The sequence below is a fragment of the Tinamus guttatus genome, unplaced genomic scaffold (genome assembly GCF_059628265.1).
Source record: "Tinamus guttatus ecotype Peru unplaced genomic scaffold, ASM5962826v1 Tinamus_guttatus_pri_ptg000325l, whole genome shotgun sequence".
NCBI classification, from domain to species: Eukaryota; Metazoa; Chordata; class Aves; order Tinamiformes; family Tinamidae; genus Tinamus; species Tinamus guttatus.
The window spans coordinates 761,872-889,342 of NW_028288859.1; the positions used below are offsets into that span (position 1 = coordinate 761,872).

At 43.8% G+C, this 127,471-nt stretch overlaps 2 protein-coding genes across 3 annotated transcripts; both read right to left on the reverse strand.

Moving 5' to 3' along the window:
• Window positions 1–15,723: 15,723 nt before the first annotated feature.
• On the reverse strand, window positions 15,724–19,626 carry LYPD6B (LY6/PLAUR domain containing 6B). Of its 2 annotated transcripts, none has more exons than XM_010216109.2 (5): window positions 19,561–19,626; window positions 18,663–18,788; window positions 17,402–17,500; window positions 16,557–16,687; window positions 15,724–15,888 (listed from the first exon to the last, which is right to left on the reverse strand). In XM_010216109.2, exons 2-5 carry the CDS (start codon window positions 18,775–18,777, stop codon window positions 15,724–15,726), a joined length of 510 nt encoding a protein of 169 aa, XP_010214411.2. In that variant the 5' UTR covers window positions 18,778–18,788; window positions 19,561–19,626. The 2 variants fall into 2 exon arrangements, with proteins under 2 accessions (XP_010214411.2, XP_088385291.1); XM_088529165.1 differs by having other exon boundaries at window positions 18,663–18,813; window positions 19,561–19,613.
• Window positions 19,627–52,322: 32,696 nt separating this feature from the next.
• Window positions 52,323–119,251, reverse strand: KIF5C (kinesin family member 5C). The gene is made up of 26 exons (XM_088529156.1): window positions 119,057–119,251; window positions 101,212–101,302; window positions 95,818–95,891; window positions 92,212–92,316; window positions 89,702–89,750; window positions 89,105–89,160; window positions 88,448–88,535; window positions 86,324–86,448; window positions 84,440–84,544; window positions 83,937–84,085; window positions 82,411–82,559; window positions 79,817–79,992; window positions 77,373–77,441; window positions 74,722–74,928; window positions 73,372–73,518; window positions 71,025–71,213; window positions 68,950–69,067; window positions 67,807–67,883; window positions 66,377–66,486; window positions 65,391–65,492; window positions 64,740–64,800; window positions 62,257–62,328; window positions 61,572–61,676; window positions 60,335–60,551; window positions 59,265–59,378; window positions 52,323–53,012 (listed from the first exon to the last, which is right to left on the reverse strand). Exons 1-25 carry the CDS (start codon window positions 119,180–119,182, stop codon window positions 59,272–59,274), a joined length of 2,874 nt encoding a protein of 957 aa, XP_088385282.1. The 5' UTR covers window positions 119,183–119,251; the 3' UTR covers window positions 52,323–53,012; window positions 59,265–59,271.
• Between the last annotated feature and the right edge of the window lie 8,220 nt (window positions 119,252–127,471).

The following is a 127,471-nucleotide window of genomic DNA, read 5'->3' on the forward strand; positions in this document are numbered from 1 at the left end:
AGGAGACAGGTCTGAAAACCGGGGAGAAAGACTTAATGAGCGGGAGCTGTTCAAGCTACGGAAGTTTTCCAGTGGAATAAGTTCACTAAAGACTGGAGGGACGGTCTATTCAGCCCACTCAGCTGCATGGGAAGTAAGACACTTCCATTACAGAAAAAAGCAACTCCATCCAGACAGAAAAAATACTATAAAAAAAAGAGAACCTAACAGGGCAGGGAAGCACAGGCACAGGTCTCCTTGGGTTGCCATCCGTGGAGGTCCCTAGGTGCAGGTTAGACGAGCACCTCTGAGCAGGTTTCCCTTTACACCTACCAGCTGAGACGTCTTGAGGTCCCTAACACACCCATCAGCTGCATTCAGCAAGAGGAAACATCCCTAAAACGCAGAACCTAAAGAGGATAGGCTGGAATGATCCCTGTCTCCCTAACGATCGCTGGCACCCCTAGGCAGACAGGAATTTGAACACTTTCAGCTATGCCTTTCATCAAGTTTGTGCAGCACGAGCGCTGCAAAAAAAGTGGTTCTGCTTCCTTACGCTACCGTGACACCTACGAGCTCCGGAGCTGTGTCCTGTTGCGAGGATATTCCCATGCCAGGGGAGCTCTCCTCCACAAAGAGCCATCGGGAGCTTCAGGAAGGTCCTTTCCAGCCACTTCTCAGGTGCGGGACACTCCAAATACCGCTGGAGAGCTCTGAACATGTTTTTCCAACTCATGAAGGAATACTTTATCTTGTCAATCTGAAAATCTGGAAAAGGCTGTCTTTAAGATTAATAGCAGAAATTGTAAAAACAAATCTGCATCCCCCCCCCCCAAATTCCTTCATGTCAAGAGCATATTTTGCTAATGCAAAGTGATTAATGACAAGGATGAAATTATGTTAAGAGAAATTTATATGTATACTTTTAAGATTTCCTAGTTAAGTCAATCCTCCTGGAACACAAATTAAGGAGCATTTTTGCACACTTCAACAAAAACAAATTATAAATCCCACAAAACAAGGGCAGATTGGCCCATAATCGAATATATCACTGAAGCTGCTCAAATGGCAGGATGGCTCCAGGTTTTTAGGCCAACAGTATGTTTCTATATGCAAGTCATACAAAAATCCCTGTGCCAGTCTGCTGGAGCCTGCAGGTGCTGATTCTCAGCTGAAGATTTTGGTGAGGACTGGAAAGACCAAGGCAAAAACCTGTCTGAGAAAGATTATTGCTAATGACCTGGCCCTTTGCTGCTCCAGGGAAGTGCTTGGAAGAGGAACTGTAACTTACAAGTAGGAATCAGATCAGCAGGAAGGCAACTTCTCCTTCTTGCACGTGTAGCTGTAGCATTAGCAGAGGGGTTGCGTGCGAGAGGAGAAACCAGAGGAAGCAGCACTGAGAGCATCGGGTGCGTTGCCCTAGGCCTGGGCACATGCACTGTGTGGAGCATATGTGACAACTTAAGGAAAGGAAAGGACAACTTAAGGAACTTAAGGAAAAATTTCTTACCAGAGAGGGTGCCAGAGCACTGGAACAGGCTGCCCAGAGAGGTTGTGGAGTCTCCTTCTCTGGAGATCTTCAAACCCGCTTGGACACAGTCCTGTGCCACGTGCTCTAGGTGACCCTGCGTGTGCAGGGGGTTGGACTAGATGAGCTCGAGAGGTCCCTTCCAACCTTCAGCATTCCATGATTCCGTGATTCCATGATTCCGTGACAAGGATGCACGGAAGCAGAGGAGCAGGAGCGCGGCTGCGGCAGGACCCAGCGGAACGGGACACGCCGAGCGCTGCGGAGACGGCTCCGAGCCAGGCTGGAGCACAGATCTAGGCTTATCCTTCGCATCTGTGTTTCTGGGGCTCAAACGGGAAGCTAAATGTCATTATTTTCAATGAGACCCATTCTACCACATCAGCTGGTGCCTCTGAAATGCCACCTCTTAATCTACCTGGAGGCTGCGTAGGCTCACTCGGACTGCCTTGCTCTCTCAAGGTTGTTTGCGTTTTGCTTTTTGTTTTTGGAGGAGGTACAATTCAGATATTTTGGATTAATTGGCATCGTTTGCTTAATTCTGGAAAACACAATTGGGTTGTTTCGTAAATTTGGGGGTCAGCCTGAATCTCAAACACCCACAGTGTGAAGGAAGCCAGACAAGGTATCTTGGCACTCAAACTTGATCCCGAGTGAAATCAGCAGTTTTACCTAAGACACCGCAAAAAATATGATCTCAAATGGTAAGGGGGGAAAAAAATTAAAAGAGGAGAGAAGAAGAAAAAAAATGAAAACAGAAAACAAAAATACCCCCTCCCACCATACTGCTTAGAAGAGCAGAGCACCTCAAACCAGCAGACCGCTGAGATCAGTTTAGCAAAACCAGCATTTTGCTCCAGCATTTTCTTGGATTGGCAAGTTTGCATTTCTGTGCCTCATCTTCAGCTTTCCCAGTGCTTCTGAAGTGGTTTAACAACCAGCAATGGACCTGGCTTCTCTGTTCTGAGGATGAAAAACAGGATTTTTCCAATATCTTTTCCTATACCGTGAGGGCCATAGCCCCAATTTTCTTAGACTACTCGTTCGCTCATTTTCCACCTTTGAGGACCAGCATGAATAACAGCTTTGTTACCCTCTGCTAGGGTTACGTTACTGCTGGAAACCAGCAGGTTTTGCATTGCTCCTCCCACCAAGCACCATGTTTAGTTTTGTCAAAAGCAGGACAGCATTTGATATGCAAGCAAATGCTATAGGATTAATGCTGCATCTCTCTCCAGCTCTTATTCAGGAATCGAAAATATGAATTTTGATCAGCTACCAAAGGTAAAACAGTGCCTTTTCTCCAGATAAAACAGAATATCCCAGCCTTCCCTTTGCATTATCTCCTTGCATTTATCAAGTTTAAGCTAACAATGGGAATACTGAAGAAATTCAGAGAGGAAACACAGAGCCATTGAGCTGTTATGGCCTATCAGGGATTCTATCAATCTTAGCGTCTAATGCTGCATTCTTCCTCGCTTAGATTTCAAAGGATACAAGGAAGAGCTGAGCAAATTTTATGTAATTGCTGTGCACTTAAGAGCTTCAGAGGAGGCTGCATTTCAAGTTCAGGCACTTCACAAGGCACAAAACCGAAGCAGAGCGCTCACAGCCACCTGCACTCCCTTTGCTGGCAGGGCAATCTCATTGCACCCATATTCGTCATCGTTATTTGATCTTCAGTTATAATATCCCAAAAAGCAAAAAAAAAAGCAGTCCACAAAGGCTCTTACCAACACAGTTTAATGCATCCTTAGACCAAGCTGTATTATGGCTGTGGGTAGCCAGCTCAGTAGAGGAAGGAGCACAAGAAACGAGTGAAGCTGCATTAAGACAAATGGCAGTGTCCTCATTGACATGGAAAGTGCTGGTTTACCCTGGGAATTCATTCCGGATTACTCACCTGATTAAAACACCCCAAAATCTGTCCCCCAATGGATTACGCAGCTATAGCAATACAACCACAAAGTAATAGAAATAATTATTGCTCCTGTTGGCCGGGGATAGTATTTTGAAGTGCACTTACTGACTTCTGCCTGCTCTAAAAGTTTGCCTTGGGTATTTCTGGCCATGTTTTTAAAAGTGCTATAAAATTCCTTTGGAATACAGATGTTTTAAAAATGCTACTCAGTAGCAATTCTTAAATTTTCAGGGCCAGATTTTGAGAGAACTTTAGCCATCATCTTCTACCTGCTTTTTTAGTTTTGTTTCGTTGCAGAAAGCACACATTACCACTCCGAGGGCTTCTTCAAAGCTTTCACCCCATGACTGTACTTGTTTGCTTTATGTTCACACAAAATCGACCGGGATGAGGAGCACGTCCCACCTCACTGCACGCTCCGAAATGGATTCCCCACGCTGAAAAGCCCTGCTCAGGAATACTCACACAACTAAGTGCCAAGATCTATGGTATGCTGGATTTCTTTAACATACTGTTGTGATACTCTGACATACATGAATCGTGCACTGCACAGAACAGCAAGGACAGGGAAAAACACACAGTGCAGTAAAGTAAAACGAAGAACTAGCATCACCCAAGCACTCCAAACACTCAGTTCTGTATTTTTTTTTTCCCCCAATCTTTTATGACTGGCCACCTTTTCTCAGAGCTACTTTATTAGCTGTGGCTGGAGATCTAATTACTGCCTAATCCCAGGGAGTATCACGGGTTCAAACAGCTGCACGGTCCCGGAGGGTATCGGTGCGGGATGTGACATAGGCAACCAGCCCTGGTGCACACACGTTGTGTCATCTGGCTAAGAGCAACCAACAAAGAACTATTGCCCTCTCATAAACATCAGGGATGAAAAATGATGCTGTGACTTGCAGTTTGCAGACACAAGCAGGAGGCACAAAAGCAGGGATGGTTGCTTGTCAATACAGAGAGCAAGATATGTGAAATCAAAACAAAAAACATAGAAAAGGGTATTTTTCCACAAAATGATTTTCTTGCACAACACCCATCTAGGGTTTATTTCCAGGGAGAGGGTTCGGTTTGGTCGGATGGATAAACTGATAAACAACCGATCAACATAAACGAGGCATGGCCGTGAAGAGCAATGATTCTGGCTCCTTTTCCAGCTCCTGGTGCCACATTGAACCACGAGAAGCAGAAGATGCTGCCCAAAAAGTTCCCCCATCTCTGTGCCAGCAGAACCTGTGCTGCCCCACGCCAACCAGCGGGACGAGCACCAAGGGCACCCAAACCCTTTGGAAGGAGCTGGAAACAGCCAAGGGGCACGAGAGGCTCTGCAGGGAAGCCAGGCCCGTTTCGAGCAGCAGCAGCTGCTTCTCCAAGGAGAGCAACCCGATGCCCCGGCCTCCTCTTTGGCCTCAAGGCCTCCAGGCAGTTGGTGGTGCAGACTCTGCTCTGCTGAGCCAACAGGACACACTTTCAACACCTCCTCCAGGCCGAGAGCATAATTATTTTATACAGATTAAGAAGCCCTAGAGCGTTGTTCAGACTATTGAAGTGGGACCAAATGGCTTCTCCCTTCCAACACGACAGGTCCTGTGTGGGCACTTGGGCTAAACAGGCTTTGCCCCCCAAACGGGGGGCTTGATCAGTGGTTGCTTCATTTAGCTTAAAACTCCCAGAATCTTTTTATCTCAAATATACTACGGCCTGAAAGAATTAGTTATTGTCTTCACCATTTTACCTAGGACCCATCAAGCACTTTACCAAGTAATTCTTTAATCCATATCGGTAATGGTTACCTCCAAAGGTCCAATCCTTCAACTCTTTTCAGAAAACTTCCAATTTAGTCACCTTTACTATCTCCAAAATCATCTACCTGTGCTGAGTTCATACCAGAGAGATTTACCGGCTTAATGGCAGCAAGGGTTGGAGGTCACTTAAGGAGGCTCTGAAATTACTTGCCTTAGGATAGCAAATTCCAGGGAGGCTGCACTAGAGCACAGGCGAAACAACAGCCTTGGACGTGCCGATGACAGACGGGCAAAGGTTGTGTTACAGGCGCAGTGCCCACGTGGAGCGGTGTAACCGGCTCCTGGCAGCCCCGTCTCGGATCAGGGTGTCTCTGGAAGCATCCCCAACACCTGCATCGCTGCTGTAGCTGGGGCAGGCTGCACACCGCAGCGCCAGGGTTACCTCCTGCCCCAGCCCACAGCATTTTAGCTTTGAGATCAAATTTACACCCCGCAGTTATGAATTGTTGAGTTACCACAGTTTCACCACCACAGGCTGCTCCTTCATTCTTCCCTGCACGACTGATTTCCATAAGTCAAGTTCCCTCATGCTGCTATGGTTTCTTGCTTTCCTGCCCCAGATTCATCTCTCTCTCAAATCTGCTTTCCAAGAAGCGCCGCCTGCCCCGTCCTCCCTCCCTGTTGCTGGCCGTGCTGCAGTGTCCCAGCAATTGCACTCTCACCACTTGCTCTTATAAACGTTACTGTGAGTGCAGGTACATGGGGAATTGCAGACTCAGAGGAGCACAGACCTGATTTAGAGCTGTCATTCATTAGTGACGTATTAAGAGTATAGGTGAAGAAGAGAGGAATAACCGCATGTGAGGAGCAAGCCCAGGATTTTGGGGATCTCGTGTGGGTGGAACTACAACACTACTTATAGTTGCAATGACAGAAAAAGCTGGTTCTGGAAACTATTCACAATCAGAAAACTAGGCATTGCAAGTCAAATGGCATTCAACAAACCCCCAGTTAGGGTATTAGTATTAAACTAATATAAGCTAAGAGAAAATTTTATCATAATCTTCAATCAGCCAAAACATTTTCCGACCAAATAGAAAGCAATTTCAGAGGGATGGAGAATCCTGTCAGCGATGGATGGAGTTCACTTATAAGGCAGAAAACAGGGATCTGCAAAGCTCATGCCAACAGCAACCCCAGCTGTGTTGGACACTACAGTCCCCTGACCCCTTGTATGCACGTGTATGTATGAATTAAACAAATATAACCCAATTGCCCACAAAGGCAAACAGAAACGAGCAAAACCACGACACTTGCATTCTGTAGCAGTTACTGAAAAAAAAAAAAAAAAAAAAAAAAGATTTTCAGACAGGACTCGTGCTAAGTTTCAGCTGCAGAATCTCCCTGAAAGTGTGAAGATCAGCAATCCTGCAGCATCTCTATTTATTACTTTTAATTATACTAATTCTTCAAATATGGAGTTAAAGTAACGTTACAGTCCCCTGAAATTCATAAATTCCATTTAGGTAACAGCTGGTCATGACAACATAGCATAAGAGAGCAAAGTATGTTTGTCTCACACACATAAATATGAGTTTATTTCTATTAAAATTTTGTTTGCATTAGCATATTCTAACCGATTACCTAGACTTGAGAGAGCTCATTTTCAGACAGAGAAGCACATCAACGATGTGATCAATAAGCTCTTGTTCTATGGAGGAATGAGCAGAACTTCTGCAGGGTCTGCTCTGCTGTTCTCTAGGCTATAACACACGCTAGGAGTTCCACCTATAACTACCAGGCTATGACAGGGATACTTTAAAGCTAATTATTGCTGTGGCTGATGTGGCTAAGCAATGAATTTCCGGACAGAAACAGTCCTAAGTCACTAGAGCCCTTCTCAATTACCTCAGCAAGGTTAGCATTCATCCAGATTTTCTTCCTTTAAGACCTTTAAGGTTTCCTGAAATTTCTTTTTTCTTTTTTCCTCCTTTTCAGTTCAATTGATTCTTTCTATTTATTCCAGTGCAGAGCACTAGTGAGCAAGAGATGATTTATTTTCCACAGCCCACTGAAAAGTTGATCAACAACAGTGAACAGCAGCACAACAGAAAAGCTCATTAGTAAGATACAGCTTCCATGACAAGTTTTTTTTTCCTTGTGTTGTTCTTACAACCTTGAGAAAGTGCCAATATGCGCCCACTAACTAGGCACAGCAACTGCCCTCTTGAACCAAAAGATGATCCTCAAACGACTGGGTTTTAGGTATTTGCATATGTATGACCCCAGTAATTCAGGCAGTGCAAGTCCTAAGGCTCCAATTAAGCTGTCCCTAAATCCACACTTGACAACTTCAAAAGGAATGAAGTGAATCACAGGCCTAGAGCTGGCTTTCTCTATGGAGAAGATAACATTAATTATGAAGAAAATAGCATAACTTTAATTTCTTACTTTAGCGTGTTACATAAGAAAATATTTTCATTCTTTTGCATATGTTTTGTTTGGCAAAAAAAGCAGTATTATTCTCCCCACTACTTCTTACCTCTGGCAAATCCCAACACTGTTTAAGGGGGCACAGGTGAACTCAGAGGAGCAGGTGGCATTGCAGCAATTTCTACAATTTCCTCCAATTCAGGTTCCACATTTTCCAGTTAAACAAAATTACTTTCTTTCCAAAAAATTCATGCACAGAACGGATCAATCTTGTTCTAACCCAAGAACAAAAAGAAATTCCAAGAATTCCTTCTCGTTGACGAGTTTCATGGGCCACTTTCCAGAGCGGAGGAAAAACGTCCAAGTCTGGGGGGTTTCTGTGGGGGAAACTCATTAATAAAAGGTCCGTGGGACGCGTCTCCGGAGCTTGGTTCAGTGCCAAGACAGGCACTAGCTAACACGAGCGCTGCCCTGTCCAAGCGAACGGACGCAGCGCGGCCCCTCGTCAGCTCCTGGGTTTTGGGCACCCAGATCCGCGCTCTGCGGAATGGGTGACACCTCCTTGTGCCCCGGTTCCAGCCCCGGGCCCGTTCCCTGCTCGCTGGCCACCAGGAAGGCAACGGGCACCGCGGCGAGGCCGGCTCCAGCGCATCCCCCCGCCGGGCTCAGCAAGGCCAAGGGCAGCTCTGGCACCATCTCCCCTCACGAGGAGGCAGCACGGTTCAGCGCTGCACACGCGATCCCTCCATCGGAGCGTCACTGCGGCTGGAGCGTCCACCTGGACGTGGGTTCAACAATATAAGCAATCACACGCTTTAAAGATCTTGGAAGCAGTATTTTCTATTTGCCCTTTATAGAGAAAATAGTACTATTGCTTTCGTTTCTGGATTTTGAACATCTCGGGATCCTTGGGTTTCAAATCCTCTCACCATTGCCCCCACAAGATGCTTAAATAAAGACTACGGGGAGATTAGGAAAGGTAGAAGAGACTAACCTTGTTCTCCCTGTCATTTCTATAAAATCAGTGCTACGTCTTAACAAGTCATTCATCTGTGGGGTCAAGAAAAGCAAGAGCAGCAAGAGCATGTGTGGGGAAGGACGTTCTGGAATGGCTTCCAGGGAGGCTCTCCCGGTACGGGGCCCACCAGGACATTCCTGTAAATGTTACTTCTCTTCCATATGGAAGTACAGTTACAGGAAACTATTATGATTACTTGAAGCCTTCTCATTTATTTAATGACATTTATTTTAAATGTCATTATAAGAACCTCTCCTCAAAAACGCTAAAATAACTTTTTTTCCCCAAGCACGGCAAGCAGGGAGATTGTAAAGAAAGGAATAAACGCAGGCAGGTAAAATGCCTTCCTCTGAATTACTGAAGCAAAAGCACAGAAATTAGGAGCTTGTTTTTATGAAGCTTTGCTATACCGAGTCCTTCAGACCAGGTGGTGCCACCGAGGTGTAGCAGCAGCAGGCACCCTTGTTAAAGGGTGACATATGCACAAGTGATTTAAAAAGGGCATCCTGTAAAAATGACAATACTACTTATACCTTTCTATACTTTTTTTTAAATGTCTTTTTGCCTTTATTTTCCACCTAAACAGGTTCAGCTGCAAGGCAAGTTAAGCAAGCACATTCCTCTGCTTTATGTAAAACCACTGGGTCTTCCTAACAAGTCCATCCCAACAACCACATCCCCATGATTCAGGTTGTTGCAAGCCGAAGTATTATGTATTTTCTATGTCATATTTCATATAACTAAAATTTAACCAAAGTGATACTATAAGTCAGCTAATTGCCACACATGAGCAATAACCACACGTATGGTGCTAAAACCCCAAACCTGCTAGAAACTGGGCTGAAACTGCCCTCGTGTTTGATGGAACAGGCATTCACTCGCAGCACTTAGGACCGTCCCAGGCGATGACAAACAAGGCTTTTCCAAACACACCTCGTGACAACGTTTCTGCATTACTGGCTTCTCTGGCAGCATTTTCTTTCTTCCCTGTAGTTAAATAGGAAAGAACAAATATCATATTGGACTGGAAATACTGGTCACCAAAGAACAAAGTGATCCCCCCTCGAAATGTATCTGATGACAGATTTACCAGAGATCTGAAGGTGTCTTCACTCAGCAAGGGGGAAACACAAAGGGATCAGTATTCACACAGAAATAACTATTCTGCCCATAAGAAAATAAAACAGCTCTGACATGCTATAGCCATGTAGCTGTGTGCAAGTGACTTCATACACAACCATGTTAACATATAGAAAGAAAAACCAAAATACTGCAAAATATGAGAACAGGACCTGACAATGACACCGTAAGTCAAAACTGCAAACAAATGGGTGCTTAGTCTGCTGTGGAAGACTGGAGATAGCTCAAGGGACAGAGGACCATATTTTAAGATGTACTTTAGAATAAAGGACAAGTAAATGTGGTTAACTGATTTAAGAATACTTCACAATGATCAAAAATTGGAGTTTTTTCTTATTCTTCTCTCTATCCTTCTGTTCCTTAACCTTCAGATTTAGGATTCCTCTGCAGACTGGTAACAAACTAAAATTAAGCAGTTCTGGGATTATCTTCCATTTAGTGAGTGTGTGTTTATTCTTTAAACAAGAATAAATTGGGGAGGAAAAATTCTTTAAATTGTAGCCCAGAACAAGCCCAAGAGTGAGGAGATGGGGCATGAACCTGTGCGTGAGCTCATCACTCTACAGGCAAGGAAGGCACGAAGCTAAAATCCACGAGGAAGCACCAGCACAGTTTGTGAGAGCCAACAGATACGTTTCTTTCTTTCTAACGGATACTTTCTTGCAGTGTCATCCACCATTTTGATTAAGTTCTACAAAAGCAACTAGGAATTTAATCTGTCAGTCACCTAATTTTTCACATTAAGTAGAATTTTGTTTACCCTGCTCCTTGCTCATCCACATTTTCTAAGTAAATACATTCAATTTTGCCCCAGCATTCCCCTTTCAAAACGGCACCAAATCACCATGCTCATAGTGGCACAACACAAGGGCAGAGATTAGAAAACCCCAAATAAATTCCAAGGCTGGAACTAATTAACACAAATGAACTACGCAATGAGACCTTTAAACACCCCTATGATAACATTAGCTTTATTCTTTTATAAATACATTCCTTTAGTTTTCTTTCATTTAAAAACTCCAGCTTAGTGCAGTACTGACAGTGACCTTAGAAGTGACCCTGCCAAATCACCATGAAATGCAATCAGTCTAAAATAATGAATTATGAATACTAAATCATCCATTCTCATACCCTCCAACCCTCTCCCCCAAGCTTACAGCTGTTTTCTCGATTTCTTGTAGGCAATAGCAGAAGTAGAGCAGATGATATCAAAGCTCATACCAACCTCAGATATGCACTTTCTGCAGAGAGATAATATGGACTAATTAGTTACCTGGTGCCTGCCTTACTCCTACAGGCTAACGAGCTCTCCTGACCCTTACATCAGGCTGTCATTTGTCCCAGCTGAGAACCTGACACGGTGCCTCCCCATGAACATTACGCTGTTTTTTATCACTGCTTTTACATTCCATTCCCTTCATTTGAACAGGATTTTTTCAGCTGTAAATCCTTAGTGGGCACCAATGTCCCTAAATTTTCCTCTGGGCTTGCCTACTTAGTTGAATGTATCCTCTCATTGACCAGCAGCTTGAGGAATCCTGTGTGTCCCAAATATCCCAAGGAAGAAACATCAGAGTTTGCAGGCCCCCAAGTTCAAAAGGGAGAGCTGAAATGGATGGAGTGGGTTTGGCCAGATCTTCCTAGCAGCTTTCTGTAATAGAGTAAGACATCATTTCATGACAACCTGGGGAAGAAATTCAGGCCATGAGCAAAATGAATGAAGTGATGGATCAGATCCTCGTCCTTGCTGCAGAAAAAGAGGTTACAAATTTCAAATCAGAACATTCTTCTTAGAAAACTGTGAAAAATGCACTGTGATATCCTACCCAGGATGATCTCAGGATTAGTCCTTCCCCTGTCCTCCTAAGATTAACAAGGCAGTTCTTAATCTAAAGGGCTCCACAGCTGACAATATTTCTCCCTTAGCTGAAAAAGGAGAAATAGTATCCTTGAAAAACACACATAAACACCGGAAAGATCCTCAAAACTTAATAAATTGCTGCCACTTCAGATTAACCTGCCCTAATTCAGCAGGTGGAGTACAGGAACTGCATTATTCAGGTGCACAGGAGGAAATGTGCTCCCCCTTCTTCTCCTCGAGACCTGCAGTCCCTGTTTTCTTTACTTTAAACACCTGCAAACAGCAAACCCTGTAAAACCATCCACTTCTTCCAGGGATGGGCTTCTTTCAGAGCTACCCTGGGTCAAACAGACAAATACCTTGTGCAGAAATGGAGCTGTGCTCTCACAGAGCTACCATTTTTTCCCCATATCTTCATTTTCTGTTGATGTTATGTGCTTTAATAGAATCAGAATGAATCCTTACAACATGTTATACTGTTTAAATGAGAAAAGTTCGTAGTTTGTTCAAAATACTAGCAATGTAAAAAAATGCAAGACTATACACAGAGATCATTAAACAACATATATCTTTCAGCAAGTGCATGAGGTAATTTACTTTCCAGTTCTCAAGGACAAGAATAAAATTCTGTTGAGGTTTTTGGTGAGGAGGGATCGCTCTGCCCACGGATGCACTCGGGGGTGGCACCCACTCGTGTTACCTGCTGCTCCTGGGGATAACCCTGGTCCCAAACCCAAATGAAAAGGCAGTATTTGGGGCCTTGCGTTTGCACAGCTAATGCAGGGATTGACTAGCTCTAGGTAGTTTTCAGTTATAACGTATAAATGAAGCAAATTGGTGTGCATGGAATGCATACATTATGGAGCTCCAGAAGATTATTCCTCTCAAGTCAAATAATTCTCTTACAAGCTCCCCAATGGGTATTTGACAGCTATCTGAAGAGAAAATATAGTTGATACTTGGGTCTATTTCATGAAATACAAATTTCTACCATAAATCAACATTATGATTGCCTATGCAGTCATTTATAAATGCGAAAATACACACTGTGCTCACTTTTAACACTATGTGCTCTAAAAGCAGCACGTATTACTTTTCCTACAAAGTTTCTATTTAACAATGGTCTAAAGTAAAATGTGATCAGAAACAGAAAGGTTTTACACGCATAAAAGCAGCAAAGGGCAGAGTCGCTCTTCAATTCTCTATGTCCTCATTCAAGTGACTACTTGTGCAGTATTTAAAATGCAGCAACAGTTTTTCATATTTATTTTTTTTTAGAAAAAATAGTCCTAAATTCTGTACCAGCAAAGATACTGATCTACCACAGCTGAGCAGAATTGATCCAGAGCTTCTTGCACTATCAGATTATTTTTATTATGTGAAAAAATAACCTTTGGCAACACCCACTCCTTTCATAAGCCCATCTTGCTTTAGTTTAAAAAGGAGAAAATTAAAATCGAACTGGTTGGTACTTCATAATAATGCTTCACTTTTTTCTTTAAAGAAAAAAGAAGCTTAAAATGACTCTTAGAAGTTCCCCAAATGTATCTTATGAACAGGTTTCTTAACATTGCAGCGTGTTGGACTGAGAAGTGACTGTTCCGGGGCCGCCCCGGAGTCCCGCTCCAGGGAAGCGGCCGGGAAGCTCGGCCCATCTCCCGGGCAGCGCTCCAGGCCGCCCCGAACGCTTCCGAAGGGCATCGCTGCTGTCAACAAGTGTCAGCACCTTTCTTATTATTAACTGTTTACAGTAAACTCCTTTAAGAGCATAAGCAATCTTGTTAGGATTGCAATAATTATTCCCAGAAAGAATTGCTGGAGCACCTAGTGCTGGAGGCTAAAACAGGGAAACGTGGAAGGCAACGTGCTTTCATTTACCAGGGAATTCCCCCGGGAGCAGACAGCAACCCTGCCAGCAGTATTCCACAAGGAAAAGCACCCAAGAACCCTATAGAGATCATATAGCAAGGCGATGTTTAGGGATGAAAAAATATTGAATAATCTTAATGGTGTGTTACTCTGTATGACACCAAGGTTAATGCTATGGACGCGTTACCCAGGGGTGATCCTTGAGAAAAGGAAAATGTTTCTTGGGAGCATCCTCAGCCCCTGGGCCTGCCGGGCGGCAGCCCCCAGTCCCAGGGCCTGGAACCCCCTGGTTTCCGCAGCGGGACCCGTCCTGCGCGCAGGGAACGGCCCTTGCAGCGGCGCGCGGCTCTGCGGGGCCTGGCTGCCTTTAGGCCTATTTAACTACTCTAAAAACAGCATCTTCCCGTTTTAGAATGCGGTCAAAACTTCAAACGTGCCAAAAACCAATGTTTTCACCTACTCCTTTAAACATATGAAGCTAATATTTAAGCCAATACTTGTGTAGCAAAGAAAATCCCCATTTCTGTGGCTATTTGAATTTTACAGAGATCAGTTCAGAATCTCACTCTAAAAGCAAGTTTTAATGAGCTCTCTTCTCTGCAGTATATCTTAACAGCTTATGTTAATTTTTAACCAACCCATTTAAGAAGAGAAAAAAAACTACCATTTTGTTTATAAAAAAGGAACAAAATGAACTGCAGTTCTTCAGCCTTGCTAGGTAGATCTTTAGTTATACTGCACTATATTTGTGTTGTCAGAGCAAGTCTGTGAAAAAGGCAGGGAGATGGAAGAAAACAGGGGAAAACAGGAACATCTGAAATTTGTTAGGATTTAAAGTCATATTAAAACGATCCTGAGAATCATGGAACAACAGCAGAGTTTGCTCCAAGCACTCCAAGCAGCGTAACTGAACTGTTAGCAAGGGAGCCAACGCGCACGGTGCGAGTGTCACCGATTACAGATGCATTTAGGTCACTGTGTCCGAAGTCCCCAGACGCCGTGTGCTGCCCTACAGGGAGGTGGGAGCCCAGACAAGCAGCTCCCACGTGCTGCTCGTAGTCAGCAAAGGAAAGAGAAGGGCTTTTAGGCCATCAGACTGCCACTGAACTCTACTTGTCACATTGGCAGCTGCCCACCCAGTCGACAAACAGCGACCTAAATGAAGAGCCAAAGTCAAACTAGGCAAATAAAACATATTAAAACCCCACTATTGTTATGACAAGCAGGTTCTTGGCCCGAACTTTTCAGATGTGGGTGTTTAAAGAAGACAAAAGTGATACTCAGAGTTCTGGGGTACCCAAAAGCACCAATGCTTACTAGTTAAAGATCCTCAGGGACAGTAACATGCCTGGTGGAGAGCTGTGCTAACCAAGAGGAGACCTCTCCTCATTTACACCAAATGGCCATTTACAGCGTTTTATAGAGTAGTTCTTTAGCCATAGCTGCAATGTAAACATCAAGGTGTTACCAACACCTTAAATAATGTCACAGGGATGAAGATGCAGGAGGAGATGAGCAGGAGGCAGGACTCTGTTACAGGCAAACTCTTGGGGAGGGAGGAAAAGAATTCTGATCTAGGAACCCAAACAGGTTATGAACTTTAGACAGAAATTTTACATAATTTCACGTTTTATGATCTGAGACAATGCTTTACAGAAAATAATACATTTAAAAATATTTTCTATTATTTCCAATAGATATGACAGCTCTGATCCAAACAGAAAAACATCTCATATAGGTACTCCATGAAAATCATAGCTAAAGATAAACTTAAATATACCTGCTGATCAAGACAAGACACTCCATCTTACTTACGCACAGTGAAAAATAGTTTAAAACCAGTTTCCATTAAGACACTTATTGGCACACGGTCCATCAAAAGTCCCCTTTCATCTCACGTGGCAGAGAGACTGTCTACAGACACTTCTTCCTGCTCTGCAAGGAGCATACATGAATTTTCACCATAAAACAGTGAACTGTAATAACTTAAAGTTCACCGTGCTGCCCAGTCGCTAGTTGTTTCTTTCAAATACTGCAGGCCATGCGAAGTATTTTCACCAAAATACCCAGGGACTTCATGAAGAATGCTTGTCTTCCCACTGTTTTCTTAAATTCTTACGTGATCTGAGAAGCAGCAGTGGTTGCACCTTGCACAGCCTGTCCCCCTCTTCTGCCAGCGCCTTGGGGAGAAGCTCCGAAGCCTCTCGAGCAGCCGTCCCGGGAGCGTCAGGACAGCGTCACCAGGAGCAGCGACGCCAGCAGCGCGGCGCTCGCCGTCCACCTGCCTGCGCGGGACGCCCTCCGCGCGGGCAGCGCCGCGAACACGGCGTTGCTGTGGTTCGTGGGGATCTCCACGTTGCAGATCATACCCTCGCAGCACGACACGCACTCCTGTTGAGGAAAAACCACGTCACGGGACGCAGGGTCATTCAGCAGGGGCTTTTGCAGCTGTCTGCTCTGTCAACTGACTGCAAAGGCTACAATTAAAGGACTAATCACTGCCCCGGCAGCCCTGACCCACGAGCAGACGGAGTGGGTCGGTTACACGGCCTCTCCTGAGCATCCCCCACTGTGGTCCCTGGGCTTCCCAACCCAACGGGATGCAGCACGTTATGGGAAATGGAGAAAGCTTGCCAAGGCTTCTCCCTTCTAACACATTAACTACAAACACATGTTTTGAAGTTCAGCTTTTTAAACTAAAATATTCTGACCGTAAAACCTCTCTTTCCATTTATTTTTTCCCTCAAACTTTCGTATTCAGTGCATGCTTAACTTCAGACCTCCTTTTTAAAAAGTTTTCTTAAGTTTTTAAGTTAGGCTGATTTTCAGGAGGGATTCTAAGAGTAATTTTCCTTACTCAATCCTCCTTACTAGAAAAGCCATTTTTCATCTAAAACAAAGGAGTAAAAGTTCTTATAAGATAAACTGCAGCAGAAAGCAAATGCTGCATCCTCATTTCCCATCCTCCACCCATCAAAACTTGTTGAAATTGATTAAACTGAAAACCTTAAAAGTAACGTGTTTTTCTTATACAAATAATGCAAAATGCTCCTACTTACTCTGTAACTGCTTTCCCTGTGATGGTGACAGCCTACAAAATGGCATTCATCTCCAGTAGCACATTTTTTGGTGACTGATATACTCTGGCCATGGTCTGTGAAGAGATGAATGGTCAAACAGTACCGAGTACCTAGAAAACAAATCGAAGAAGGGTTTATTTTCATAAAATATGAGTTATTTTGCTAAGTACAAGGTTTTCACGAAATTTAGCAAAATATTCTCACAATAATATAACTTATCCAGGTTGTATGATGTCAGTCAATTAACACTTGCTAAAGAGTGCAAATCTTAAATCTTGTCCTAATCTCAAACAAGTCATTTATGGCACTGAGAAAAAATACAAACCAGTGTGTAACACTGGGACATGAATATGAGAACATTAGAAACCTTAAAGACAAGCTCATAAAAAACAAAATATATTTCTTAACAAAAGCATGTAAAGTGTCTAAAAGATAGGGAAATGTACATATTTACACAGTTTTAATGAACTTGTTAGAATAACTTCATTTACAGATACATAAAGAGACAACAAGATTAGAAGTTAAACGTGATGAGTTGTGTTTTGATTGTTATTTTCTGTGTGTGGATGTCACTAGATAGCTTTTAAAGTTTCATACATGCAAATATATAGCTATATGTATAGATATATGAATTGTAAAAGAATTGAGTTGTTGCTTTGTGCACTGAAATGATCAGAATATTCACCTCAGCAGAAGTGGGATGACTCACTCTCATTAATTATCTACATCAGGGCTCCTGTGTGCTGCTATGCTAGTTGTGTACAAGATGAGAGATGAGAGGTGGGAAGTGCCATGGAGCACCTCCTCAGCACGGACACACTTACTTTCTGGACACCATCGGTCTTCAGCCCATCTGTTACAGTTGTAATTGTCCACTGCGTTTTCACAGGTAAAGCACTTAAAGCTGTTTGGAAACGGAGTGGCTTTAAAAGTATTAAAATACAGTAAGTTTGCAAATATAAAATATTCAAATATCCAAAATAATATTGTAGTGCTTGCACACACACACACATATTTACAAAAACATATTACATACATATACATAGGTATATATTTTCACATACATGTATTTATCTAACATCACTGCTAGATAAATAAAAGCTGTGACAAGTTTTGCAGACAGCTTTTACATTTAATAGTATTTTTGCTATATCAGAACTTAAAAACATCGCCTTTTCTTTTCATTATCCCATAACCCAAAGCATTATTTAAGTAGTGGTGGGAAAGCAAGGAAAGAGTGAACAACTTATACATATGCACATGTTAATACATCCGCATCTATGTCTGCACAGCACACAAACACAATCTGCATTCAAATGGCTTTTAATTCCTTTGATGAAACAACCACATCTTCAAAACCAGCTTCGGATCTTGATTGCCAACTTTAAAAATGAAGTTACTGACAAAGGGATCAGGAAGCCTATTGTGAAAGCTTGTTTACGTGGTATACATGTATAAATGGTTTTTAGACACACAGGCTCCTAGATGCACTTATACATCTATTATACCGAGCTGTCCTGACTGTTTTAATCATACAGCAAGAAAATCTTCTCCACTTCGATGAAGAAAGAGAATACTTGAGATGCTTGATAAGAGGCAAAAATATGATGCTATTAGTGACAACTGACTTCACAGACTCTGAGTTTTTAATTATCTTTGGTTTGAATTAACTGCATGCAGCACACCTATTCTTTCGCCTACAAAAAACCCCAGCAAGATAAAAGACAAAACATCTGTTCTCTATTATTCATAAGAGGTCCACTGCATAATTTGTTCTGTAGGAAGTCATTTCAGAGACAGGAAAGTACCATAAAAGCATTTAAAACATGAAAACTAATGCAATGATGCACTCTTCAATTTAGCAATGCATGCAATTGTTTTCATTTAGTAAACCTGTAAAATCTTAGAAATAAAATAAACCTCTAGGGGTTGAAAAGCAAAAGTTTTGTTTTAAATTTTGTATCTCTCATGTTTGAAAAAGCTCTACAACAAACCTCTAAAGCCAAAGGACTGAAACAACGGGGCAAATGGCTAAAACATTATGCTCCAATTGCTTGCACAAGAAAAGTGTAACTGGCTACTTACGGTCTAGCGGAGGCTTCACGTTATAAAAGTTGATGTTCTCAGATGAAACCCGTTTCCCAGGAAGGAAGAAGAACTGAAGAAAGGCTCCAGCCAGCATATGATAAAGTAACAGCATGCTGAATATTACTGTGTAGAAGCAGAACTCTTAGGCCTAGGAAGGAAAGGGAATTCATTATTAGGTGGGAACCGCAGGGAGCTGAGCATGCGGAACAATAAAGTTCCTGCAAACTTCTGAAATCTGGGAAATTCAGCCCCCAAACCTACCCTGAAATCGTTACTGCGAGCGAGCCTGCCTCATTAACGGGGTGAGCCACCAAAGCTGAGCGGTTACTGCCTTCTGCTGGCCAGCATCCTGTGCAGGGGGCTGGAATCTCCACAAATACCAAAGCTAACATACTTTCTGTAATCCACTTGCCCTTCTAAGCAACGCCAGATCTTACAGATTGCTTGCAAACATTTGTGATAACCAACACCAAGTCACAGCTCCTTCATTTCTTTTCTTTTAATTAGATGTACGCACACGGAATACGCCCACACGCGGTTACGCTGGACCTAACCCTGATGTTTGGAAGGCAGGAGCACAGGAAGGACTCGCCCGTGCAAACCCCAGCTCGCGCGGAGCCGCGCAGCGTCACGGAAAGCTCTGAACGTGGCTAAATGCTGAACTGGAAATGGTTTTTGCAAAACATTCTTAAAGAACTTAGAGCACTTCTGTCTTTTTCCTTTTTTTTTCAGTAAAACGAAGAAAAAAATAAAAATCTTTTTTTTTTTTTTTTTTTTGGCCAGCAACAGAAAACTTAAGGTCACGCACTGGGAGGCTGGTCCTAATGGGGATTTCTTTTCTACATCTTGCTCTTTTGAATGTATTTCAGTAGCTCTTGAGAATGCCACAGCACACCTGTACTTACAGTGCTCCTCCAAGACTCTCTCTGTAGATGTCTCAGGTTTCTTCTGACTCTAGTCCAGGATCTAAAGAAGGATTAAGAAAAAGAGTAGGGGAAAACAAACAACAATCAGTCATCATAATTCTGTCCTGAAGAAAATAATCAGTTTATAACGAAGATAAAGATACAAAAACAGCCACACTTCTAGCTTTCTAAAAAAGGATCCACAAAGTCCTGGAGCTATAGCGTGGCTCCATCCTTTGCAGTGCTGCCCTCGCATAGACATACAGATGTTCCCCTTTCTAAGATCCAAAAAAGACAAATGCCAAAAAAAGCAAATGCCAAAAAGGAAAGCAGTGAGACTACCCAGCCTTCCCACACGGGCAAGTTTACTTCTTTTGCAAGGCCAAAAACATTATTCAGGATGTGACCTGGGTGGGACCAGGTTATACCAGATGAACATGAATTTCTCACTCTGGAGATGTTTATCAAGACTATTAACACATGCTATCATTAAAACAGAAGCACTCAGCAGCAGCAAGGTCTTCTGAAAGAGAGAAGACTATTATCAGTCCTCAGCTTAGAGGTTAATAAGAAGGTAGGAGCTAAACAGATTCCCCACAGCTCATTCCTTAGAGGGAAATAAAACTGCTGGTCAGTCGCTAACGCCCCTACAGAACCCGCTGGGAGTGGAACCTGCCCGGGAGGGCGGACGCTCCTCACGCGCGGCCCGGGCTGGGCGCTGTGGCGCGGGCGCAGCCGCCGCCAACGCCGCGCGGGGCCCCTTAGCGTCTTCCCACATGGAGTAGCACAACAGGGCATTATCCACCATGGAGAAAAAGCCAGGGAGAGAAAGGAGGACACTGTGGGAGAAAAGAGAAGAGACGGATGATGAATGACCCAGCACTATCCAAATGTATTTCTCCTTACTTTAGTCTTCTTAGTTCAACGGTTTGGTAAAGCCAACACCTCTCCTCTCAAGCTCCCACTGTTCTGCACAAAGTTTAATTTATACGAAGTTTAAAATAAGCTAGTGCCTCAAAGCTATACTCATTTATCTTCCGTATATAACATTCTTCTGATCACTTCTGAATAATGTTTTATCCCTGTGTCAAGAAGGGAGAGCACTTCCTAGTGATGAGTTTCTTGTGTCTTTGCAGACACTACTCCCCAGCTCCCAGTTCTCCTTCGAGGCATTTTGGAAGAGGTTTCAATGCTGTCCTCAAGGAAAGGAGCCGCCACATGGCACCAAAGCTCTTGAAGACCTCAGCTGTTAGTCAAGATGAAGGGCAAAGGTAGAGTCGAGATAACTACAAAATGTCATAGGTAGTTGAAACAATGCAATGTTACTACATCTCCTATAAATCCATGAAAGGAGCCACTCAAAAGCACTCTAATACCTAAAGATGGCTCACGTGAGGGCTCTTCTACCCCACCAGACGAGAATTCTCACATGGCAATCAAAAAAGTACCAACAAATGGGAAAACACGAAACCAAATTACACACAGTTGAATTACCCAGGCGTTTTGTTCCCTTTTTCATACGCGGAAGACACATCCTCCCTCTCCTTCTATTTAAACCTTGTCCTTTCCTAGTCTTTCCCATAGGTATTTCCTGTTAGCCACTGCTGGATGCTGATGCCATGTAGAATTTAAAATATAGCAGCTCCAAAACAATAAAAATACCTTCCTTAATGGAAGGTGGTACCGTCTTCAGCGGCCCACATTCTTGCTGCTGACTTGCTTGCTCTTGTGTCTATTGAAAACCAGGGATGAAAGTTTCCATTCACTCCAACAGGAGCATCGGGCCCTCGACACCCACAGGCTGCTATGAGGGTTTTTGGCTACACCATGAGAAGAGCCTTTTTTGTGCCTCTAATGCCAACATCCTCCTTTCTGGTTCCCTTGCAAAGCAGCCCTATTCATGCTCCGACTGCCACAAGAAAGTTCCTTTTAACCTGTCAAGCCAGTTTCAAACAAATGGGTGCAAATTCCAGTTCATCTCGGGCAGGTCAGTGGCAGTTAATTCTCTCGTGTTTACTCAGCAGGAAGATGGAGAATTGAATCATTTCAACCCACAACAGTCGCAAAGTTTATTTCCTTAACACATATGTTCTGTAATTTCAACAAGAAAGGAATTGCCTTTCCTGGGCGGCTGGTGTGTAACGTGATCTGAAGCACCTGGAGAGCAAAGAAAAGGGCCGGGTATCCCCGTGCCAGCTCTCCCCCAGGTCAGGCTCCCTCCTGCTCGTCCCAGAGCAGCTCCTGCCAAATGGAAAATTTTAGAGAGTGGAAATGCAGAAAGGTGGCACCTCAGCTGGTGTGGAGCACTCCATCGCCCTCAGCACTTAGCGCAGTCAAAGGCGCCCTTGTTTATTAACGAGGCCACTAGATAACGAATGCGGTGGGACACAGCCTAACTGGCACAGCTGCCTCAGAAGTCGCTGTCAAATAGAAGAGCAAAATGCTGAGACAGCAAAAAGATAGTTTTCCTACCTTACCCCAAATCTTTAAACTGCATATTTTCTTCCTAGAAAATTCCAGTGTGAACAATTAGGAGCTCTCATTAGTGAAAGAAGAAACTGTCACCATGCAGGAGACTCCCCTCCCGCAAGCCAGCCGGCACGGGGCGAGGGAAGGCCCGGGAGGGAAGGACGGGTGCCCTTGGCTTTGAGAGGAGCTTGTAACCACCACACGCTGGAGAAAGTCTGGGGGAAGATAATGCTGGGAACAATAGATCCCAGCTTTGCTGCGGCGGGAGGGAAGCGGGGTGCTTCACTCCCATTTTAATAAAATGCTGGTCTGTTTTGCCTGGCAGCCTCTGCGGAGGATTAGCAGATTTAACACCAGATACGTGATGCAAATGAAACTTCCTCCTGTCATTTAGTAAGCAATTTTCAGGTGCTATTAGATAATTGCAAACGCTTACCTTGAGCTTATTAAATACCTCTTCGGGTCATAAGAGTTAGAAATACATAGGGGGAAAGGTATGTATGTTAAGGGCTGAGAAAGCTATAAGCACTAGCTGACATTCATCAGGTGTTCCCACAACAACGCAGAAGGGCTCTCGGACACAGCGGACACAAGGAAAACAACTCGTTGGCTTCCCCGTTTCTTAGACAAATGTGGCCATTCTCGTGTTTTTCTCTAGAGACTGTTTAATTTGATCTGTAAGTCACAATTCAGCCCACTTCGAAACTCAGAGAGTGAATACATGGATGGAAAGGAGTAAGAGGAAACCTTTTCTCTTCCCTTTGCTTGGGAAATAGGTCAAGTACGCTTACAATTGAAGAGGAAATGTTTTGAAGGATTAAAAACAACAAGCACTTCATGGGACTGCCCAAAGGGTTAAATTATTTCTTATACAAGCTTGATCTTTTACCTACCAACTTCTGTTCTGATTTTTCCACCTAATGACACGCTAGCTTTAGCACAGTATAACAGAGGAAAATATGTCTGCAACTAGTAAATCTGACAGAATATAATTTAAACTATCAATATTATTTTTACACAGATTTCATAATCTTCACCCATATTACACTTAACCATTCCTAGAATTAAATTTGGTGGTAATTGCAAGAAATTACAGGGTTCTTTATCTAAGAAAGTCTTATATAAATAAGGCATGCAGACATCTGGTAATGACCCCACCATTTAGCTTGGGGTATTGTGCTGGCATGGGAAGCCATGAGGCAAAATGATTGCAAGAGACACGTAGGTGTCTGAGCACTGCCTGTCCAATACATACAACAGCAACTATTTCTGACAGAATTAACGTGTGAGTAATGTGATAAACCTGAAAAGTCCCATTAAAGTGAATTACTTGCAAGGATAAAGCAGGTATTTGTTTTTAAGCTCGAACAAAAGAAGATTCATGGAATGAAAATTGCATTACATGATGATACGTCTCATTCCTTTTATAGTTGAAATTGTTTCGCAAAGACTAGTCTTGAGCACCGCAATTTATTTTTACCTTCAAAATCCCCAATCATCTTTGAAAAGTCATTTAATCTGACAGAGTCACTCGTTAACGGGAGGTGAATTTCCAATTCCCTTCTGCAGGTATAGGATTTCCTCAGAGAACTGCACTCTGCCAAAGCTAGGCAGGAACTAAAGGTTTACATTAAGTTCATAACGACCTCTATACATCACATACGTGATGGTGTTAAATCTCTCTCCCCTATCTCTGCAAGGCTGGAAGTAGGAACCCATGGGAAAAGAGATCATAGGAAAAGAAAAGCAGCCTTTCTTCTTTCCTGGCTGAGAAATCAGATTAAGGGATTCATCTACACTTCTTTTAAAACTGCTTCCACCTTATCTATACACATATGTATTCATATATACATAAATATATATATATATATACAGACACACACACATATACTTCCTACCTACAACAATATACCTCTGTATCTGTCATGCCCATAGCTTGACAAAATTGAAAATAGACAAAACTTAACATTTTAACAAAATGATGCTCTTCTCATTTACTCATTTTATTAAGAATGGCACTGCAGGAGTCCAAGACATTAATAAATACTAAAGCTGTCTTAACAGTTTGGCTTTTTGATGATTTCTTATTTCAAAGTAGGCCTGTAAAAATCTGTTTAAAATATTAATTTGACAGAATTTTACGGTGCATCAGCAACTTATTGGCTTATTAGCTAGCCAGTGCTCATGCCAAGGGCAAGATGAAGGGCAAGGAAACCCCCTCTCTGCACACACCACTGGGACCCAGGTCACTTGTTAGCAGTGTGACTGGACATGCATCATCATGCCACTGATTGCACTTCTCAAAAAAAAAAAAATGGCTTTTTTTTGCATGAAATCCTCTTCCACATCATCCTCCACATTTCTAGGGCAGATACTTTAAGGCACTGAAAAGTGACTGAGTATCTGAGTAATTCCTGGTGTTCTGCCTTGCCCTACAAAGGTTATAAGCATCTCAGGCAAACAGCCTTGCAGATGTAGCTCTCAGCTTAAATCACATTTCCCCCTAGTTTTCTCTTTGAAGTTTCAGATTACTGCAGGCCTGAAGCAATGGATCCTCCAAACATCACTTTTAAATTAAGAGAAGATTTTTCTTTTTCTGTTGGAGGGACCAATGCAGGGCAGATAACGACGATGCCATTTCCCGGATGAGGTTTCTGTCTGCACTACTCTTGTTTCTGCAACTCCTTCTACTTGAACATTTCCTTTTATTATTTGCCACCACCTCAGGCCTCTTCTTCGCTGTCAAGGAGAGCTGCCTTTTCTTTCATAGCGGTTTTCCAACATATTTTCCACTGGAGTCTCCCGTAATGGAGACATAATAAAGTCCCATGTCGCATCCCTGATGTCCTGTCCCTGTGAATAAATCTCCTTTTGCTTCTGAATGCTCCTGGAGAGCAAGGCCAGGCTTGCGCTTCTGAAAGTCCAATGCCTGGAGAAGTCTCGCTGCCGATTCCTTTAGTTCAAGTCAATGCAATAAAAACAAAAATGGGAAGTAATTTATAATCTGACTTGAAAGATAGTTTTCATCCAATTAAAAGAGCAATAGGAAGAGGCACATGCTAGCTCTGCATCTATTTGCCCTAAAGAATAACATTATATTCCTGAATTAATAAACTGCAAGCTCAGTAACAAACACATTAACAAAGCCTCAGCATGGTGAGAATTATTTAACATATATATTGCTGGTAACATGCAGGAGTAAATTCAGCAAATTGGCATTTTTTTCTGTTTTCTTCCTTTCCTGTTTACAACCCAAGAGCAATGCTAAGCAGGAAAGCACTACCAGTAGGAACAAAAAAAATCCTGGATTATAGATAAATAAATAAATCCTGGGCAGCTAATGCAACCCTGAATAAAAATGTAAGAGTAAGTGTTGTGTTTTGGAAGTAAATAATGTTTCTGGTTCTGAAACCTCCCCCGTGGTTTTGCAGCAGAATTCTACCTGATATTTATGAGCTGATATGGGTGGACTCATCACGGAGTCAGGAGGCAGATGCTCCCTGTGCCTGTTCGTGCTCCCGATTCCGGCACAGCTGGTGGGACTTGGCACCGCAGCCCCTGCAGAAAACCAGCTCTGGGCCCACAGATCAAGTTTACCAGCTAAAACAGATATAAAGCCCTATCTGCCAACCACGCAACATATGCACACTGGGTTTCAAAACAGGTGCACAATTCAACATAGCGGGCAAATAAATTATTTATTGTGGTTGTTTTTCTTTATTATGGTTCTTCCACCCTATAGGCCGGTTCCAAAAACTATCAGATGCCATTTGAGCAAGCTATCCCTATAAATGAACACAGAGGAAAACTTACCTTGCTACTATTCCCCTCTAAACAGAAGGCAATTCACTGGGGGAAAGGAGAAATCTTACTCCTTTTGTGCCTGGAAGCTCCCTTTCTAACTCACGGGCAGAGGCTCCGTGTGCTTTTTCTATAAGGATATGCGGAGCCTTGCAGAAAGTACTTATATAACCATGGGTGGATGTCAGGCACACGTGTCATCATCAAATTAGTGAGAGAATAAACTCGACATAAAGATGCAAGGGAAAAAAACATATAAACTCTAGAAAGAAAAATAATGTAATCCCTAATGACAAAAAGTATTCCGTACTTTTCTCGTCAACCTCCTCAGTTCCACAGTCTTTCGCCAGGCTACACACGTTTTCCTGCTGCGAGGCCGTTTTGCTTTGTGGGATGTTACAGGATTTTGCTTGGTCTCATTACTGTCTCTTTGGATTGACAATACTGAAGTATTTCTACACGTCTTTCAATCCTTTCTCCTAATGGATGAGTGCAAGAGATTTTTCACTTTACTTTCTCCTACTATGATGTAAGATATTTTTTATCATTTTTCTTTTCAGGCCTCTTCTCTGTCAACAAGGAAACATTTCACGTAGCTATTTCCATTGAGACAGTTCTGATTTTTTTTTCTTTTGAAGCAGGAGTTATGATGCTCTCTTCTCTCCAAAACTTCCCCATAATGAGATGTTTAGCAAAGAACCAAAGCACACAGCAGTTTACAGGGCTAATTTCTCCTGTTGGATTCCTGCTTTCTGATAATCTGCAACTCGGGGACTTCTTAGGGCAGAGTCACTAAGGGATTATAATATGCTACATTTCCATTTTTCCTATGTGTGTTTTCACCTGTGCTGTTATATAACATAGGGCACTTGATACATCAGTTATCCATAGTTTAGAAATGTATGTTCTAGAGCCTAAGTGACTTGGAGGCTTGTCAGATCGCTCAGGATTTGCTGCAGTGCTACTTGCTCAACCAGCAGTGCCTCAAACTGTGTCCTCCAAACACCAACAGGGGAATGAGGAGTTTCAGAGCAAAACCCACGGTTTATGATTTTCCCTCTTATTCTGATACTTCTAACGTGATACTTGCATGGATGACGTAAACATTGACGCAAACAGAAAATAAATTACCCACTTCAAGGATTTACAGGTATATAAACAAAGTAGGAGCATAAATGAAAACATTTCCGAACTCAGATCTTCTATTCCAAGCGTCAGGCTGCAAAAGATTTTATGGCGGAGTTGCAGAATTCAATCCCCCCTGCACAAAGAGCATCCTCCCACACTCCTAATTACTACTGCCCGGAAAAAGACAGGTCAGCTGGAAGTGTTTACCCGGGCAGACAGCAAGAGGGAAGAGCAGGTTGGGCTGAATCAGTGTTATTAAACGATGGAAAATATGAACAGAAGAGCCAGGACATGTTGGGTTCCTGAGAATGTATGAAGTGAGCCGAATCAGCAAATTTGAGAGCTTTAAGCCTAAACTGAAGGATTTGATGGAACTAAATTGCACAGCATGTGGCAAACTAGCCCTTCCACGCTACCATGCAAGTGCAGAGGAAGCAATTAACTTTATTACAGGAAGAAAAGAAGTTGGCTAGTCTTTTGAAATCAGAGAACTCCCCTGCTGCAATTTTCCGTTCTCATTTAGGTTGAGCGCCCGCGCAGCAGGGAGGAGGCCAGGCCAAGCAGCGCCCTCGGGAGCAGCGCGGCCGGGCAGGGAGCCCCGCGGCGGGGACGCGTCCCCGGGGGTCCCCACACGTGTCACTGTGTGCAGGAGGCCTCTTGCACGTTCCATGAGCTGCGCCAAGAGAAGGGACCACGGGGACGTGGCTCTGAGACAGGACGGGAGGGCCAGAGGGGCCGAGCTCCAGGTGGTTTTGAAGCAGCTCTGCAGTTCGGGGCACGCTCAGCCTTTCATTGCGTCTCTAATTCCACCACCAGAAACGCGTGGGCTCTGCCTGACCTCTAATTTGCACCGGCTCTTCCCAGCCTGGATGAGTGGATTGCGGGTTTGCATCCCAGGCACGCGGGTGGGAAAACACTTGCAACACATCTGAGCACATGCAGGTCTCAGCCACGGGGGTGGGGACAGAACCAAACACGTTTCCCCCACTGGACAGTCTCTGACTTGTGCTGTTAGGGACATCTGGTAGCAAAGACAAGGATGTGGCAATACCTTCAAGGTGCCTGTTCGCCATGGCAATTACGGGTCTCTATCGTGTCATATGCACAAGTGTAATAGCAGCTTGCAAGATAAACTACACCCTTAGAAACAAGCAAGCAGCAATAGTTTCCCCTCAGCCAGCCAAGCACCAACTCCACATGAACCCCAGCCTTCGAGGTCAAAGGCAGAGAAAACTTGAAACCTACTCAAGGTTTTGTGCTCCTGCATCAGACCTAGAAGAAAAGTTCTTAAGAAACTCCCAATTTGAACTCATTAGCCCACTGAGTGTTCCACAACTCAAACAGCCAATTGCACAACAACAAATAGCTATTGTAAACAGAGGCGAAAATATTTTCAGCCAAAAGAGAAAATCTTTAGTCTAAAAGACAATACAAAAGATTCTACATTTTCTACATAGGGTGAAGCGTGAGGGAAAGAAAAGCTGTAACAGATATTCTGCCCTGCAGAGCCATCTAAGTAGCCTTTTACTGCTGCAAAAGGATTTCTCATTGAGCACACTGGAGTGATGCTGTAACAGGAACAAAATTCCTCCAGCTCTTATCTGACACTAAGTAAACACTATAAACTGCCCTGCAAAGATAAAGTTCTTCATCAGCTGATGGTTGCTACTGTTAGCCAAGAAGGGGTCAGAAGTTAGCACGCCCAGTTCATGCATGAGGTTTTTAGAGCTTAAACCCCTTAAGAATGAAGCCATATTACTGTTCATTTGGAGGGAAAAAAAATGTGCACGTAAGAAAGTCAATCAATCAAAGCCAAGAGATAAGGGAATGTGAAGGGCTGGTTACACTGGACCCAGCAAAGCGCACTCAAAGCTGAGTAACCTGTAACTAGAGACAAGAAAATTAATGAACTGCTGTACTGACCTCCCCAGAATCGATTCCAAACGCAAAGATCACATGGAATTATTATTATTTTTAAAAGTTACTTATTATAAGAGTCAAGTACCCTCAAAAATCAATTAACTGGACTTGTAGCAGTATATGAAGCAAGGAGGACTGACCACACCATTTCTAGCCAGAGACCTGGAAGATGCGGGCCTAATTTCTGTGCACTACAAACTTGTAGCATCTAAGGCAAGTTACTAGCCTTTCCCTCTTCCACCATAAAAAAAGGATGATAATTTTAAAATATTTCATCCCATACTAATCCTTCACAAACAGAATTGCTGCGTACTGGTAGACTTCAATTTTTCTCTGAATAACCACCAAGGAAGCAAGGTTGTGGAAACGCAGAGCCAAGCTGTAAACAGCAGGCCCTGTCTATCTGCTCCACAACTTAGTGTGCTCATTTCTCTTCCTTAAACATCATAAATAACCAGCTCAGACGCATATTGTGGAAAAGGGAAAAGGATTAAGCCATCCACAGTTTACAGAGAGCAAATCCATGTACCAGAGTGTCTTCCTCGGGAATAGAGGCAGGAGAATCCGGCTGGGGATCCCAGACACCCTCAGAGCAGACCTGCCCTCCAGCCCTGAGCGGCTGCTGGCCCTTATTCCCAGCTGGAGATGGGCACGTGGGCTGTCCATAGGAGCCTGTCGGCACGGAGGCGAGGGGCTGCTCACCTGCGGTGACGGGAGAACAGCGGGGACGCAGCGATGCCGCCGACAGGAGCATCCCGTGGTCCCCCCTGACGCGTCCCATAACCCGCCAGAAATCCCTGCCCTGGAAGCTCTCCAGGAAGAGGGCTAGGACAAACGTGCCGGAAGGCTGGCCTCTCTTCAAAGGCTTGCGAGTGTGGGGTGGGGAAAAGGGGTGGAGAGGGAAAAAATAATCCCAACTTAATTATAAATACAGCTTAAGAATCTCATCCACGTGAAAGCTCTGCTGCTTTGTATCATGGATGCCTCCAGGGCTCAGAAAATTGCCTTGAACAGCAAACACTTGGAATAATCTCTTGTGAGTGGCTCTGAAGTGGCGGTAGACGTGCAGAGGCCAAGGGGATATTCCCTGGCGAGGGCTCCTCCGCTCCCGCTTGGAGGGCTGCGTCCGTCCGGACACTCTGCCCTATCCCAGAGCAATCCTGGCAAACAGGGAGGCAGCGACCCACAAAGGCTACGGAGCAGGAAAGACCTGGGCATGGAGAGAGCCGTGAGGCTGCCCAAGGAGGCCCCGTCCCCGGCAGCGTTCAGGAGCCGTGTGGACGGGGCGCGCGGGGACAGGGTTTAGCTGGGTGGTGCTGAGGGGCTCGCGGCTGGACTCGATCATCTCGAAGGTCTTTTCCAACACGATGATTCTAGGATTCTGTCAAGCGCTTGGGTTGCTGTGCTGGCCCTATGAACTAAAGCTACAGCAGCCTTAAGAGTTTCATCCAGCTGGAAGGAATCTGTGAATGCTTTGAAAGCATTCACTTGCTAAACAGAAAATATTATTCCATTTATCTTAAAAAAAAAAAAAAAGAGATGTTTCTCATTCTTCTGACAAAAAATGGTGTTTCCAACAAAACACCAGCCAGTGAATTTTCCCTAGTGAATAACAGTGAACTATTACATAGACCTAACTATATAAGCTAAGCTTTATGCGTGCAGAATCATTTAGCTCTAGCCTTTCAATTTATATTACATATAAATTATGATATCCTTAAGTATCAGTATAGTTAATACAGACTCAGTAGAGACATTGATTTATCAGGCAAAAATAGAAGCATTGCCATTATGGTTTATTTCACACTGAGGATTGCTTTGAGTTACGCTAGGAACAGTTCTACCAGCACAAAGCCAAAGAATAGCTATGATTTAGCAGCATAAAAGCCTTATTAGAGAAAAAAAAAATCTTGAATCGAAAGCAACTGCTACATGAGCCAGGACAAGTTAGCTTCCAGGAAGCATTTGGGTGCTTCTGAATCAGGAATACAGGGTGTGACAACTGGAGATGTGCCCAAATCACAAATTGGATGAGAAAAACATCACAAGTCTTGGAAACTATTCACTCTGCTTCCTCACCTTCCTTTCAAGGCCTGTCAGCACCGAGGCTCGCTACCGACATCAAACAGCACGTCTGCTCCAGTGATAGGGGATAGCGAGGATGTCCGGAATAGCTGCGTGCCACCCACACGGCACTGGGAAGGTCTAGGGTTTCAAAACACTCTTATTTGCCCAGCATTAACATGCACAAAATGAACAGTCACACGCGTTTTCATAGGAACGTTTTTGTGTACTACCTTTATAATTGCTCTTGCTTGCAGAGCTGCAGCACATCACACAGGAGCAAATACTGCTCCCGCAGCAGGAACAACTGCATTTGACAGGGGAAGCTCATCTGCAGAAAGGGAGGAGATGCTGTACACCCTCGCCCACGCTGACTGTGCGCGTTCTATCCCTGCTGAGCACAAATTGTACATTTTAAGGCCAAATATTTTCTCTCTCTCTCTTCTTTTTTTTTTTTTTTTTTTGTATTGTATCATCATGATATTATGCCAACCATGGAAACAGCATTTGCACTTTTTGGAAACACTGTGGATCTTAATGTGACCAGTCTCAGCAGCTGGACGTTTCTGCTTCCCAGTTGCTGTTGAATACCACCTTGGTGGCGGGGTTTAGTAGAACTCTCTTTTTAGAAACATATCCCACGTACCTTCCAGCCTAGACTTAATCTTGGATATAAAAGAATAAAAATTGGTGTAGCTGATCATCCTCAGGTTTGACAGACAACGTAAAACCAGAGTGCAGATGCTTGTGTTCCACAATCCCCTCCCTTACAGGAGCCTGAGTGTTGGCAGCGCTCCCCACCGTGCTGTTGGCTTGTAAAAATGCTCAACAGAAGTTTCAGGGCTTTAGCTACCACGATAAATGTCACAGCTGCTACGACACTAATACCCTGCTGCGTACCTTGCACAGCTGTGACATTTTCTCCCATTATGTTGCTGACAGTTTTTTCACTTTTTTTCAGCCTCCAGTATAAAAATTTCTTATGAGTTCTCCACTTGTAACCAGCCTGTAAATATATCCAATGCTTTGTTACTGTTTTTTTTAAATGTATGTTTTAGTAAATACCAAAAGGATCTAACTTTACATAATCTAACACAATGAAGAGAAAAAAAATTAAAAAAAAGAAACGAGAAGTTTCAAGACTGAATTTTCTGCCCATTCACTGTGTTCTTAACACTCCTTGTACAATGGAGAGGAAAAAGTCTTTCTCCCAAAAAACACGAGAACCGAATAGCAGATACCTCTGTAAAGGTTGGTATTGTGGGATGGACTTTCAACTACAGAATGTCTGAATTGGGGGTGATGTTTATTTAGCACTAGCACATTTCCAGAGCCCTCTTGCTTCCCGCGTGCTGGCACATCCCAGCCGACCGGGGAAGGGCTGCAGGGAGAAGGGGCTCCCTCCGACGCGCGCCCCGGTGTTAATCCGAGCGCTGCTCTCGGCGCCGTCCGGGGTGGCTGGGTTGCATTCTGCTCATGCTTGGGGAAGAGATCAATAAATACTCAGCGGCTGTGGCTGCACTTGCACCTACCTGCTATAAATACAGCCGTGGATGAATGCAAATTGCACCGTGCGAAAGCCTGCGGGTTGGGGTGCAGATTTACGGCAGGCTGTGTGCCTAGGCCGTGTAAATACAGCCGTGGGGCTTGGGGAGGCCCAGCCCTGGGATTTGCACCTGACTATATTGCAAAATTCCTTGCCCAGTGTGTAAGTGAGCACAAGGAGCAGTCTCTTGCAAGGGCTAAGGGAGGAGGCTGACACCTGCAACCTGCCTGATTCCTACCTGTGACAAATACCACCAGCTCACTGGTGGGGACAGCAAGCATTTTCATGTTTAACCCAGCATCATGCTCGTTTTGCCCATTTCTAAGTGTATCAGGCAGCAAATAAAGCAATAGTTGTATGCTCCTAAGTTCATCTGTGATGCTGCTTTCTAGTTGCTGTGCACAATAAAACATACCCAAAGGAACTCAAAGATGGGCTGGTTTCACAGCTAAACTGATGTGCTGGGCTATGGCTCCCCTTCCATGGCTCTTATCTTCATCCAAAGAGATTATATAGACAAGTTCTGGCATTAAACAAAATAATAATAATAAAAAAATAATAATCAAGTCAGTTGGTGACTGAGCGGATATTTCCTGGTCTAAATGCCCAGCTTGAAGTTTAGATCATCATCTCCAACAGTGTTTGTACCTCTTGTTACTAAAGACTTCAAAACCCCAAGAACTCAGGAGCTTGGCAAGGCCAGTACATTGCACAGACACTGGAATGGGAAGCAAGCCGGGGTGCCCTGAACCTGCAGGAGCGGGAAGGAACCGGAGCGCAGGGGAAAAGGGCAGATCCCTCCGGGCAGCAATGAGCTTTCACTTCATTCCATCAGCAACATTAAAAGGGCACGTAATGCCCTTCTGTTTGGTTTTTGTGAGCAAACGGGTTCCCTCGTGCAGTTCCTGCCTCAGGACTGGCACACTGACATGGGGAAAGCTCACCCGTATTTCCAGAGGCAACATATCCCCAACCCACCTCCAAACAACCTCCGAACTACAATAGAAGCGGTGACAAACGAATACCTACCACTCACTTACATGCTTAAAGTGCTCAGGAGGGAAAAATCCCACTGTTAACCCCTCAGTGCTGCAGGAGTAGCTCATTGAACAAGTGTCCTCAGATACATCACGGGTTTTATTCCAGGTGAAACTATATATATATATATATATATGTATATATATATATATATAAAGATTAAAATAGCATAAGCTTTCCTCCTTCCAAATGACTACTAGGGAATAAAAGTCAAGAATTGTTAGTAGTTTCTTTGCAGTGCTGCAGCATCTCTAAAAGGACGGGGTTCATTACACGGCATCTGATAAGTTCTTGGCAGAGCTTGGTGGCAAACAAAGGCACTCTGTGTGCGAGTCCACCACGAGGCACCGTCCTGCCGAACTCCGAGTGCCAAGGAGACACCAACCGCAGCATTTGCAATTTTCCCAGCAAGCTGAAGAAAGCAGGGTGGCTAATTTAATGAACCAAAGCCAAGTGGAATTACTGCATATGCAACACCTGCAGGTCATGCTCTTTGCACTTGAAGCACATCGAGCATAAGGACCCTCTTTCCTCAGTTTCAGAGCATGCTTTTCATTTTAAGTACACATTTTTGTTATTGACTTAAACAAGAACTTCACTTTCTTATTCAAGAACAAGGAGAAAACAATGAGAATTCAAGAACAAACATTTCCCTTTATGCAGAGAAAGAGACAAAATACTGCTTTTTGACAAAAACAGGATATGTGGTGCTCATTTAAGGCAAACCACTGTTTACCATTAACCCTACACATTAAAACAAATTCCCCTTTTTCTCTCTGACAAGGGAAAGGAAGATCAAGACTACGTACAAACCTGGTGACAGTTTCACCATTGCATTCAGGAACACATCTTCGCACTACATAACACCAACATTATCAACTCTCTCATGATTGCAGATCATTATAGATCAGAAAAAAATTATAATCATGAAGCTAAACAAGACCTGGGCAGCAAAGATGGGCACAAACCCATATGGCCTTGGTGTCTAGCACTGGCAGAGGGCACAGACGAGCTCTGTCACTCAGACGAGTCTGGCTACAGGATATAGTCCTGTTCTAGACACTGTATTATAATGAAAATCCAACAGAACCTAGTTTGCAGGAAATATTTCTAGCCTTTCAAAACAAAAATGTATTTTTCCACCCATTAAAAAATTAACAGGCACGTATTTAAAATATTTTAACTAACCCAATCCACTTCCATAATACAAATTAAAGCACGAAACAGTGAGGAAAACAATTTGAAGCAGGCTCGTGACAGGCATGTAAAACACTTTCAATACTGTCCCCAGTATTGTAGAAGACCTGTACGAGTCAGAGGGAACTTGCTGCCAACAGGCATCTCTCATCAGCATAGCAGTTAGAAACCAAAATATAAAGATCTCTATAAAAATATACCTGGATTTCTTCCAGGTTGGATATAAATATGTACTAGAAAACTCTATTAAAGAAGGAAGACAGTTGCATAAGGGCTGGGAATTCTAAATATTTCTGAGCAAGTTCAGGGTAATACCAAAAGCAAACCACCAAACCCTCGATCCCTCCTGCTGCACTGCTGGCACCTAAACAGGGTGTTTTTGCACTGCTGGCACCACACTGGAATTACAGGCTGCTCCCTTCCACTCCTTTGATGAGAAAAGGCAAAAAGCACATGATTTGCCCCTCTCATATTGCTCCAGCATCACTTTTTGATCCCTTTTGCATTGAAGTCTATTATTTTTGTCATCCAACGGGAAAGCTTAGGTTTATACCAAGCAGTGTGTTCTCCAAGGGTGACTTTGTGCCCTGTTCTTCGTCGCGGTCCTGTGCTGTGCACTTGTTAACCACGGGCACTGGGCCATGGCCATACTGTCGCTATAGGCTAGAGGAAGTTAAACTAATGTTTAGGATTAAGGTGCAACAGTGAAGGTAAGTTATGCAATGAAGATCTACTGGGTCAGAGTGAAGAGAAGCACAACAGAAAAGCAACTTCCAAGTATTAGTTCTGGCTGTAGAAAGTAGAGTGCACCATACATTACTAAACTTTATACTATACCTAAAAATTAACATCCAAGGTCATAGTTCTCAGCTTTTCAAGCCTGTTGCTATATCATGAGCTTAATAAGCTGAAAAGCAAACAACTCCAAAGCAGATCAATGCCATTCAAAGCAGCCCTCTCCTTTTACTTATTTTTAAACTTGCACACATTCTTGAGAAGACAGTGATGACAGATTGATTGTCAGAACCTTTTAAAAATTCTTGTAACCTTTTAAAAATGTTCTAACTTTTTATAATAATCATTATGAGACCTGAATGCCAAAACCATGCAATAAAAGTTACACTTTGCCTTCATCTGAAGCTAATTTAGACACTATTTTTTTTTCCAGCAGTCTGATCGTATTTTATTGCAGGAAATATCTTTCTCTACTATGTTAACATGAAAAAATAAAGTGCTTTATTGTAGTAACTTCTTTAAGATGGTGAATACATTGCTGACAGAATGCAAGTCAAGTGCTGGAAGGCAGAACTCTGGATTCCCAAGCCAGCATCACCCCTGGCTGCTCTCTCACCTTTGGCAAATCTCTGCCCCAGTCTGTGGCTCGGGCTCCACTTGTCTGCAAAACATTTACTTCCCTTCAGGCCTAGTGCTGATGTACATTACACAAGCAAACACTGATTAATGAAAGAATAATTTCATCTGAAGTGTAATTCACAGGTATATTCTATATACACCCTCACCCAGACCAACAAATCACTCTCCCGCAGGCTGATAAGCCATTGACTTGATTAAATTTATACACGTGGTTCAAATTAGCTAGATTTAGCTCACCGTTCAGTGCTAGATCTAGCGGTGCTGTGGGAGCATCGTGCTGGGAAACGATGCCCTAAACATTTCTTATTCTTTCCCAGAAGTTCTCAAGCGAGCTCAAGGCAAAGCTGCAAGGACTGCAGCTGTGCGACTACCGCAACGCTCCGGAGTCCCAAGCTTCCCAGCTCTGCACGTGGGACTGTGTCTGGAAGAGGGAGCTGGAGCGGGGCTTTGGGGGCTCTCAGTATGCAGGTGCCTCTTCTGTGAGACACAGAGTTTGTACCTTGGACAATTACGCACTTCTGGGGAAGCAGCAGCTTTGGAACTGTTCTTTGACACTGATTCAGAGACGTCAGACACACACACACACAGAACAGTTGAGGTTGGAAGGGACCTCCAGAGATGATCTAGTCCAACTCCCCTGCTCCAGTAGGGACACTTAGAGCACGTGGCATCCAGGTGGGTTTTGAAGTTCTCCGGAGAAGGAGACTCCATAACCCCTCTGGGCAGCCTGTTCCAGGGCTCTGGCACCCTCACAGGAAAGAAGTTCTTCCTCAGATGCACCCAGCTCCAGCAAAAATGCTACATTTACAAAACAAACAAGCAATGAAAAAAAAAACCCTTATTTTTCCTCTGCACAGATATTGCCATCACTTACAAACTGGATACTTTACTACAGCATCCAAGGTACCACCCACGTAATGAAGGACAGTCTTGAACCCACACTGGGTACAGTCTGAACAAGACATATTATGAGTGTCTATGCTTAGTCGGTTTGAAATCAAAACAAACGGAACTGCACTAGAAAGGCTTTAATCTTCCCATTGCATTTTTAAGGAATTTCTAGGGACCATTTACTGCGTGTACTTGACCCTGTGCAATCCTGAATACATGGAGTGCTACCCACCTCTGAGCTAAGCTGGCACCGCAGAGAGAGGATCAAGGAGAAGTTTGCTCTGGGCCTTGGAACGGAGCAAGGGAACTTTGGACTATATAAGCAGGCTGAAAGACTCACCAATAAGAAACAAGGAATAATCACTCTAAAATAATGAAAATAATGATTCATGGCTTTCAAATAGAAACAAAGTCTCAAGGTTCAAGTCAGTGAGAAAGAGGATCTTAAGTTCAGAGTTGTTACACGCCTGAGCATTCAAAACAGAAACAGAAACCCAGTAATACCTGGATACAAATTTCTGAGCTGCTGAAAGATTTATGTGCCTGCTATTTAGCATGCTCTTATAGCTATAGAGTCAGTGAACTGCCCTGCGTGTTTGATATGTGATTGGCTATTGCACTGCAGAATACATATTCACAGCCTTAGGCTTTACTGGGAAAATTGAAGGTAAAAAATCCTGCTTTCCACAGCAGCGGTCAGTGCGCTGAGGGATGAGTGTGTCTAGCAGAGGCAGACGCTGGAGCCATTTGTCAAAGCTGGGGTGGAAGAGCAGCTCCCAGCAGGAGCCCCTGCTCAACCCGATGCTCCTCGTCAGCAGCATTGTCACCCGGCAGGACGAGCATCTGCACCCAGCCTCTCTCAGTCACCCACCCCTGCCCAACCACTCGGGCATATAAAACATCGGAATTTTTAGTGACGATAAACACCTTTTGTAAAAACAGAAACAAGCTGCGCATTTGTGAGAGAGTCACAGTTTAGAAGCCCGGATTTCCCCAGCCTGCCTTTCCTGCATGCCTGCAGGCATCTTCCCACAGGTGCAGCGGAGGCTCCCGGCAGCCGCTGGGAATTCCCTCGCGTCAGGAAGACGCCCCGGCTGGAACGGCTGTTACACTGATACTGCGGTCCCACGTACAACTGTCCTCATTCCAGTACCGTGTTCTGGTGGATTTAGTGCATGTCACAGTATTATAACTGATGTCTATGACAGCAGACTGCTAAGAACGTGCAGGACCTACTGCTGACAGGAAAATACATTTCAGCCAATTAGCTCAGGCACTTGAGCATTGTTGATAGTGATTAACAATTAAATTCTGTTCCAGGCAGATTTGGCAGTTGATTTACTACTGCATCCCTTACACAAAAGGGAAACAAGCCAGTTAACGAAACGTGAGCAAACAGGACCACAGGACTCCTGCAGAGGGAACGGCCAGTTTATGGGAGCAAAGCTATTGCAGGAGTTCTGGAGGGATTTCCCCTTATCTACCTCTTCAAAGGACATACCTACTAGAGCCACAATTTAAACCAACGTGTTTTACTTGTAAATGCAACCTAAGCACTTTCCCGCAGTACCGAAATCAGCAGAGCTGCAGCTTTCACAGCAATTTGATTGCTCCTTTTACGGGCTCGGCAGCCCTTTGAAGAGCTGCCATGGCAGAAGGCAGCCCCAGCTCCGCGGCGCTCCGGCCGCACCCTTCCCGGGCTGGCTGCGGCGGGAATGGGGGAATGCGCTGGGAATGCGCCGGGAATGCGGCCGGCAGCTCCCAGCAGCGATCCCTGCTGCCGAGCGCCAGGGCCCTCCCGGGGGTGCGGGGCTGCTCTGCAGCACGTGCTCTGTAGGGGAGAAACAGAGCCGAGCAGGAATAACCCACCCAGGAAACGCTATTCCACGAAAAAACAGGCTCACCAACAGCCATTTCAAATACAAAATAAAGACAGGATTGATCTATATATACTTATACAAAACAAAGAAGGAGAAAACAGATAACTAAGGTTCAGACCAGGCATTTTTTAAGTGCTGGTAGATGTGAACACCCTTGCTAAGCAGTAACTGCAGACATGCAAATTCTCTGCAGGAATAAGTCTCTAATTTCCAGGAGATCAGATTACAGCAGGCATCTTAAAAAAATAAGGACAAGTACTGTTGTTGTTATTATTATTATTCCCATCACATAGTCCTTTTTATCTAGACAGAGTAGAACCCTTTGGACAAGGGGTAATGGGTACAAGTGGAAACCCCAGGCAGTTCCACCTCCATGGGAGGAAGAACTTCTTCACCGTGAGGGTGCCAGAGCCCTGGCACAGGCTGCCCAGAGAGGCTGTGGAGGCTCCTTCTCTGGAGATCTTCAACCTGCCTGGATGCCGCCCTGTGCCCCTGCTCTGGGTGTCCCTGCTGGAGCAGGGGTTGGACTTGGATGATCCCTAGAGGTCTCTTCCAACCTCAACCATTCTGGGATTCTGTGAAGCTGCTCCATGCTCACTGCATGCAAAACGATTCCCTCGCAAGCAGAAAGCTCCTTTCTCACCGATGCCTACGTCCAACTCCAGGCACAGGGTTGACATTAACATCGCCAGTGAATAATGTGTCCAGCCACGGATACGGGGCCACGAGGTGCTCCAAGGACCCTCTACTGTTCGCTGCACGCAAAGGAAAGCAGGCAGTGGATGGCAGAAGACATGCAAAGCCTAGACAGAGTCTTAATCTGTCAAAGGATCTGACATGGGAAGGTGCAGGAAGATGGGGTCCAAAAACCACTATGAACAAGAAGAGACATGAAAATGAAAGATGCCACAATCCACACAATTCCTGTTACCACTACTGTTTTCAGGAATACCTAAATGTTCAAAGTGCTCAAAATAAAATTCCTTATTCCCACGTCCAGTTCAAATGGATACACCTAATTCCCACACCTCATAAACAACTGCCTGGACACTCAGCTGCAAAGAGATTGGTTTTTCACTAGACTCCGTGAAGCAATTCTGCAGCTGCTGCAGTCTGGGGAGGACAACCTGCTCACCCGTCCAGCTATTCGCACTGAATGCCTGTAACATGAACATCCAAAAAGTGCAATTGCTCTGTTAAAACAACCAGCAGGAACACCTGATCATCCAGCTGATGTACTCAAACGCTCCCGCTCAAATTTCATTTTTACCTGCTAAACTTGAGTGGAAATTGAAGATAATGGCATGCTGAGAGCTGAGGCAAGGCTCAGATTAAGGCAACCCTTGAAATAAGCAGTTCATAAACAAATGCACATCTGCTATCAAGAGAGGCACTGGACTGTGACTGCCTTTAGTTATGTTGACTTAAAAGCATAGATACTCTGCCAAGTTTCAACTCCTGTCTTGCATATGTCCAGACATGTGATTTAGCAGCCTCCACTGCTGAACCACTTGCAGGGAGCGCTGCAAAACAGCAGCACAGGGTAGTGTTACTGCAGGCCTGTCATTATCTCTGCAGCTACAATACCTCGGTCTAAGAAACACACACTTAATGAGCTGATTACCCTCCTCGCAGCACAGAAGGCTCCCCTCAAAGCAAAAGACAATAAAAAACAAACACAGCACAAAGAAAAAGGAGTTTAAATGTGAATTGTATCATTACTCCATTGCATGTTAGGCCTCACGATAAGGCAGCCCAGGATCTTATCTAGGGGTGGTTAATGATGGTTAACCACAGGCAAGGCTGTAAACATGGGCTGAGCTAGTGAGGAACCCTCTGACATGCAGCTGAGCAGATCTGAATTCCTGTGTACAAGCAAAAGCTTCTCTTCAATTACATATTTTTCTTCAAACACTCCACCCCTTAATTACTTCAGCATGATGGTCAAACTACAGGGACAACTCATAAAGCAAGACGCAGAAGGGCATTTTTCATACTTATACCTTGCACCTACGTACATATTAGCGAAGAATTTTACACCTACAAGAACTAAACCTTCCTGCCAAAAGAATGACACAAATTAGACTTTCTTGTTGTAACAGAAGCAGTACTGCATTCTTAGCAATACTGGAGAGAAGGAATTAAGTTTTAACAAAAAAACAACTTGCCAATAACTGGAGGCTTAACAGACCCACACTTTAAAAGATGAAAAGTCTTCAAGCTTACACAGAATGCTGAGACTGAACACACTGCACATAGGCTATTAATAAAATCCTAAAAAGCACTGTGAAAACACCTTGTCAGCATAACAATCTTTCCCACTACTTTTATTTCTGAGTACACGTCCTGAAAAAGTCTGCAGTACCCTAGATTCCTACTCTGAACAAGTCGTTGTAACCTCTTCTGGCTGCCAGCAAGTGGTGGAAACCAGTGGTTTTAAAATCCAAGAGCAGCTAGAACAATATAATGGATACAGCAGGGTCAGGGCAGTCATTATTGTTCTGTTGAGCACTCCAGAAAAGCCAAGTCACTTTTAAAATTGCTTTAATGAAAGTATATAAAAAAAAGAAGAGAAATGGCCAATAAAGTCACTTGCTTCTTTTCTGAAAGTAAGAGGTGAAGTGCTAGAGGTTGCTCCCACCTCCTCACCAGTGGGCCCTTTACAATTCCCATTGGGAATCAGCTACTTTCTTTCTTCAGAGGGCCATCCAAATGGAAGGCAGTCAAGAGCGAGACTTGAAAAGCTATTTTGGATGGTGCAGGAACCTGTGCCTACCTTATGCAGATGAGATAGTCTTGGGATTTTTACTCTGACAACCAGGTACCTAGAGTAACATGAAGTTCCATGGTCTCTCATCCTCCTTTTGTCTTCTCTAGGAGCTGGCTGGGGGAGCTTGAAGTGGGGAGGAGAACCAGCATGGAAATATTTATCTCTAATGGCCACTCAGAAATGACAACCTGAGGCAGAAAAACAAATTCTTGCAGTTCTCTATGTTAAATAACAAAGAAAAATGCAATGCCTTATAATATTTGATATGACTTTTCTGCGTATCTTTTGAGACAAACAATGAAAGATATTTCTTTCTATCACAAAATGCAAAACTAGTAACTATATCTTTCTAAAGCTTGCCCTCCTAGACTGGTAGGGTGGCTAATTTCTAGCAAGGGAAAAATAAACCCTGTGAAAATAAAGTATGTCAAAGGTCTTTCTTCCTCTTCATACTGAAATATTTGCTATGCCTGTGAAATCTGTCCTTGAACCACAGCAAACAATTCTTTGCTGTCAGACAGCTAAATACTTGTCAAATCACTGGGGCGTTGCTGAAGTCAGTGCTGGGCTGGAAAGGGAGCAAAATCTGCTCTCTCATTTACCTCCGGGAGGCTGAGACTCTCAATCCTGTCCAACCTCACTTTTAAGAAAGTGTGTTTGCACAAAAAATTAATGCCACAGTTACCAACAGACACATAAAAATACACACAAATAATCTTTGCACACAAAGAATACATATTAACGGAAAACAGACCATTTTCAGAACACTAGTGCTGTCATCCATTGATTTTGTTTTGATTAGAAAACAAATACAAAGGAGATTTACTATTTTTTTAAATGTTTCTAGCAATATTAACTCACATGCCAGAGCCCAAAGCAGTAAGGACGGCAGGAGTGACTCTCAACATGGGCTGCCATTGAGGAAGGCCACATCATGGTGAAACGAATACAACCAGATTGGTAGTGACAACGAGCGAAGAGCAACCACCACCACCCATCCTCAGCTCTCATGCTGTTCCAACAGGCAGCCAAGCTGCGCAGTCTGAATTATTATTGGGGAAAGCACCAAGTCTCACAGCGGGTCTGTAATGCCCCAGGAAATGCCCTTTGCACCCCGGTCGATGGCACTGCTGTCCTGCGGCACCGCGAGCACCGCACATGCCTCACTGATGCCCCCAAGTAGGTTTTTTATTTCACTCAAAATCCTGATTTTTTAGCCCCAGAGGCTTCAGTTCAAAGTCAATGGCACCACCCAAGGTAGTTGCTCTTATATGAACACAAACCAGTTATACTTTGATTCTGTGCAAGGCAAAGCTGTAAACGATACCATGCTGTTGCCCTTACTTTGCAATTACCATCTGTTTAGTTGCTCGGAACCAAAGAAGTTCTGGTACATTCCCATAACTAAATATACTATCTCCTAAACCATGCAAAAAATAGGCATATAATATGAGCACTACTCATTAAATTAGACATGAGGAAGAACAAGACAGCTGTAACAACATGAATAAAATTGCCATATCTAAACAGATTTGGTTTTTTATGAAGAGTGCTCCACTCCTCACTTTGGTTACCCTACAAAACAAATTGCTGATCAAGATGACGTGGTGTTGAGTACATACATTACGTACCCAGAAATGAAGACAGCGCCAGGGTCTCAGAAAGTGCCACTAGCTGAAAGTCCAACACCCACCACCTTCAGAAAGCCACTTATTTACAGCACTGAGGGAGGAAAAACAGGCATTCTGCTGTGAGCCCGAACCCCGAATGTCCTCAATTGCAGCGTGATTCCGCACAGGACCCAGGGAACCTGGTGCCCACATCAAGGTGGGCAACGAGAGCCCTTCAGCTTCCTAAGAGTCACCCAGATTTTAGGTACATTACCAGGATGCTTCAGTCAAAACTATATTATTCTAAGTATCATCTAGCAGCTGTACTATTATAAACAATTCAAATACCTCTTACAGCAGAATTGGGTATGTATCTGTTCTGCATGCTGAATCCCTCATTTCCTATAGCTAACGAAGCAGAAATCCTACCTCACTTGACACATCTTTCTTGTTTAATTGGGCTGTAATTATTAACTTCATTTTGTTACTTCACAGAAGAAGAGGTGTTTCCAAGTCCTTGCAAACTGGCTGTAAATCTGCTGCACTTCTCCACATCATTAATATGTTAAAGGAACACTTATTTTAGGCTTTTCCACACTATACGATTTGTGTTGGCACAAATTCCTTCCAGTTGCGGTTTGGTAAATCTTGAAATCTCCCAAAGTGGGAGATTAATTATAGAAAGGGGAAGAAAAGTTGTTTTTTCTTTTCCTGGATAGGTTACTATAAAATTACAACATTTCTGGATCCAGCAGGCTGAAAGGGAAGAGGTAAAACAATGTAATCAGTAGTTCATATAAACAGGCCTACTTTTTTTTCCCCATAACCTTATATGATTTACTACTCATCATTCCCTTTGGCCAGTCTTCTCCAAGGATAGTAGTCAGTGTTAAATATCTATCTTTTCCCTCTAATACTAATGAAAGCAAATAATTACTTCTGAAATACTATAAAGGAGTCAGCAAAACAGCGATACTCTAAAGACTAACACATTAGGATGCTTTTCTTTCTGACACACTCAATGGTAATTTTCAAATCCAATTCAAGTACTTAACAACAGCTCCTGTAAAACTACAGTACATCATAATATGCATGACTAAACTAAGTTGATTTGTGCCTCATTAATAATACAGACATATAAAAGCAATGAATCCTTTGGATCCATTTGTTAAGCCAAAATAACTTGATATGAAGCATAATATTAAGGCACAGGGTAGATTTCGTGGTGTGTGATCAGAGAAATGTTCTTCTTTTAAAGCCAAACAGAGCAGCTGAACAGCCAAGGGAAGAGCTGTTCCTGAAGCAGAGGACACGGTGGCACTGGAGCTGCCCAGGATGAGTGGCCGTCACCGTGGCTAAGAAAGGGCTGTTTTCAGGACAAATCGGGATTCACCACTTACTCCACAATGCCACCGCACCAGTGTGTGGAACCCAGTCTGTTCTTTGATGAGAGAAAAGAACCTGCAGTTTGGAAAGGCTGAGCTCAGACCTGCAACCCCGCACAGCGCCCTTGCCTGAAAACGGGGAAAACGCGGCCACAAGCAGCTGGAGCCAGAACTGGGTTTCTCAGCCAGCTACCAAGGAAAAGAAGCAACATTAAACACTTATGTGCACAAAGGGTTTCTCATGTAGACACCAAAACTCTCCATCCGCCCTTCAGCACAGGTTATGGCCAAAGGTGAGTACTACAAACAAGTCTGGAGCACTGGGGCATCACGGACAGGGCTCCCGCGTAGGCTGGCGCGGGGATAGCAGGCGTGCCTGCGTTTCTCCTCTGCTTCCCAAGCTTTTATCCCCATGCCTGGATATTAAGCTGAGCTCTGAATTAGTGCAATTTGCCGCAACAGGTTCATTCACATCAAGACAAAGCCGGGGCAGCGTTTTTCAGAAAAGGGATTAGATGACTGTAACTGCTACCGTCTGCACTTCTGCGTGTTTGGACTGCGAGACGGGTAATCACCGCACCGGAGGGCACGATCGGCAGGGTCAGGAGGATAATCTCCCTCCCGGCCCTCTGCTTTTGACATTGCCCACGTGGGTAGGTGCCTAACGGAGATGAGCCTGCCCTGAAGCGCTAGGTACTCACCAGGCCAGAGGCAGCTCTGAGATCTTGAACCAGGAGGAGTTTTCTGCGGGTTCAAAGAATGCAGGATTTTATAGTTTAGAGGCACCACCAGATCCCATGGGGCAATTTTGGAATTTCTCCATTATATCCAGGGCCTACAATGTAAAAACAGTGATAATTTAAGGGGAATAAAAAGTAGAAATAAATTCTTTAAAGTTTGTGTTAAATTTCCATGCAAATAAGAGACAGAATTCACGATATTTTACCTAGGGCAAACACAGAATCAAATCAATTGCTGTTCTTACAACTGGTGATAGCTTTTAACCCATATAACCCAAGATATGACTCGGGATTTCAGGCTTGGCTTCTCTATTATTCGGAAACAAAGCACAGCCCTACCAGGCTGCAGGGAAGATACACTTATTTAGAGACACACTCTTGGATCAGAGAGTCCAAGAGAAGCTGGGCCCAAGACGGTTAATGCACCAATGTGCACACTCCAAAAAAACAGCACAGGAAAGCTCAGAACGTTTGAATTCTTGGGGTGAGAACCCTTAATAATGTTATCGCTTCGTCTACATGCAGTGCTTTTAACATTCAATATTCCGCTGCTTCAAAGAGAAATTGTAGCAATCTTAAAAGTAAACTTGTCTGTAAGTTTATTCAATAGAATTTTTATATGCTTTATGTCCAAGGAAATTTTAGACTTATTGCTTGAGTAATATAGAACACTTCTTAAGGGTAGCGATCAACCGGGTCCCTCTCTCCCTCGCTCTGCCGCAGCGGGACAGCTCCGCCAAGGCCTCGGCCGGCCGCGCCAGACCCCAGGCACCCCTTGGCCTGCAGGACGCCGGCCCTCCTGGCCCCAGGCACCCCTTGGCCTGCAGGATGCCGGCCCTCCTGGCCACCTTTCCCTGGGGAGCTGCTTGCCCAGCACGTGCAGGGCAAGTCGTGCAGGGCAGGGCGAGACGCAGGGTTCTGCAGTCCCCAGGCCTCGCGTTCCATGACCTAAATTTGCAACTCCTCGTTTCAGACATACATAATTGATACCGCTTACATAATTGATGCCACTTATATTGACAGCACCAACACTGGAAGAGGAGAATTCCCAATCTCCTCTCCCACTGCTGAAGCTTGATCAAATGGAAAATGGAGCAGGAAGAGGCCCTGATGAATTGACTGTGTGACACAAATCGGGCTATCAGTTTGCAAGATAAAGTTGTCTCTTCTGCAGGGTTCCCAAGGGTGGGAAGCAGGAGCTCCTTCTTGCAATGCAGCTTCTTTCCTGGTGCGGATGGCACTTGCCGACTGTGCTGCTCTGCAACAGACCATCCCTCTCCCGCTTCCTGCCAGGTAAAGCGCGAGCATGGAGAGGGAGTTCAGCAGAAGCATTCCCAGGATCAGCTCACGGGATCCTGGATGGGCCGCTCATGGGATTTACCAGCCCCCCGACATCACACGGCGAGGATGCCACGCGTCGAGCGCTGGGGATAGCGCCCCAGTAAAAGCAGGCGAATGCAAAAGGCCTGAGGACGGTCCCCTCTGGAGAGGATGTCACCGAGAGGACGGCGCGGGCTGTGCACACAACGCAGGGAAAGGCTGATGATGAGCAGAGGGAACGGCTCTCAGCTACGTTAATTATGGGAGAGCAGCAGTACTGCCAGGCGAGGACTCATGAATCACGGAGCCTTCCCAGCTCCAAAGCACGGGACAACTCCCTGCCTCCGTACCAAACATGCATCGGCAGTTATCCCTGGAATTCACCTGCAGAACCGCACTGCTTGGACACGATCCGGTGAGCCGCCACTGGCACTGGCTGCGAGAACGAACACACCAAAATTAGGATGTTGTTTTCTAGCTTTGGATCTCTCTCTCCTTGCTCCTCTCTCTACTAGCTATGTAAGACACGCTCAAAAAAATTAGGACTTTCTTTTTAGCATTGAATTCGCTTTCCCCTACTTTGCCTATCTGTTTTCAAATGTGACCAAGCGCTTTCTTTCCTCTTTGTCAGGGCCTTTTCGTTTTTCGTCCTTTTCCTAAAAACTCACCCAAGGGAGAGAGAGGCAAAGGGGGTTCCACCATTCTGGGGGAAGTGCTGCTCACAGCTGCAGAGAGAGCCTGAAAACATTAAGCCTCGAAAACAACATGAGGACCTGCAACCTCAGCACGCAGTGCGATTTTGAACAAAAACATGTTTATCGAGGGAGGAAAACTTGACTCATGAGCATCTAGGGCTGTGTTTCTGGAAGAGGCTCTGCCCGGCTCTACCCATGGGGACGAGGCCGTTTTCCTCGGGCTGCCCTTAGGAACGAACCAGCCGAGTCTTGCCGACCCGGCCTGCTTGCGTGAACCACACACACTCATCAACAACCCTGGGACTGTTTTTATTACCCGATTCACCAGAGCACCCGTAATTAGCCTTAAACAGCACCCAGCCCTCGGCGTGCCGGGACCGCGCAGGCACAGAAGACGTATTGTTTTAAAGGGTTTACAGCCTAATATACAGACCAAGTATATTCAGCTATACAAATGAAGGACCAGAAGCAGGTGCTTGTTCTCAGGAGTAATGCCAGGTGCTTGGTAGCACTTTCCCAGCCCAATCAAAAAATGATAAAAACAATCAAAAAGCTCATTTTGGGGGGGAATTTCAGAGCCATCATTACTTTCTTACCTGTGCTTTATCACGGGTGCATTTTAATGCTTTGTTGCTTTCTACGTTGAAGCCTAAGACGGTAATTTTTTAGAAACGCTGAAAGTCCCCTTCCATCTCTCCCAGAATGGATAGCATTTTTTTCTCTCTCTTTTTTTTTAAAGTGTTTCACGATCGCCAAGCGCACTAACCACGAGGCCATAACATCTATATTTATGTATATATATATATATTCGCACGCGCAGAAACACGGTTTCGGGCTTACACGCGGGGTCCCGCTCCAGCCGCCCCGCCGCCGCCTCAGCGCCAACGGCCGCCGGGCACGCGCCAACCGCCGCCGCCAACGGCCGCCGCCCGCGCGCCAACGGCCGCGGCGCTTCCCGCCCCCGGGGCTGAGGGGGCCGCAGGGGACGGCGCCGCCGCCGCCGCTCACCTGGTGCCGCCCGCGCTGCTCCGCCGGCCCGCGCGGCCCCCGGCGCCCGCCCCGCGCTCCGCGGCTGCCCCCGGAGGAGGGGCCGGGGCGGGCGGCGCCGCCACCTCCGCCCCGCGCCCGCCCCGCGGAGCCGCCTCCCGCCGCGGGCACCTGAGGGGCCGCGGGGGTTTCTCGCAGCTACCGGGCCGGGCGGCCCCGCGGCCAGAACGAATAAAACCTGCGCTGCGCTTTACCAAAAATGTATTCGATCACCTATAGCATTCACTGTTATTCGGAGATGCAAGCCCCGACCCTTTCCTTTCTATTTTTTTCTCTGTGCTTTTGTGTAAGCTGTTGTGAAATGAGTACAATAGCGCCGTGTTTTGGTACACGGTTAATTATGTGATGCAATCCCACACCCTGCAAACGAAGTCGTCGGGAGCCACTTGGCGTCTCCTCCGTGACTGGATTCATCCTGCGGGCAGCGCCTTTATCCAGGGGATCTGGACGGGCGCCTTGGATTCGTGGAAAATCTCCGTGTGGCGGCAGCCCCGGGCCCTGCCGCGCGGGATGGGGCAGGTTCGTCCAGACCTGCAAAACGCTCCCCTGTATCAACGACTGTAGCGCCTTTACTATCCCCCTTGGAGCAGACCAATTCCTCTGCCCGCTATGGCCGGGATCAGTTGGATCGGAAATACCAGGTTAATCAACAGCAGCGCCGAAGTTGCTGTTGGTGAGGATGAATCTCCCTGTCATCCTGGAGGGTACTCGAATAGGGAGGAGGAAGAAGACGGATGATTTCCACAGCACAATTATTAGAAACAAAGCAGTCCCCAGCTCTTATTTTCCAGCAAGGCCCCCAGGGTTTCTGGTTATTTTCCACATGTTTGGGGCAGAGGCCGCTGTTTCTTCCGCAGCCTCCAGACCTCTCTTACCCGCCTCGTGCTCACACAACTCGCACACAGCAAAGTTTAGTTCAATTTTATTTTCCACTGTTTCCAAATGATACATCATGCAGTCTGCCAGTGTATCCATCCGTCTCCGATGGAGGTTTGGAACGAAGATAAAAGACTTATCTCCCAGGGATGGGGAAGAAGGGTTCAGATCTGCTAGTAAGAGCTTAATACATTTCAGCATCATTTGATGCAATGGCAAAAAAATTTCCCCTTGTTACCACCGAAACGTGTCCACGTTTTTTTTATTCCCCTAAAATGAACACTACTGTAAAGATACATAGAGCCCAGAGAATACACGTCCGCAGTACACGTTACACACTTTACAAACTAGACATGTATAATTCTACAGAATGCTTCAACCCCTGTATTCCTCCCACAATGGAAGTGGTTCAAATTGACAAGATTGTGAGAGCGAGACACGGACTGCTGGAGTGTTGGTCCTGCACAGCACACGTTGTCCAGTGCACTTGTCGATTCAGTCACAGCAAAGGTGAACAGCAACACAAGGGGAGATTACGATCATCCTGTTAAATAATATTATTTCCCATTCCCTTTAACTCCCAATTGATACCTACTTCATTTTCACAAGGTTTTTCTCCTCTGTATCTCATGGTCTCCTCCAACAATGGCAATCTGATTAGGCCTGTTTATTTGGGACCTGCACAACCATGTGGTTTCATTTCCCATTCAGTAAACAATTTAAAGCTAAAAGTAAACTCCCAACCATTTATTTCCAAGTCTTATTTTGGATAAAAATCCTTTTTTTTGGATAAATGTGAATCTTAATTCATTAAACTTTAAAAAATGAAGCTGAACAATAATTTAAAAGGTCCTTAGGACAAATTATTTTAGTAAAGTTTGTGATTTATTTTTTGTGATTTATTTTTAAATATATTCAGGATAATCCACTCTCACCCTTGTTAAGTAAAGTACTAACTTAAAAGTATGTCAGCCAAGATCTTTCCAGTTTAAATTAAATAAATAAATAAAAATTTGCTTTAAGGAAAAGTCAGTGAAATACGAATTCAAGGAAAAACACAATATGTTTGAACAATTCAATGAAATAAGTTCAAGTGTTCGGGAAATAGTTGCTAATTATTAACAAAAAGAACAATATACATTTTAATTTCTTCTTAAGTAAGATTCGTGAATAGCATTTCCAAATTGGCCAATGCACGTAATTTATTTTACACTATATAAAACACATTTTTAAAATTAAGTCTAGAATAAGACAACATTCAAAGGGAGAAGAAAGAAAAATTAAGATAGCATCAGTAGTGGAAAATAGCAAGACAGGTTCTGAACTCTGCAGAGCAGATGTGGCTTTCATGTCTACACATAAAATGTAGAAGACTTAAACATGGTAGAAAAGTTGAATATACATTATGCAATACGAACTTAAATTGCTTAGTTAAAATAGGCTTATAAAATAAAACGGAGAGTGTTTTGACAGTTGTTTCCAATCTAGTTAATATATTGAGTGTTCCTTTGAAAAATTCAGCGTATGAGATGTTTTGGGCAGCTCTCTTGCACTCCTGATCTCAAAGTTAGCTCGGAGAAACTTAGCTTGTTTTGGCTACGTGAACTGACTGGCTGATCAGCACTAGCACAACTAAGGAATGTCCAGGGTAACTTCTTCCTGGAGCTCAGGAGAACTGCCTGAATGTCCGATATTAATGATGATGATATGGGAAACTCATGAAATTTAAGCTAATGCTGCATTTAAAATGCAATTCTATAATAAACTCTGAATTCAGCTTACAGAAGAGAAGTTTCTAGTCTTGTATTTTCATTGTACAAGAAAACAATACAAAATCTTTGACGGTAACAGTTTGGTGTTCCCTAAGATAACTGTTTTGGAACCAAAACAAGAGGATAATTATTGAGTTCATAATAGACATTTCAGCCATGAAGAGCTGCTAAGATAGTACAGAGTAGTTTTGAATTAGAAATTTGGTTAAGGATTACATATGGCAAGGTCACAGCTCATTTTTCTGGCAGTGCACATGCACATAAAGAAAAATATAAAACTTCAGAAGATACAAAATAAATACATGCAAATTTGCAACTTTGTTAAATATTTTTAGCAAAATGCTCCTCAAAGTAGTGCAACGATAAAAGAAAATGTTAAATTAATTCTAACAACTTGGCAACAACTGAGAGCTCTTAAATAATTTCAGTAAAAAAAAAAAAAACCTAAGGTCAATTCACAATCCATCAAAAGGTTTCAATCAAAAGATTAAATACTCTTACGTCTACTTAGGTTCAGAAATAAAAATTTCTAATTACACAAGGGCAAACAGCTGCCAAAGGTGGCTAGAGGGATGTACGGGGCTGCGGCCTCCCTGCAACCCGCACGTGTTTTGGAGCGGCGCTGCCCGGGAGGGCGCTTTGGCAGCAGGATCCGAGTGCGACTGCGGGCGCTATCCCGCTGCCGGCCCAGCCTTCCCGAAGGATTCCGGCGCTCCCCTGCTGGGGAGATGGGAACTTGCTGCCCAGCACGCAGCGATCCAAGCAAGGCGGGTGGTTTCCCCGCTCGCTCGGCGTGCAAGCGTGCGCTATCCCTAAGACAACCCTCGTACCGTAACCGGACCATACGCGGGCAATAAATACATTCTCTGCCCTTGCAGCATGCGCTCCCTTCCCTGACACGCGTTCTCCTCCGCCTGGTCTGCAAAGGGCAGCGTGGGTACATAGCCCGCACCTCCTTCTGGACCCTCTGGACGTATTTTTTCCAAGGTAGGGTCTCTGACTGCTCCCTCTGCACCTGAATTCCAGTGCGGACAGATCCTGGCTTGCCCGAGGCATGCGGGAAGGGGCGAGGAGGGGGTGTTTGCCAGCTTTCCAGGGACAAGGCTTCTGCAGCATTCCGAAAGCCTTTGGAATGCCATCCAGGGCAATGCCTACAAACACGTGGCCAGCCGTCGCCTTCCAGGAAAACCCACCACCGGAGGGAGAGCTACACACAGCTCAGGTCTTAGTTGTGAGACAGGTCACACACATATATTCATGTAACTACCGAACTTCAAAACCTAGATCTATCCTAACAGATTTCTCTGCATCCCATTTGATCTTTACCAGGTACTGCAATAGAGGTTATTTTATACAGTCCAAAGATTTTACCAGGATATTACAAATGGTTCTTTGGGGAAATTTACTTCCGAAAATGTAAGCAGTAAAATTAAACCATATAGCAGCACATTTTCATCCCCTAAAAATATAAAATAATATGTATATTATACAGTAAATCAGTCATGACAGAGCACAATCACCTGCCTTTGATGGCACTTGGTCACTGAATAATTAATTCTTTGATGCCACAAGTTGGGATTTACGGATGCAACAGAGTACTTCAAAAAGCATCAATCTGAGTGTAGAAGCCCCAACCCAACCAGCGCCAAGAGCCAAATGCAGTCAGTGGAGTATTTGCGTGGCAGACTTCCTATCGTTACTTAGATGCTTATGGTCAAGCTGTTGTACGAGTAGTCGTAGAAGAGTTGAGCTGAGCGCTTCTGTGCGCCTGGAGACCCTACGAAGCTCGGAGTACCTGGGACCGGAGCGTTGCCCACGGCTGCAGGAAGCGCACGATGAACGGGACGGGGAGCAGGTTGAAGAGGAAAAAAGAAACTAGTGACTTAATGACAGTTCTTAACATGCTAAGAGGAACTGACCTGTCAAAAGAAAGTAAGAAAGGTAATAATAATTAGTGCGTGCTTTGGAAGACGAAGCAGAAAGGCAACATTGCAAATCAACAGCGGTGCTCCACAGAAACTTGATATGCAGCAACTGAAGAGCTGCAGTAACAGCAGTGAAACCAGATTCACGCAGAGCACATTTGTAGTGTTTACATGACCCTGACATGAAGGCAGGGGCTCTGCTGCCAAGTCTCAGAGGAAAAATGTGTCACATTTATCTTCAAGGTTACCAGCCCACGAACTGGCACGGTCACAATGAAACCATCCATTCTTCACCAGCTGTAAAATAGCATGAAGGAGTGTGCAAATACGGCCCCTTACACACTGCGTCTCCCCACCTCTCCTCTATTATCACTGTATTCGTTTAACAAGTTTTTTCTCTTCATGGGGGCATATGCTGATGACTTAGATGCACATACATCTTCACAATGCAACATTAAACGGCTCTACATAACATTATATATGAAATATGAGTGAGGAATACAACTGCATTTGAGATTGAGTGCATTTCAAATATTCTATAAGATTAAAGGAAAAGTAACAATTAAGGAAAAAAAGAAGACATAAACCCAAAGCAATCCTTCTGTTCCATGTTTCCTGACAGAAAGGTGCTTTCTCCCAAGGTCACATATCTCTCTCTGCATTACACAGACATCTTCCCCACTAAGATAATGGTAATTTCTTCCAGAAGCAGAGTTCAAGGTAATTTACCAAATACAGAAGTGATCTAAAGTTGATTATAAAATATTTGGAAAACAAACTTCAAAAATATATATTTTAAGTACACATTTCTCCTTAGTCTTATGGAAAGCAATACCAGAAAATCTCCAGAGGTCCTTTCCAATCTCAACTATATTCTATGATTCTAACACATGAGTAACTTTGAATTTTTGCCTATATTTTTCTTAAAACTCGTTTAATTAGCTAATACAAAAATCAGCATTGCAAAAATGGCCAAGTTTTGCCCTATTAAACATTTTCTTCGTTTTCTTGTATGATTAACAAAACTTGTTTAAAAAAGCTTTTCTGTTTTGTTTTGGTTTTTGCTTTTTTAAAATGTTTTCCCTGAATTAATGCTGGGATTTGCAGTTAGCTCCTAGCTGTCATCCTCATTAACACCTCCAAGGAAGCTAGGACAGTTTCCAACCCATGTATCGTATTGACGATGTTAACTGCAGCCTGCCTAGATGCAATGGAGATATTCATCTTGCCCAGGGATGGGGAGGTGCTGGGAACACACCGAAGCGGCCGGATGAGGGGATGTGCATGGAGAGCAGCCTGTTTGCACAGTGCATCCCACACATGCAGATCCCAGGGAAAGCAGCTTTCCGAATGACAGCGACCGCGATGGGGCGTTAGTGCTATTGCTAGCGCAGCTTCATTTCGATGCTTTTGTTCTCTTCCAAAATAAGGCATCAGGCAAGCCTGAGCAAATGTAGAAGGACAAGATAGGCAGATAAGAAGCTTCCTTGAGATGTGAAGCAGGATGTCGACGCATCCTCAATGCATTTGGATTTCTAAGCGTGTTCCACGGGCGTTCGCGTAGAGCACCCACGCGCTGACAGACCGCTCCGAGCGCCGCGTGTCACCTGCGCTGACGCTCACTAAGGAGCACGCTGACACAATCAAGTTCTCAGATCCTGCTCTCGTGCTTATTTACATTTCTAAAACTTACTACTATAGTTTTGAATAATTTATTTTAAAAAATTCATATGAAACCAGACTGCATAGTGGTTTTCATAATTCTGTGCAGTTTTTGACCTAAACGTTGTAGGGCTTGAAGTAAAACGATTTGCTTTGTCCAACGCAAGACAAATACATACCGTAGCTTTTGTTTTTTTTCTTTTTCCTGATGTTACTTGGGGGGAAAAATAATAAATAAAACCCTCAATACTAACCTTTCTGGATCCTGTGTTCTGTTTAGTTACAAGTCAAAGCACTTCCTAAATATTTTCTCTCTCATACATATGACAGTATAGAAGTCAGTTCTTTGTTATTCTGCAAACACATCCATCTCCATTATGTGATTTTTGGCTATGTGAAATTCAGAACCGTTCTTTAATATATTGTTAATATAATTCTCCCCACCAATTTCAAAAATTCATTACAAATTACACTAAAATACATTTCAACTATTTTTATTAAAACAATAGATGGAATTATGAGAGCTGACTCAGAACTGGTAGAGAAATACACATTTCTGGAGGCTGCAGCAATCCTAGTCCCATCTCATCACAGAAATCAAACAGGACTTCTTGTACTGTAGCTGCTGTCCTGCCAGCTGCACCAATGCAAACCTCCTGTTTCATAATTTCAGAGTCCCCAGATTTGGTATATAGCCCAGATACCCATTTCATTGCAGTTGCGTTTGTGAACATTTCCACAATGTGCACGGAGGGAACGATTCTCTTGGAGATTTCCAGACACTCCTTGGCCTACTGAGACTTCTGCTCAAGCTGGCTCTGAGCCATTTACAATTTTACGATCCCATTTAATACTGCCCACGTGTCTGTCTGTCTTGCGTACTGCTGTTATTCATCAAACGTTAAGTTCTATGGGGTGGAAGTCACCTTCCTGCTGCCCGCGCGCTGTCCTCGTCCCCACTGTGGGCGCAGCTGGGCACTCCAAGCTGCACTCGCACCAGCTCTTGGACTGGCCCAGAGCCACAGAATCCAGAAGGGTTGAGGTTGGAAGGGACCTCTAGGGATCATCTAGTCCAACCCCTGCTCCAGCAGGGACACCCAGAGCAGGGGCACAGGGCGGCATCCAGGCGGGTTTGAAGATCTCCAGAGCAGGAGCCTCCACAGCCTCTCTGGGCAGCCTGTGCCAGGGCTCGGGCACCCTCACAGCAAAGAAGCTCTTCCTCACACAGAGATGGAGCTGCCTGGGGTTTCAGCTTGTACCCGTTACCCCTTGTTCTGTCACTGGCCACCACGGAGAAGAGTTTGGCCCCATCCTCCGCACACTCCCCCCTCAGGTCCTTGTCCATATTGATCAGATCCCTCTGAGCCTTCTCTTCTCCAGGCTCCACGTGCCCCTGGTGCTGGGGAGCCCAGCAGTGCCCACGTCCTGCAGCCCAGCACGGGACAGCAGAGGCAGATGCTCTGCCCGCTGCCCACCACTGCCCCTCTAATGGCCATAACCAGCCGTCATGTTTCCCGTGCAGTGATGCTGGCATTGATTTCATTTCCTCTCATTGCAGTATATTTTTCTTCCAGAGATAGGGCACGCTACCTGACAGCAAACATTTATCTAGAGGTCATGTTTTTATTTCACTGCTGTTAAATTAATGAAAAGTTCTGTTCTATTTCTTGTTCAAAAGAACGTGGTGCAAGACCACTGAACTATGCTAGGAAAGTAATCTATAAAAGTTGCGCTGCAAAAGATGATTATTAACACTCTTAGTAAGGCTTCTGGGCTTTTACCCAAAAAAACTCAAAATTCGACTAAATGTGATTTTTCTGTCAAATAATTTGACAGACAAACATTTGTTATTTGCAAACAAGCTCCTTAGAAAAAGGACCAAACCTGCTTGATTATTGACTTTCCTTAATCACCGCCTATTCTTAATTTACTGTACTCTTCAATGCATCTTTCCAGGTTTGTACAAAAATTCAGATATAAACTGGGATGAAAAACTAATTATAAAGCCTATGGTTCTCTGAAGTAGCAATGGCAGCAGCATGTCTTTTAGAATTAGTGTCTTAAATTACTTCTATATCAAAGTGAAAGATGTATATACACCTTATGCCCCTTGTCACCATTGCCAGCAACAGAACCTCCCTGAAGGTTTTCAGTGGGAAACGAAACAGGCTGACTGACAAAAGCAAGAGGAACGTTACGATCCGCTCAAAAAGCCAAAGCCAGCACAAGCAGCCACTTTTGCTGAAGAGCAAAACACACTTTTCTTAACCTGGGAATGCAAGGGGAAAACTTTGATTAACAAACTGGGGATGGCGCAGTATGACTCACCGAGTTACCGAGGCAGCTGACGGCTTCCCTAGGGGGCTTGGGACTCTGCTCCGACAAGCCCTCCTTTCCAGCCATCAGCCATTCCCCACTTGCCCCATCAGGCACTTTTTTTTTTTTTTTTTTTTAGGACTTTGTTCTAACCTTTTGTGCTTTCACATTTATTTGGCTTTCATATTTTTCCCCAATTATCTCAGAAACCACCAATCCCTAAATTTAACCAGTTTCTTCTAGGATCTTCCTTTTCTCCTCCCTTCATCTCTGAACTGGCCAGCAACACATTCTGAGATGTATCTGAAGCTACTTATCCTCCACTATCCTCAGACATACAGCTCTGCACCTGAAACCAGCGGAGAGACTTACTTCCTTCGATTGCCCTTTATTAAATCCTATCTTGGTTTATGCTTATCTGGTTTTAGTTTTATCTGTTTCGTTAACAATTTTTATTAAAAAAAAAAAATCTACAGCTGTTGGCTTAATCCGTGCCTCTACCTAGTGTGTGGCTGCTGTGCTTCTTACAGTTGTACTTTCATAGTAGATGATGTCTCAAAAGCACAGCTGAGTTGACACGGTTCAGGCAGGCGGCAGCTTTTCTCCAAAGAGAAATGTTTGCAAACAATTTACATGCCTCTACTGCACTCCTTTCCCTCTGCTCTTTCTAGAGGTGGGAATGCAATGTAGGTGGACACAGGTTATCTTGCCTGTGAGACCAAAAAAGCAAGTTTCAGTTAGAATGAACTAATGCACAAAATCACTCAGCAAGGGCTTACTCCAGTTCAGCCACAGGATAAACATGTTGCTTGTAGCTACAGGGCTCATGGAAAACACAATCAACAGAAACAACCCACACAACACAATGAACGCTTGAATGTGGCGTGATGGATGGCTTGCACACATGCATGACAAGAAATATTCTCAAAGAAAAGAAAGAAAAGCACCAGAGAATGCTGAATGCCTGGAGGAAGCCACACACTATCAGGAAAAAAAAAAAAAGTAATAAAACAAAAGGACAAAAAAAGCCAAACCTGGGGGAGACCTTAGCAGCCCACTGGCTGGTTTCCATAGCCACTTGCTAACTAGCATCCAATCCCCAGCACGCTGTAACAAGGCAGACAAACCAAGCTATCATCTAAAACAACAACAGGGGTCAAATACCCCGAAAATAGACAGAGAAAGAGACCTTTTCAGCACTAAACCAGCCATCCCTTACCCCCCCACAGCGCTAGTCTCAATATGAAGGGCACATTTAAGCCTGTCTTTGCCTTCCCAGATGTAAACTGCAGATGGTGCCCAAGACAGTGCTCCACAGGCAGGACACTGTCCGTGCTGGTTACTGCAGCTACAAGTGTTCAGGCTGCCAGCTTTATTCGTGCTGCCATTAAAAAAGGAAGTTACTAAAGAGCGGGTGCAGATTAAATAAAACAGCTCTCTTCAGGATGCTGTGTGCCAGCTGCCTGGAACTAGTGCCACCTTCGTCTCAGTTAGCTTTGGTTTCATCAGGGAGCACACTGCCCTAGTTCACTTCCCTCTCTGCAGAAAGGTACAAAAGAGACCTTTGCAGAAGTGCACGATGCAGCAACTGCAAACCAAACCATCCTGTTGTTCACTCCACTATAACCATGGTGCTCTCATACAACGTGTCACTTATGGAAAGTCCTCCAATTTACACACGTGCTGGTGAGCAAACGTGTTTACTCTGTGCTTCCACCTCTCAAGCTATATCTCACCTTGAAACCATGAAGATTTGAACTTCTAATGCTTTCCATTTTGCAGGAGAAATGCTCACAGCTTCGCAGGTATTGGCTGCCACAGGCAGCTCCTGCCTTGGCACAGGAGTGGCTGGTGACTCTGCAACTAGGTAGAGCTACTGCCTTGTACGGGTTTATTTGCTAGGATTTCTCTAACCTCTTAGGGAATATCATAAAGAAGGAAGCATATTCATGTTATATAAAGCAAAAAAGAAGATTTCAGAGGCAATCTCTTAAGAATTCTTGCTTTACTACATGAGTTTCACACCCCTATGTATGGATTTTAGTACAGATTTGCAAAAGCATTTCAGTTTACGAAGTCAGTCCAAAGTGGTAACATTCATCAAAATGAAGTCTCAGCAGCAGCTTGCAAAATATTCTCTCTAATGAGGCACTCAAAGGTACTAATTTTCACAGTTAAGCTGTCAGCAAGAAAGAAAATAAGAATATAAGAAATATAAGAAAACTGGGTGGTCACAGGAAAACAGTGAACAAGTTACTTTGGTCTTACTTCTTGCTTATTTGGTGCTGTGATAGTAGCTGGAGTTGGACATCCCTCCTCCTCGAATGGCATGAACAGCTGTTGGAGAAGATGCCGGGTAATGACCAGGGCGGATGGGCTTGGCTGCGAAATAGAAGGGAGAAGCAAAACACAACATTTACCTTTCAAAGAAAATCTGCACCTCACCTTCTCCTCTAATAAAAAGCCCTTTGATTCCAGAAAAGGCACCGTTCAAAAAACATTCCCTTCCCCTGGCCACCAGATTCATCCCTCCGTGTTGGCTCTCATGCACCTTCTCATGCCTTCGTCCTCTACAGAGATTATGGACGGTTGATATAATGCAGGGGCGTAACAACCCATTTGATGATCAGTCATATACCTCCTGCCTCCTGTTCCCTCCAGGGACTATTTATGTCTTTCCAGGAGAAGCTGGGAAAGCCATTGATGGCTTTCCAGGACAGGGAGCAAAAGAAAGGAAACACTGTGCACTGCCTAGTTCTCACTCGGGTTTTAAGGTGCCAGTATGAAAGTATCTCCATTCAAAACATTGTCCTTCTCCATCCAGTCACTTTAGAAATTGCTACCTGAAAAGCTCTACCTTAAACACTGATGACATGCCCACATTCAGCTTGCAACTGCAGTTATATAAAGCACTGAGTTATAGAGGAAAACATAATTACACAGCCCAAAGTAAAGCATGCGGAGCAAGCAGGAGGAGATACAAGGGCCAGAAAGGCAAGGAAGGAAAGAACAGCTGAACCAGAGCATGTGGCGGGGTCGCGGGAAGGAATAAAGGAGCGACTAATTTGAAGAGACAAGTTTTCAGGTCATTAGAAGGGCACACAGGACCCATTATGCCATTTATTCACCAAGTTAAATAGCAGAGGAACTTCAAACTTCAAGTGGGGCATATTACATTAAAAAGAAAGTCTTTGAAGATTTTTGTACACCGGAGAACGACATCCAGCAGTTTGCCCTGAACCCCTGCTTTCAGGTTGCCCTTCATTTAAAAAAATGAGCAACCAAGGCAACCGTGAAGCGCGTGAGCAGCTCCTAACCCTCCAGCTCCGTGTCCTCACCGATCTGGGCCGAGTGCGCTCTGCGGGCCATGTTTTTGGCTCTCACGGCCTCCTTAATGCGATCCACCTCCTGCTGGTAGCGCTTGCGGTCGCGCATGGCGTTCTCCTTGGCCTCCTTCAGTGCACTCTCCAGGGCCTTAACTCTCTCTGCCGTAGCTCGAAGGCGTTTCTCCAGCTTAGGAAGCTCACAACGAAGATCTGCATTATCACGTACCAGCTGCACGAAACGAACGGCACAAAGAGCCTGAGAGACGTGCTGAGAAAGCCTCTCACCACAGCACACTGCTGTTCCTTTGCACGCTGTGGCGCTCTACAGGCATTTACTACAAATGAAAACACATGTGTATGTGTATTTATACACCTTTTGCAGACATTTCCAGTGGTTATGGCATGGTTGCCATCCAGTTCCCTCTTCAATCATATGGAAAAAACTGGAAACTTTTTGCCTCTCAAACATCACTAAGAATTACTACATTTTTATGGAAATACCTTTCAGGCTTAAGAACAAATGTGTTTATGTTCACAAAGAACTCTGAATTTATGAACTTCCTAGATTAAATTGGAACCTAAACAAAGTCTACCAGTTATCAAAACAACATTAATTTCAGCTTCAACAGTAGTCAAAAAGAGAGACTACTTTTTTTGATAAATCTAAAATCCTCATGAAAACAGAGATCCATCTGGAAAAATCCAGTATAAACTGTACTGAGCAGATGATATTGCTACTAAAAGGTAGGAGATAACTTTTCCAAGGAAGTGATTATCCCCTTTCTGGGATGTAAGCAAGGAAGTGGTTTAGCTACTTATTAATAATGCAGTGGAACAACCGCACACAAGAACATTCACACCCTGTTTGACAACCCAAGTGTTTTACAGCTGTTAGTCCAGGCCAAGTACCAGGGTGGGGGAAAAAAAAAAAAGAAAAGAAAAAGGCAGAAATGAAGCTAAAAAGCTGTCACAGGATGCTGATCGTGGAAGTGTTGAACACTTTAGTTGAGAACTGTAGGTGTCGTTTTCTCAGACAATAACTACAAGCCATCTTCAAGAATTATCCTCTTGAACATACAAAAATAGGGACTAAAATAAAAAGTAATTTGTCATACAGAAGAGCGATACAGTAAAAGATGCTGGTGCAGCTGACTTTTCAGAAGCAATCATCATTAAAACAACAAAAAGGCACGATGGCTTCTGATTTAACAGCACATACACACTATGAGGAAGAACGTGGAGCCCCTACCTGTTTGTGAACCTTTGTAAGTTGCTCCAGGTTGTTCTCAAGAAAGGAAATTTTCTGCTTCTGAGCAGCACTTCCACCCCCATCGTCACTGTCAAGTTCAACACTCTGCAAGGACAGTTACAAAATTACGTAAACCCATGTGGAAACACAGCTAAAAGCTCAGACATTTTGCAATTTTAAGCTTCCCAAAGGCAGGAAAGTTTTCCAGAACACCACGTTGAAGAGAATTTATTTTACCTGTTGATTTTATATTTAAAGAGCCACATTCTCTCTACATAGAAATAATTTTTCTTACAGAATAATCACGTGGGGATGCTGAATAGGAAAATCATAGATTTTTCTAATTGCAGATTGCTGAATTTGTGCAAGTTTCTAGAGCATGTTGAATGATTTCTGGTATATTCATTATACTACCTCTGAGAATTCAGTACCTGAACCGAATTGGGTGAGGCAATTTCACCTAATTCCTAAGGCTTTTCCTTAACAAATTAGGACTAAACAAGAGCTAAAGCCTGGATAAACAGTCTTAATCTTATTACTCACTATTATTGAAAAAGCATCTCATTTGGTACAACATGCACTAAAGGCTTCCAGTGAATCATGAGAAGAGGGCAAAAAGGCTTAAAACCCAGACTCAAACTGTTCATTTCTGTTAAAATGAAGTTCAAGTGAAATTCAAACTTACTTTTTTAACTCGAGTGGTGAGGTCCTGAACAAACAGTTTGCGCAGATTGTGGAGGGTCTGAAGTTCTCTTGCCTGGAATCAAAGTAGGAAAAAAAAACGCACAAACAATAAGGCACAGCAGATGTTCTGGGGTAAAAAATGCTCTTCAGACTAGAGTAGATATTATGACTTTACTGTGGTTTACTTACAGAATCGTATCTGCACATACATGTCTGCCTTATGTGTACACATTGGCTGTTCAAGCAGCCTCTACAGTTAGCCAGGTTACAGAGTTGCTACAACTGCTGACCCAGATTACAAGCTCAGACACGAGGCAGACTGTTCCCCTTCCCTAAACCGGCAGAAACCATGAGCACAAACAATGTCCTCTATATTGTGCCTTCTTTGCACGATCCACTTCCACGTCTGCAGAGCGCTCAGTCACCTGCAGGAACGGAAACCGCTGGGTTAAAAGGCTCCCTTGAATCCCGTATCGCATGGAAGCATCTTCCTCAAGTTGGTAAGAGCAACCTCAGCTCTTCCATTACGTGCTTATCTGCTCACATGCAGGAATTTAAATCAATCATTTGATAAACAGCAGCAGGGCTATGAGCTTTTGAACTCCTATTTTTTTTTTTTTATCTCTCAAAAGGAAAACTGATCTGAAGAGAGACAGTACCACAATAGGAACCTCAGGGAAGCTTCCTTCATGGTGAACGAAATGAGGAGAAACCATGCATTGTAAGCACAACTTATTTAAGCGTATTTATTTCCCCAAGTGTCTGTTCTGAGCAGACGTGCCAGGGCCATTGCCCCGGGGGCAGAGCTGCGGAGCCGCGGGCTCCCGAACGCGCAGGCTCAGACGTGCTGGCCAAGGGCATCTCCCAAGCCCAGCTCCCTTCCACAGGCTCCTGGATTTTAGTTCAGGAGAGGGATCCGAGGCCAGGACCTTCCTCCCCAGCCCAGCAGTGGGAGGAAAGGGCAGAGCAACAACCACCCAATGCAGCCCCACAGAAACTATTCTTCCTGCTGCCCTCCTCCCGGGGATAATCCAAAGGACACAGCTCCTACAGGAGGCTGATGCCTCCCTATATGAACGTGCTGGGGGATCTCCTATTTTGTCCAGGACTGCACATGTTATGCTTGATTTTTTTTTCCTGTATTTCTATTATTAAAGGTTAACAAAGTGAATACAATTTGGAATATAAAGATATTTATTTAATTTTTTTTTTAAATCTGTTTTTCTGCAAACTGACCGTATCACACTGCCTAACTCTGATTTCCAGCTGCCTTACATTTAGTGCACAGGGTGTTTTTTTTTTTTTTTTTTTATAAAAAAGGGGCTTTCAGACACATAAGGTGTGTGAGCAGCTCAAGAACAGCTACAGAAAGCCGGTTAAATCTCTCCTCACAGGAATTTTTATTCAAACAGGGCTTATTTCTAGGGAAGCCAACAACCACCAAAGCTGAAAGGACCAGGATTGCCCAGCTTCAGAATAAAAACGATCCAGTTTTTCAGTGTTGAGCTCCTAATGACCCTCAGGCCCCTACAAGCTTAGTTTTTCTGAAGTATCATACAAAGGAGAAAAGGCTGTTCTTGACTTCAAAAGCATATTGTTTTGCATACTTAATCAATATGTCTTATGGTAATAGATAGTTACTTAAAAATGAAGTTCTATTAATAAAAAATAAGGTTTAAAGATAACTTTTCCTCTCATACTAATGAAGTAAATGTAGATACTGGACATGATTCACCAATGAATTTTCAGTGTGTCCTCTAAGCTAACCCCGATAGTCTGATTTCTGACTGAAGTTTTCCCTTACAACAGGAAATCCGTAAAGGGTAGAAGAAAAACAGTTTATGTAGTTGTTCTTTTTCCCCCCACACACCAGTTGAAGAACCAACATACGAATTTAGCACATTATACTCGTGCAAATAAATACATAATTCCAACAGACATACAATAACAGTATGTTATTGACTAAGTTCTGAGACCTTTGAGAAAGTTTCTCTGTTTTACAGAGAGAAATGTAGCTTCCAAGAAGACCGTGTAGCAGTAATTAAGCCTGAAATCATCCTTCAGAAAGAGCATCTTTTTAGACCTGCCAGCACAACCTTAGATTCCTTAGTAAGCCATTGCCCTGGTCATGACAGAGGCAGGTATATACCAGGTGCCTACACTGTATTCAGTACACCAGGTTCTCCAGGTGAGTTACAAGAGCAAGGAGAGCAAAACAAGTGGAGATCTAACAGTGATAGCTTATTCACAGGAGGCAATAATATTTAGGTCATATTTTAGTAATATTTCATCTTAAATCCTGAGGCTCATTTTAATAATTGAGCCTCAATTATTAAAATGTGTAAAAATGCACAGATTTAGATTATTCTGATATAAATTGATCATTTTCTTGAACATAGACATAAGCGTTTTGGCAATAAATCAGTGATGAAGACCATGGTGGGAGGAAGGAGGGAAGCTCAATAACCTGTAATTAAAACATACCACAGTCTCCTCCAGCCCCTTGAGATCTTCTCTGGCTTGTTCCCTTTTATCATTCAGCAATCTAGAAAGATCACAATATTAAACACCAATCAAAAGCACGAAGTCATGTGTGACAGGAGAACATTAAGCAACATTTAATTTGAGCACATCTGCTGCTTTGCACAAACTGTACCTCTCTGCACCTCTATTTTTTCTTTTCACATTTTCAGCTAATGATCGAGCCACCACCTCCACTTTGGCGAGTGTTTCTCCCCACATGTTCCACAAATTCCCTCATTTCTGAGAAGGGCATTTTCCCCACACATTTAGCTCATTAGAAACAGAAACACTTTTTTTTTTCTTTCTTTTTTGGTTTTAAGGAAATTTTGATGAATTGCTATGACATTTCATAAAACTGAAGCTTGTAAAAACAATATGTACATACATATACACACCCCTACATGCACATCTCCACATCTACTAGAAAATAAACACCTATATGGAGTAACTGGTAAGGATTTTTTTTTTTAACAGTGAATGGTGGTATTTTACCAAAATGATATTTTCAGTGTGAATATGTTGATATAAATGCTTCTCACTAGACCATCTCCAATAGATGCATTAAAAAACATTATACTCAAGGACACCAGCCGAGAAAAATCATCGACTTACATAAGCTTTTCCAGTTTCATTTCTCTTTCCTGGTCCTCAATCTTTAATTTATCATAATCAGCAGTCAGTTTCTCTTGTTCCAGTTGCAGCTTCTGATTCATACTAGAATGCAAAAGAACTAAGGTCAGCACAACTCAGTCCTGAACACCACGAACAAGTGCAGGTAAATCTTCATGCACAGAATTGGGTTAAACAAAGTAAATCTGTAACTCCCTACTGAACATTTCTGAAAGAGTAAGCAAAAGGATCTGAGGAGCAACGTTTTTTTTCTTGAAAGTGTAATTGAATACAGACATCTAATTTCTCTTCCCTTGTTTCTTCTACATTAAAGGACAAACTGTTCTTGCAATTGTTCTCCCCTGCTTCCTCATGTTTGTTATTTCCCTCTTATTAGTTGGCAATCACACTATAAGTCTGATGAAAGAATAAACACTTTTGGAATTGCCTAGATTTAACAAACGCTTTAAAAACTAAGAATACAGTAATAAAGATCTTGGTTTTCCAAGCATGTTATACATAACAAATCCATTAAGCGTGTCACAAGAATACTGAGCTAACAGCAGAGTTGTTCTGAGCACACTTTGGGGTATCTAATTAACAGAAATACGCTTCCACGTCAGGAGCCTGTGCTAAGGCGAGACAGCAGGATTTGAGTCACCCAAGCTCTCAGAAAGCCTGTGACAGGGCCCTCAAAACTTAGGGTTTTAGATCTATTATCCTCAGAGTTTCTATTATCTAGCAACCTGTAGATATATTATTCTTTCCTCATATCTATAACTTTATACAACTGTAATGGCTCCACAATAAAAAAAAATAGGCACTTTAATCCCCAGTGCAAAATACATGGTTGGCTGTTGAACATAAGTATATTTGTGTCTGTAAAACTCCAAAATATAGAGCTATTAAAAACAAAACCAACCAAATAGAACAGTCCTAGAAGCATCACAGAAGAGTAAAGCCACAAGAGACAGAGCAAATGAACATACTCTCTGATTTCATCAATTATTTTCTGCTTCTCTTCAATTTCATCTCTCAGTCTGGACAGCTGCTTCTGATGGGCTTCCCTGTGACTCTCCATCTGCTGCTCCAGGGCCTTCTGCAGATTGCAAACACAAAGCCATGCGCCACCAGAAACCCAGCCAGTTTGTATCAAGCCAGTAATTCATGAATCTTCTTGGTGCATTTTTTATGATTATAAGATTGGGGTGGCTACTAAGCTAAGCATTTGATTCAGGTGCAGTTTTAAGCAATACACATAGACCCACTCTTGCTTTTGATTTCTCACAAAAGCGTGCAAAATGTAGTGCTCTTAGCACGTCAAGAATTAAGCTGTTCTTAACCAGGCTCCCCTATGCCACCCATTTTCTTGCCAAAAAGAAAAACTTGTCATGGTTTATCTTTACACATAAATCCAAAACAGAAAACAAAAAATCCTCCAGAGAATAGCATATCCAGAGCCTTGCTATTTAACTTCTAAGATTAGAAATAACTCAAGTTAAAAAAAAAAAACTCTTTAGATTAAGAGATTTTACTTTTTTGCCACAACTGTGATAAATTCACAGCTGTTTTTATACTTTTAACTATATGTATTATACATATATATATATATATATATATATCTCAGAGAAAAATGTTTTCTTAAGTTGACAAACCTCTATCACTCCCTTGTTAAGTCATACTTTTTCCTTCTCAACAGAAAAACAACTCACATATTACTGCCTAATAGTTCTTCCTCACATTCCACAGGAAAAGAAAAATGATCAGAAAGCAGGTTTATATTTCATTACTATTATTCAGAGAAGATTGGCAAAGTTCTTACCAAAAAAACTTGGCACAGTCTGGTCTTTTAAAATTAAATTTTGGTATCTAAATTGCATCAAAATAATCCAAGTATCTCAAACTCACTGCTTTTAACTACTTAACTTCAACTGAGTTCCAGCGGCATAAAATTGCAGTAACGGAGGTGAAATCATGCCATTTCTCAATCACACAGAAAGAAGTTATTCCCAAATGCAATATACTGCATATTATATTTTAATTCTGCTCATGATGATTTGTGGAACCCAAACATCAACCCTGACCTCTTCACGCTCTGAGGACTGGCTCAGTTCTCAGAAGACACCGGCCTCTGTTCTCAGAAGACACAGTCACCTCAGATGGTCTGGCTATAATTTCCTCTCTTCTCCCACAACGTGATCCTCACCAGCAACACTAGCAAGTTCTTCAGTTTCAAATTGGGAAGGTCATGCAATTACACAAGGTCAGACTTTCTAATAGAAGTTGGCAGTTCTGACAAACTCGGGAAATGTTTTTAAAAGAGCACATGTGTACAGGAAGACAAAATTACACTCTAATTGTCAGCTTAATGAACAGACTCCCCATGAAATGCTCTCTAAATTGCAGCATGCAACACTACCTTCATTTCCTCTGCATCCTGAAGCCGGGTCAGATGTTCCTTCTCCTTATCCTTGAAGCTGACTTCATGCATTTTTTCTGTTTACAGTTTGAGAGAGCTGAGAATTAGCCAAACGGCTCTAGAATGTTCAGAATATTTAAGAAGTTCCCCTTTGCAGGGGCGAGCAAATTTGGAGGAACAGAAGCAGCCACAGTTCGGCAGCATCCTACCTCTAAAATTCCTGCTTTTACTATCAGTTCATACTTTTTTTTTTTTTTTTCAATACACCCGGCACTCTGCTCTTGTCTCCTCACAACCCCAGCTTAGAGCAATTCTCATCTCCTTTTGCCTTCTGCTGGGAAACAGTGACCTCCAGAACCAGACCATTCCTTACAAACAGGATAGGAATATCAGGAGATAGAATAAAAAGCCACCCAAAATTCATGCAGATGTTTAAATAAGTTGTCAGCATCTGCTGCTCCTGGAGCCAGAGAGGATCCCTTGTGCAAAAGGTCTAGACTCATGTTAAAGCTATTAGGTCACATCGTAAATAGGGGCTTAATACTAGAAAAAAAATGCTTTTTAAATCATGTAATGGTGTTTTGCCAGCTTTTTCATGTCTAGATTTCACAGCACTACTGTGAGACATATGTGAGCATTCTTACTCATAGAAACATAAAGTGAGGGTCACTGCATAATTTTTCAAAAGAAGCAAAACTTAAGTTTTTCTGCATCTGTGAATGGACTAGGCTGGAAGGGCTAACCCTTTATCTCAGGCATAAACTACAAAGCTTTTACCTTAAGCATAAACTACAAATACATGCAAGTGTGGTGAATATCCCAATTTGTAATTTCATGATTCCACTGCAAAACACTAAACAGAAAATTGCTGCAGTACTACAAAGGAAATAGTTCAGTGTCTAAATATTACTTGCACAGTTAGGTCTTCTGTCTGTGCACTGAAATTTTTGAGGTCAACTAAATGAACTAAAATCCTGTCTGTTCAATCATATTTCTATGACATTGAGGTATGTCTATGATAAAGGAAGAGAGCAGGATAGCAAGTCAAACAGCACAAACTCTGGTGAACAGGAGAAATGACACTAGGTTCTACATAGAATTATCTTGGATGTAGTTGGTAAAAGGAAAGACTCGACACTGCACCTTGAGCACGTAGCTTGGCAAGTTCTTCATTGAGAGAGTCTTGTGATTCTTCCAGCTGCCTTCTCTTCTGCTCCATATTTTGCATGTAGTCTGTCAGGGACTTAATCTTTGCTTCATGCTTTGAAAAGAGTAATGAGATTAAGTAGCACACCTCATCATCTAAAAATTCTGGTGCCATCTTACATAAAGAAAAATACAAAGAAATGACGACGGGGAGACAATACCAAAAACAATCAAACAAAAAAGCCCACACAGATAAAGAGGCAGAGAAATACCTAGAAGGTCTAGTATGATAACAAAGACCTCCAGAAATAGTGACAGATGCAACATAAAACAGAGCACAGGCACAGGATGATAAACGGTGGGGCAGAGGCTTAGCACTGGAGACCTCATGTCTATGAACGACGCATGGGTGATGAGTTAACGAACTGCAGGCCTGCAGCTACACAAACTAGATTAGGGCTAAAAGAGCAAAGAAACAGCATCTAATTTATGTAAGAAGCACACCATATAATAAATTCAGTTGTAATGTCACTGCAGACGAGAGTAAAAACAGCACAGTTTAAAAGCATGCTAGCAAACAAAAACAATCCCCGGTGGATCCCAGAGAAAGGAGCAAATGCTCCTCCTCAAATGCTCCTCTGTCCTACAGGAAAGTCATCAGCACAAACATTCTTCTCAGCACGGAGCCCCAGATGCTGACAAGTCACCATTAACACCCTCACCACCCTCACTACCACAATGAAACCAGCAGCATGAGGATCCAGAGGAGCAGGGGAAAGGCAAGTCTATCATTAGAAAAATATCACAAAGACCCCTATATAAAATTGTGTGTATAGCAACTTTAAATATCTTCTTGTTAATTATCTTTTTGTGTATAGAAGCATTCTTTTTCTTTCTGTAACAATTGGAGATGGACTAACAACGATTAAACTTAATGTTTCAATTATACTAATAATAAATTTTCAGCTTTATAAAGTGCTTCCCCTTTGCCCATGAGCAAGTTTTTGAGCAAAACACCACCCAGCTTCCTCCTGGTTTTGAAGAAAGATGAGCCTCAGTAAGATCTCACTTTCAGGGCTCCCAAAATGCTACGGCAAGGTGATGACAGGCTGAAGAGTATTTGCGTGGTTTCTTCACCACATCAACACACAACACAAATGCTGTCAGGAAGGCGAGATTGCAAGGCCACAGCATCTTATATTACCTCTTTCCACAGCTTCACATAAGTCACTCAAGTCTTTACTGAGGCAAGTTCCCAAGGAAATGGAAGGAAGATTTCCTTTAGTGGCTATGCCAGCTTACAGTATACTTTAAGACAGCATAAAAATTGTCAGTTTTATTTAATATTTTTGGACAGCCAATATCTGCAGGACTGCAGCCTCCCTGCTTACACATGCTTACAGCTATTACTGAGGAACTTAATACAGACATTTTATTGCAGAATAAGAGATTATCCCTGCCTGAGGTTTTCTTGGCTAGCAGGTGGCAAGTGAAGTGCCGTAAGCCCAGATCATCTCTCGACTTCATGTGCACATCAATCAAAGAGCTAAGTAGGTTAAAGCAGTTGCCCGCTCTCTCTGCAGGATGCTCCAGCAGCACTGCTCACAATGTGCCACCTACGGCAAAGCCCTCCTACCATCTGGGTTTCTAACTTGCATGGTTGTGTTTTCCATAAAGTACCATCTCACATATTGCTGCCTAGCTATCCATGAGCATCCTGATGGTCCAGGTGCTGGGGACTTGCAGTGTTTTGCTTGTGAACCCAATAATCCCCCATTTCTTTTCTCAGGTGAAAGTGAAGGTACAAGACACAAATACACGGTGAGGAAATCTGAGGAGGATTTTCACTATTATCCTACAGAAAATACGTAGATCTACAAGGAAAACATGATCTTATCACAGAATATGCTCAAAAATATTTAGAGGGAGGGAAAGGAGAAAAGAGAATAGAAAACATGGAAAAGAAACATGGCTCTACTCCCTGTGTTATCACTCTTTGTGCACACGTTTCACAGAGAAGGAGGCCAAGAGAGTCAACCTGGCTTCCAAGGGCCAAGGGCAGAACAACACACCTGGGAGATGAGGAGCTGGCAGGCTGCTAGCTCCCTCTCGCTGGCGTTCATCTTCCTGTTGGAGTCTATCTGGGCACTCTCCAGCTGCTTGCTGCGGTTCACGAGGGATTTCACCTCGGATTTCATCTTACTGATGTAAAGCCGCGCCATGGTGAACTCTTCTTCGATCACCCCGTTCACGTCTGCTAACTGAACACACAAAAGATTGCAATCCTCAGGACATAGTTCTCCAAGAAAACAAACTAAGACAAATGGTCTTCTTGCTGGGAATCAGTTGTCTAGAGCTAGATAACCTCTATGGAAACCCACCAAAGCTCAAGGGATGCATAAGGGTCTTCAGGTCACCTCAAAAGATGGCACCCCACTCTGCTTCTCAATTTTTTTATTGATAATCCTCAAAAGTGAGAAATTAAGCATGTGGTCACAGTGTGCTTCATTGACTTAGTGACTCAGCAGCTAAAGCAAGCAAGCCCACCTGGTAGGAATATATTTTGACAGAAGTTTCTCAGGCACCAGCACAGGAAGGTTTTCTCTCAGGCATTGAAAGCTGAGGTGCATTTTCAAACCACTCCTTTGAGAAGCCTCTCCCTGAGGGACCAGGCCTTTTTGATAAGGAATTGCAGGACAGAGCTTTCTCTGGAAATCCCACCTGGCAACAGGGTAACCCCTCTTTTCTCTAAATATTAACACCAGCCTATATATATATGCGCACACATACCATTTCCTTTCCTGGGTTAACACTCTGGCTTTAGCTGTTTGCCTTTCTTTTCATGATTTTTCAACTATTTAATTCACATAACACAGTGATATGATAACACAACAGATGATTTTCTCAGAACGAGCATATGGGTAATAACTTATTTCATGTGTCTTCACCTTTTTTTTTTTTTTTCTCCATAACAGCCAAGGGGAAGGTAATATGGTCTGCACCTTCTCCCTACTGCCTAAAAATACTACTGGTCCTAAACACTCCATCCAATAAAACACACTTTGAGAAGGTCCCAATTGCAACAAATTCAAAACCATTTTACTGAAGTCTTTTTCAATCTTGCCTCATTTACATCCATATCTGTCCTGGAAAATGCTGACATCTCTCTTACTGTAAGATTTTTGTATCAAACGGCTCCGTTTGCAAAGATTCCCTCCTTCCAATTACAGAGGCCACCAGGGGTTGCTGTAACATCTAGCAAGGCTTGTTCTGGTGGCCCTGGAATCTCTACGAACAGGTCAGAGGACCCAGCCTGCAGCCTCTGCTGTAACAGCAGCTTGGAGCATCTGCAGGTCTAACTGGGTTGATTCTGAGAGCTGTCAATCCCTAAGTCCAGCTGCACATACCTGTTTTTACCCTTGTGAACCATGAACCAGATAAGATGGTAGCTCAAAAACTGACCAAAGGTAAGAAGTTAAAGACAGTGTAAATAGCTCACATACATCTTGAGAATAAGTTTAGCAACTGCTCTTTTTCATATGGTTTTGAATGATCAGAGAAGACAACATTAATTACATGAAGAACATTTTCCAGGCCATGAAAAGTTTCCCTCGCAGCTGTGACATTTAGCACCTTCTCTCAGGATTACAATTTCGTTCACCTATAACACGAGTGTGTCATAGTGAGAAACTGCCTCTTCTCCCATACCTGTAAACCTAAGAGCCAGGCAGAGAGCAAATTTCAAAGCAAACTTGGCCAAAATCTGCACCACCATCTCAGACACATTCAGATACCACGGCTTCTGCTGCTCGAGCAATACTCTCTCCTATTCTTACCTTCTTTCTTCAGAGGACGGTGATTCTCTGGAGTATTTTTTCCTTTAAGAGCATTGGCTAACATACAAAAGTTAAGTTTGCTCTGCTATCACATACATTTTTAAACAGTATTTAACACCAATGCTGAAAAACAAAGGTTTTAAGTATCCTGTGTTTGGAAACGCACATTGCATGATGCTCAGAAAGGCTGGGCTCTTTGATGGAGATAGACCCTGTTCAAAATTAGAAAGTGAAGTGCAGAAAATAGATTTCATGCAGGTCTTTGCATTCAGATGTACCAGATAGCTGTGAGCAAGGAACTCCGGCTTTAAGACTAGATCACGTTCAGCTACATGGCAGCTGTAGGAGAAGTCTGGAGCAATGGTTTAGCAGCCCCAAAGCCTAATCTCACTGATAATGATTATTTGGATTGTGAGAATAGAGGGTCATGTCAACTAACCAGGGAGCACTGCGATGTGCATGTTGTCCAGGGGGAACCCCAGAGCAGATCTGACCAGGGAGAAGCATCTCTGTAGCTTTTCCACACTAAGATGGTGGGGCCTTTTTTGCTTATTTTTTAAATATTTAAAGATAGCCAACTTACTGTTTTAACATCATTAGTACCAATGATTCCTCCAATCTCTCCCAGGTCCTTAAGCAGCAAGTTTAAGATCTCTGTAGCTCTTTTCTTCTGATGGTTACTGAGTTCCTGTAACTGGCCCAGCTCCCTTTGGGTAGTTGTCAGGACAGTCTGAAACAGTTTGAAAGCAAAAGTTATCATCCTCCCCTCACATTATCTTTATTCATAAGCAACTTCATTTTAAAAAAAAGCATTTCCTCGGTTTCCTTGCAGGACAGAGTAAATTTGCTAAACAGCTCACTGTCTAAAGTATCTTTTCTTAAATAAAATAATTCTGTCACTCAGAGCTAGCCGTAGTTCTATACTTGATTTCTCATGCTTCAAAGTTCAATAGTGCCACTTTTGGGCATCAGGTCTTCTGCAATAACTAGGCTACCCTGTACCGTATGTCCCTGAACAAGCCCACTGACTCCACGTACCAGCACTTACTCCAGCAGCGTGTAGCTTCACCTTGCCATAATCCGCTTGGGAATTCACTAAGCAACAAGACTACTTTAGATTATTAAGTGTAATAAATCCTGTAAGAATCTTATTTGGATAATACATATCAAAGAGGCTAATCGGAGAAACAGGTATAGAAGAATATAAAATCCATCTTTTCAGAGGGATTTCATACAAATCTGTTCTATTGAACTAGATAACAGAGTCTTATATGAGATGTGCATGAAAACAAACCCGTGAACAACAGCTTTCTTAGTTTGCATGAAGAATTAAGGAATAAGCATATGTCATGCTAGTAAGACAATATTGATTTTTCTCAGTGCAGATTTTTTCCTTCAGATTGATGCATATTTTTTTTCAGCTGCTGTATTATATTGATTTCTTCCTTAAGAATCCCTGACTGCACACAAAATCGTTGTTCCACAGCACGGAGTTCAGACAACCACAAAATTATGCAGTTTGCATAAGGCAGATTTTCACATCTCTCCTGCCATTATACAGCTTTTAAAGCCACCAAAACACAGAAGGGCCAGTTTTCACATTCAGCTCAGCAGCTGACTCGGTGTACAGTACAAATATAGAAAAAGAACCATAATGTGCCCTCAGAATATAAGAAAGGCCATCAGAAAGGCAATCTTAATTTTATCATTTAAATAAGATGGTAAATTGAAGGTACCATCTGCAAGTATGGAATTTTTAAGAACTTCTCTGTTACTCCGAATATTAAACTACATAACAACATACTGGGTAGCAGTATATAAAAGATTTTTGGAAAGATATATAATTCCCCATAGAGTTGCTAGGCTAATAAAGCTTTAAAGGGGTACACAGGTGGAGAGAAGGGAATGAGCACTGTAAACTGCTTGTTCTTACACTCTTCTGTGCCAGCTCATCAGCCAGCTGCTCGTTGACTCTAGTCTTGTCCTCCACTTCTTGGGATTTCTGGTCATAGTTGACTGCTAATTCTTCGAGGGCTTGAAGAACCTCCTTCACCTCATCTTTTGCAGCTTCATTCTCAATCTGAAGGCGAGTCAACTCCTCCTGAATCTTCTCATAATCTCTCCTAGTGGAGGCCAAAAGCTGGAAACAAATGCCACATAACGTAGGTGCATAAATCTTCCAAGTACTCAAATACTTCCAAGTACTTCCTATTCAACTGTAAGTCAAGACTTACAATTTATAAAAGGGCAAAAAATAGACCAGAAGTGAGCCTGAGTGCAAGAGATAAGAAATCCTGCTATTGTACCAGAAACCAGTTTTCAGCACAAGTAGATTTGAAGCCAACAAAAAAGGGTCTGAACTTCAGTGAAAAGAGAAGTTTTAATCAAATCCTATTATGACACAGGGAAGAGGCATAGAAGCTTATTATGAGCAGTATCATAAGCACCAAACCAATTTTATGCCCTCAACCCAATTTTCCAACCAGGGCAAAAACAAAACACAAACTCCTAATCCCAGTTTTGAAGTGAGCCGAGTAAAACGTCTCCCAGAGCCAGCCCCAAACAGCCTGTAAGCCACCCAGTGACAACTGCTTCAAGTTGTCACCTGAAACATGGCGCTGAAGACAGACTGGCTGCTCGTATTTGCTGAAGCAAACGATAAACCAAAAAGGAAAGCACAGTGTGTGCACATATTGGTGATTGTTTCCCATTTAAAGGACTTATTATATTTACTCTTTGCATGCTAGTAAGGGAAGTGCTTATATCTCGGGGCAGGTCAGCTGCATGGCGCTCTCCTCTGCCCTCCTGCCATGCCAGCTTTAAAACTGATGGAAAAAAATAAACTATTATAAGTAAATGTTACTACCTAACATCTATTACATGCCGTTATGCTTATGAGAATAATTACAAAAAGCAGGACTTACTGCTTTAGAATTTCTGTTTTTAAGCAATGTAACACATAAAACCTAGCCATAGCATATACGAGACAAGAAAGGATTCAGGCTCGAGGGTAATCTTAAAAGCAAAGGGAGAGGGAAGCAAACGAGCTGGCTTGTGAACACTGGCACATTCCCAAAGATGTGAGGGAAATTTATCTAGCTGGTAATACTGCAGCCTCAGAAGTGCACTCCAGCTCCAAAAAACCTACTGGATTGCCAAAGCCAGATGGCACGTAAATATTTAAACAACAAAATAGCCTAAAATAATCTTTCTACTAAACACAGATGGAAATATGATTTGGGTTTACTTAGGAAAATCTCTGTGCAACCATCGCGTGGCTCCAAGCACAGGGAAGCATTAGGTAGCACCCAGAGCACAAACAGCTCCCCAGGGGATTCTCATTGCCACAATGCCGGAAGGGATTCCCGGCCTTGTGGAGGCTGTTCCCAACACGGCAGTGACCATCGTAAGCAAAGGAATGGCCCCTAGTGCTGAGGTTTGGGAAGGGGAGAGGGTGGGAAACACCTGGAGCTGTTTCTGAGGCGTTTCCCTGCTCCCTGCTTTGACGAGCGGGTGCATCCGCGGATGCTCACAGGGGCCAAAGGGAGAAGTGGATTTTGCTAGAAAACTAACGTGTGAAATGAAGAACAGGCGAGGAAGATTTGGGATTTCCACCGAAACATCTGGGTGAAAACATGGCCAGTAGTGGAAAGGCCTCAAAAGAGTGTGATACCAGTGCAATGCCATCTGTGACAGGCCTTATATTTACAGTTAATCTGCTGGCTTAATCAACCAGAAAAAAGTGCTCTGGCTAATTAGTGGGAAGCGGAGCGAGGCGGCTGCCGGGCAGCACGGGCACCGCAGAGGCACCACGAGCCAGCCGGGGAGCAGGGAGCACCCTCCTATAGCACCGGGGCTCGCACGCCAGGGACAGGGCCTTGAAAAAACGGAGTCCCACAGAGGGAAAAATAAGAATACTGCACCAGCCTTCACAGGTAACAGATGCACACACTTACCAGATCAACCTGCAAACCTTCTGGGCAAGGGATATAGCTGCAGTGGCAGAAAGCTCGGTCACACAAAGCTAGGACATGTGCAAAACGGGAAAAGAGCAAGGCCTGGGGTAGAGACCCCCGAAAACTGGGGGCAGTTATTGGCAGCACCAATAAGGGATTTTTCAGTCTCACCTATTTCTTTTGAAAACATTGTTTTCAATTACCCATTAAAAAATAAAGGACATTGCAGTTTGCAAAAAGTTACCATTTTTTATATTGTCATACTAGGATGCCTCTTAACTAGTATTAGTAGCACAGAGGCGCAGTACATGGCTACCTGGGAGGATACAGACATACTGGAAACAAGTGTTTTTGAGGACGAGGGTGAAAAACACAGGTCAAACTCCTCCGTGGCACCTCATCTCCAGCTTTACCTCTCAGCAGGCTGGTGTGCTATTGTAAGGAGTGATCAAGCCTTAGTGCCCTTGAGAGGATCATATCAAATTTTAAGTTTAAATCGAATTGTCACAGAGGTTGCTCTTAGCAAGGGAGATTAGCCAGTTAACATGACCACCACTAGCCAACAACTATCACATACTCACTAAACAAGAGACCCATAAGCAAAACAAAGGTTTTATGTTCCTTTTACCTCTTCTTGATCCAACATTTGTTGTTTCAGCTTTTCAGCCAGCTGGCTCTGCTGGTTGATTTCATCATCCTGCAGTGAAATAAGGCAGGGTGGGTTTAGTTTCATTTCATAGTTCTGCTTTGATCACTTATTTCGTCTTTCCAGGGGGGCAAACAAATACAAGGCCATAGCACAACCTGTCCGGGTAGAGGGAGGTGCGGGAAGAAACCCTTCGTACAGAGTAAGAGCAGAGCAGACCGCAGCCCAGCAGATGTGCCCCAGGCCCTCAACGAGACACTGAGGTGGTAATAATTACACCATATAACTTGCACAAGGTCAGAAGACTTTTCCAATATACGTATACATCCAGTCCTTCCCTTTTCATATTAAGGGTTCCAAAATCTTGATAATAACAGTACCAGAGGAGAGAAATTAGTCTTACAAGGTGTGATCTGTCCACTGCTTCACCATAGCTGTTTAACTTTGAACATATGTGTAACAGTAATTATGTACATATGCTTTCACACACCCACACACGTTCACTCTGTCCTCTAATTTCACAGGAAGATGAAAGATGATTAGAGACCAACTTACTAATTAAAAAAATATGACCAGCTCTGAACTGCATTAATGAAAGAAGAAGCTGAAATGCAAACATAGGATTTGGGCACCTCATCTGTTAAATTAGTGTCTTTCCTCCTCTGTCAAAGACCTTGATGGAAACGTGCCCTGGTAATGAATAGCCAGGCATCCTATTTTATTGGCATTCCAACTTCACAGCGAAGGCTTCAGGGCTGTTCTCAGACCAGCAGTGAAGCCGCGCGCTCCCCGTGCGGGTCCTTCCTCCGGAAGGCAGCGGGTGCTGGAGGCGCCCAGCTCCGCTCGCGTGCGGACGCGGGTGCTCCCTGGCAGTGCCAAGCCAAGGCCAAGGCGGTGCCTCCACATCCTGCCAGAGCCAAACGACCTTCAGTTCCCTCACACGCATCTACGAGACTGATTTTTCAAAGCAAAGCTAACCATCAAGTAGCATATATCAACCTGTTTGCTATTATTAAAATAATGCCAAATGGAGCAAAAAAGGGTCTACCCTGTAACAAGGCAAAATGTGGGAATCTTGTTTCTGTACCACAGAGATCAAACGGCTTCTCAACTCCTATAGTACGGCAGTAATGTACCAAGTTACGGATCCCATGTCCTCTAGGGCAAAACTCAAACCTGCTCTTAGTTCCTCCAAGGATAACATGGTCTTTACTACTACTGACAGGGCAAGTGAAAGAACGACAGACCTTTTACATTTACATCAGTCTCTGGAAGATATTGTGAGCTACAGGGAACAGTCTGTTAGGCAAAAGCTGCCATTTTCTTAAAGAGTTCAACTGTTATTTTGAAAGCCATTGACATGCTGAGATGCATTCAATACATTCATTGATGATAGCTTTTCTACAGGGGTTAGTAACATATTTCAAAAAAGCCATTTGTGCCTACAACACCTGAACTTCAGATAATCTTCTCAGCCAGGACAGGATGAACAGAAGAGACCCAAAAGATGTTTTATATCTTTTCTTTAAAATTCGGAGATGTAATGAATATTAAGATAGTCTCCCCTTTCTTCCCTCTCTTATAAGTTTAGATGACATGACAGTTAGCTACGAAGGTATGGTATTTACAAAAATCACTTAAGAAAAGGAGGGTTAAAAAGTCTGTATCAGGCCCTTAAACCAAAGGGGAATCTTTGGAACTGATTTCAGGCAGAACAGTAAGAAACTGTCCCTGCAGTGGATAACTGATGTGATAGGACAACATCCAACTTGATGTAGTAGCAGTATCCTGAATTTAGGGCATTTTCAAGCTGCTGGGGCTCAGACAATATAGTGCCCCAAAATCTATGACTTCCACACAAACCCTGCAGGCAAAACACCCTACACTGCATGCTATGAAGCTGTTACAAATTTCAAGTTTCTCACGCAAAACATCATATGCAAGCAGTTAGAAACCAAAAATTTCTGTGCAATAAAACATTTTCGAAACATTTCTGATAGCTATGCAGGTAATGGAAAGTTGAGCTGAGACACTGTTCAAGGACAGAGGCAGGGTTGTACTGTGCTCGTGTAAGGAGCTGCTGCTACCACCTATCTGCTTGGTGCGAGAGGGCTCAGCGGTGCCCTGAGAGGCAGAAGAGGCTGAAGCAGCCCCTGAACTTCAGCCATTTCGTTTCGCATCAGGATGCACATCCCATTCTCAGCAGCCTCCAGAAGATCAGGACAAACACATCGCTGTCTCAATAGCCTGCTCGAGCCCTGTGGGTGATGCCCTTCAGGGCACTCGCAGGCTGGCAGGAGGAGGAAGAGCAGCTCAGACACAACCAGGACACAGTACTAGCAACAAAGGAGGGACACCCACCCATTCTGGCTTAGGTTTCCGTTCACGTTACACAAAGCAAATGAAGTCAAAACGAGTGTTCACACCTTATCATCCAGTTGCCTGTAGAGACTGGCAATCTCCTCATCATATTTCTGTTTCTCCTCTGTCGAGATGCTGGCAACAACTGGCGTGATATTGTCAATAATTGGGGTGTTATCACAAGGCTCCAGGTTCTTCTGATCCTTTGCGCTGATCTGCTCGTCTTCAGGCACAGCTTCTCCTGCAAACACACAACCCAGGGCATCAAACCCAGCCTGAAACACAGACAGCCCAGGACAGACCTCGGCTGCTGCTCACAGGCCCTCAGGAAAGCCAAGGAGGGATGTTTGTTTGACACTGTGAGGCAGCCATAGGCCTGCTATTCAGTACGGAACACGCAACTGCTGTAAATAAAGCAATAAAGGTAGGTACAGAAATTAGGTGCAATTCAGTTACAAGTTAGGTACAAATTAAGTTAAAATGGCCATGCGGTCCCTACAGTTAGAAAACAAACAAACAAAATGTGCAACAGTTCAAAGAGTTGACATTAAGAAGCCTGAACTCCTGATTGCCCCCTTTCATTCGAGCGCTTTATGGATGGGATTAGCTCCATGGATTAACATAAGTGTAAATAAGAACAAAAGTCAGTCTTTCAGCCTAAATCCCACAGGCAATTAAATGTTCCTTCCTCCGCAGGCTTCGGATGCCTTATCAACGCTGCCCCATGCTGAGCTGCTCAGGGATCAGGACAACGAGCAGACAGCTGCATTTAAAACAATCCTCACGTCCTGCCTTGTCACATCTAGAATTAAACAGCACAGACCAATTGGCAGATGTTGCCTATGTAGATCAGACAGGGCACTATCCCTATACATTTTCTTTCACAATCATTTTCTCCAAGGAATGTTTTCAATAGCCTAAGTGCATTCCAATTACCAGCATGTTGCAGCTCAGTGAAGAGGGAGAGGCAAGCTGCTCATGCCAGAAATTGCATCTACATTCATTAGAGGAAAGCGTGAGGTGCCCAGTGCTACGGGCGGGGGGGACGCTTCTGCCCTACCCACCTGCAGGCCCCCCACCTACCACCTATCTCTATGGAAGGCTGCTGTATTTTGGTCCTGCAAACAACCATTCCTCTTGCCAAAGCCATGTGGGCTCTTTATCACACTGGCAGGAGAGCAAGTAAACAGGACAAATAGCAAAAACAAAAAGACAGACTAAATCAGGCCTGAAAGCAAAAGAAAACAGAACAAAACAGGGCATGAAAGAGTCTGATCACTGAACTGTAGTTTTTTTTTTTTTTTTTTTTCAGGCTTGAAGCATGAAAACAGTAAATTCAAATCAAGAGCTATATCCTCTGCAAAAGCACTAAGCTCAGAAATACTCTCTGCCCTGTTACTGGAGGACTTAAAGCCATTTTAGATTATTAATGAGAAAAACGTAAGTTGAATTTTCACTGTTGCACTTCACTCGAGCAGAAGAGCAAAGGTGGGCTCCCTTGGACCTTGGGCTTTTGTGGACATGGCAATGCTGCTCACACGATGCAGAATGCTTCAGTAATCTCAAAAAAAAAATCTTAAAAGTTGTCATTTCATTAGTGTATTTTGCTTAACTCAGAAACTTTCCAACTTGCACATGTGAAGGGAGGCAGAGAGCCTACGTTTGATACAAATGCTTGGATGACAACACCATAAACTCTAAAACACTGGACAAATTTTGCATCTCAATACAAGCCTGCTGAATTCTTACTTCAATGAAAACTACGCACGCCTGGTTTCTACTACAAATTTATTTTGTATTTTATTTTCAAAGTCTACTAAACAAGCTATACTTATGCATTTATACATCTATTTTGTACATTGTTTCCTATATGTAATTTCCATTGCGGTTTCATTTGGAAGGAGCCGTGCTCTTACCCCAGATAATGCTATTTTAAGGTCAGAAAGAAATCAATAGCATTTTGAATACACTTAACATAATGCTTGGCAACACTAATGAAGAGAAGGGGCAGAGGGAGGGAAGAGGAGGTGTGTGTATTTAGACAAAACAATAGGGACAGCGTGCTGCAAGGCCTGCTTGCACAGCATATAGCCATAGTAGGGGCTTTTCTAAAAAGGAAAAATAAACAAAAAGAAAGCCACTATGTTTCTAGAATGGGAAGGAAATTAAAGCAGCCACATTCAGTAAGTGCAGTGAAACACACTGAGCGTTGGAGCATTATCCAATTCCCAGCACTCTACAAAACCAACCGCACACAGACTGTTTCCATAGCAATTCTACTATGCTGAAAGAGGAATATTCCCTGTGCTAAAGTGGTCCAAATCTCCAGAGAAAGGCACCGAAAGCAAGCGCGAGGTAACTACCTAACATGAAAGGCAAGGAAACCAACGGGGGGAGGATTAGCTGAAAAGAGGAAAGAATTTGCTGCTCTCAAAGGGCAGCTGTTACCTCTCTAGCACACACAGCACATGCGCCACCCACGGTGTTCAGAACCTGCCTTAACTGTCCACCACAATTCGTGACCAGGTACCCAGCAGTTATCACAGCAGGGGTCATGAATACATGTTTACTCCCCACGTGGTAACCGTGTACTTCTGCAGCACGGTATCTTGTCTGGGTGCTCTGCAACATGAGCCCCATTGCATTTTGCAGTACCTACCATTTCTCCACCTGTTCAGTTCCAGCTCTAGGTGCTGAATAACATTCTTCAGACTCTTATTCTTGTCTTTTTCTTTCTCATATTTTTTCTTCCATTCTTCTGCTGTCAGTTCCAGATTCACAGAGACCGTGTTCTTAATAGTCTTAGCTCTGAGTAGCAAACATAAAAGCTATCAGTTGTTTTGCAGCAGGGATTGAGAAGTTTTTCAATTACACAAAGCTCAACCACTAAGAGTCTGCAATTTGTCTTCTAAAGTGGAATGCCACAATTCAATGCTCTCAAAATCTCAGTAGTTTTTACGCCTTCAAGCTTAAAAAGGTCTTTCGATACCAAAATGCAACAGTCTGTCACCAGTCAGAATCATTCTGCTTCCTGAGATTTCCATCCATGTTCATCAGAAAATGAAACATCACAAGTAAATAGCCAGTAAAAGAAACTATTTCCTGTAGACTATGTTTCTTTTCAAAATGTTCCCAAACAACATTAATTATGTGAAGGTTGTGTGCTGCTCTGCAGGCCCAATAGAGCAACAGGCCTCACTAGCAGCTCCTTCCTTACCATTAAATGCTCTCCACGAGGAGCTCCTGTTTCAGCACAGTTCTACAGCTCATAACAAAGAAACACCCAGCAACAAACAGCGTCCAAGTGCTCTCAAAGTATTTAGCTATTTTCCTGTTTGTTTCAGCTGACATCCTGGTCCTCAATGAAGAGCATCTTACAGATAAGGATAAAGGCATTCCTCCTCTTAGAAATGTGTTAATTCTTTTTAGCATGCAACTTGGTTGTTTCTGGCTTCACAGAGGGCATGTGCTGCCCGTAAATTCACTGCTCTGCTGTTCTCATTAGTAATGTCACATCCATCAAAGCTCTGCCAGCCAGGATGTGCTGAGTCAGTTGCTAAACTGATTTGCCTTCCAAACGGCAATTGAAATACTGATCACTGGAAAGAGAAATGAAGCCAGAAGAAATGTAGACTGAAGTGGCATGGAAACTGGACACACTTCCTTCCACACACAGGCGTATAAGTTCCCATTGGATTTATACAGTAAAAAAGCAGAAGCAACTTCCTTTGTGATTCCAGAGAATCACAAACAACCCACCCCAACAAAACAAAAACAAGAAAAAAATGCAAGTAATCCACATTATCTTCAATCTGAACTGCTACATTTCATTGCTCCATCCTATGTTCACTATACAAATGTGAATTAAAAAAAAGCAGTTTTTGACTATGTTAGCAACTACCTCCTCCTTTTACAGCCCTTTCCCATAAAGCCTTGCTGAAGAGATCTGTGAGGTTCCCCTTGGGAGTTTTTCTCTGCAAGCTTTTTGCACGGGAAGGAAAAACATTACAGCAAGCAAAGATCAGAGAGGTTCATGCTTTGAACAGCTACCTGGCTTATAGCTCCTTCCCTGCCTTCTAGAAACCCTAGCCAAAGTCAAACACAAGTTAATATGATTTCTGGCAATACCAGATGGGGAAAGAGCACAAGGAATTGTTATCTAGCCTAATGATGACCAAGACTCACCGCTGTCCAAACATTAGCGTAGACTTTGTTTCTGCTTCATTGAAAATCGATGGAGAACAACAGATGACAATGGTGGTTCTGCAGTTTCCTCCAAGGGAATCCTGAAGTATTCGGGTCATTTTGCTGTCTCGGTATGGAACGTGGGTTTTCTGGGCAAAATAGAAATCAGATACAAGAACAATTTTTTTTTTTAATTAATGATATCAGGTTCTCCCTCACTACAAGTCTACAGGGAAAGATTTATTGGATTTTGAAGCATATAATTCTGCAGTGTAATTGTTTTGATGATGCTAAGATGTACTGCACTGGATAAGCACTCAAGTGAAATCACTGAGAATGTTTCTTTATATTCAGTGGAGTAGCAAAAGTGTCATTGGTTTATGGTAAGAAAACAAATACTTTCTTCGCCCTGAATTGAAGTGTTAGCTTATTCCTTATGGGCATGGTAAAAAAACAGATAAATAAAAAGTCATTCTTAAACTGCACAAAACAGGATTACTTACAGTTCCTTCTGCCAAGGCAGATATCACGTTGCCTAGTGCAGACAAAGACTTATTGATATTTTTAGCTTCATCCAGAACGGCACCCTCTGCTCCAGTTTTGCTGACCTGCCAGAAAGAACAGTCCAGGTGAGGCTGAGCCACGAGCAAGAGCTTGTACAGACACAGCTCCAGCGCAAACGGGGACCACGCAACAATCCGTACTCTTGGAGAGAAATAAACGTATCCCCAACATGAAACAGAGGGATTTTTTTAATATACACCTTTCTGTCAGGGGAAGCCTGCAATTCTTCCAGCTTTCTTGCAGGTTCACCTCTACACCCTTACTTCAATAGAAGAAAAGCTGCTAAGTCTGTGTTTTCTTGTGAGGACCCTGGAGGCCACGTTCAGAGCAGACTGTCCACGCAGACAGGGGACTTGCAAACGGTACCACCCGCAAATATCCTCAGGGCACGCTCAGTGACACAGCATATGGCTCCCCACGAATACTCTGGCATTGCATTTTGCCTGCATGGGCCAGAAATGTCAGGACAGGGAAAGCACGACTGTGCTCATAGCGCCTGCGAGGTTTGCTGCTCCGCAGAGCAGTCCCAGGGCAGCCAGCCGAGAGGCTCCGTGTCCTGGAAGGGCAGGGAAGATCCACGGCCTTTGCTCCCCCTTCCCACCTCACCCTGACCCGGCGGAAGGGAGCACCGGCAGCGTTTGTGCAGAAGTAGAGCACAGAGCCATGGGGTTTTCTGTATGCTGAAACTAGACTATGGCACTTTCCTCTCAAAAACCACACATGACAAAATGTGTCACTTTAGTGCCTTTTGTAAGAAAGCAAACTACCTAAGAAATCCTTATTTCAGGTTTCTAGCGGAATACCCAAGCCCAGCACAATGAGTTGCAAAACTGCAAGATCCAGGAAAGAACAGAATCTGACCCATCTTCTAAATACTACTAACAGCTTTTCGTTTAACATTTAAAAACACAAAACTAACAGGATTAACTACTGTGGTGAGTGCCTTCCACGTCCTACCACTGACTTAACTACTGCATCTCAGTGAACATTTTTGAAGGGTGCACAGTCTATTGAACAAAATCATTTATTTTACCTTCTCATTTTCAGAAGGAACAGCAATTTACCACCACAATGGAAGACATCTATGCTGTTTTATTAGGAACTACTGCTTACATATTTTGAAATGCATAGTAGTTACCAAGGATCCAGTTCGAATGACAGCATTTAATTTTATTTTATTTCCAGTGAATGAGTTTTGAACATCCACAAGATATTAAAGCCGTAACTGGGAAACAGCTACTTTTTTTATTCCATTGCACTAGCATTCTAGACCATTACTTTTGTGATAAACAGATACAAGTCATTTTCTGGTTAGTATTTTTCCATAATGGAAGCAGAAATAGTCAGTACAATTAAGAGTGTCTTTCAGAGGCTTCCGATAGATTTCAGCTGTGTTACTGAGTATGGACTGCGGTTATTTCACTGAGACAGGAGATGAAATAAATATAGGAGTCCTAGGAATAGCATATGTCTGAACACAAACAAGTGAAAGTAACAGTCTGTAACAGTAATTTGATAAATTATGTAACTTTTTTTTTAAAATGAAACCTAAAATTCCATGTGAAACTACTTGAAAGTACCCTGGTTCAATCCACACCATTATGTTACAGATTTTCCTTTTGCATTTCATATCAAACAATTCTGATCAGTTCCTTTTTACCAACTTAAAAGAAAATGGCATGCCAACAACATTTGAGGGAAGACTCCTGCAGAACTTGGTAACTCTGCTTAGTTTGGTTTTACAGCAACACATACACTCGTAGGTTCAGTGGAGTGATCCCACTAACACCTCCAAGAGCAGCTTAGGAAAAAAGCAAAATTACCTTCTCGCTGCCAGCCAAGTCCACCAGGTAAAGCTTTCCGCTGAGTTTCTTCTCAGTCTCCACATTCTCTTGCTTAATATTAATGAGGAAGATACTGTGACTTCTAGAGCTGTGCTCATTCATATCTGCGGAGCAATCACATTTTACATGTTGGGTTTAAATGCTTTTCAACCTGTCGAGAAATCATTTCACCAAAACAAGCCTATCACTAATGAACTCAAAACAGGGTCCACTTACAACTGTACTGTGAGCAGAGTCTGCAGCAAGAGCTGCAGCTCTGCACACCTTGGAACGAGCTCTTACTTTTTCCCTTCAACATTAACAATTTACACAGATTCATGTCAAATGGCAATTTTGGAAAAAAAATAAGGCTTTTTTTTTCCCCTCCGAGAAAAATAAAATGACCAAAATTTGGGAGTTGGATGGGAGGGAAGGTAGGGGAGGAAAAAAAAAATGCATGGTGGTGTTAAGCGTAGTAAAATGCCATTTCATGGCTACAAACAGAAATAAAGGTTTGCGTTTGTTAATAAGGACACGCTGAACACACAAAATCTATGATAGAACTGATGAACAGAGGCTATTTAAAATCTAGACCTGCAATTAGCAATTTAGTTCAGCAGCTGGACTGAGATTGATTTTTTTTTGAGTTGAGCTGAGCAAGAGAATTTAAAGTGCAAAGCAATAAAAATATTGAGCCTTCCCAAATTTTAGGATACATTTGCATCAAAAGCTTATCGTTTACATTAGAGTTTCAGAGTGATTTTTATTGCTTCTGTAGGTGTTAAAAAAATAAACTGAAAAACTCCTCCTGCACCCATACACCAAGCACAGCCCGGGCAGCTACAGTGTCAGCTTCTCAGCTCAGAATTCCTAAGCTCAGTGGTAACCACATTATGCTTCAAGTTCCACAAAGTAGCAAAGAGAAAAAGCTTTTAAGTTTTAAGAAACAGGAAATTATTTTCCCCTCTACTGTCTTGGTTACCATCACCCTGCTGCCATCTTTCCCAATTCACAGTCTCAACTCCCTTCTCCTCCTCTATCTCCAAACCCTGTTTTTCTATTACAGCTGAAAATTTGCTTTTGGCCGCTCCTCGATCTCAGTCCTGGTAAAGTGCATTCTCTGCCGAACTTCTGTCTGAACTTTTGGATGGCAAATGCTGCAGATAATACAACAGCAAGAGGTAGATTTGGGTACTTTTTGTTAAAAACAATAGCAAGAACCAAAGGAGTAAACCTTATTCAGGAAAGGAGGAGATAACATTTGGGGAAGAAAGGCAAGGAAAAACAGAAACAATGCAATATTTATCAAAGCAAAAAAAAGAAGAAAGACATGGAAGAGAAAGGAGTTACCAAGGGCATCATAAAAAAGAAAAGATACACAAGATTTGAGTTGTAAGTTGAACTTCTGCCAAGTTCTCTGCTTGAATCTAATACATTTGGCAATATAAATTTGAAAACAGGTCAGAGACACCTGCCCTTCATATCACCGTAGAGCTAGCTAGGCTATACACAGGCTTGCCACGGGCTGCAGGGATTTTTATTTGTTTAGAGAGACTTGTTTGCTTTGGCATCGTTGGAGCTCAGCCCAAGCCACTGCCTCGCTGGGATATGTCACAAGAGACAGAGTGCGATAACAGCAAAGAATAGGAGCTCATTCTGGAATAAAAACAACTCCGCTGTAATCTTTGCTCATCATTCTGACCAGTGCGCTGCTCAGCACTCTTGACTTGCAGGACAGAGAAAAATGCACATATATAAATATAGATATATGCACAAATCTCTCTCTCTCTATATATATGTGTGTGTGTGTGTGTGTGTGTTTAGTAATATAGAATTTTGCAGTATCTACATTATGTGCAACAAGAGAAATTTCGATTTTTTATATCTAGTGGCACCTGTTAAAATTGGGAGTTCTGCAAGCTGAAGCTATCAATAAATATTATTTATTTTACAGCAGTTTCCTAGCATGCAGAACCACAGTGCTAGTCATTCTGGAGTGTTTTTGCATCACTGCATCTTTCACCTAAGGATGTTAATGCTTGTAAATGTTAAGAATCAACACACCAAAACAAAGCAACTCTAAGCAATGCTTTGCAGACAGAGAAGCTTCCCTAGGTTACTTACTTGTAACAGCTACATGGCGGTTAGCTTTCCCTTCATCAATGACATCCAAAACCTCCTCGGGGCTAGACACAAACCTTTCTGTACATCCCTACAGAAACGCAAATCGAGCACAAAAGTTTAGTAAGCTATGGAATTCTTTCCCCCTTCCCCTCTGAATACCTAAAGCACTACTCAAGGTATATGACTGAGGTTCACGTATGTTCACAGCAAGCACAATGCACATTCACGTGAACAATTTAGGTGAAGGCACAGGAAGCCATGAAACCATTGACAATTGCTCCTAACCCAACAAACCTGTTCTAAAAAGGTAAGATCACAGCATTGATGCAGCAAACATTAAAGAAAAAAAAAACCTTCAAGATTTCAATTTCTTTCAGATCCAACATGAAATAGAAATATGAATACTTAAGTCTTAACATCTTTATAACAAAACGTAAGTGTTTCAAGTCAGGAAAATAAAGCAAGCATAAATGATTCAAACCCATTAATATTTCAAGAAACTCTTTAAATACAGAGACTAAAAGTACTTCAGCATCCACGACTTTGAACACGAGATGAATCATCTCAATCAGGATACAAACTGAGATCTGTATGGAAATGCATGTGCTGAGCATCTGAGAAAGAACAAAAAAACAAGCATCAAGGTTTTTCTTGTACCTTAACGTACGGAACTCGGTTTTTATCTTCGTGTACAGCAAGGTTTGTTTTTGACACTAGGAAGAAAGACGCAGCTCATTACAAATACTGCACAAGTAACGATGTGTCAGCCAGAGGCATGACAGATAGTCTGAATGCATTAACTCTGCAGCTTAAGAGTGGACTCACTTCCCACTCCTTATTATCCATCATGGTTTCTGTTACGTAAATCTATGGGGGGGTGGTTCTTTAAAGCAAATTTTATAGCAAATTGTAAACATTCTTCTTTTCAGCTACTATTGCAGCCTAAGAATATGCATCACCAATAAGGATCAGACATGCAGGGTACACCAAAATTCAGTGGTGGTTTATAATGACTCAGGCCCTCCTGTAAAAATCTCTATGCTCACTGATTGATAATCAAGCAACATAGAAGCAGGTGCACAAGAGCTGAAGAATCTACGACTTAAACTGCAACATTTTCTTTTGTAAACCCAGTCACATAGCTTAAATTTAACCCCCCCTGAAAGCAACCAAGTCAGCACTAAGGGGGAAACAATTCACTACAATGAACGTGACACCATTTAGCCATGGAAGTGAAAGAAATGAAAAACTTACCATCCAGTAGGTCCCTTATTTTGTCCAAGTAAATCTCAAAGTAGGAAACCTAAATAATTATAAACATTATGTAACTACACTTCAGTGATTTAAAAGTGATTGTACTTTTATTTCCATACTTGTCAAAATAAAAAGCACCAAACTAAAAAGCAGACCCATTTCTCACATGTTTTGAATTACAAACCTTCCATGTAAAAGTATTTGCATTTTGAATGATTTACATGTCACATTACCTGGTCTTTCTCTCGCTGTGATTGATTCATGCAGAAACCTTTACAAAAAGGCTGCACAAAGGTTACCTGCAGCGTATTTTCCAAGACATGCAAAATGGACAAAATACTGAGTATAATATTACCAGTCCAGCATCACTAGTAGGGTATAATTTGACAACTGAAAAGGCACACAGATATCCAGCAGCACCAACCAGAGGGTTTAATCCCTGAGTTAGTTACATAAGTCTAAGCAATATGCATTAAATGAAACTAAGTGCATGTAAAACTCTTTCCTGAAAGAGGTCCAAGAGATCAACCTGAAGACAGACACTGTCCTTGAAATAAATAAAGAGAAAAACTTTTAGGAGGAAGGAGAATGAATAACTCTACATAAAGGGTTTTCAGCTCTGACTGAAGCAGACAGAAATGCACTAGGGGGATGGTACTTAAGTGCACTGCAAATAAGTTTGTTTCTAGGGATTATTTTAGCTAGCCAGACAGCTAAATTCTAAACAAAGCATGATATGATGTTATGGGAAAAAATAAGCTACATTTATTTTTTTTAAACTGATGATTTGATATTCCTGCATGGTCATTGTCGTTAACATACGGATGTGTTTAGCTCGTGTGTGTTTTCTTCATCTGAGTTCCATTTCAAACCACCCTCTGGACTAGTTTGCTTCAACAGTCTAGTTACATAGTGCTGAGGACCAACATACACAGCAGATGTTCCCCTCTCTATTCTTGATGGGTCTCTAATAAAAGGAGGGGAGGAAAAGAAAAAAAAATAAAGGGGTAGGAAAAAAAGAAAAAAAAATCACCCACAAAGGAGAAAAAATAAGATCACTCATTTTCAAAGTCGGCTTCATTACTAAAAGCCTGACAGTTCGTTAAATTCCTGCTCTCAGGGACAGAACACGCATTTCCCTGGTTGACAGCTTCTTGTATAACCATTCACTCATTCATTGCTATTTAGGCAGCTTTTCTGTTACAATATTCAAAAGTGTCAACTACGATAGGAAACCACTGAAACAAGTCGGTGCTGGCAGAACATGATTTATAAAGCGATAATCTGCTGCGGGACCGGAATTTATTCTGCCTAGTGTCTAGTACAAAGGGGTCCCCATCTGCTGGTATCAAAGCACAATCAAGTAGCAGAGCAGAAGCCATGGGAGGGTTTTACAGATGAGGAAAACAAATCATTCTCACTTTTGTAGGAGCCATTGCTCTATAACTTCAGAGATATCTCTTATTGAGCTCAGAATTTTACAAACCAACTAAAATTTGCAGATGGCTTATTCCAACTTTGTGAAGATGCTTCTGCCTAATACTGCTTAAGCACATGCTGCTTGAAGACAGACAATGCTCTCATTGCAGAAGTGATCTAGTCCCTCCAGGAGGGCAGTAAGAGGTTCAGAGGTTCATGCTAGATGATGCTGCGTGCGTTCTGGGAGAGGGATGACAGAGCAGTTATTTTTCCTGCAATCTACTGGCTGATTTTACTGATGTCTACTTAGGAGCAAGCTATGTCCTGACTCCTGCTCTGCCAGCCTGCTCTGACTTGGAGACTGGAGGAGCGATAGGAATTAAAGGTCACTTCCAAGAATTTTAGAAAGAGTGTATGTATGGGACCACAACAGGGACAGGGAAAAAATATGTTAGCTGTTCAAACTGACTTAGCTCTCTGTCTTCTGAAATCTGTATGTAAGCTCCTGAGATAAATCTGATCTCGAAACATTCTTCTGTAAAACTGCCTAGGGGGAATTTCCTCCATTTGAAACCCTTGTATAATGGATGACCAATGGAAATACAAACACCACATCGATATTCTATTAAGTGTCACCTGAACCAATATTTATGGTTATAACTAGAAGGGCTGCGGCACATTCTTTTGAGGAAGTTGCCTTAAGTTAAGGATGTTCCTATCATAGTTCCTTAGAGTGTTGGCGAGCTTTGGTGAAAGGTGACCAAGACCAGGCATCCCACTCGAGAAAGGCCACAGGCACCTCCGATACCACCAAGCTGTTCATTCCAGCTGTTCTGCTGGGACTGCCACTGCAGCTGAAGTTAGAGCTACAACAGGCCAGCCAACCTGAGCCAACAACATATCCAAAAATTCTGCCAAAGGGCCTTTCCTTAGGCTAGTAAATCTATCAGATTTTTCAAGTAAGTGTCCTCATCAACAGTTCTTGGAATTATAAAAAGAAAAAATCTGCAGAAAAATGTTATGAGAATCCAGATTTCACATCCAGCTCTGCTTCATCTGACCCATTACGTAACATGCCACTCTGCATTTACCTTGATGTGAAACTCCAGGTTTTCATCCATGGAATAGATGTGATCAAAGATGTCATGTGCAATTCTTGGAATGATTCCCATGAGCTGAGGGTCATGCAGCTTCCCCTGCAGACACAAAAGCAAACTGTCACTCAGGAAGGGCTGCTCAGGGACAGGAGAAGAGAGGGCCTCCTGCACCCGCATCTCCCAGGAGCAGGCCCGCAGCTCTGCAGGGATTTGCTGGATCCGAGGGCGCATCGCGGGTGGCAGAACGCCTCACCCCAGGGAGAGCTTGGCTGGTGTGGCAGCTCCTGCCGTTGGGAAGCACTGCAGTCCTGCTGCTGTTTACAGTGCTGCTCCCCGCTTTGAGAGAGATTACTGAACAAGAGCTAAACACAACTTACGGCCCGGTTCTCCCAGTTAAAAAGTCCAACGTTGGAGAAAATGGCAAGAATTAGAGGTTTCAGGGCATTCGGATTCTCTTTCACCACCGTACTAGATAGCTAGCGGGAACGCTGGGTTGTGAGGATTTGGGGATTAGAGTAAAATATTGTGGTTTCAGCTTGCTGGGCCTCCTGCCAGACCACAGCACTTTACAAACAGCCCTGCGCTCCGACCAAGCAACAACCACCTCCCTCTGCTCTTTGAGGAACCCAACATGAAAGAGAATCTATTTCCTGGCAGCATCGCTTTTCAGCTGCATTGCTCTTCCGGGCAAGCCAAATATATAAAGGAAAGCTATCACTAAAAACTGAACAAAAACATGAAATAAAACCTTTTTTTTCTGACTACAGCATAAATTGTGTTATTAATTCCACACACTCTACGTAATTTCCTTAAAAACCATTTCATTCAGTAGCCATAAGACATCAACAGAATATAGAAAACAGAAGATCTTCAAACCTCATTTAAGCATTACTGTCAATCCTGAGCACAAAAACCTTCTCACCACAAACACTGGTAAGGCATTTTTCAAAATACGCAGATAACCACACAATCCTAATCACAGAACATTAGTGTTTTTATTTCTAACTTGTTCAGTAATTTTACTTGTAGATCAGAACAGTTTTAGCAAAACTGGAAGGAAAGCATATGAGCCAGAATGGCTTTCTCAAGGTTCTGCAGGTTTCTGACTGACCAGTGGGAATCAGTTAGATTGTGAACTGCCTTCCCTGTAAAACTACACCCATCTATATCCAGACAATTAATATTATATGATAAATAATATTAACCTTTGCAGTGGGAGCAGTTAACTTCTGCACTTCATACAACAGCCTGTTAAGCTCCCTCAAAACTAAGAGGTCTTTGTTGTACAATATGCTTTTTCTTCATATCATGGAAATGAAAAAGAATAATGATGAAATAAACTGGATCCCCAATGAGAGGGAAAAAAAGCATACATGCACACACCACTAAACTACACACTTATTTTTAAGTCTCACTAGCAAAGACGTCGCTGCACAACCCTTAGTTTTGTTACACAAAGCTGTTATTGAACAAACACTGCAATGCAGTTTTCATGCTGCTCAATTCTTCTCCCTGGAGTTCACTGGCTGCTCTGTATGGAGATACCTAACTGGAGTTGGTCTTTCCAAAGAGGATAAAGGATTTTTTTCTAAACAGTGATGTATAGAGATTTGCATTCAATACTTCTTCAATGCACAATGCAATCAAAAGCATGTAATGGGCATGTATATATGTGTGTACATACATATAGACACCCACACATATATATGCATATACTATAAAATAGTGCACGATGCAAGATTCCTAAGGTACCAAAAATAAATGCAAGTGACAAAATGTAAGATAATTTAATTAAAATGTTCTACGCATCCCTTTCCTTTCACCGGAGAGCTGAAGTCAAAAAAAACCTCCCAGCACCAGGACAGAGTTTGCTCATTAAGGCCTTTCATTTTAATAAGAACATCATTTTCCACGTTTAAACACAGCAGGCAGCAGCTAGAGAAGTGCAGCATGGCACGCAATTTCAGAAAGTCAGCGTAACAGGCGCAACCCATGGGGATAAACTATTGAAAGGCCAGGCCCATCAGTGTAATCTTACGAAGAAATCCATGTAATTTTAAGAATTCCTGCTATGCAAGGTGGCAAGTGTTTTATCTAGCACTGGAGAAAGACCTGTGTATGTCAGAGAATCTATTCTGGCCATATTGTACTGCCATGCCCCGCTTAAGCTGAACACTAATACTATGAAGCATGTCACAGAAAATCCTCTGCAAGAGCTTTACCTAGAAGATTTAATATTTCTTCAACTTTGGACTAGCTTTTCTTCTACTACATACTATAGTAGTGCTACAAGAGGATATGGGGTTAAAAGGGGGATTAAAACTGAATATAGACTTGAATGTACTTTAAAATGGCAGCTTAAAAAAAAAAAGGCGTCTTCCAATAGTGATTTTCTCTATCACAGCTTGCAATTCTGATTATAAATTGACTTTAGGAGATGCTTCCCCACGCCAGGGGGAAGCAGCCGCTCCAGCCCCGCAGACATTTTGATCTAATTACACTGGGAGCTGCTGGATTACTCAGCCCTTGTGCCATCTGCGAGGCCCGGCCTAGCGGGTCCCTCCATCCTCTCGCTCCAAAGGAGGCAAGGACAGACTTAATTAGACACGAGGCAGCAGTTATTGCATCCTCCAGGAAAGGAGCAACTGCGGCATTGAGCAGTGCTTCCCCCACGCCGATGGGCTCCGGAGAATATTGCTTTCTTTCTCGTTTAACCTTCAGGTTAGGGAGGTCACCCATGTTAATCACAGACATTGTGACTGTCACGGACTGACACTGTTAAGCGACTGGAAGGGCAGCTTTTTCTTATTTTCTTTCAGTTCATTTAGTATTATTTTGTATTAGACCTTCTGCTTAAAATTCATAGTGGAACTGAGATGTTCTAAAATATACACATCCAGCTTGAGGAGCTTCTGTGATTGAACAACCTTAGGCTAATAGTTACACAGCAGTCCAGTGAATAATTCATGCTTTGCTAAACCTCCATTTTTAGCAGGAGACTAAAATATCACTTAAATGCATCTACCTGAGAGTCTAAGTGGATTTGTGAGGGAAAAGCACTACATTGTTATACTTTGTATTCTGGAAATACAGACAGACTCAGGACTAGAGCTACTGGAAGTTGGTATTCCCTTTGTCCAGAGCAATGATTCTCAAATTCATCCATCTGTGCTGCAGCACGACAGAGGTATTCCCAGAAGAGAAGTGCAAATGAGAAAACCAATAACCAAGGCATGAATTTTCGCTCTCCTGCATGCAAGGCAGGTTCTCTGCAGATCACTGTCGCCTTTCTAATTTGTGGATTAACATATCTCACTCAAATCCTTTAAACGCATACCCAAACTGGTAGGATAAATATGTTATGGAAAAGTTAGTACTTCTCCCTCACTGATTGTTATTTTGCACACATATCCGTGACCATCTCTGGAAAAAAAAAATACACATCAAAAATTCAAGCTTAGAAAGCATTAGAAGCTAAATGTACCTACTGCTCTTTTCATCTGCCACTCACAGCTCAGCGCTCCACATAACTGTTTTGTTCCCACAATTGATACATAATTCTCCTGCTACTACCAAACAGAATTAATTTTGCCACTGTACCTCCATAGTATGAGTTTTGCCTGATGATGTCTGTCCATAAGCAAAGATCGTGCCATTGTAGCCTTCAAGAACATCTGCAAGAACAAGGGAAAAGAATTAAAACTCACACTGGCATCTTGTGGCATCTAATAAAATAAACTATATTAGCAGCTTCACAGGTCTTTTGCAAAGCTTATCGGCTGACTTAGAAAAAGATAACATATGTAACAGTCTCAAGGCAAAAAAGTTTATTCACAACCAGATCAGAATTAGCTAATTAAACAGTGAAATCCCTTTTACTTTCCCCGAGAAAAAATTTCCAGGGCACCACCAATATATCTGTCTGACAAGGAAGTCAGAAGATTTAGTTACCTGCATTTAAAACAATCAAGTACTAAAGAGAAGATTAAAAAAGAAAACTTATTCTTTCTCTGCCACTATAACATGGGCAGTTCATGGCAGTGGTTCATGACTTCAGCAGCTTTCAAGCTGGATTGCAAAGCGGTAAAGCAAAGTGGGAAGGATGTCAGACAAACATGGAGTTGCTTTATTGAAAGGATACTTCTGCCAAGGCACAATGAACAATTTTTGGTATTACTTCAAGATATCCAAAACATCGATTTTTAATTTTGCAATGGATAATGTCAATAAAAGTCTTCAAAAGACGGAAGGAAATAGCAGGTGAGAAAGCCTTCCAGAACAACCGGTGCTTTCCAAAGGGCTGTATCCAACACCCGCCACGCTCCCACACACATTCGCTCCCATGAAAAGACTGCCCTGTTGGACCTTCTCCAGGCAAGGGAACTTAAGCAGAGCCCCTTCAAGAAACTTTTATGCAGCAAAAACGTGCAACACTATTATAGCTGATAATAAAAAACAGGAAAAAATACTCCGAAAAGCAAGTGGCAGTAGGTTCGGTGCCTCTGGGCGCACACACAAGCGTGCTGCACCGGCTCTGGGGCTTCCCCTCCGCGCTCCTTCCCAGGCCATACAGTCCAAGGCCGGATCCGACTGTCCCGCTGGTGCCAGCGGCACCCAGGCACTGCCCCAGCTCTGCCTCCCAAAAAGGGAAGGAAAGATCTTCCTCAGAGCCTACCGCAACACAGGCCCTCAGCTGTTTCTTACATGGAAAGACTGAAGAAACATAAAACTGGAGCAAATTAAAAATTTGTTAAAAATTTAAATTTATAAATTCTTTTAAAAATCACTAGAGCTGAATACAGAAGGTAGGTTTTGCTTCTTTGTTTTTAATTTGTGGGGTAAATGGAGAGCTAGGGAGGACAAGCCGCAGAGCTACATTAACAGAGGTTGTACAGCCCTCCAAACATCAGTGCTGGGTAACTGAAGTCTGGGGAAAAGATTCAAGTTGGAGACAATATTCTAAATATGGTCACCGCAGTATTCACATGTTGGAAGAACGCAGCTGCTTCATCCGCTTACAGAAAGAGAGGCACTGGTCATTCTTTAAGGAAAGAAGGGCTAGAATAGGTAATAATAACTAATAAACAAAAAGGGCAGTGGAAGGAAAGTCCTAGAGTGGCACAAGACGGCGTTCACACCTTCCACCCATGATGTCCCCACGGGCTTCTAAACAGAGCTAAGTTTCACCTTATGGGTTTCACGTTATTCAGAACATGAATGCACCATTTCTTCTCTGAAGGGAACCCGTATGGATTTGTGGCTCAACACAGAATGAACCCAGCTGCAAAGAAAGGGCTGCACCAAGAAGGGCAGAGCAGGGTGGAGAAAACCCCTTCCCGAGGAGGAGCCCCGGGGCCGCTCATCCCGCTTCCCTGCTCACAGGCCGTTCACCTGCAGCTTCAAGGCTGCAATTTTAATGGCTTTTTCTTTTCCTCAACAAACCCCCATTGTTCATGCCCTTGGAAGATACAGCAGCCTCACAGCAGGTAACAATTGCACTTAGCTTTTATACATCTCCTTTTTCTTTTTAAAAATCCATCAGATTAATATTACATTTCAAAATACCCTTTAGCAAAGGCATTACTTAATGCAACTGCATTTTAAATATTTTGAATAAAAAGTTTGTTCCTTTTTACTAAATACTACATTATATATATTCGTAATTTGTTTAATTCTAAACTAAAATGTAACTGCAAAGCAGATTAGGAAAAAGACTTATTTGCCTCTTTAGATGGCAACCAGAACACAGGGAAGTTGAATGAAAGTGTCTGGAGAGGACACAGAACCAGAACTGCAACGATATTTAGGCACCAATTAACACAAATAGTTGCTGGGGGGGATTTTCAGGAGTCCTAGAGCAACAAACACATGCAACTCCCATTTGCCTCTAAATTCTCACCTAGAGTCCAAACACCTTTCAACTCCTGCCTGTGACAGGAGGGTGCTGCCTGCGAGGAGCAGCACATCACGCACATGGCAACATGCTGTAGGGACAAGGAAGAGGCCACAGCTCCAAGGGACAGGGAGCGCTCGGGCAGAGCTCTCTGGGCAGCAGGATTACAGGGGAGCAGGACCAGGAGACGCAGTCCGGGCTCCCAGCCGCAAGCCACCCGCGCTGGGCACCTCTCTGGTGCACCACGAGTGACGCTGCCGAGCAGGAAGATCCAACGGGCTCACACAGGTCCCTCCCGCCTCGCTTTTAGGACCCAGTTAATCCAATAATGGTCTTTCCCACGTCCAAATTCTCTAGTTGTACTATTAAGCATTCAAGAGCTGTGTTTATAATTGGAGCAGAAAAAATAAATAAATAAAATCACTAAGCTCCCCAGTGCGAGCCCCTCAGAAATCAATGACAAGCCCACCACCAAAAATCATTACAGCAATTAACTTCCTCTTCCTTGCAGAGCACAAAGGCATCGACGTTCACACGTACACTGGCCTGCAGCTGCAGTGCTCAGCAATAGCTTAGGCCATTTTATACTTTCCCTCTATGTGTAGGACAGATGCCAAATGCAGATACAAACATCTTTTTGCAGAGATGAGAAAGGTGAAGCTGTTTGATGGCACTAGACCACTAGACTCGCACGGCAAGCGAAGCAAAAGCTGATAATCCCGCACTACTCTAGTCTTCTGTACTTAGCAATATTTGATAGTTTGGTTAAAAAACCCCTTTAGCACAAGGTCCTGAGCTGCGGGCGTCTGCAGCAGAGGGGACTCCCCACGCAGCAGCCCTGCCAGGGCACGGGGACCCACGGGGCCGTGTGTGCCCAGCCGCTGTGGGTGCGAAAGCCGCCCGCTCGCTTGGCGGTCCCTTTGCTCCCACCCAACTCCAAGCAATCGCTTCCATTGCCAACATAGTTGTTACAGCCATCGTTTCAGCTGGCTTCTTTTTAAGATTAATCCCATAAAATCATCAGCCATTTTATGGGAATACAATGAATTTTAATAACAAATGGTAACTGGCAGCTCCAGCTAAAGAATGCTGCAAGGTTTAAGGTGCAATGCACTCAGCTGCTGTTTCCATGCAGTAAATTCTGTTGTTCAACTCTATCAGAAATAAGCCCCTATGTTGTATTCTTTACTTTATTAGGTCTTAAATTTTTTTAAAAAATAACTAAAATGTAAGGCACAATGAACTAACCCTACCCAGGGTAGAGGTTTCTGCAATAATGATATTTGTATTGGAGCAGCTTACCCCTTCCCCCAAAAATATAAAACAAAAAAACTTCAGACAAGCCAGGAGTCCAATACAGACAACCCCTGCACAAACACCATGCAAAATCACCTAGGAGGCATTACCATCTAAATGAGGCTGGACAGCAAAGGAAGTACTCGTATCACAATGTCATGGCCAAGGAACAAAATAACAGGACGTTAAAGTGACTAACCTAAATTCACCAAGAAAGTCTGACATCTTTCCAGCTAGGAAACTGGCGTCCAGAAACCCAAACTCACTTCAACAGCTGCTTTCCCTCTCCCACACACACAAATAACAAGCTCTCCTTTCGAAGTATCCACAGCACTAAGTTACCACACATACAACAGTGTTTCGGCCATGTCCTCCGAGAGACCTTTGGAACACACCAGATGAAGGTACCTAAATTTAGGAGGTCGGGCACCCTGTATGGGTAATGAGAGGAGACCTGGACACTCATTTTGCTCTTGCGAATTGATCTCAAAGCAGGTTTCATTTCCCCCAGCAGCTCAAAGGAGAGCAGCTTGCACGGCTGATGGCAGCGCAGTGACACAGCTCCGATGCCATCAGTTTTTAGTAAAGTCTTACCCACCTCAGTGCAGGGATTCTGTAACTAGGATGCCCCCTGCAAACAGACAACTCAAGGCGCATGACTCGTTTTCTCTCCACAACATCAAAACATTTAGTTTCTGCTCCTGATCCCCAGATCACCTGGACCGCAAGCATGTTAACGTGCTCAAGGCTCTCGGCATGAGCCAACCGATTTCCTCCAAACCAGGACCCAGGATTTCTCCTCAAAACTGCTCATCACTGCAGGACCTCTCCCCACAGGCCGCACACAGAGGTCTCCAGAGATGCTGCTTCCTGCAGAAGAGGCTACAGAGCCCTTCAGCCCTCCTGTGCCCCTGAGCAACCCCAAGTCTCTCATGCCAAAGAAATCCCACTGTACGAAACATACAGCCTTGCTTTGCACGGGCTGTGCATAAAAGCACAACTTGGACACTGGTTCTGATATTCTGCATACTTTGATCTAAAAATAAATAAATAAAAGGGACCAAATAATTGCATTTTGAAAGAACTGGAGAACAACTAGGCCAAGGCCTCCAGTAACCGCCGAGATGCTGAGGCACCTCTTACAATCACAGGTGAAGCAGCAGTCAGAGGCCAGGGGAGGGTCTGAAGCTGATGATGGGGCAGGTGGGAGCCAGGGAGGGTAGGGGGAAGAAGTATGATGGGAAATGAAAATACTGCAAAAAGTTGATTCTCAAGTTAAATCTTAAAGCTGGAATAAGCTTATGGAGGTTTTGTTTCAAACAGAGTGTTATCCATTAGGCACCTGGGTTCTCATTTCATTTTTAAATGCAGGCTATTTGCATGCAAAGCAGCTGCAAAAATCAGCGCCTTTTACATTTCCCTTTAATAGTTCAATCCCTCCACTCAAAGACACAGCTTCTGCACACTGATTCCCTACCAAATACTCTTACAGGGCATAAAGAAGTGCTTTTTGTCATTTATCACATAGCACAAAAGCTAATATTGCAGTCAGACGGAAGGAACACTTCTAAGTGTACTAAGGAACAACTACTCCAGCTCCTTCAGCTGTTTTTGAATTAATCTTTCCAAACAAGTTCTTATCCTTGAAAAATCAATCAAACAAAAAGAAGTTCCCAAAAAACACATCTTGGAAATACTGATTACTAAACCCAAGTACAGACAACTAAACACTTATTATCGTATCCTTATCAGCTGAGGGAGCAGGGGTACACTCTCTTGCTTATCAAAAATGGGAACACTCTTACCTTTAACAATCTGCTTGGCACAGGCATTATAAACTTGTTCCTGGGTTGTATTAGGAGGTAACACTCTGTCAAAGACATACGGCTTCCCTTGCTGAAAACAAAACAGAAATTTTGTAAGATAAAAGTTGTTTTGTTGTTTTAAGTAACAGCTATACAGCTCCCCACTCCCACCTCGTCACCAAACAGGCACCGTACAGTGCAGAATTCACTTTACTGAAAAGGAAAACGTTGAAAGGAATGGAAACTATAATATATCTGTGGCTAAACAGATGTCACATCTCATGTTCTCCAAAAACATCTTTTCTGTAGTCAGCAAATAAATAGCAGCATATGTTTTCTGTGCATTCACATCTGGGTCAGCGCACTGCAGTTGCATGAAACAACAGGCTGAAATAGCATCAACTGAAGGTTGATTATTTTCTCCCTCTGCTGGGATTTCAGGGAGAACATCCATACAGATATTTGTAAAAGATACCAGGAGTGTGTTACAGCAGAGCAGGGAAAGCCGGGCTGGGGGCTGGTTCAGACCAGAGCAGCTCGGGGCGTCGCGTTCTGCTGACACGGAGGCAGCGCAGCACACGCTGCTTCAGCACACGCTGCTTCAGCACAAACGGCCTCACTTCATTTCTGTGCTAGCAAAACCAAGTGTGTTTGCGTGTTCATAAAAATCATAGGGTAAACGCACACTAAAAGGCAGCTCAGTTCAATATTCTGTTGTCCTGAGGCTGTATTCTATGCAAAAATACGAACAAAAGTACCACACGCAGAAGCTTTTATTCCTAGCACCGATACATAACAGGATGTCTTACATGAAAGCTCAAAATGTCATTTGAGAGCTCTTTATTGAGGCTGTTTCCAGTCCCAGTCTCACCACAGACATGATAAACACTTAGCCACCCCTTTCCGGAGCCATCCCCCCGAGAGATGCTTATTCACAGGCACACAGTGTGCAACGACAGGCACGCGCGCTCGGGAAATCTGGGACTGCTCTTTGCAAGCACAGGTTTTTCAAACGCGTACACCAAGCCTAAAAACAAGCTCAAAAGGTACTTAAAAGACCTAGGAGCTTAAGGCAAGAGTTCAGTTCTTTACAGCTCAGTAAAATCAAGGAAGGCGTCTACATTTAAAATAAGATTCCTCTATATAAGTACAGTAAGCAGGTACATAAAATCTTCTTCCTAATCTTCCAAAGCCCGTGGTATTTGCCTGCCAAGACGGGACACGGCCTCCCGAAACAGCATCCCATGGGATCCCAGGCAGCAGGGACAGCTGATGTCCTCAGCAGCAGCCTCGGGCTGCTCAGCCCAGGGCCATCCCTGCGGCTGGTGGCCAGGCTGGGCTCGAGGAGCCGTTTTCCTGACACACTTGGATTTTACGGACACAGCTACAAGGCCAGGGAGCACCTGCAACGCTGCAACTGCGGACAGCGGCGCTCGCTGCGCCCGCGTGTCCGGCACACGGAAAAGCGGCAATTCCAAGTGTGCTGCACAAGCCTAACCTCTGCCCCCAGATTCCTTTTTCTCTGGAAAGCTGAACAACAGCAGATAAGCAAAACCATGGGAGACTGGAACGGCAGTCAATAATATCCAAGGAAAACAGGCAGTGTCCGAAGCGGCCTCCTGCGCTCAGCACCTTCTGCCAAGGCAAGTGCCAGTTTGTGCCAATGCACAAAACACACTTCGATCCAGAAGTTCATCCTGACCAAACTGCAGGGTTTGGGCTCTTCCCTCACCTTGATGTCTGTCAGCTCCTCGATTTCTGACAGGACTCTCTCAGGCTTCACCAAAGCACAGCCATCCTGAAGAGCCAACAGGGCCCATGTTTTTGTTCCAGCACAGAGCCAGGCAGAGCAAGGAGGAGGTCATTTTTTTTCCCCCCTCATCAAATTAGCTTTAATTAAACACCAAAATCAGGAAGATCAAGATTAACAGAATTTATCATTCAGGAAGGAAATAAGCATGTAAAAATAAAGTGATATTTTATGAGTCGATACTAGCTGTTTTATCTGTGCACCGTCCCTACACATTATTTTCCAAGCTTTCTTACTATATACAATGTATTGTAATATCCCCACACGTTTCCTACTCACATCGCGCCAACACCAAGATTCTGCTCTGGCCCTCGGATATCACAAAGAATTACACTGTTCCTGTATATTGCCAAGAATTATTTTCTTAGCTCAAAGTTTAGAGTTTCCCACTGAATTTACAGAACTGACATTTAAGAAGAAACATATTTGAGTCAATATTTGATTTAAAAAAAAAAAAAATCTAAGAATAAATGCCGGCACCATCGAAACTATTACCTTTGCAAACAGCATCACAGAGCAAGAAGCTAGAAGCTAATACAGTCCCAATTAAAGACAACCAAACCCAGCTCCCACTACCAAAAAATGAAAATAAAAAGTGCAACCTCCCAAACGACGGCAGAGGAAGGGCTCAAGCCAGAGGGAGCAATCTATTTACCAGGCCTCTGACAGATCCATTTTCTCTGGATTTCCACCTCTTCTTCCCCCTCAAAATAGGCGCCTCACAGAACGTACAGCTCTTGCGCCCACCGCGCTTCAAGAGGAGGCATCTTCTTGCCCTCCAAGAAAAACGCCGCTTGCGGTCAGGGAATCATCACTCAGTAGCTCAGGGAAGCTTTTAGTCCTTGCACAAACAAATTGCCCAACTATTTCAAATCACATGGCTAATTTATTAATCACATGGGTTACTTGGCAAACCACAATTATGCTGAAACTTTGTCATCATTATCTTGGCTCACTGCTAATTCAGGTCGAAGAGTTCTATTGATGCAGTTAAAATGAATCATCTAGAATTGGCTTTAACATATCACAGAAAATACCGCTGCGGTGCATGTAAAGGTGAGGATACAGGTGATGAAATCACGTGCTATGTAGGAGCTTAATTAATGGGAAATTATTTCTGAGCTACTCTTCACTACCTTAAGTGCTCTTATAGGAGATGTTTATAAATACAGAATATAATTATAAGCCGGGAACCAGGATTTTACAGAGAGTAGAAAGAAAAATATTGCCAGAGGCAATTCAGTTTTTCAGTCAAAACCCATCCCTGGCAGAGCAGCATGTTTCTGCCTTGAAAGGCAGCATATTTTCCTCTCGATAGCCTTAGCGGCAACTCATAAAATCTTCATTCCACTTGGAAATGTACTTTTTTGAATGTTGCATCAAACATTCACAGATAGGTTAAATAGCTGCTCCTGCACTTTTGCCCTGGCATCAGAAAAATCTTTTTTTTTTTTCTTTTTCATTTCTCCTTTATCAGTTATAGATTCTGCAGCTACACAGATGTTTGCTATTTTGTTGATAAAGCAAAAGAAATGAGCAGGACCTTGAGAGAGAGGGAGAGAGAGAGAACTGAAAAGATTAAAAACAGAGAGAAAATAAGTCCATGCCAGCCAGACAATTGAACTTGGTTATTTTTTTCATTTATTCACTTATCCTGGCTAAGAAAATACTACTGCCCTCCCTGTCATTTCCTAACTTGCTCTTCACAAATGTTTATAAAGTAACAACTTGCACAGTGGACAAGAATTCAGAGGGCTTATAACTGTATATACCTACAACTTACATACTTACAACTATAAGCCCTCTGTGTCTATATATATAATATTTGTACATGTATATATAGAAAATGAACTTTTTTCAGAATAATCTCAATACACTACATAGGATTGCACAGTATCTGCAAGAGAAACTCCCAAATCCTGGCAATGCTCCTAAGGCTCAGCTGAAAAATAAATTAAGGCAAGCACTTATGTATAAACAGGCACTGCAGAGCAGTCTGAGTCATGAAACAGCATCTCACAGAACACAGCACTACTTTTCGCATAGCAGGCTTAATTATTGATCCACCTTGTGAATATTTCTGTAGGGTGCCAGAATTTGGCACACTGCCAGAGATCCATTTTTAACTCTCATCCTCAGCAGGAGGAATCTTTCCCTCCTCGTAACAAATTCTGCTTGCAGGAAGTCTTGCTTTATGTCTGTAGCATGTGAGCATCCACATATTAGGGACTGAGGTTGTAGATGAAAGGCAAGCTGTTAATTCCCTTCCCCAACGCCCGGGCATCGCGTGGCGCGGGCGGGCTCGGGTCCCCTTACCTAAGGGCTTACGTAAGAGGAGCCGCGGGCGCCGGGAGCCTCCCCACGGCGACAGCAGCGCCGCTTTCCTCGCTGCTCTACAGCGTACGGCACGCATCCATTTTGGTCTGAGAAATTCAGACAATTCACATGCTTTAAAATGTTTATTTCATCTTTTCCTCACAGAATCATGTTTTAAGTAGAATAATTCATTATTACTTCAGATATGTGATAAACTACATGTTGACTCTTGTCAGTTTGGCTTTACGGACCGCGTGTCACAGCACACAAAGGAGTGAGATACCTGCTACCCAGACAGCCCCAACGTGAGCAGCAACAACTCTCTCCAACTCGACCCCTCTGGTTTATATGGGTGCTTGCATTACTGTGGTACATACAATAGATCAGTATTTGTTTAATTGAATATATTCTAATAATAATAGACCTTTTCAGGCCCATTCAAAGCTACCTTTGTCGTCTAATCATTTTACTTCGGCAAAGCGCGAAGTTAATCTAATCTGCATGCTTCAAAACGCTGCTGTCATTTCAACTGCTGCTGGCATTTGCATTTCAGATTCATTTCCAGGTTCTTCAGTGAATAGAAATCTGATGAAAAAGCATGCTGAAGACAGACTCATTTTGTTTCCCAAAATTCTGCAGTTAAATCAGGCTCCAGCATTTCACCAAACCTAAACTGCTCCCTTATATCAATGGATAGAAGAATTCCAGAATAGGGTACAATTCTTTCTGCATATAGAACTAATGCAAACTAATTGTGTGAAAGACAGAAATACCCACTTTGTACAAAAAAAAAAAAAAGCAAAGGGCGCAGCCTCTGCAATTTTCCTGTGCGACTGACACCCCAGTAACTGAAGGGCTTTGTAATTTTAATAGCAGGGGAGAACGGAAAGAGAGAACAATTAATGTTCTCTTTTGTAAGAAAGCCATACAAGGTAACTTCTACTCTAAAGCCATTTTCAAAGTACTATTTCAGTGTCACTTAAATAACATGATTTTTAAAAACAAACAAAAATCACGTAGTCAGAAAATTATTTCATATAAAAAATATCCTCAGGCAGCTAGGAGCTGCCTCAACGGAACAGGGCTCAGGCAATGCTGTCCCACGGGACAGGCAGTTAGGGGAATAAGAGTGGAACCTCTCCTTACCCTGGGGTTTTATAATACTATTTATACATGCCAAAAAGAAAGAAGGAACAGAGAAATTTCAAAATACAAATTGAAGCTTTTTTTTTTTTTTGGTGAAGTAAAAACCCAAGTTGCTGACCATCAACTCTACCTCCAGGAAAAAAAAAGAGATGCAATATAAAACTGTCCTAGTTCAAGACATTCCTATATCTTAATTCTTCTCTGGCAGCATTGTGTTAATCTTCACTTTGCTTAAGATATCAGTTACAGATTTATGGGGAACTAGACAGCTTAAGAGATCAGTAACGGGATTGTGAGCACTGCCAGCCGGAGCTTCAAAGGCAGCTCAGGCCGGCGTCGCTCAGCGAGCTCTGCGGACCAGCGGTGCCCTCTCCTCCAAGAGCTTTCCCTTCCGCACGCTCCATAAAACTAGGGTGGACGGGAATTAGGGAACAGATTGGTCCTGGAGTGTCCCAGGAAGATGGACATAAACAGGCAAAAAGAAAGGAAGGAGACGCTCGCGTTCCCACTACCTACACGGCCCAGCGCTTGCGTGCGGAGAGAGTGTTTCACAAGGAACTATGGGGCTGTCACATTTACAACTGCTCCATATATTAATTCAGCCTTTCTGGGATTAACCCAAAGCCACGAGCTTACTGTCTGACTGAATCCTGGAGACTCTAGTGGAAAAAGCTTTCATCATTAGACTGCCCCAGTGCCCTTCCAGGCCACATAATCCAGAGGTGCATGTTCAAAGCGTCAGGAGGATTAATGAAGGGTAATTCCAGCCCCCCTATTGGGATACTTCCCTCCACCTTTCTCCATTGCAAAAGGACTGTACAACGACCACCGCGGAGCCCGGCAGGCTGTAGGGGCTGCGGGGCAGGGCTGTCCCGCGTGGTGGCCATGGCCACATCTAGTGCATGGCCACGTGGGCACTGGCTTCTACCACCCTGCCCAGCTGGAAGCAGCTGTGCTGGGAACACCAGGAGCTGCATCCTAGCAACCACTCCAAGAGCTGCAATTTGCATGGAGCGGCCTTCACCCAAGCTCGGATGTCAAGGCAGGCAGAGCAATTACCCCGTCCCCGAGTAACTAATGCAGGCGAGTTGCTCCTGGCAACGCTCCTCTTCAACATGGCCCGAGAGCAGCGTTCGTGAGGCCCCCGGCCCCGCGTGGCCATTTCCATCTGATGAGCTTTGTCCAGCTGCCGTTCCTCCGTGCCATTCCTGACCCCGTGGCACTGGGATGGAGGGCGCTGCTTTGTGCGCCGCGCTGCTGGCGTGAGCCGCGCCAACGACATGGATGTCTAGAAGCTAATTAAATAGAGCCAGGGAGAAAGACCGCTGCCATTGAGGAAGGCAGGCACATAGATTCTTCTGTACAGCAATTGATTCCCATTTCAAATGCGGCCTCTTTTCACTTTGCTAATACTTTTATTGGATTTCTGTCATCATTTCTTCTGATGCTGTTCTCGTTTTGCCGAGCCTGTCATTTTCCCCCGTTACGGCAGGCCTTCTCTGCAAGGGCAGAGGAGGGAGCATCCGTTAGGATGCCATTAGGAAAATAGGGTATTTAAGAATCTGTTTTTCCACAATTCTCACGATTTATCAGCAATGCTTTAACTTAATCCATCAAGAGTTGTTGAGATTTCACTCAAGAGTCAGTCAGCAGCAATACCAAAGGGCTTTGCATTCCATGTAGAGAGAACATTTATACCAGCCTGTCCCTTAGTAAGAAATCCGTAGTGACAAACTGCATTTCCTGGACAGCGGACAGGGGGGTTTTCCTTAAGTTACTATCCAGCCTGCAGTTGAAGCAGTTACACAAATAACACGAATAAAAATGGTACTACAGACCTAGCTGAAAACACACACACACACACACAGATATCTTCTTCTGAGCCTTGTAAGAACAAAGAGCTGTAGAACTGTGTTTTGAAATGTATTGCTTGGATCTCCTTTAGCAAATTGTGTTGTTTTAAGTGCAGAAATGGAATTTTTGATTTATAGCACTTTACTGCAGATAAAAAGCATACAGCTTACATATAGAGCACATTTCTTCTTGCAGCACAGCGATGAGATCAGCATCCTGGCCCCCATTTCCACTAAATTGTCAACACACAGGCAGGCCTGGCTATAATTATCTGGCCGTAATTCTGTTCGGCTGCTGCGTGTGAGTACAACCTGCTCTGCCACGCTGCTCTCCACTGTGGTCTCGGAGCACAAAGGAGAGCACGTTAAACACTTCCAGATGCAAGTGAAAGCATTCCTGCTCATTGCTTCATCAAGAGATGAAGAAAGGGCCAAGATTGATCAGACAGTCATAAAAACCACAGTATCTACCTGTTGTATAAATCATGACTCAGATTTCTATTTCTCTCCAGCAAAAAGGAAACATGCGTGAGACAGAAGGGCTGTCAACTAGCAGCCGGCTACTCCCTCCTCATGCTTAGCTAGAGAGGCCGAGCGCTGCTCGCTGCCTGCGACCAGGGCAACAAGATGGGTTTTTATCAGCAGATAACCCCTTAGCTGGTTTGTTTTTTTCCAGGATCACTCCCATCTCAGATGTATTGGCAGGGCGGCGACGGATGCTGCCTGGATGCAGGGGGCCTGCGCACAGCGATGCGGTTACTGACAGCTCCCTAGGGAGCATGGACAGATCAATAGAGGCCTCCCAATCAATCCTGGCGACAGGAGCCACCTCTCTCCGAGTCAAAACGCTTGCTTGGAATTTAAGCACACACACAACTAGCTGCTTTTAAAGACCATATCACAAATCGCTTCCTTGCAATGCAACCAAAGCAGGTTTTAGTAGCTATCATAATGCTAAGGGTACTACAAGAACATCTAGTTAACTTTAAAAATCCAGAAAAGCCTAAGATTTAAGCCACCAAACCCAGTAACAGTTAAGAGAAAAGGGAGAAGAATTTCCTTCATACAAATGGGTGGTCAAAGAACTGACCTCTTACACAGTTTGCCTAAGGACACTTACAAGTCAGATCCAGACTTCCAACAGAACCTTTAAATACAGAACAAGCCACATACGAGGTTTTACTAAACATGACACAAAAACCTGCATCAGGCTGGAAGAGTGAATTTATTTCAGTTATAATTCTGCATTTGCATAGCATTACCTTCACCAAAGCAATACACATGCACATCTTAAAGGAGGAAACAAGGAAAGCTCAACTAAAGCTTAAAAAGCCTTAAATTATCAGCTACTCATCAAACTTGATGAAAACAAATAAAGGAGGAGGGGAATAGCTGAGTCTTGCTGCTAGAAGCCCGTGGCAGCGGTGAGGCTCTCCCTCCTCGGGGCATGGCCAGCTCTCCCAGCAGAAACACGAGCAAAACCCCGGCCCTGCACCCTGCCAGGCGGCTCCTGCCCTCAGCAGGACGCGTCACCGCGCGGAGGGCGCCGAGCGCAGCGCCTGTCACTGCGCCGAGTGAGGGGCCGGCTCTCAGTCTGCTGCGTTTACATCCATTTGTAACCATTTCAAATGAGCAGCCTTGAAAAATTTAGATTATAGGATGGAGACAGTGATGACTCATGCTGGCATTTGCTCCAAGGGATGGAGTTTTGCAGCAGTCAGGGACATTTCCAGATGGCATCTGGGGAGCCGGGGAGGGGGCTGCGCCAGGACCACCCCCCTTAGGGCACCAAAGCTGCAGGAGCCACACGGCAGCGCCCTGGCCCAACGCCAAGAGTGAGGAAGAGCAGAGCGGGGCTTTCTGTTTCTCACTCTCATTCCTAGTGCTGAAATTGGCTTAAATGCCCTGCATAAAGTGACCTGCTGTGCTTCATTTTCCTTCAGCTCTTAATAGAGGCATCCTACCCATCTCTGGGACAGAAAGAGGGGATGCGATTCCTGCCTGGTGCACAGAACTGCTCAACCCGGAAACGTGGCACAATGAAGATAAACTGTTTGTGCTGGCAACATGGTCTTTTGAAGTTTATAGCTAAGGCTTTTCTGTGATACTTATAAAATCCAGGCTGCACATAAAGCAAGGGATAGAATAAACCCTGCATTACTGATATAAGCAAACATTATATCTCATATAAAGAAACACTTCAGGATAGCAGGATTAAAAAGAATCTTGAGATAAAATTAAGAGTTAAGTTTTTAAAAATACCATCAAGTGATAAATAATCAAGCAAATGTGTTTATCAAATGACAGTAGAATTTTCCACTGGATATTTATAGTTGACCCAGAAAGTGGTAAGGAAATAAAAATGCACATAGATATGAAGCAATCTAAGAAGGGAAACAAATTAATAGAGTTAAAAGAAAACGGATGAAGAATAGAGGGTGCAGAGAAAAAGGGGGTAGTATTTTGAGACCAACAGGTCAGTCTTTGTAGTGGCACCATTTGCATGGTGGCAAAGTCAGTGTTGGGGTTTTGAAGAGGAATCAGCCGCTGTTGCCGGAGAACCAAGGGACTGATGTGGGTGCAGGCAACTGTGTCTGCAGCGTAAGTGAAACAGGCCAGCTACTAAACATCAGCAGTAAAATTTGGAAGTAACGCGGCTTCGCAGCATTGCAGAAGTCACTGCCTTTAAGAAGGGCACAGAGCATTGATCAAGTCGTCAGCAAATGCTATCAGGTACACAGCAAACAAGGCAACATTTGCCGTGCTCGTTCTCGCTGAATTAGCCGCAAGCACCATTAGCTGTTTTAGGAGCTAGTCCAACATCCTGATCTTCCAGCTGAATTCTGTGCTGCCCTCAATAGGCTCTAGTGCCTGCAAGCACAGGGCTCAGCTACCTGTAGTACAGGGCACCTTATTCAAAAAACCCCACAACTCTCACACGTGCCAATGACTTGCTCTAAACAAACAGAAGTGAACAATATAAAATCTCAAAGCTCTCCACAGAATGTTATTAGCCACAGCTCGCTATTGGCCTCAATACAGAGATTCAGGCAATCCATGCAAACTAGAGTCAACAGAGATTACAAATGCAGAAAAGTCAGAGTTCTGTTAACAGCTTTGCTAAAAATATTCCCTAACCCAGTTATCGCAGTTCAGATAATGGTCTCTTGCACATTCTTCAACAAGTGAAAAAATAATTTAACAGTTATAGTGTTATTTGTGTGTAAGAGATGCAACTTTTCGACAGCTTCCCAGGATGACTTTAAAAGTCAGCTGGCAGCCCCTACACTGAGGATAACGGGCAGGTCTCCCTCACACACTGGCTGCTGTCAAGACAGTGGAAAAGACTGTCACAGCAACTGCTGCAGTAGATCTCCAAGATAAAAGCAGGAATATTTTGTTCAGGAATACTGCACGAACTACTTATCGTGGCCCAAAGGCCTACAAAAAGAAAATGTGCTTTTCAATATCACATCTTTCTCAGGCAGCAGAGATGTTTAAGAGCTTCAAAAGATGCAGTTTTTGCAGAATCTTCCTGCTCTCTGGCCCTAAGATGGCCTCATGCATGAGCCAGCAGCCTCTTCCATCCATCTTTATAATGAGGTAGTGCGAGAAGACGTCACGTAACAAAGTGAGAAGCACTGAAAGAAACAAATCACTTTTTTTTGCAAAGACATCTAAGAGGATTACTATTAAAATATTTAAGGTCTTATCTCTCCATGTTTATTTCTTGGGGGCGGGGGGAATTCCAACATTCTTGTCTTCAATTAGGGTTCATGCATTTTGGTGGCTGTCAGGAAGGCAGTTATCAACATTGTAAGGGGAATCTGGTAACAGTCACGTGCATTTCCAGAACATACCAGAGAAAGTCAAGATCCAGAGCTGCCTCTACTAAAGGCAGCATTATTTTAGAGAAAGCCAACTTGTTTTCATTTACAGGAAGCCTTTTGAGAAGGGTAGAAGCAGCCATAAATATTTAGAAGTGATTTGGCTCTGTCCAGGAAATGAATAAACGTAGGAATCCATCCGAGTAATGCCATAATGTCTCTGGCTCCACATCTTCACAAGGCTGAAGGAACCATTTTGGGCATTTTGAGATAAGCGCTTTGTTTGTTTAAACATGCACTATTTCCACACTCCCATACTCCCAAACCTGCTAAGTTTGAATAAAGGCATCTTCCCAGTTCACAGAGCCTTCCCATGGAGAAGCACCATTATCCAATTTGTACTTTTCAGTGGATCTGGGGGAGGAAAAACCAAACCAAACCAAACCCACACATGCTGGCAATACTGCAGTCAAGGTAGAAGCATCAGCCAGTTCCTGAGCAACCCTAAATCACTCTTCTGCTTCTATAAACGCAGCATGAGCTCAAGCATTGCTCATCCTGGTGACTTGCAGCCCGTGTCGCCTCAGTTTGCTGCCCACGGCCACAGAGCGCACGCAGAAGCTCCCAGCTTCGCCCTGCAGCAGCCCATTCGCAGGGAGCTCAGAGCAGGCCCCGCACCAGGGCGCTTTTCCACACTCATTTCTTCATCCGAATGACTTGGTGAATAAGGTTTTAGAATGGCTGCTATGTTAGCATGAGAGCCAGTTTTAAAAGGCTGCAGCACCACAGAAGCAAGTGGAAAAGGGAATTCTAAGGGTCTGAAAGTATATGGTAAATAAGTGTGTTTGGTTCTGTTTGGCTACACTAAGACACAGCATTTCAAGCAAAGATCTAGCAAAAATAGACACAACATATCTTATGCACAAGGCTTTCTTTGTTAAGATGAACACTCTTATGTAGAAAAGAAGTTTTGATGGAAGCATTCATGTTAAATTCCAAATGCACTTTTGTATTCAACAATAACAAAAAAAAAGGACACAGAAAGCTAATAGATGGCATTCGGATTATATACACTTCTTTCCACAGCCAAGAACAGGTAGCTTAACTCATTGCTTCCTCTTCACATACATGTAAAATTCATTTTTTCCCTACCTTTCCCCTGTCACCAAAGCAACCAGAGAGCTCCGTTTATGCACACTCAAGCTTTCAAGCAAGAGAACTGGCAAATGCTGATGACACGAGATATTTAACTTTCCTTCCATATCGTCCTCCCCGGAGGGTAAAGGCCCCCGTTGAGGGCCTGCCTTGCCATGCTGGCGGGGCGGCTGCTGCGGCAGGACACAGGGGGACCACGGAACCAGGCACTTAAACAGAACTACGAAGGTAAATCATTTTAATGGTGATGACAGGAAGGACAAAGACAGACGAAGAGAATCCTAAGGGTGTCTGCAGTTCAGTTAAGAGGCAGTTTCAACAAGCATAAATGCTTTCTTCCCAAATAACATTTTTATTTTTCCAGAAATACTCCCCTCACATGCACCCCCACCCCCCCAAAAGCTGCTGCAGAGAGTTACACTGTCAAGAGCTCGTGAGATGGAGGCTGAAACGCTCATCATCTTTTGTAATGGCTTTTCTTCTTCTGGCACAGCTGGAAGCGTAAATACTGTGTGGAGAAGTGCGTGCACATCATCCCCAACAGCTCCCGTGCTGCAAAGCAAGCCTTTCCTCAGGGCAGGAAGCTTCAGGAGACCCTACCTCCAACTTCACCGGGGGAGCATTCCCAGACTTCCCAAATACTTAGAAATCTGATTACACCGGACTGAACAGGCATTTCCAGAAATGAATCCAAACATTGATAACTAACAGCTTCCCAGGATAAGAAAATAGGCTGCAGCAAAGTAGAAAGAGGAGAACAAGTAAAGATGTTGAATAGACCAGGTGGCATCTTCTGGTCTAAAAGAAAGGAATTCTTTAATTCCCCAAATATCCGTTGCGTAACTTGGCAAAGCTATAGGTATGAAAGACAAAGATATTTCTGGGATAGCTGAGTTCTCTGCACAGAAGTAAGTTCACAGTGTTTTATAGCCCAGTGTGCACCAAATCCCCAGGCAAGGTCAGCCTCTCCGCTGAGGTGATGAATTTCTCAGGAAAGTGTCTCCCCATCACTGACAGCCTCATGCAGGTTACGGGGCTGGATACGAGGTCGGCTCACGGAGACGCAGATATGCTTAGGATCTGCAGAAACTGGAAGACTTTTTTGCAAGATTTTCTCCAAAGATTAATATTACAAAAAAATAATTAATATTGTACATTACATTTGCTTTGACATTGTATTTCCTGGTAATTAGATCCAAAACCGCTTTGCTCTTTAGCTGACACTCCATAAGAACAGAGCAAAAGCACCACTCAGTCATCCTGTCTCTCCCGTGACTTCCGTCTTGTACACAAGCTCCTGAAAATAAGTATGAAGCATGGCAGCACGCCTTAGGAAAAACAATTATTATTTTAAAAACCAAGCACATGAGCAATTCCCCGGATGGCTACCACATGGTTTGTTCTGCAAGGTATAGAAAAGCCATCCTAAATCTGAAACAATCCTGCGTTTGTTATCCAAATAAACAGCGATGCACGATAACCCATGTTCTCTGCTCTTCCTGAGCTACCCAAAGAAGGCACCAGAAAAAGTGACAGATCTGTCAGCCATGAGCTGCAGCTTCTCTAGAAATAGTGCAAGCCAAGAGCAACATCGCCCAAAGTCACAGGGGAATGAGCACAGCACATCGTGGCTTGTCTTATCCACAGGGTAGGAAAGTGCAGCAGGTAAAAAAGGGTTTTCAGCCTTTGTCAGACCATGGCAATCTTCCCATGTCATAAAACACGATAATCTCCTCGTGTCCTAACCCCTTGGAAAGATAAGGCTCCCACACAGGTACCTGCTAAATTTCCATGTCTTCGGGGTCATCAGTTCCATATAGAGGTCACATTTATCTATCTCACACCAGGCCTTCACAAAAGGCTTTTACACAAAACACGCCTAATCTTCACTGGAATAGGAAAATTAAACAGAGCTGAAAAACATACCAAAGATGCCTGGTGACAAAGCTGGCATTAAATTCCAAGATTAACTCTTCCATTAAGGAAATACATGCTGTATATCAACTGAATTCTCACATCAAGACTGCTCAGGGTATATAGAAAGGGGGAGGGATTTTTTTTCCCCCAATTGTAGAATAAACCCAGCTTTGCTAACAGAAGCTCTACCTCCATTTCACATCCTACATCAAAGTGGTACAAGGGAGAAATCCCTTTCATAAAATGGCTTTCTCCCCTACAACATGATGAAATCCCAACTATGTAAGGATTGTGTCTCAAGATAGATGGATGGCTTCTGCTGACACTCCACTGACAAAAGTACGCAGCTTTCCGTTATTAAAGTACAGGGTAAGTTTAGATAGTCGTTCACCTACAGTTTAAGTGTTTTGGTAGGTCTCTCTCAGTTCAAGACCTTTAAACACGAGTGACAACAGGCTTCAGAGATCTCTGCACAGGAGCAAATTAAGAATGCAACTTCTTTACAAAAGTACAAACTGTTGACTTAGTTGAGATAGATCAAATAAAACGTGCTCATATTGCGGGCATGGAAATAAACAAGAATTCCAGCACAAGAGAGCTCTCCCAACAGCACCTGTATAGTGTTACCAGAAAGCCTAGACAACACAGCAAGGAACAAAGAAAGCCAACCCTGCTGCTCAGACTCTATCCCCTGCCAAGACAGAGACTCTCCATTTTTGCTTTATTCCTCTTCATGGAATAGGACCCTGCAGAACAGCATTTCCCTCCTTTTCCCCCTTTTATTTTTCCCCCTCTTCCTTATCCTCTGCCAATAAAACAAATTCTGCGGGGACACCCGCGTGCACCCTGCGTTCCCACGCGTTCCTCCTTCACGAGCGCGCGGGCCGGGGCCGTCCTGCCCCGCTCCGCCCGACACGGGGCGCGCGGCAGAGCGGCAGCTCCGCACGCTTGTGAGCTCCACGTCCCGGCTCAAAAAGCAAGCGACAACCGGCATGAAAAACCCTGTGATGCTCTGCCCGATAATAATAACCTTTGGTTTTGGAGCTGCCTGGAAAGATTAGGTTTAAACGCTCTTCTTGCTGCAGAATCAGGCTGCAGATAAGCCTTTTGCTAAACTGCATTGGAGGTGGTCGCTCTAGACCTGCTAGAGAAAGGAGATGAAAAACCTGTCTCAGAATTAAAATCCTCTATTTCTTTTTAATATTGGAAAAGCCTGGAAGCATTGTCCCCCCATAAAGGTAGGCAAGAAGAAAAGCCTCTTCTTGCTCAGAATCGCCCAAGGCAGGGAGCTCTTCAGCCTTTCAGTGCCCAGGAATAAATGGCCTTGGAGCTATTCCGAGGAGGAAACCAGAGGCAACGGAGGCATTTTCTGGCTTAGGAGAGCCAGCAGCTCCACCCTCTCTGACAAGACTTAATAAGTAAGTGCACAAGGAAAATGCATTTCTAGGTACGTGAGCCAAAGCAATCAATTAGAGAGTCACCTTGAGGCTGCAGAAAACCAAAGAGATACAGACCAAACCTGCAGGCCACCAGGACTGTTAGGTACTTCATTGCAAAAAGGGTTAAAGAAAAAAAAAAAAAAAAAAAAGTATTTCTCATTTTCGCCCTTTTTTGCTACATTTAAAGATGAGGCACATTAAAAAAGGTTTTTATATTTAAAATCTTGAAGCAGAAACACAACACACTGGGACTCGTGGAAGAGACTAGAAGGGAAGATGGGAATTAGGATATTGCCTTAGGACTCTTCTGACACAGAGCTCCAAAACATGTGACCGGGGGCTTCGTAGGGATGCCTATTTACTCGTGATAGGAAAGATATCTTGGAGAGAGTCAAGCTTAAGTTGTTAAGCTCCTGCTTTGGTGCTTGTTTTCAAGAAACAGTAAGATCACTAAGTCCTGACCTTTAGTTTTTTTGCCGGAAGATCCACTTAAAGCCTAGAAAAGTGTAGTGGGAGACAATGGTAGGGGCTCCAGGAAAAGCACCTTCCCCACGGCTATTGGAAGTAGCTTTAGACCTCTTTCTTGAAATCTCAGAAAAAAATATAAATAAAATAAAAACAAAACAGATATTTCCTTTATGCTTTTCATTTTTCTTTTGTGATGGTAAATTTCTCTACTTTTTTTTTTCCATTTTTAACAGAAATCATGTTAAACAATTTTAAACATTTCCCTTTCCAATATTTTACGAAATAAAGCTGCATTGCAGTCTTCCGAACGACTTAATAAAGCACAAAGGTTAATTTCTGGTCTGCTTTACATAGCATTTATAAGAACTTCTTGAGTCCAAAACACCGGTTTCCTAGATGGGAGGTCCCTCTGGTAGCATCCTCCATGAAAACCAGGATTCTTCTCCCAACATTATTCGCTGGATCTAAGCAGTAACTCCGAGTGAGTCAATACCAACAACCAGTGCTGCTTGCAACGGATATACTGCAGTGGCAGCCACTGTAGGTTAAGTTGCACCAATGCCCATGAGCCCCGTACTCTGAATAAAGATGACTGAATAAGTAAAGATTTTATCCTCATTTATATTTACAAAACTGCAAGTAGCTGCAAATACCTCCAGGGAACCCCAGGTGGTTTGTTGAGGATATTTTTCACTAATCAACACAACCAAGATGTGAATTTGAGCCAGAATCTGTATTTTGCCCTAGGAATGGAAGGGAAAAGCATACCCTAAGCTTCCGAACAGATTTTCAAGATGACTCTTTTAATATTTATCCTAAAGGAATTACGTGCTATCTGCAAGATATTAATGCCTTTTTCAAGGCATCACAGTTACCATTTTCCCCAGATTTAACGAACAATGATGCATCTAAGCTACCTGCACATTCAGCAAAGGAGGCAAAAAAAGCACTGTTCTAAACTCTATCCTTTTAACAATATTGTTCTACAGAAAGCTAATCAACTGATGCATTTTAACCTGGTTTTCACATATCTGAGGGTTTATTTTTATTTAAGAAGAAGAGATTCACTGAGACTTGATTTTTTAAGCATCCAAGCAATGGTGACACAGTTACTCCTCCTTCATTTCAGGCATCTGCATCCAAAATGACAGCCTGTATTGTCAATTGTGATTGATGACAGATGGGTGCGGGTGATAAAACCTGAAGGTTACTGCAAATAAATGACGTGTTTCCTATATAGGCAAATTAGTAGAGTGAATATAAAAAGAAATGAGCCACTTATGTCCAGAATTGTCTCATTCTTTCCTCACTAGTCCATAATCATTCAGCAGCTTAAAGTTTCTGCTAATGCATAGCTTTAATAAGAATCCTAACTGAACACGTAAGCAATAGCACATTCTTAGTATTGTTAGTTTGAAGGGTGCTTTATCGCAGTGGCGGCTGTGTCAGCTCAACCCAAGTAGAGCTACATGTAAAACACAGCCCCAGACCACTCCTGGTGAGGCCAGCTGGCATCTAGGGGACCTCGGCGCGGCCGGAGCGGCACCTCCGCGCCTCACGACAGCGGGTTTCATCCCAAACTCCCCGGGAAGCTGCGGCCCCGGGAGGCGCGGGGGCACCGGAGCCGCAGCCCAAAGCGCAGTGGGGCTCGGGCTACTTTGTAAATTCAAAGCTGTGTCACGGTCAGCCCGATCACTTAAAGGGCGGGGGCCGCGACGAGAATCGTCCTGCTGAAGGACGCGGCGGCCGCTCCCGCACGCAGCGGCACCTCGGAGGGAAGGGGGGTTCCCCGGCACCCACGGCGGGAGACGGCGATGGAAGGGTGGAGGGAAGGGGGGCGATGCCGCAGCGAGCATGCCCAGAGCCCGGCATGACATCAGCGGCACCGCCGGGGCAGGGGGGACGCGCACTCACCCCGATGACCACCGTCTCGTCGCCCTTGAACTTGGGGATGAACTTGTCCCCGCGGAGGATCTCGGCCTCGTTGAGGGGCCGGAAGCGGCACATCACCTTGATGCTGCACTCGGCGGGGTCCGCCATGGCGGCGGCGGCGGCGGCGGGGCGCTGCGGAGAGCGGCTGCCGCAGCGAGCCCTCGGCGAGGCGGGCACTGCAGGCGGCCGCGCCGCCGCTAGCGGGGCATGAGGGGCCGCGGCTCAGCAGGGGCGCCGGCGGCGCGGCTCAGCGACCATCGCGGCCGCGGAGGGATGGGGAGGGCTGGGAGCCGTCGCCCCGCGGCACCTCAGCGGCGCGGCGCGGCCATGTCCCCTCCCGCGCCGCCGCCCTTTGTGGCTGCGCCGCAGTACGCGGGGCCCGCCCCGCTCCGCCCCGCTCCCCCGCGCTCCGCTGCGCGCGGGATGACGGGCGGCGTAGTCCGCGCGGCAGGGGGCGGCTCCGCGACCGGCCCCGCTCTCAGCGGCTGCCCGCAACGGTCCCTAACGGCTGCCCGCAACGGCTGCCTTCAGCGGTTCCCTAACGGCTCCCCGCAACGGCTGCCGTCAACGGTCCCTAACGGCTCCCCGCAACGGCTGCTTTCAACGGTCCCTAACGGCTCCCCGCAACGGCTGCCTTCAACAGTCCCTAACGGCTGCCCGCAACGGCTGCCGTCAACGGTCCCTAACGGCTGCCCCCAACGGCTGCTTTCAACGGTCCCTAACGGCTCCCCGAAACGGCTGCCGTCAACTGTCCCTAACGACTCCCCGCAACGGCTGCCGTCAACGGTTCCTAACGGCTCCCTGCAACCTTCCCCCTCTCCCAACAGTTCCTGTAACGGCTGCCCGCAACCGCTTCCTTCAACGGTCCCTAACGGCTGCCCGCAACTGCCCCCCTCTCCCAACGGTCCCTAATGGCTCCCCACAACCTTCCCCCCTCCCAACAGTTCCTGTAACGGCTGCCCGCAACCGCTTCCTTCAACGGTCCCTAACGGCTCCCCACAACCGCCCCCCTCTCCCAACGGTCCCTAACGGCTCCCCACAACCGCCCCCCTCTCCCAACGGTCCCTAACGGCTCTCCACAACCGCCCCGTCTCCCAACAGCTCCCTGCAATGACTTCCTTCAGCGCTTCCCCCTCTCCTAGCGGCTCCCCCTCAAAGGTTTCCCCTCTCCCTGAACGGTTCCCCCCAGCTGCCCCTTCTGCCCCACAACAGCTGCCCTCTCCCTCCCAGTGGCTCCCCCAGACAGTTCCCCCTTTCCAGGGCTCCCCCCTGCGCCCAACGTTTCCCTCCCTCTAGGGCTCTCCCTCCCCAACGTTCCCCTTCCCTCAACGTTCCAGCGCTAGAAGGATCCCTCCCTTCCACACAAAATCAGAGATCCTGGTTATGGAGGAGCTGGGAGAAGCAAGCACAGGCAAAGGAGTTAACGCCATGCTCCGGTGCATGTTTTTCCTGGGCTTGGCTCCCGCACCCTGACCCCGCTCTTCTGCGGACATTTTGTACACTGAACGGGCACTTCCAAACACCAATGCAGGAGCAAAGCGCTATGACTGGAATGCTCTTTGCCTCTGATACAAGTCAGATCCATAAAGACATTAAAGGTTTATTTACTCCCTCTCAGCTGTCATGATAAGGTTTCTCTTCTTTAACGCTACCCTCCTCAGCTGCTTTTGTGAAAAACAGCAGGAAAAATAGTATTTCTGAGCACCGCTTTGACCCTGTTGAATTAATGAAAAGTTTGATGCGCTTCTGGCTGTGAACCCTCATCTGAGAAGCACAAAGTCCTGGGGCCTGGCCCTCCTCTTCAGGCTTGCTGCCCCTCCTCTCTTTCTGAGGAAGAGTTTGGCCACCTTTCCTCTTCGCCTCATGAAAGCACCTATAAGTTACCCTCCCTACAGCCTTGTACCAACTTTAGTTGATTTAACCCCTTAGAAATGCCTTAAATATCTTAAACCCTATGTACCTACCCTCTGAAGTCATTATCTTTCCTCTCTGCAAACTATAGTGAGATGCGTGTGAGCACCACTGAGGTCTTCCGGAAAGTAGGAGATGTTCCCTGAACCACGGCCGTTCCAGCAGCTCCTGCCCTCCCTTTCCTCCGAAGGACAGAGCTGTAGCTGCATTTAATTAGCCTCCATCGTATAATTAAGATGACAATGGTCATTTCTTTGGCATTCCTAAGGAGATTTCTCTTTCTTTTAGCCACAGCGGTTGTCCTCATTACCTGATGTGGCTATGAAAAGAGCAGGCTAGTTAAGAAGATGCTCATGCCCTTCTTAAAAGTAATTACATCAAAGAGTTAGCAATGTGCAGGACATGATAAGACATTATTATATAATGTGATTTATTCCTGTGGATTACCAATTATCAAGCTCTTTTATTTCTTTTTATGTTTCAAGCTTTTACCCTGAATAGCAAAGTCGTAAGTCTTGACAAGCCAAGGCTTAGCCATGGAAGACAATTGTTCTGATGAATTCATTTGTATTTTTCTCCAATATCAAGAGCTCATTTTGGATCAAGATAGGCAAATTTCCATTTTCTAATTAAAGTAGGTATAATCTGCGACCAATAAGAATGCACCAAAGAGCATTTTCCTTAGCAGTATTGTCACAATATTGTATTGTCAGTGCATGACAATACTGCTTTGTAGCAAGCTTGCAGGGCTGAACAATATCAAAACGGAGATTCCTGTGGGGATATGATCCCACAGAAATCAGGAGATAGACACACCTGGGGTAGGTAAAAACATCTGCCTTCTCCACAGAGCGAAAAGAACGTGTTTAACTGGGATAAAACATAGACAAGAAAATAAATGAGTTGGAGAAACGGTTATCCAGGACCTAATGTGAACACCCACGTGTCACCAAAGCAAGGGACTGTTAATGCTCAGGAGAGCCCAGGCTACACCCCACTGTCCAGGCAAAGAAGTTGGAAATGTTCGTATAGGATCTAGATAGCCAACACTCAGGGCCAGCCAGGATGATTATCCAATAAACCATATTTCCCTTGGCCAGACAGGTGTTATTTCTTTAATGATCTGGGCCACCAGTAATCCCTTCTTGTAGCTCCTCTGCTGCAGGGCTTTTTTCTTTAGTTCATGTTCCTTATTTCATATTCCAGCAATACTGGCCATTATTTCCAGCCTTCTGCGTGTGTAATTCTTCCTCAAACCATATCCCATTTACTGAAACACTTATTGCACAACTTAACTAAGAGGTGCTGAACGCCAGGGCTGGCAGCAGAACCAGCACCTGGATCACAGAGTCAGAACTTCTCATCTCAACGCAAGAAACAGAGGTGACCCTACAACACCACCCGTTTCAGTGACGGGATGTTTAGGATCCTGCTTCTGTACTTCATGCTATTCTTTCTCCAATGTGAAATGTTGTTAGGCATGATTTAATTGAACACGATATATAGGAGTGTTATTTTACGGAGAAAAATAAGTCCTTGAGGCATTTACCACCTGATGTAATGAAAGGCAATAAAATGCAATGGTTAATTGAATGGATGCGAGATGCTCTTTGCCTCGCAGGACCGAATTAAAATGTTGCACCGTCATTCAGCGGCCAGACACAAGACCTGGGGTTGAACTGAAGAATTAGCTAAAACATAAATTGTGTATCATGAGCAGTATTCTTTTGTTTAATATTTTAATCTCTCATTACAGCCAGTCCTCCATAAGATGCTCATAAGATGCAGTATTGCCAGGATAATTTCCTCCTATTTATGTGCCTTGGCATCTTGATGTGTTACTTGCTTTAAATCATGGGAGAGGTTTTAAAACAGGTAATAGGAAATACTTCAGAAGGGTAATGCACTTGGAAGGTTGTAACTTAATTTTTGTCAGAATTTGGTTCAAAGGAATTTCTGTAACTTAAAATCCCTTTGGATTGGGAATAAGTTTCAGGTCAAAAATATCACTTTTTTATACACACACAAAATATCTTGTATCTTATATAGTAATGTAGCAAACAAAACTTGAAATAGAGTAATTAATTTTCATGCATTTTCAAGTGCAATAGGACACAGGGTCCTGGGAGTAGTGCAAGTTAGTTTAAAAGCACTAACTGAAAGCAACAGGCTTCCACAGAGAGTTTAGGTTTTGTGACAGTCGTGCCGAAAGCTCCCTGATCAGGATACACGCCGGCAGGAAGCTTAAGAGCAGCCATTGGTTCCGATTTGCAAAACACTTCAATATATGCTTACTTCAAATATGTATCCCAGCATGTTAAGTTCATTCAGCACAATATACATTACTGTTTACTTAGCTGTAATAATAATAAAACTTTACTTAAAATCTTTATCATTTTTTATAACCCCCCCCCCAAATGTTTGTTAACTGATTATTCAATGCTCAAATGTTATCTTAAGTAATCCGCATAATATGGTTATAACATGGAAAGTATCTATTCTGATTAATTTGCCTTATTTGTCTTATAGGCGACCATTTGTGTTATAGGTGACCATACAATCCCTTCCTGCCCTTCACCCTGAGGACACCCCCAACCCTGCACACCTCCAATCCTGCTGTGAGGGAGAGCAGGGAGCCCCTCATCCTCAAACCCAAACCCACGAAGCGAAGCTTGGTGCAGGAGGGCGAGCAAAGCGTTAAATCACCTCCCAGGCGGGTGATGCCACCTCCTGGTGTCACTTCCCAAAGTGTTGATTTAAGGAACACAATGACTTGTCTGCTCAGATCAGCAGCAGGGAGCCGGGATGATGCCAGTTTAAGCATCACTTGGTCCCCAGCACTCCCCGGAGCGGCCGCAGCCATGGGATGGAGGGGGCACACGGGGCACACTGGAGCCACCAGTGTCACCCCTGCCCAAACGCGCCCCGACCCCTCGGAGTTTGGCAGCGCTCTGAACCGGGCCCGGCGGGCTGAGCTCATCACCTTGTGCCCCGGTGTTTCTCTCCTGCCGCCCATGGGGGGTTTCCCCACTGCACGGGCCAGTGAGTTCTTCTGCGCGAAGCCCAAGGCCGCCGTGCGGCCGGTGGACACGGGGACGGCAGCTCTGCCGCAGGGACAGCGCTCACGGCTGCCCCGTCCGTCCCTGGGAGGCTCTGGGCCGTCGGAGGGAGGCTCCGCTGCACACATGGAGCAACAGGGACTCTGGACACTCTGGGGCAGAAACGGGGAAGGGAGGCTGGAAGGATCCCAGTCATTCATCCTCTCCTGCCAAAACAGGGACAAACTGAGGAGCGGACACGGCCCATGTTCAGGAAGCAGGTGAGTTATCACCCAGCTTCGAGATTTTACTCCAGCTCCAGACGCATTCCCTTTGTCCTTCCACTGGGATTAGTTTTAAACCAGAGTTACAATGTGGCAATGGTCAAATTCACAGCACAATGCAACCATTTTGGGTGCTCTTTGCTACTTGAATTAAAAAGCCCCAGACCACACACACAAAAACCCCCTGCATTCCAAGAGACTCTAGGGAAGCACCAAGCAAGCAAAAATGATTGAAAGCCCCTGAATTTGAAGCTCCCTTTTCCTCGTGGGCAGGAGGATGATTATTCTGTGCGAGAGAAGAGCACATTCTCACACTAAGAAACGGCATTTTGGGGCAGCGCGCATCTCCGCGGCAGGACGGGACCCAGCCAGGAGACGAGAGCGCCTCGTGGCAATCCTGTACTGCACTGCGCTGCACTCGGGCTCCTGAGGCTTCCCCATCTTTTCCCTTAGGGTCACTGAGGAAGCAGAGACAATTATCTTACATTAACCCTCATCTGAATTCATCTGGATTCACAAGTCCCTCACTCGAGAAGGCTGAATTTGCTTTCAGGACAGTTTAAGCCAGGTGCTCAAAAGACATAATAAAGTATGAATAACTATTGCAGTCAGCTCCAAACAGGTCAAGTATTTTAGCCAATAGACTTTGTTACCAAGTAGAAATGAAATCATTATTGTGTTCTCTTAAGACTGTATCTTTGCCTTCTCCTACCGGGTATTTAAACAAATCTTTATGTGAAATTCACCCAAATACATCCCCATTTCATACAAAGCTGCTCTTCGCGTTACCTTTGCCATCGGTCTACGTGTGAAACGCTGCCACTGAACACATTTGAATAGGTCAGTAGAACGGGCAGGGCTTGGAGGCTGCTTTCCCTCCTGATCCGCGGAGCCTGGAAGAAGCTGACAAGGTATCTATAGGGGGAACACGTATAGGGGAGCAACAGACTCCTCAGAGCGCGAGTCCCAGCCACGTGCTGGGAAGCAGGTCAGACCCTGCTGTGAATGATGCTGCCCCCCACCTACCAGCAGTCCCACCTGCTGCTGCAGAGCTAACTCGGGTTCAGGTAACGCTGCCCTTACCCTAAGGCTGCCCGTCCTCGTCCAAGGTACCGGCTTCAAACCGGCTGCCGGGAACATCCCTCTCCGTGCGGCTGCTCCGGGCGCTTCCCTGCCGAATCAACGTGCCCCTGCCTGGACTTGGCTCGGATGCAGCACTGCCTGTTTCCTACGGGAGGAGCCCGTTAGATCAGCTGTGAAACGTAAACACGGGGACCCCAAGAGCCAGCTCGGCCCCTCCTGCCAGCACCGCACGAAACGTTTCCCCTCCACTTAGGGATGTGTCTCCCTCTCCTCCTTTCCCGAGTAGCAGGTTGCTGTGAAGATGTGCTCAGGCGGGTTTCTCAGAGAACTACATCATCCTCCATCCTCCTAAGAGCCAGCCTGATATTCCAGAGCCTAAAAATAGAAGAAATAAATAAGTTCTGAAACTCTCCCTCCAAGTCAAATCCAGGTGGTCTGTTGGGATAGTTATCTACAAAGGACTTACAGACAGCAGAGGAAAAGAGACCACCAGAGTCTTGTTTCTGCAAACAGAATATTATTTAGATGTTTCAAGATTAGAGAGTCCTATACCAGCATCTGAAGCACTGTTTTTTTCTCCCAAGTTTTCACACTATTATGCTGTTAAGACCTGCTTTTGTGGTAATGTAGGAAGAAATGAGGAAAAAGGAAAACAAAACACACAGCAGAAACCTCTTCATTGTTACTCATGACTCCTTTTCTGGCACTTGAGGCAGAAAATTAATTTATTGCTAGAAATACTTAAGAAGAGAATTACGGCTTACTTTACAGGAAGGCTACATCATTACTAATCCTTTAAGTGAAACTCATTCAACATATGGCACACTTACCATATAGCCTTTGGAGTTGAAAAAGAAATCCTTCTCTCCACCTGACATTTTTCCACCATGTATTATAAATTAGAAGCTCTAGCTCAAGGCTTTTATAGTAATTAAATGAGGATTAGACTATTAGAAAAAGTCACATGGAAAATTTAGAGACACTTTCAGTCCGATGAAGTGTATGCAGATTGTTGAGAAAAGTCTGTTCTGTAGAGCTCAACAGCTGTATTTTAGTAAATGTCCAGCTTTCAATTTTGAGAAGAAATGACTTCATATTTTTATCAAACTGCAACCAGGTTTGGGACTTAGATTGCAGAGAGAAGCAAGGTTATTTCTGTACATTACAGATAACCCTATTTTTCCGTTTTTTTTTTTTTTTTTTTTTTTTTTTTTAGGATGTTTTGCAAGAGACCTGCACCCAGGAAGTTGCTTCTTACTTCAGACTATATAAACCATACATCCATTCACAGAAATATATTGAGTTCTACAAAAACCATCTCAGACAGACATGAGAAGACCATGTACAAGTAAAGAAGGTATCAGAGTGGTTATTCTGAGAGGACCCAATGCAGGAAGAGTGCTGAATAGGCCCAGATGCCTCCCCTAATGCGGACAACCCAAATGCCACCATCACACCTTCTCCGTCAATTATTCTCAACATTCTCTGTCTCCTTAATTATTCTCAACAGATACAACCAAATACAACCTCCTCTTGTTCATAAACAAGCTAAAACATGTTCGCCAGCTCACCGGCTGACGAGCTCTTCGAATTCCTTTGCAAGTGCTGAACTGTCACAACTTACAACTTCCTGAACAGAAAATAGCATTTATACAAAACAGATTAATATATATATAATACCTATATACAGCTAAGAGCAGCAATATGCTGATGGCACAGCACACAGCCAAACGATATCTCTTCTGTATTAAAAAATGCACAAGTTTTTAGATGCTTTCAAGCCGCAAATCCAACCCACGTTACCAACTGCAGTCCAAGCACAATTCACCACCAGAGCAGAGCTCATGCTGTGCTTATGTCATCCCTCGGCAGGACATTATTCAGTTGGCTTCAAATCTCAGAAATTAATCTGCAAAATATTTTTGGAAGCAGAAAGAACTCATCTGTACGTCTTGCTTTGTGCTTATCCCCCATAACTGACCTGCGGCTGAGCAGCAAGACACCCCTATGTAACTGCAGGAAGCAACTTTCCAACCGAGAGGAGCTGCAAGCAAATCCCGTGGGAAGCGCCCGGCGCCTGG

Excerpts from the sequence above, each read along its gene's own strand:
- LYPD6B (XM_010216109.2), bottom strand. The coding sequence starts at position 18,777 with ATGCTGTTACTTTATCATATGCTGGCTGGAGCCTTTCTTCAGTTCTTC. Across the intron at positions 17,501-18,662 it reads CGTGAAGCCTCCGCTAGACC|CCACTCCGTTTCCAAACAGC; the intron begins GTAAGTAGCCAG and ends ATACTTTTAAAG. Across the intron at positions 15,889-16,556 it reads ACAGGGAAAGCAGTTACAGA|GAGTGCGTGTCGTGCTGCGA; the intron begins GTAAGTAGGAGC and ends TTTCCTCAACAG.
- KIF5C (XM_088529156.1), bottom strand. The coding sequence starts at position 119,182 with ATGGCGGACCCCGCCGAGTGCAGCATCAAGGTGATGTGCCGCTTCCGG. Across the intron at positions 92,317-95,817 it reads GCAAAACTCATACTATGGAG|GGGAAGCTGCATGACCCTCA; the intron begins GTACAGTGGCAA and ends TTGTGTCTGCAG. Across the intron at positions 65,493-66,376 it reads ATAATTGATGAAATCAGAGA|TATGAATCAGAAGCTGCAAC; the intron begins GTATGTTCATTT and ends TTTGCATTCTAG.